The sequence below is a fragment of the Eulemur rufifrons genome, chromosome 8, assembly GCF_041146395.1.
Source record: "Eulemur rufifrons isolate Redbay chromosome 8, OSU_ERuf_1, whole genome shotgun sequence".
NCBI classification, from domain to species: domain Eukaryota; kingdom Metazoa; phylum Chordata; class Mammalia; order Primates; family Lemuridae; genus Eulemur; species Eulemur rufifrons.
Window position 1 is genome coordinate 80,265,906 of NC_090990.1, and position 106,334 is coordinate 80,372,239.

Below are 106,334 nucleotides of genomic sequence, written 5' to 3' on the forward strand. Positions count from 1 at the left end.
CATTCTCACTAGAAGGACCTGTCATATTTTGCATTTAATCTGTAACTCTGCATCTTATTGGCAACCTCACTGCTGCCAAGAATGTGTAGTGAGCTGAATGTGTAGTAGGAGTCAAATTGCAGAGAAAAATCTCCATTCCCTTCAGATACTCTCTTGAGGTCTTAGATAACCTCTACCTCAACCCTCACATCTCCGTTTCAACCAAAGAGGGGGAAGCGGGGAACGTTTGCTTGGTAGAAGTAAATTTAGTCCCTGTTCAGGACTTGAGACTGTCCCACTGGGAGTTGGAGACTAAGGGCAAATCATACTCTGTACCTTGTTTCCTCTCCACTGGCCCTCTCCTAACCTATTTGGGTGAGTGGGTAAAATTGGATTTAAGTAAGCCCCAAGGAGGATCTTGCAAGAGGAAAATCACAAAGGAGTAATGCATTTTTAATGAACTTTTGGTGATTTTTTTTTTTCATCATTACCTCCATTTATTTTCACTATTCCTCCTAGAGTTACTAGCATCTTTGGCCTTCTGAATAGTAGGGAAATTACAAAGCCCTGGCTAGGGCAGTGGTTTTCATTAACAGTAGCCTGTGTAGGATATAAAATATTAGTTAAGAACATGAGTTTTACAACTGACCCAGGTTTGAATCCTGATCTTTTACTGTGTGGCCTTGAACAAATTACTTAATCTCTCTGATTCTTGGTTTTATTTATCAGTGAAATAAGAGTAATAATACCTATCTCATAGGGCTGTTTGGGAGTATTAAATAAGAGCATCTATAAAGAATGATGCATGTTACCTTATAAATGATCAAGATGGTAAACGTTAATATTACTATGATATTTTATTCATTCAATAAAAGTTATCAGTTAATTATGAATTCAGAAATTGTGCTGACTGGATTCCCTTTAAATTTGTGACTATAAATCTTATATGACTCGAAACAGTACTAGACAATTCCTTCATTTTCCTCCTTTCCAAGTTAGCTATTGTATAACACCCTTTCTTCTTAAATATCCAGTATCTCCCACATATATACACTCTCATACTCAGATGATACTCATACTCAGACCTTAGTCATACAGACAATAAATGCAATCTGATGCTAAATGCCCCCTTTCCCATCACCAAATCTACTCACCTGCCTACATCCCTTGTTATGAACTTTGCCTTCCCTCTTTTCCATTGGAGGAAGTTTCCTGCTCCCCAGGCCACCCTCCCCTGAGCTTGGAACACATCCTCTCTGGCTGTCCCAAGGACCTCGCTCCAGTGTCATGTGTTGGCTCCTTCTCCTCCAATAGGAACTCCAATACTGGAGCATCCCTGGGCTCTGCCAGCCTCTCCTCCCTTGTCTACTTACATTATCCCCTCAAATGATTTTAACCACTCTCATAGCTTTAAATATCATCTATGCTATAATGATTAACCTTTAATTTCTTCATCTCAGTAAATATTTCCAACATCCACCTCATTGCTCAGGGCAAAGATCTAGGAGTTCACATCCAATCTGTCAACAAGTCTTGTATGGCTTACTGGCTACCTCCACATATATCTTAAGTCTCACTACTTCCCACAACCTTCATTACTACCATCCTGGTCCAAACTACCATCATTTCTCTCTAGAACAGGGTTTCTCAACCTTGCCATTATTGACATTTTCACCAGGAAGTTCTTTGTTGTGAGGGGCTGTTTTGCAGCATCCCTGACCTCTACCCACTTGAAGCTAGTAGCTCTCTCACTCCACAGTTGTAAAAACCAAAATTCTCTCCAGACGTTGCCAAATGTCTGCAAGGCAGGTTGGGGAGGCACAAAGTCATCCTTACTCCCAGTTGAGAACCATCGGTCTAAATTATTGGCAGCCATTTCTTTCCTGGTCTCCCTGCTCCGCTCCTGTCCTAAAATCTGCATCCACACAGCAGTCAGAGAAATCTTATTAAGAACATAAATCATAGTATCTCGCCCCTGGTTAAAACATTTCAGTGGCTTGCTTTGCACTTAGTACACAGTGACATCAATTCCTTCTACTCTCACCTTGAATCACTGCCCTACAGTCAGTCCGGCATTCCTGTTGTCCCTTGAACTTGCCAAGTTCTTTCCTATTTCAAGGCCTTTGCCCTTGATGTTCCCTCTGCCTGAAATTCTCTTCCCACAGATCATGCCTGTTACATCTCATAATTCAAGCCACATCTCAAATGTCCTCAAGCTTTCCCTGAAGGCTCTAACCAAAGAAGTCTCCCATAGCTGCTCTCCATCAAATTGCTCTATTTTCTTTATCAGTACCAGAAATTATACTATTTATTTCCACCTATTTTTGTCTGCCTGCTAAAATGTCCAGGATAGAAGGAGCTTCATTTGGTCTTATATAAGCATACAGAAAATATAAACTAACAAATTTTTATCCAATTAATTGGCTGATGAGATGCCTCTATGAGTCAGGTATGGGGTTTTGGGGCTGTGGCTAGAAAAATAAATAATGAGACATGGTTCATGCCCTCAAGGAGCTAGGTCCAATGGAGATCTCAGGGAAGTAAAAAAGCAATTACTATACAGAATGGTAAGTGCTATAAAAGAGGGAAGCCCAGGAGCTGTCACAGTGTTAGTGGCAGAGGCACTTAACTCAGATATGGGGCATCAAAGAACACTTCCCAGAGAGAGCAACATGAATGAATGAGTCCAGAGAGGTGAGCTGGTGTTAGCTAGGTGAGTGGGTGTTATGGGATGAATTGAGCCCATGCCCAAATTCGTATGTTGAAGCCCTAACCTCAGAATGTGACTATATTTGGAGACAGGGCCTTTAAAAAAAAGGTGATTAAGTTAAAATGAGGTTATTAGGTTGGGCCCTAATCCAATCTGACTGGTGTCCTTAAAAGAAGAGAAAATTTGGACACACAGAAACACCAGGAATGCACACACACAAAGGTACGGCCATGTGAGGCACAGTGAGAAGGTGGTCCTCTATAACCCAAGGAGAGAGGACTGGAACAGGTTCTTCTTCATGGCCCTCAGAAGAAACCAACTCTGCTGACACCTTGATCTCAGGCTTCTAGCCTCTGGAACTATGAGACAGAACATAGATTTCTGTTGTTTAATGTCGCGCCGCAGTTGCCAGCAAGTACGACACGACCAGTTGGAGTTCTTCCAGCAGTAGTTTAATGAGGCACCTACAACAGTTACATGGCGAGAGACCTCGAACAGGAAATGCAAGCTGCTTTTATAGCCCCGGATAGGTGTGTCCCACAAGCGTGTCCCACAGGGATAGGTGGAGGGCCTGACTATGCATGTCCTGGGCGGATACACTAGGAGGCCTAGACCGCTCCCCACAGCTCCCCCTTTTGTTTTTGCCTTATGGTGAACGGAAGCCCCAGTCCGGATCTAGGGTCACAGTTCACCAAGGGGCGTATGGTCACCACTCTTCAGTGCAATGAGCGAGAGCTCATGAAGGTGCAAGGGCTGACCACAAAACAGGGGTCGCGCGCCCTTCCCGGTGCAATGGGGACAAGCCCTCGGGGTGCAAGGGCCACGCCATGCTGTCAAGGGGAAAAGCGGTAGTTGCCGTCCGTATGTAACATGCTTATCCACACTCCAGGAGGAGAGCCCTCATGAAGGGCAGCAAAGGCTTGAGCCATGACCACTCGATCCCTTTGTTGCTGCCAACGAACACGCATGAGCATCCAGAACACGAGGCCAAAAGCAAGACATCCCAGCAGGCCCAGGGATCCAAGACCTGCCCATTCCCGAACCCCGTGTAGAAGCGACAAAAAGGTGGGGAGGAGGCCATCAGTAAGCATAGGATCTAACCGGGTAGAATTAATATGGGTGATTTCTAGTTGTAACTGAGTGGCTAGCTTGGAGAAATTGGCAGACCAAGAGCCCTGTAACAGCCGAGAAAGCTCTTTAGAGAGATTGGCCGCCTGGGAAAGGTTAGAATATGGGATCGAAGTAATACACAATCCCGGCAGTTGTCGCTCGCAACCAAGCTGGGCGAGCTGTACCAAACTGTCCACCTGTTCTTGAACCAAGTCCACACGTTGATTTAGGAGCATAATCCCTCCCGCCAGGTGTGAGTTGATAGAGCTTTGTGTGTCCAAGGCAGTTGCTACCGTTGCTGACAGGTTATTTAGGACCTGTGCCGTTTGTACGGCGCCCGCCGCCGCGATCGAAGCGGCGGTAAGGGCCGCAGCGGAGGCCGCTGCAATAGCAAAGACAAGAGCTGTCACGCCAAAGTCCCTACGATGTCGAAAGAGAACCAACGAATCCGGTGCGTCAACCGGCCAGGGGACGTACCGGGGCATGCGTGCAACCACGGCCATCCTGTGTTCTGAGGCATTCCAGCAACGTGTATACGTGCAGTTTACGGTTGAGCAGTTAAGGGTGGCCGTATGGTTTTCCAGGCGGGCCACAATCCAGATGAATGGAGGCCAGAGACAAACAGGCGTGGGACCGAAGGTCACGTTGGAAAACTGAGCGCCTGACGCAGCGGTTTCAGATGTTCACAGTTTTGTGTAACGCAGGCCACATCCCTGTCACAAAAGTCCCATTAGCAAAGGTCCCGTTGCGGGGACGCGGCCGGTCCACCCAAGCACCCGTCTGGTTGGCAAGAAGTATACAGGACAGGTTGCCGTTAGTCGGGATAATGGTAGTAAAGCACAAGGACCCAGCAAGGATATAGGATTCATTGCCGGGAACCGCTCCAGACTCATTGGACCACGGGAGGTAGGGAAGTCCTAGGGAAGCATTGGTAATAAAGAACCGGGGGAATATCTGCGAATCATGAGACACCGGCAGGGGTCTCGGGAATACAGGCAGGATGGCCCAACGACGTTTCGCCCTGGACAGCACTCCCAGGGCGAGGAGGGTCATGGTCAGGGAAAGCAGAATCCGCCACAACAGCATCGTCGTCAGGAGCCGGCGAGGAAGCAGCAGGATGACTGAGGCGTCGCGTGAGGCGTGTCGGAACCCAGATAGGGTCCGGGGCGTCCTGTGGAAAAACACAAACAGCTCCCCTGGATCTGCTGAGAATCAGATCCGGTCCTTTCCATTGATTACAAAGCACATCTTTCCACATCACCCGCTCGGAAAGGGGGGGGCCAGGATCCACATGGCGATCTGCCGCCGAGCGACCACGATCATCCAGCAGCAAAAAATTTAAAGTATATAGAGTAAGAGATACGGCAGATTTGGGAGACCTACCACCGCCCAAAGCCCCAGCCTCCCCCTTTTGTTTTTGTAAGTAGACTTTGATTGTGCCATGGGCGCGTTCTACAATGCCCTGGGCCTGGGGGTTATAGGGCAAGCCAGTGCGATGGGTAACGCCGAGACGGCGGCAAAATTGTTGAAAGGCCCGGGAAGTATAGGCCGGGCCGTTATCAGTCTTAAGGACCTCAGGCTTGCCCCAGGCAGCCCATGCTTCTAGACAGTGCGTGACGACATGACAGGCGCGCTCTCCAGCTAAAGGAGTGGCGTGGATAACCCCAGAACAGGTGTCTACGGACACATGAACATAAGACAACTTACCAAACATGGGAATGTGAGTGACGTCCATCTGCCACACCTGGAGAGGCCGAAGGCCCCACGGGTTGACGCCCACGGAAGGTTGTGAGCGGAAAGGTGCACAGTCCGCACACTGGAGGACCACTTCCCGCGCAGAGGCGCGGGGGAGACCAAATTTAAGGCGTAAAGTACAAGCTGGGACATGGTACAACGAATGGAAGTTGCGGGCACTTTCCAAAGGAGAAGCAAGCCAACATAATTTCGTGGCCCGATCCGCCAGGGCATTGCCGGCAGCCATAGGTCCAGGCAAGAGCGAGTGGGCCCGAATATGAGTGATAAAGAACCTCGCACTGCGCGAGTGGATGGCTGACCGGACAGCACAGAATAAAGAGAATACCGTGCTCCGTGGGTTCAAGGCGTGAGACACCTCCAACAACCGAACAGCCTGAACGACATAGACAGAATCAGAGACAATGTTGAGTGGTCCTGGGAAAGTACGGAGGACCAACTCAACGATGGCACATTCCACATGCTGAGGGGAAGAGTAAGGAAAAGAAGCGGTGAAGGCCTGGCCATTGACAACATAACTACCCGTACTATTAGAGGACCCATCAGTATAAACTGTAGTAGCATTGGGAAGAGGGTCAGAAGACGTGACACGGGGGAAGATAATCTGATGTCGCAGAGCAAACTGAAGAAGAGGGTGCTTGGGGAAATGATTGTCTATAACACCAGAAAAAGAGCATCGAAGGACTGCCCAACTGTCTACCGAGGCACAGAGAATCTGTACTTGAGCTCTAGTATAGGGGCAATGGAGAACAGAAGGATGGGCCCCAAAATGAGTTAAGGAGAGTTTAAGCGCAGACAACGCGAGATCAGCAACCGCGGTAGGATAGTGCTCAATGGCCCGTCGCGGAGAGGTATGCGCGTGAATCCAGAGCAGAGGGCCCTCCTGCCAAAGAACTGCAGTAGGTGTCTCCAAAGAGGGCAAAAGGCAAAGAGAAAAAGGCTGATCAGGCTGGATCCGAACCAACTGGGCGTGCTGTATCGCCTCCTCGACCAGCCGAAGGGCCTGTCGTGCATCAGGAGTCAGAACGCGAGGGGACAATATGTCTGAATCACCCTCCAGCACCCGGAACAAAGGGCTCAGCTGTGCTGTGGACAGGCGAAGATAAGGGCGAAGCCAATTGATGTCACCTAGTAACTTTTGGAAATCATTTAGGGTGTGAAGACCATCTACCCGAATAGTAATTTTTTGAGGACGAATGGACAAGGGGCCTATATGGGCCCCCAAAAACTCCCCTATATCACCTTCCTGAACCTTTTCGGGTGCTAAGTGCAGCCCGTAGGAAGAGAAATGAGCACACAAAGTGGCATAAGCACGGTGAAGATATGAAGGGTCGGAATGACAAAGAAGAAGATCATCCATGTAATGTAGAATCCTAATCGAAGGAAAGGTGTGGCGCACGGGAGCTACAGCTGCTGCCACATACAGTTGACACATGGTTGGGCTGTTGGCCATCCCCTGAGGTAAGACTCTCCAGTGATAGTGAGAGTCAGGCTCTTCATGATTTGGGGAAGGAATAGTGAAGGCGAAACGTTCTCTATCATCGGGGTGCAGCGGGATAGAGAAAAAACAATCCTTAATATCTACAATAAGGAGATGCCAAAATCGGGGCAAGGTGGAGAGAAGAGGGAGACCGCGCTGCACCGGACCCATGGTTGGCATCCTCAAATACAGGAAAGCACTGGCTGACTTTTCTCCGAACCCGGTCGGACATGAAAGATGTACCTCCCCCACCATCAACTGGTGGGGGAGGGGCGGAGGCATACGGAGGCGGGCGATAACGCTCCGCCTCATACGCTGTCACCGCCTCCTCCAAGTCCGCCTTATCGGCCGGAGAAAGCTCCGCCTCCCTCTCGCGAGACGAGGAAGAAGAGCGGGACAAAGAAGAGGAAGAAGAAGAAGAAGACAGACGGAGGGCGGCCATTTTACAAGCCATGTCCTCCCTAGATAACGGGCCGGGCAACGGGCGTCCCCGTCGCCTTCCTGAGCGCCCTCCCTTGCGGGCGGCTCCCCGCTTTTCTTCCGACCGGGTTCTCGAACGCCCCGGCCGGTCCGGACCACCCTTATCCCTTTCTGACATGCTATCTTGATAGTCACTCAGAGCCTGCTGCCCCTGCTGCACTTGAATACTACAAGGAGAGTCCTCTAGGCAGGTGCGCACCAATGCCCAAATAGGAATGACGCACTCTCGAAGGAGCCCAGTAGCATGGGCACAGCGAAGGTCCTTCTCTAATTTATCCCAGCTCGGAACGGTGAAAGAGCCCGAGTGGAGAAACCATGGTGCCACACGATCTACTTCCTGCATAAAATGCCGTAAGACACGCTCGGGGATTTTCAACTCTCGTGCAGCCAAAAGCTCCTGTAGAGCACGGAGCAGCTGGGCGCTCGGGGAATTTCCCATATCAAAGCACTCTCAGGGGGGGGGGTCCGACCCTACCTCAACTACTGTGGTTCTGAACTCACCTCTAATGAGGTCGTCTCCGCCTGGTGCAAGAGTTCCCGGGTTTCGGCACCACTTGTCGCGCCGCAGTTGCCAGCAAGTACGACACGACCAGTTGGAGTTCTTCCAGCAGTAGTTTAATGAGGCACCTACAACAGTTACATGGCGAGAGACCTCGAACAGGAAATGCAAGCTGCTTTTATAGCCCCGGATAGGTGTGTCCCACAAGCGTGTCCCACAGGGATAGGTGGAGGGCCTGACTATGCATGTCCTGGGCAGATACACTAGGAGGCCTAGACCGCTCCCCACAGTTTAAGCCACCCAGTCTGTGGTATTTTGTTATGGCAGCCCTAGCAAATGAGTCAGTGGGGTAGGAGAGTAAGGCCGGGGGGGGGGGGGGGGGTGGCAGAAATCACCTGGGTGTGGAGCACAGGCTGGGTCGTGGCAGGAGAGGAGGCTGGAGAGGCGAGCAGGGTGTGCTCCTGGGGGCCAGTGTAGGAGGGTGAACACTGAGGTGCAGGGGATCAGGAACACCACAGATTCACAGGCAGCACAGTAAGGCGATCAGATTTGCCTCTAAGAGGAAGAATTTTAGTGGTAATGAGATGGATAGATTGCAGACAAGGAACACCAGAGACCCTGAGGGAAGCAAGGAGGCACACAGCTTTGGAGCCCAGCAGACCAATCCAGGCTCTGGTCCAGGCTCTGCCACTTAAAAGCCCTATGACCGTGGACAAGTTCTTCCCCTTCTTGGGCTTCTATTTCCTCATTTGTAATTTTAGGCATAATAAGTCTTGCACCATGGGATGATATGAGGATTAAAAAAACAGTATGTGATAAATACTCAGCATAGTACTGACACATTGTAAACAATGATTGATGGGTAGCTATTAAAATGTCTAAGGCAGTAATAGTAGAGCTGGGGAGAAAGGACAAGCTTGAGAGATCTTAAAGGTAGATGATCTTGAAAGATTGGCAATTAATTTTATGGTTGGGGGTAAGAGAGAAGACAAAGTAAAAAATAGCTTCCAGACTTTTGATTTGGTCAGATTTTAGATTGCAATGTCACTCACCAAAATGGAGAAAGTAAACGAAGAAACAGAGAGGGGAAGAGGATGAGTTCAGTTTCAGATATATTGAGTTTGAAGAATCCTTGCTACATCTCAGAAGAGTATATCATAGATAGTTGAACATAGGGATGTAGTTCAGAAAAGAGGCTTGGGTTAGAAATGTAGACTAGATGGGTAAGGCTGTTCAGACAAAGTGTGCAGAGTGAGAAGAGAAGCAGAACGTAGGTAGAACTCCAGGGACACATTCACAGGCAGAAAACGAGCAGATAGAATAGGAGGCTGAAATGGAGCCTCCAAAGTGGTAAGAGAAAAAGAAAGAGTTAAGCCAAAGGAAGAAAGATGCTTTAAAAAAAAAAGTGTAGTCGACTGTGAAAAAGCCAAAAAGAAATCAAATACAGTAAGGACAAAGACGTATCCATTGGACTACGTAATGCCCAGACATGAAGCTTGGCTTGGGAAAGGATGGTTTCATGGAGTGACAGGGATAGAATCCCTATTGCAATGGGGTGAAGAATAAATAAGAGATAAGGAAGTGAACACGGTGAGCTTTCTGAAGAGAGAGAGAGAGAGAGAGAAGACTCTATCTGTAGAAGGAAAATCCTTTTGTTTCCTCATCCTTCATAACTCCTTGTTTTCCACCATCCTAACTTCTCTTCAGCCTGGGAGATTCTTAACCTTTGCTCTACAGACCCCCTCAAGTGATTCATAAATAGCATTTAAGGGGCCTATGTATTTAGAAAGGAGAAAAATTACAACTGTAATTTCACCAGCCTGAAATCTAGCATTTTCACTGATTGTAAATTTAGGCAAAAACTATGGAAGATTAGCAGTGCCTGTGACTGTCAAAAATATTTTTTCATATCATGTTACAGTTGTCGCAGATTTCTCAAAATATCATTTACACTCATCACTTTTATGAAATTATACTAGTTATTTTAAACCTGCTGCTAGATCTTATAAATAGTTTAAAAATATTTTGATAACTGTATTGGAATTAGTTTTCTTTGTAATCTTACGAGTTTTATGTTATTTGAAAACATTATTCTGAGAAGGAGTCCATAGGCATCCTCAAATAACTTTGGCACAAAGAGGTTAAGACTTCCTGCTAGTTCATTATATAAGCCATGTATCTACCCCATTATCTCAAATTTTTGGTTGCTATATGCTGCTGCCCTTACTTCTTTCTATAGGCCACAATTATCCCCTATGTTCTTCTAAGGAAAATAGTCATGTGCCTTTATGTGCTTTTCAATTGATCTGGCCACTTATTGATCTTTTTACTTTTCACCTGGTCATAGAGACACCACTTATTTTGAGATGGTAAACTTGATTCAAATATTCATTCACTTACTTGTTCATTATCAACAAACGTTATCGAGCACGAGGTACAATGCTACGCATTTGTGTAATGAAGTACTGGTATTTCCCCAGAATTTATAGTTCGGGGAGTGGTCAAAAGAGATGAAAGATGGACTTATACATAATCAGTTCCAAGACAATGTGGATGTTGTTTTACCTAGGATATTTGTTTTACCTAGGATAAAGCTTTATGGTGTGGGAGATGTCAGAAGAAGGCTTCATGCAGGAGGTGACACTGAGAATGAAGAGAATGCTATTAAAGGACTGAGTTTGCCAAGACTGGATAAACCACTACTCTGTTTTCTAAAAATCTTTGAAACATTACACATAATGGAGTAAAAGAGATTTTTTTTTCTGTCTTGGTATATAGATTTAATTAGTATGCCCGATGAGAGCTGAGAAAAAACTTGAGGAACAGACTGAATATTTAGGACATCTTTCTTTCCTCTAAGCATTTATGCATAGAAAAAATGTTCATAATCACCACAGATGAAAATATTAGACAAATATTCATTTAAAAAGCATCTTGATATAAAGAATAGTCAGGATTTTTTAAAATAAATGAGTGAATGACACCTGCTGGCCAAATTGTATAATTTCCTCTCTAAAGGAATGGAGTTTGATAATAGGTAAGATTGTGAACCCCATGTTCCTATCAAAGCAATTACATATGATACTTGGGCTTTCCTTTAATGAGCAGCAAGGGGGAAAATTTTTGGAATGGTGAACCTGGTGTCCTGTTTTGGTTTTGTTTTTCTAGCTTGAAAAGTTCAAGAAGTTTAAAGACTTTAAACAGTTAATGCAATTTCTTTAACAGGAAGATAACTGAGTCTTGGAGAGAAGTAATGCCTTGCTCGAGGTCACACAACAAATGGTTGGCAGGCTACTCGAGAGCCCTGGTTTCTGCTCTCTAGCATTCCCAGGCCAGGCAAGGATTCAGGTTGTTCGTTAACTTCTCTTCTACCTCATATTGTTTGATTCAACTATTCAGAAATCTTATTACTGGTGACATCATTAATACTTAGTATGTGTCTAATGTCTTTCCCTTTTTAAACAAAGTCTGGTTTATTGAAGTAAAATTTACATAAAATAAAATTCACCAGTTTTAAGTGTACAATTCTATGAGTCTTGATAAATGTGTACAGTCACATCGCCACCACCATAATCATGATCTAGAATATTTCTATCATCTCCCAAAGTTCCTTTATACCCTTTTGTAGTCAATCCCTCTTCCACCCCAGACCCTGACAACCACTGATGTGTTTTCTGTCCCTATAGTGTTGTCTTTTCCAGAATGTCATGCATATGTAGTCACATGGTATATAGCCCTTTGTGTCTGTCTTCTTTCATGTGGCTTAATGCTTTTGAGATTCAGCTATGTTGTTGCATGCATCAGGTTGTTTCTTTGCTATTGTTGAGTAGAGTTTTACTGTATGGATTTTTTACTGTATGCAATAGATGTTTTACTGTACACAATATGTTTATCCTTTAACTATTTGATGGAAGTTTGCATTGTTTTCAGCTTTTGGTGATTATGAATAAAGTTTTGATAAACATTTGTGTACAGGTGTTTTTGTGGATATATATTTTCATATGTCTTATGTAAATACCTAGGCACAGGATTGTTTATGGTATGTGCATGTTTAATTTTATAAGAAATTTATAACTATGACTTTTGCTTTTAAAAATAATTTTACACATATTCCTTTATTTTATCCTTATTTTAGTCTACTTCTAGCTGTGTCCCATATCATTGTTGTAGAAATATTTTGTGCAGAATGTAGCTTTAGCTCTAAGTGTGACAAACAAGCAGCGAGAGGCCTCTTCCATATAAAGTCATGAAATAGCATTTTTAAAGGAAAGGAGTATTGCATAAAGGGAAGAGTACAGCCTTGGAATCACTTGTGGTTTGTCGTTTTGGCTGCTCTGTAACCTTTATTTGTTAGACAAATTACCTAACCTCTGTGAAGGTCAATTACTGTATTCTCAAAATGTGGGTGATGCTGGTATCTATGTTGCGGGATTGGTACAAAGGTTATGTAGAATAATATAAGCTGAGTGAGTATTCAGCACATAATAGATGCTGCTGCTACTGTCATAAATTTACAACTTTTGCTAAGAGCAAAAGGCTACATTCTAGAAAACAAATAATATCACATTATTGATTTTCTTTAGTATTCTTTAGCAATCAATGTGTTTTTCCAAGGGGTTGTATATGTTACTCAAAGACAAATGAGTTTTGTTTGGCTCTAGTGTCTATGATGTGTGACTTTCTAAAGTAATGTGTTATTCTAACACTCTACCACAGATTAGCATTTGTACTTAATTAAGGTCATGTCTTTTATATGTCACTGCAAAAGACAAATTATGATGATAACAAGGTGTTAAAACTTATGTAATATGATTTACCTAGGCAAGGACCCATTTTAACTTAACTTTTGAAGTATTGATATTTTCTATAGCCCCACTGAAGAAGATATTCTTTTTTTTTTTTTTTTTTATTTCATCTTGTTATGGGGGATACAGAATTGCAGGTTACATACGTTGCTCCTGTACCGCCTTTCCCCCCAAGTCAGAGCTCCAGGCGTGTCTGTTCCCCAGGTCGTGCGCATTGCACCCATCGTGAGGTATATATCCCTCCCTTCCCCACAAGATATTCTCAATCAAAAACATTGACAGTAGGTTTTTAACTTTGCTATTTTAAGACTATTTGCACTCAGTTTACTGGCAGGTATTTAACTGTTAAAATGTTAGTTAATTAGGTTGTACTGACATCTGCTGGTAAGAAGTAAATTATATAAAAATCACGTTTTGTAAGTTTAAACGGAATCAAATAGTTTTAATCTTTACAATTTGTATTTGCACTTTGGGTTTAACAAATGAGCTGCTGCATGTGACAATTTCTAATTCATAGCTCAATTTGATTCAAGTGGTTTGTTAACCTGTTGCAACTATCTTTGGGTTCTTCATAATAGCTAGTGGCATCCTTTAAACAGCTTTGTTAAGGAGTAAAATGTCTTTTAAATCATAACCTCTTTTTTTTAATTTCAGCTTATTATGGGGGGTACAAAAGTTCAGGTTACATATGTTGCCCATGTACCGCCTATCCCTCCAAGTCAGAGCTCCAGGCGTGTCCATTCCCCAGACAGTGCTCATTGCATTCATCACGTAGGTATACACCCATCCCCTCCTCACACCTCCCCCCTCCCCAAGTCAGCACCTTCAAGCGTGACCATTCTCCAGACGGTGCGCAACGCACTCATCATGTAGGCATACACCCATCCCCTCCCCCTAGCCCCCACCTCAGTCTGGTATCCAATTGGTATCATTCCCAGATGTGAATTTAGGTGATGATCAGGGAAACCAATTTTCTGGTGAGTACATGTGATGCTTGTTTTTCCATTCTTGGGATACTTCACTTAATATAATGGGTTCCAACTCTCTCCAGGAGAACCAAAGAGATGTCGTATCACTGTTATTTCTTATAGCTGAGTAATACTCCATGGTATACATATACCATAATTTACTAATCCAATCATGAACTGATGGACATTTGGGTTGTTTCCACATCTTTGTGATTGTGAATTGTGCTGCTATAAACATTCGGGTACAGGTGTCTTTGTCATAGAATGATTTATGTTCCTTTGGGTAGATGCCCAATAATGGGATTGCTGGATCGAATGGTAGGTCTATTTGAATCTGTTTAAGGTATCTCCATAATGCTTTCCACAGGGGTTGCACTAGTTTGCAGTCCCACCAGCAGTGTATGAGTGTTTCTGTCTCTCCACACCCACGCCAACATGTGTTGTTTTGGGACTTTTTGATAAAGGCCATTCTCACTGGGGTTAAGTGATATCTCATTGTGGTTTTGATTTGCATTTCTCTGATGATTAGGGATATTGAACATTTTTTCATATGTTTGTTAGCCATTCTTATATCTTCTTTTGAAAAATTTCTATTCATGTCATTTGCCCACTTCTTGATGGGGGAAAAAAAAGAATAGTATTAATAAGAATAAAATTTCCAGTCAGCAGTCTGCCTCTAATGCTGAAGGAATTCAGTAATTATGAGAATTTGTTCATATATGGGACATTTGAATTATCACTTTTAAAGCATTAAAACGAAACATGCACTAAAAATCACAATTGAACATAATATAAACTCTTCATTTCTTCAATTCACTTATACACTCAGGTTATTTTTTATGACCATCAGTCACCTTTGTATGACATTTTAATTGCATATAGTCTTATATACAAAAGACTAGTGAATATTATAAGGAAACTTGAGCCTTTCTTCTTTTAAAATAAATTATTTTATATTATGTATCCTTGGTTAATATTTTGCTTTAATTTCACATTGAACCACAAATAAAACACTTATTAAAGATAAAAAAAATCATAACCTCTTTCAGTAGGTGTTTACCACTGAATGATGACATCACCATAATCTTCTTCATCACATTATCGTCACCATATCTTTTGGTCCTGAAACACTGTAACAGGAAGTGATGTTTCTGAAGTTAGAATTCACTTTGAGAAAGTATTCCTGGGGAGATAGGCTTAGGATATAGGGGAGGCAACAGGCTCCAACAGAGCTAAATTCTAGGGGATTATTTTTTCTTGCCAGGAGGTATAGCATGTTTACTTTAAAACCTACTAATTCAACACTCTGACTTAGGGTCACAGAATTTTACAGCTGGAAAGAAATTCCCTCTCTTTTGTAGATGTGGAAAATGAGGTTCAGATAAATTTAATTAACTTGGCCACCTAGCTGATATTAGAAAAAAATTCCTTGATCCTCCCATTTCAGGATTCTTTCCTATATAAATTGTCTTCACTAGCTGTATATTATTTATTGTTTAAACCAAAAATATTTGAACACACATACCCATACACACCAATGCATGCTTATTTGAGAATTTATATTTAGCTTATTTTAACTCAACCATCCTGACGTTTTCTCTAATTGGAGACGTTATCAAAATACACAGTGTGTTATACAATATTGCTCTGGGGTGCTTCAGAAATATATATTCATTCATATGTCCTTTCCAGAAAATCAAGCTCCGTTGTCTATTTCTTTATATGTGAAAATAAAAAAAAAAGGCATATGGATCATAAAAAAATGAGTCAAAAATAAACCTCAATGGAGGATATTTCTGGCTTTTTGATCAGGTTTGGGGTCACAGAATCATGCATCTGATGGCTTATCAGTAATATAAGCACATTTTCCCCTTAATTTTCTATTCTAATAGGCATTGTTATAGAGGATAAAACTTTAGAAATGCAACTTGCTTTGTTATAAAGTGTGTGCTATATAGATACATCACTAATAAAATATTCTATAATATGATGCCAAGTATGCTTTTTCTTCAACTTTAGTACTAGTGACATTTTGGGATGCTTAATTCTTCGTAGGGAAGGCCTGCCCTGTGTTTTGTAGGACATTCTATGAATGAGCTGTCTTCCAAATCCTGCAGCATTCAAGAATTTTATGCATAGAAAAAAATAAATGAAAGAAAATTTTAAATAATATGCAGTGTTGGGAAGACTGATGGGAAACAAGTGCTCTCAGATGTGATATTATAAGGGTAGTCATGGCAACACTTCTGGAGGTAGCAATATGTATCAAAAACCTGAAAAACATGCATACTACGAGATGGATCCAGGTATTGAACTTTTATGGACTTAATTTTAAAGAAATAATTATAGATATGCTCAAAGGTGTCTGTTCAAGGCAAAGACACTTATCTAAAGGCAGTGTCATTAATCCATGTTTAGGGAGTGGCCTCCACTCGCTAGATGACAGTAGCATGCTCCCAGTTGTAACAACCAAAAATGTCTCCAGGCATTGCCAGGTGTGCCCTGGTGGGCAAAATTAGTCCAGGTTAAGAACCACCACTATAAAGTAAGGCTACTTTCTTCAGATTTTTAAAAAAACTACTTAAAATATTCCAAGCAAGAATTTTGGTTCCTTTTCTTTTCAAATAAAAGAAATGTTGACATATGAAAAGGGAAAGAGGCTCAAGGTATCTCCAGATTAAATAAATACTTCATTTAAGTATCCCTTTTGAGCTACAGCTAAAGTAGGTTCCTTAAATTGTTTTCTTGTATATTTGTTCTTGCTTCTTTTTATGCTCTAAGGTATAATTTTGACACAGCTACTACCTCACAACCAATTTTTTTTTTTTAAACTCTGAGCTAAGCTGTTCTTTCTTTTACAAAAATTCTTTTAAAAAAATTCTTTTATTTTCCTGATACTACAAAGTTCTCTCTATACATTATGCCCTTTGAAAACAAAAGCAACCTGTGAAATTTGAGGGCAGATATTTTCATCGCCATTCTCAGATAAGGAAATTAAGTGAAGCAGGACTCAGGGCAGGTTTCTAGTGTATCAAATGTTCTTTTCATTTCATCCATGGTAAGCATATTTTTGAAAATATTGGGGTTTTATATTAAGAGACCCTTGAGGAAAGGGAAGAGGGAGGAAGGCAGAGAAGGGAAGAACGGGAGAAGGAGAAGAGAGAAAATTTAGAGAACCCTAGGGGGACAATAAACAATAAAAACTGGCATGGGATCCAGGATGATGTAATCTCACCGTTGAAGCCATTGTAGCACACCTTGAGATTCAGTGCTCCATATTCCTCCTCCATCTCACCATATCCTCCACTGCCTCCCCCACTTCCACCCCCTCTACCTCCTACTCTCCCAAGTGCGTGTACCCATGCATGCACACTGAAGAAGGTCCTCTTCCCCGCCTCCCCAACACTTATCCACTCCTGACCTTGGGTTCTTTCCAAGGGAAACAGTGTGAATATTTTTTGTTGCTTCCAAATGGTTTATCACTGGGATTAGTAAAGGGTCAGCAATTCATTGTCTATACTGTAAACCATGGAATAAAATTTCTAGAAGCACTTCGAATGCTTCCTGAAGCTTATAGTGCCCTCAAATCTTTTATTTGACAGTTGATTGCCTGCCTTTTCAGCCTTCTCGACACAGTTCTATGAAAAAGCAGCCTTCTAAATCCTGCAGCATTCAAGAATTTTATACATAGAAAAAAAATAAATGAAAGAAAAATTTAAATAATATGCCATGTTCGGAAGACTGATGGGAAACAGGTGCTCTCAGATGTGATATTAATAAGGGTAACCATGGCAACACTTCTGGAGATGTTTAGCAATATATATCAAAAACTTGAAAAACATGCATACTACTAGATGGATCCAGGTGTTGAACTTTCGGGGACTTGATTTTAAAGAAATAATTATAGACATGTGCTCAAACATGTCTTTTCAAAGCAAAGACGCTTATCTAAATGTTTTCATAATAGTAAAAAAGTATCAAATAAAATGGCAGTATGATTGATTACATAAATAATGCTTTATCATGCAATGAAATACCAAATAAATCATGCTAGTAAAATATATGCCTAGAAAAGTCTGCAGGAATACACAGAAAAGTTTTAATTTCTTCTTTATACTGTTCTGAATATGCCAAAATTGCTAGAATAAATAGGTATTGCTTTAATAAGAAAAAAGGTATTTGAAGTAAAGAGAATAATGAACATGCGATAAAATTGTCATTGTTCCTTGCCCATTGCTGGGTAGAAATAATTTCCTGAATATCTCACCTGGTGGATGCAGGGGCTTTCTAATACCTCAGTGATGAACTGTAGGATTAACTTTGCCCTTATTATCAATAACACTATCGTCCCAATAGCTTTCATTTATCGAACATCTAAAATGAACAGGGCACTGTGCTCTATTTTATGCAAGCTATCTCCTTTATTCCTTAAAACAAACCCCAAGCAGATATTATTCTCATTTTGTAGATGAGGAAACTGAGGCTCTAAGTAGTTAAATATATATGAGGTCTAGCAAGGATTTGAGCCCAAGAATGCTAATGGCAAAGGATACACACTTAATCCTAAGTTAAATTGCTTCTCTTATGTAGTTTAAGCCTCAGCATCTCTTCTCTGGATCATTTGGGACAAGAATAAGAGGAGTTCAGTGAGAAATGATTTCAGTAGGCATCTAGCCATAATGCAAGAGTCTTTGTGATATAGACTGAACTGCACTTTGGTTTCATATTTGGTCTATAACATCTGAAACATATGATAAACTTATGTGATACTTAAGTTTAAAAACACAAGATGGGAAATGAAATCTGTGAATATTTTCCTAATGGAAAATTTTCCCATGGGGAATGTGGTTAATATCTCTACCTTATTCTCAGCAATATATTATTGTATGCAGAAATTTGTGGAAACACTGACCACGAAAATATGAGTCTACTTAATTAACATAGAACACATGGATGGTAAAAGTTTATTCTATTAGTGGAATCCCAAAAGGCAAGAAAGCACTACCAAGGTTGGACAAAGCAGATAATTGACATTATTGATTTTTAGTAAGGTTACAATTTCTTTTGTAGTTTTTTTTCCCAATCTGACTGCATTAAGACACATACATACTCCAATGTGAAGAAACAACATACACTGAACTAACTGCACAAAGACCTCATTACTGGAATATTAACCATGGTTATTTTAATATCCTCACAGCTTTGCAATTTTGAGAATATACTGGCATTATGTAAGAAGGAAGAGGAGGAGGAGAAGGAAGAAAAGGCAGTAGAAAAGGCCTAATTAAGAATTCCTTGCCACCGGTAGCACTAAACACAGACAATGGGTGGAACACAGATACTAACTCACATAACAGAGAATGGGCAATGTAAACAATTAACTGATGCAGACTCCCTATAGAATTCCTCTGCTATGATTCAGTTCTTATTTTTCCCTGTATCTTTTTGGGGGGAAAAAAAAAGTTCTGAATGCAAGTGTATTACACACAACTTTTTAGAATCCATAAGATAGATAATCTATGTTCTAACAATAAACATCTTTTGATACTAAGGATTTTAACTTCTGCCAGTTCCTACCTATTCATTCTTTCAGAAGTTTTTTATACATGTTTCTTAAATAACACATACTTTACATAAAATATAAGAATTAATGTGAGTTCTCAAGGTCAGATTCAGTGACAAAGTACACTACCTGAATCTAGTAACACATTTACTCCTTGCTGCATATAAGCTGCATAAAAGAAACATAGGCTGCGTTGTTTTGTGCTCCATGCAGTAAGTGTTCACAAAAATCAAGCAACTAGACGCCCTTTAGCTAACTAAAATTAACCCTCCCAGTCACAACAGACTTATCAACAAAAATAAAAGTACTGACAGTTGCATCAAAACCATGCTGGGCTACTAAGTCTTGGAAGAGTTGCTTGGAAGGGCCACAAAAAAAAGCACTGGTAGCTGCAAATTTTCCTCTTCTTTTCACACGGGACTGAAACTATTTTCACATGGCTTCTCCCTACAACACAGGCTTTTGCCAAAGGGGCATGTCAGGCTTCAAATTAGAACAATCAACCTTTAGTGAAAAAGTGCAGAAATGCCTCTCTTGAGTTTCTGATCCTGGAAACAGCTTGCTGTAGGTCCTTAAGGCAAATGCCAGGAATCAAAGAAATCGTAGAACAGTCTCAGAATGTAAACAATAAAATCTCTGACCGAGGAGTTATTATCTGTGAATGAAAACGCCCAGTAAGAAGTCATTTTCTTATCAATCTTATCTGGATAAGATTGGCTTCTTGTTTGTGAAGTTATTGTGAATTTTATATCCCAGATGTGCAGTACTTTTTTTCTACTGTAGAGACTTCTGGAGTAGATAAAATTTCATGATGTTGCTTAAAAAAAAAAAAAAAAATACATAGCACGGAGAAGCTACTCAAATACCAAGCAGTTTTCAGGTTTGTTTTTGTTTGTTTTACTTTTACATTTTACTTTTGTGGTTGGCATATGGAAAACCAAACTGGGAAATCATAATGTTGGAGTACTTTAAGGGCATGCTATCATAGATATTAACAAGCTTATTTATACAATAAGACCTCTGCAGAAAGTGCTCAGCTCGATGCCACATTCCAGAATAGCCACTGTTGCTTTCTTTTTCCAAATTGCCCATGTTTACAGGTTTCACAAATATCCCTGAAGTCTTCCCAATATGCTTAGCAATGATAAAATTCATGGCAATATCATCACAGTTTTGAGTTTCATCTATCAAAGCATGGACCGCTGCAGGTTGCCTCTGAAAAAGTTCAAGATATTTGCTACTGAAGAATGAGGCTCCAATCAGCACCATAGAGTACTGGTCACCATTTCCAAAACCTGGTGTTTGTAGTTCAAAACCTCCATAACTGTAGATGCCTGATGAAGTAGAGACATGCTTTCTAGGAACAAATCCTACAATTTGATCAGGAAATTGCTGAAAAGAGGGAGAGAGAAAAATTAAGTGTGGCATTTCTTTAGAGAAGACACAGTAAAAAAGGCAATGACTTATGATGAGAGAACGAACTAATTTGTCAACTTTTCCTTATTTCTGGTTTCTATATCTCAATTTCATCTAATTCCAGGCAACTTCATAAATCTGTATCCTGATAGGTTTACTGATCAAATTCCATCACAATCCAAATCTCTCTGAAAACAAATTTTCTAAACTCACAAATATTCTTCTAATTCAAACATTATCTGATATTAACAAATAGCAAATTTTGAAGAACTAGACTCTTTGATTACTGGAATTTGGGCAAGAAAAGTTGACTACCTGATATGCTATTTAATGCAGGAAGTAAGATATAATGTGGTTATTTTGAAAAACTGTTCTGATCTCTTAGGAATATTTAAAATTATGGATCTACATGTATGATTTTTATTTTTTATTTTTTTAGAGACAGGTCTCACTCTGTTGTCTAGGCTGGAGTGCAGTGACACAATAGTAGCTCACTGTAACCTTAAACTCCTGGGCTCATGCGATCCTCCTGCCCCAGCCTCCCCAGTAGCCGGGACCACAGGCCTGAAAAACACTCAGCTAATTTTTCTTACTTTTTTAAATATGGGGGTCTCACTGTTTTGCCCAGGCTGGTCTCAAACTCCTGTCCTCGAGAGATCCTCCTGCCTCAGTCCCCTGAGTCACTGGGATTACAGGTGTGAGCCACGGTGCCTGGCTTACATGTATGATTTTACTGTTTTCCATGTTGATTTCAATGTTCTTAAAAGTCACTTTTGATTTTAAACAATATTATATTTTATCCTTTTAAAAATTGGGCATTTCTTTTTTAAAAATAGGAGATCATATAAATACATATAAATACAAAATTATATATGTGTGAGAGTGATGTGTCAGTATCTTTGAAGAAGGAAGAGATGGTAGCAAAATACAATAATATTAAGCGTAGATTGACTAAAAATAAAACAACAATCAGCAAACAAAAGAAAAACACTGAAGCATGGGAAAGAGGTAAGGACTTACCGGGTTGAAAAGTTTAATTCGCTCTCATAAATAATTTGAGTTTTGTTCATTTATTGAATAGACACTGAACTAGGGACACGCACAGCCCTCCACACACACACAAATTAGACTGAGTTACACTCCATGTAAAAGAACTCATAGTCTAGAGTAGGATAGGGATATGTGAAAAAGGAATTACAATACTGAGAGGAAATTGTAAATGTACCTACATAAATCTGATGGGAACACTGAGGATAAAAGGACAACTGTGTTGCTGGGAGGCCAAGAGGAAGGTCAAGGGATGGGGGAAAAAGGCTGGGTGGCTTCAGGGAAGATGTGCCATTTACACAGTCTAGGAGAAGGAAAGAAACGTCACAGATGGCTAGAGGAGAAAAGGGAAAGCACAGAAAGTGAAGGTCATGGGCCAGCACAAAGGCAAAGGTGGACGTCTACTCCCGTTTTGCTTGCTTACGTACAAACCCCAAGTCATTACACGATGCAGGGTATGGGTCGGACTGAATTTAAGGAGTTAGATCATCTTGTTCAATGAATTAAGATTGGTTTTGATATTTTTATACATAAATTCAAAAATCATATTAATACATCTTTAATTACTATTCTAATTAACCATAGTCCCTGTATTCTGCATCCCCCGTTTACATTTTGGATAAATTGATTTTTTCACTTTAAATAGAAATCTCACAGCTGAAGTATTACATTAGAACTTTTTGCCTGAGAAGCTTTTATTTACTGGGATGGAAAAAACTGCTGATATGGAAAATTTTCAATTTGTAGATCAGTACACTAGGCATGAAGTTAGAAACTGAAGTTTTTAAAATGCTGATATCTACAGAGTATTGTGAGCCCTTACTATTACTATCGGATGCTGTTATATCCCAAGTAGCTAATTAAAAAAGTTGCTATAGTGCAAATTAGACCGTTTATTGGGTAGCAGCGTTTAATTATTTGACAGGGCTTCAGAGTATTTGTGTGCAGTTCTGGTTTCACGAAATAGAGAGAAACTTGTAAAAGTCAGCTGTTATGAACACCTATTCAATAGGAAAGAGCTGCTTTTATAGGATAGTGAGCAATTTATGCCTGTTTATTCAAATTAGAATTTAGAAAAAAACAAAACAAAAAACTTGCCACTACAATGGTGCATGTAGAATGATTACTGCAGAATTTCTTAGCAATCAATGGTCTCAGAATCATGATTAAATTTTGTGGAGGTAATAAATGCTTTCTTTTATAAAAAGTTATATACAATATGAATATAGAAACACATTTCTCCTTTGAGACACATCTGTGGCCTGTGGAAAATATCTCTGCATTCTAGTTTTTGCTGTACCAGATCATTTCCTAACTGTTCTCTGGAAGATAATTCTAGCTCTTCTCCTAACACACAAAAATATAAATTAAATATAGATAAAAGATAACATAACTTTCAGGATGGCTTAATTAAGCTCAGGAAATCTTCATTAGCCTAGAACAAATTCATCTGTCTTTTAGATAAATATTGTCTACACTGTTTTGGGTAACTCTCACATTAAACCATGTTGCCCTAGCTAAGCACTAGATAAGATTTTATACAGAAGGATTCATAAAGGAGATAGCAACATTACCTGCCAAACTGAGAAAGCAAAAACAAGGTCCTGGGCGCTAATGAGTGTGTCATCGTCTACCATTAACACCGCTGAAATGAAAGGAAAAAAAATTAAACTGAACAGTTTGGAAAAGAAAACAAAACTAGTAAGATACTATAGTGTCCATATAGATCACTCAAATGAAGTATTTTCTAACCAAATTAGTAAATAAGAAATGTAAGCTTGGAAAGATTTACCCCGTAGATATTTTTTTTTTGAATTGTAATTGATTTTATAACTGCCTGAGGGGGAAATAAACATGTAGCATCCATCACCCTAGAAACTACTAAAAACTTATATGTAAATAAAGATTCTTTTAAGCAAATTACAACCTCGTGAAACTGCTACGAATGGGAGGAAAAGGGGAGTGGCAAAAATATATTAAGCATAAGCTAAATGGCATCTTACTACTTGGTGTGATGCAGTAACATGTACTTACAGCACATCCTTTTTCACAATATTAACCTCTTTGTCATTGTTGCAAGATGTATGTGATTTCCTTTCCAGGAAACTGTTTCTTGACATATTGGAAATTGCCCCTCAAGCTTTTCAAAGTGCTTTCTTATGATTAACTTCCCCCCATTTTTCTCCAGAGAGTTAAGTAGAAATCTGCATACTCACCCCAGCCCTGGTCAGCTGCAGCCCTTCTAGGCTAAGAACCCAGCTGCTACTCACCATTGGTTTCCAGTTCAGGGAAGACCTGGAGTCGATTTCTCATTCTGTTTGCTGTCTGTTGTTTGAAGATCACGGGGACAGGGTGAGGCCCCAGAGAATTCCATAACTCATCTGGTCCCTTCTCCCCAATATTGTTCCACACCACGATCACTTTGTGCAGATGAGGTACTGCCTGATAATGATTTAAAAGTCTCAATAAGAGATCTGTTCTGTTATACGTCTGCATTATGAGGGTAAAGGAATCCAGCGTGGACTTGCCCTGGGATTTTATGTCCCTACGCAACATGAGCATCTTGTCTTCTTTGATATTAGGAAGTAAAGTAGTCAAAGCGCCGGCTACGAGGAGTAACACGAGGATGACCACCAGAGAGAAACGAAGCACTCGGATCCCCATTACTCTCCCAGGAAGTTTGCAGATGTGGCAACACCTAGAGTAGAAATGGAAATGAAATACGGAATGTCAGCCTTCTTACTAGTCACTGTGCTTTTATGGTTTTTCAATGAGGAGAGAGATCAATCTTATTTTAGTTGATTCAAATTCAGTTCTCCCTTCCTCTTTGCTAAGATGATTTGGCCCAAGAGATAAAAAGTATAGTCTAATAGTCCCTCCCTTCTGGTCTTGCTTGTTTTGCAGTTGCAGACAACAATCTTATATGTACCAAATTAGAAGAATTAAGCATTAAGAATTAAGCATTTTAAAATTTTCTGTCATTTTATCACTAAAATCTGGAACTGAGATTATTTTTAAATGAGATTGTATTTCCCTTAGTAAAACACTAACTTTAAACTTACATTTGGTGGCAGCTAACTTATTTCCAAATAAAATCATATGCAGAACTGGAAGACATAAAGCGGCAAACAACTATCGTGAGTTTATTACTTAACAGGCCCTGTATTATGTGCTTGATATGCCATAGTATGTACTTATTCATTCAACAGATCGTTACAGAGCACTTACTTTGTGCCAGGGAGTGTTCTAGTTCTGTGGATACAGCATTTACTGAGACAGACAAAATGTTTGCTGTTAGTAGCAGAGGAGATGATTAGGGAGAGAGAGAAACAAATAAACAAATTTAAAAGATAATTGAAGACAATAAATCAGAATGATGTGATAAACAAGGACCAGATCACGAGGGGCCCTGTTAGTCTCAATAAGGAGTATACATTTTATTCTAAGTCAGATGGGAGGCCACTGGAAGGTGTTAATCAGGAGTGTGACAGGATCTAATTTATCCTTTACTATTGTTATTCCCATTGAATAGTTTAGATGCTTACAGAGATTAAATAACAATCCCAAAATTACTAAATATTGTAAGTAATGGAGCTAGGATGTCCATCAGGAAAATCTGCCCCCAGACCCCAGGCTGTTCATTATTATGGGCTGTACTTCCTGGATTCAAATCCAGGTTGAACAGAGGGTAGGCTCCTGAGTTTCCAAAGTTTCCTCTCTCACAGTACAGATCATAGGCATTATTATCAGATATGTAATCTCCCATCTTCCTTACTACACCTAAAGGATTTTGCAGAGATGGCTGCAGAATAGTAGTGAACAAATAATTGATAGGTATGGCCTAGATATTCACTGGTCAAAAATTTTTGTATAATCAAATCTCTCACTTATATGACAAAAGGTTAAATCTCACATACAGCTTTACAGAGACCTACAATTCTTGACTCCCTGGCTTCCAATAAAATTTCATTTCCTCGCTTGCTGCCTCCTACTATAGCACTGTTGTCTTTCAATTGTTTCTGTCTTTTATTCTTCTGCTATTTGTGCTTCTGATTCCAGACTACTAACTCTTCCACAAGCCTCCATAAACCTTTTAGGTAGGTCCTTATTTTGTAATTTGTCAACTTAGTCTTCATATCCATTTCAGCATATCCTGGGTCTATTCTACTACTCTACTCAAGCAGAAAAGCCAGAAATGAGGAAAATGAACCATTTGAAGAAATTTACTTATAAAAAGACTGGAAACAAAAATCAACCAGGAGTTTCTAAACAACATATTTAAAATGGCTTTAAGAAAAAAATAGATTTCTTAGAAAGAATGAAATAAGAATGTGATAAGCATAATGCATATTATTCTTGAGGGCTTTAATTGATCCATGGTCTATTCTGTCTTACCACTTTTGATACAATTTCTCTTCTTAGGCTATATGATAAACAGATACTCTCGTCTATGGCTTAATACAGACAAATACAATAAAGCTGGAAAAAATTTCTCACTGCTAACTACAGGTATGGTAAGCCAGTATAAAGAGCCACTGTCACTGTCCTTCTTGGTATAATGCTGCCTCTGTACATTTTATTTTTGGTCTTCCCATCTCTTGGAAAAGTACACCGTGTATATACATACACAGAAATATCTAAGCTCTTGATTTCATTTCCTTTGGTTGAAGTTAGGCAATTACAGCTAAGTTGTCATTCCACAGGCAATCCTAAGACTGTAGTCTAAATCTTCCTGGCTAATAAAATATTATATTCCAAACTAAATTTCACTTTACTTTCCAAATGATGTCTAATCAACCTTTTATGTTTTTTACTGAGGAGACTTGGCAGTGGTTGGGTTAGTGACCAACATGTTCCCAGGACCTTGTTTCACATCGTGAGGTATGTTTTATAATTGCAGAAAGTTTTCTCTCTATATAGTTCAAGGACATAGAAAGACCATATAGGCCACATCTTTAACATCTTCCTTTGAAGTTTAGGAGAATGGAGAATTCTGAGGACAGGGGCATACACTCTATGATATGACAGTGTGCTGAGGCCACATGCAAGCAAAGGAAGAGCTCATTCACAAGGACAGGGAAAGGTCATTGCCATTCAGCAGCTCTCACTTTTCAATAGTCCAGATCTGAAAAGCAATGCTACCTAATGGTAAGCTTTTCAGAGAGCTTTCAAGGGTATTTGTTCTAGACCTTCTCTGTAGTTTGTTCTATTAAGAAGAGCAATTTTGTGTTTCCTCTTCTATCATGACCTCATTCTTAAAATATGAATAAAATGAATTATTTTCAAAGTAACCTCAGCTTTACCATGATTATTTTTCAAGGACAGTAATTTAAGGCTTTAGAGTACAATGTTTTCATTTTATGTACCCTCTTACTAAAATAACACCTACTGTTAATGTAGTCAACCAAAGACAAGCCATTATGAATTAATAATCTTGGTTCAAAGTCCTTGAAAATCCTTTTAATATTGAATCAAAAGCAGGTCCCATAAAACATATTTCAGTTTTACATAAATATGGCCAGGTACAAGCACTCAGAGTAAAGAATCACTTTGACAACTGTGTTAAAGTATACCATGATTGAGGTCTTCATACTCATTTTCTGCTGCTGAGTAGGAATAGCATATTATAAAACTTAACATAGAACTATTTCTAGTCTCTAAAGTAGGCACTAATAACTTATTATCTGGAAGTTTTAGTCCAGAAAGAGTAATGAAAGTTAATTACTATAGCTTACTATAAATATATACTGTTGATACTCATGAATGACTGCTTCAGTTTCATCTATACTTTTAAGTAGGAGTTTATCCCCTGGGCCCATCAGAGAAATTTCCTCTTTCAGATAGCTTCTAATCCCCCATTTTACCTGTATCAGAAAGGTTTCAGGAGATATGAATAATTTATATCCTTAGAAACACAGTGTAAATATTTCATGTGGTATTTATTAAAGAATGCAGCCCAATAAAATTATGTAAATTTTTTAGCTTGCATACAAAAGCCAGAAGAGCAAGGACTTTACAGATTGCAGTGCAAGTGGCACACTGTACTTTGAAAATAAAGTCTAGAACTCTGTTGTACGCCCATTAGAAACAGCGTCAGTACAGTTTGGAGGGTAATGATGACTTCATGGCTATATGGATTTCACAGTTTATAGCTTTCTTCTGTTTTGTCCTAGAGAAAGTTCCAAACCCATCATCTAATTCACAGCTTTGAGCTTTGAACAGGAGATAGGAGAAAGAACACATCTGGATGACCTATGTCTCACTTGGGAAGAACCAAGAAGTAAATGTAGGCACCTCCTACTTCTCTCGCCCTCAATTCCTAACTTTTGCTTCAGGTTTTGGTTATTCCTTTTAAAATTAAGTCTATATATCTTTACTGATGCCCTGCCTCATTCCAAAAAGGCTCTAACAGCTTAGTCTATTCCCTTTCTGTCACTCTCCCCGAAGATTAAATATAACTTTGATAAACACGGTAAATGTCATCAAAACAGAAAAATCCTTCCTCTTCAAAAATTCCTTGAATGATTTTTTGTGCCTATTAATTTAGTAGAGTTTTACATAGGTAGAGAACACATCTTTTTGATATTTTGGTATATTGTTATTCAAGCATCCTCCATATCAGGGGTTTTCGACCAGGGACAATTTTGCCCTCCAGGGGACACTGGGCAAAGTCTGGAGACATTTTTGATTTTCACAATTGGAAGGGAGATACCATTGGTGTCTAGTGCGTAGATGTCAGGGATGCTGCTAAACATCTCACAACGCACAAGACAGCCCCCCACAGCAAAGAATTGTCTGGCCTGACATGCCAAGAATGCCAAGGTTGAGAAACCCTGCTCCATGTATAAGTTGTCTATTAAGACACACTTGAACATGATGAGGACTCTAGTGAGAAGGTCTCTGAAAAACCCACCACTATTGATTATCCTCAAACAATAAGGGACAAAGCCACGTCTCTAAAACTGCCGCAATAATTACATATCTCATGGCACATACACATAAACCTAGAGAGCTGAAAGGGCCCTCAGAGCCCTCCTAAGCCAATTTCCTTGTTTCACAGATAAAGAACCAAAGGTCCAGGGAGGAGGAACTTGCCTAAGGTCATGCAGCTGCATGTGGCTAATCAGCAGCAGAGCCAGGGCAAGAATCTAGATCTGATGGCATAGTCCATGACTCTTTCCACTTCCTTATGGTAAACTCTGTAAGGATGTTATCAAAAAATTAATACACAAGACTGTCACTAAGTTACCTGTAAAATAATAATAATATAAAATTCATACTTGTTTTGTTGGAGATTTTTAAAAATAGCTTTACTCAGAGTTCACATACCATAAAATTCACCCATTTAAAGTACACAGTTCAGTCACTTTTAATATAAAGTTTTGCAACCATCACAACTTCATTTTAAAACATTTTCAACACCCCAAAAAGAAGCCCCAGACCCATTAGCAGTCACTCCCGATTTCTACTTCCCCAAACCCTAAACCTCCGTTCCAGCCCCAGGTAACCCCTAGTTTACTTTATCTCAAGGATTTGGCTATTCTGAACATTTCATATGAATGAAATCATACAATATATGGCCTTTACGTCTGGTTTCTTTCACTGGGCATAATGTTTTCAAGGTTGTTCATCTGTGTTGTCTATATCATGAGGCATATATCAGTACCACATTTTCTTATTGCCAAATAACATTCCATTGTACAGATAAACCACATTTTGTTTATCTGTTCATCAGTTGCTGGACATCTGGGTTGTTCCCATATTTCGGCTATTATGAATAATGCTGCTATGAACATTTGTGCACAAGTTTTTATGTGAACATATGTATTCATTTCTTTCGAGAGTATACCTAGGAGTGGAATTGCTAGGTCATAATGTCAGGAATGTTTAAATATCTGAGAACTGAAGTAGCTTTGGAAAGAGCATTATCTGAAACTATAAGAAATTTTGTTAAATGTGGACATAAGAGTAAGAAAGTAATACATAGTCTATTAAACAACAGTACAAATTCTTTTATGTATGTCTTTAAATGGACCAGGCAATCTGAATTTTCAAAGACTCACTATCCAGTTATTTACTATATCATCTATCCATGTTCCCTAGAAGCAATACTGTTGAAGAATTCTTTTTTCAGGGCTATTCCTTCCGACTGGAAAAGCAACAACTACCCAGAGAGAAGCTGAAAACAAATATGCCACAGCACAGCACGAACAAAAATTAGTTTGTCTTCTGACTCATAAGGTAGAAAAGGAATGAGCAGTTTGGTGCTGTACAATGAGAAGCTGTCATTTTTATTTTGATGCCACAGATGGTAGAAGAACGATAACTATTCTGCTATTTCACTACGAGACTTGCCTCATACCATACAGATTGTGTCTCCCCTGGCTCATCCTGCAGAATATGTACTTGCCTACAAACTGATGATTATAGAATATAGATATTCAGAAAAGGCCCTTAGCTGCCAAGAGATAAAATCTTCACAAAGTGGAATGCAGGGACCGATTCAGAACCTAGGCTTTTCTCCTAAGAACATGCACTTGGAGAACTGGAAGAGACAGCCATATGATAGATGAGCAGTTTCTGGCCAGGTTTATGGCTGCAGATGACAGACATTGTTCAAACTGAGGTACAGGAGAATGTGGTGCCAAATTCCAAAAGGACTTTCCCCTCAATGGTACCTACGGTGAGCTGATCATGATGTATCAGTACATGTTCTCTCCCCATAAAGCCCTTCCTTCTCTATATCTAACAAAATCCTATTCCCTGCCCCTCAAGTCTCTTTCAGATATCACCTCCCCTGTGAATGCTTCCCTCACCACTTTCCATCCTCAGTGTTCCAGGGAACTCTGAATATAGTGCTACTGGCCCTTATTTTCAGGTATTACAACTATCGACTATGCCAAATGTATCTTGAGGGCAGTTTTTGCCAGTCTTTATACTCCAGAAAAGTGTTTGACCCTTTTTTTGTGCTCACAACTCTTTGTACCTGAATGGAATGAGGATATTTATGTTTAAATTGTCCTGAACTTCAATGGATGCCTGAAACTTTAACAGAATAAATTCAAATTAAATGCAAATTAAGGCTGAATTGAGACTAGACAGTACCTAAGAAACCTTTCCCTATATAAAAGACCTGGGTCACCACCCAACTGGTGACTAGAAGAGCAAGTCATGGAATGTGACCTCAAGCACAGACTACACAGGCTATCTTTCTACTTTCAGTTCTGTGGCCAAGTTACTTGATAAATAAAAGATGTCCAGATCTCTGATTTTTTTCACATCTTTTCTAAGATGTTCTGCAGTAAAATGTCTTTGAACATCCCTGTTTCTATGGAAGTTCCTGGTGAATGAGTTGATTTTCCTTGGGGGAAAATCATCATTTGCTAGATAATATTAATCTTGTGAATTTCTCCAAGGAGGTTTAGGAGGTTCAATGGTTTAAGGGTGACCAGAAGCTTAATCTGGCACACAGCACACATGATTTAAACAGACAAATAGTCTTACCTAGTTGGGAAATGAAAATTTAGTTTGGGTTCACAAAGTGACAAAAACTATAGACTACAGGACCATCCAGCAGAAAAAGAAAATGAAGTCAGCACACTGACCAAATCAGTTCAGTACTGCCCATAGTAAGCATTTTCCATTAACATTTTAAGCAGCACAAACTAGAATTTACTTCATTGTAAAATACAAAATGCCAGAAATAGAACATGAAAGGGCACTTTTCTTCATAAGTTTTTTCCAGGTGCTATATAGTATTCTGGGAAGAGTTTTTGACTTTAGGATTTTACCCACACTCAGGAAATTCATTCTTTTCACTGCTATTTTAGAAATACCATACAGCTCTTCTCATCTTCTACCAATTCTATCTTCTGCCTCCTAAATGATTTCTCTTCCCTTTTTTTTCTAAAGAGCCCATCTACTCTTATAAGGTTCTTCTTAACTCCTGTTACTTTTTTCACAAGTCTCAATACATTAAAATAATTTAAATTATTTTGTGCTAATAAAAAATAAAGTAGGAAAGGCAGGAATAGAAATAGATTTATAGTAATAATAAAAGATTCCATGTAGTATCACAGATTCATCTTGTGATCTTGCTGTGCTTATGACCAATTATACAGTGATATGAATGGATCATTTAGATGACTACAATCTGGATCGACTGTGTTATAGACTAGCTATTAGGGTTAAATCGATCCATCTTTTCTATTGACAATATAACTGGCTACACATATATATGATTGTTGATAGCCAATTTAAGCCCTGTTATTTAGAAGGCCTGGTCCTGCCCTTAGTACATTTTTGAGACTATGGCTCTGCAACAGAATTGCTAAAACATATTGAGAAATGGACTTCAATATCACAGTTGAATAGATAGATGCTGCTGCAACATGTCATGTCTCACTCTACGCTGTGAGGAAAGCATCTCTGTACTGATTACATTAAATATCAAGTCCTCCTCCTGGCAAACAGGTTGAGTGAGCCATTTCTTTAGAGGTCAATCAGATTAGAATGAACAAAGGCAGCATTTAAAACAGGGATATCAGACACTAAGTGCCTGTGTCTCTATTTCCCTCCTCAATCCTACCCCCTTTTCCATGGCAAAAGGTGCTCATCAGTCCGGGCATTTTTTAGTTTTCCTCTTTCCTTTCCTAAACAAAGGATTCCTTCTCAACACTGCTTCAGGCAGCTAGTATCAATTAATGACAGTTTGCTTTATTATCATTGATTTACAGGGAAATAACATGTAAATATTATGTAGAGTCTTTTTAAAGCATCGTCTGCCTCCTTCAATATAGCCATTTGTTACTGAAACAGACAATGAGGCCCTGTCTACTTTCAAAATGCACAGGCCTGAATTCTACTAGATAAACATTCTTTCTAGCCTTGCACCTTTCTCCTGAAATTGTCAATTAATTGTAGCTATTGATGATGATGATGATGTTGATAATAAGTTTGGAGATGACCAATCCAATGGACATATATTAGGGCAGAAGTAAGAGTGGACTTATCCCTAAGAGGAACATCCATGACTCATAGGATCCAAGGAGTCAATGCATCCTAAGAAGAAAGCCTAGAAATAGAAAAGCATTTTTAGCTCAGTACAGTGCCATGCAAAATTAGTTCCAGAAATGGGTCAAAAAGAAACCAAGTACATCTGCAAATATTTTACTTTTGCCATTCCAGATACTGAAGCTTCTCATTTGACACCCTATTTTGTTAGGCAACAGATCCCTGGAATATTCTATGTAACCCTTTCCCTTTTACGCATTATTGGTTTTCAGCAATAAACTCATATTCCAGAATCACTTCTCTAACAGAAACAGATTTCCTATATATGAATTATGACATAACTATTTTTAGATATCAAACCTAAGATGGAAGCAATCCCAATTCATGTGAGCTTTTTCACTTTATTAGGAGAAGGTCTCAATATCCATGTCAGCAGATATTGGAAGGTGCCTACTGTGTGCCCAGCACCATCAGGCACTAGGGCTGGTACTGAGTAGGCAGACCCAGTTCCTGCTTTCACAGAGCTTAGCAACAGTAACGAAAGTCGAAAGTCGTCAAAGCTCTTCCCCCTTCATGTGACACGATACCTCAAATCCAAGTTTCAAATCTTTAGAAAGAAAAGAAATAAAATATATCCATCCATTTTGTAGACAGGACAGCTGAACTCAAGAATACAGTATTAAATGATTTTTCCTCAGCCACAGAAAGAATGGTGGGTCAGAATCAAAGTCCAGACTCTCACACTTGAGCCACTTTGTATTTTCTTTGTCTTCTACATAGTCTCTATTTTCAGCTTTGTTCTAGTCTACAAGAATATTTCAACTTTACAGGTACTGATTTCATTCTATAACCTGGATTACTATTCCAGTGAACCTAAGAGAGGTCTTACAGCATTTTCTAAGACCCTGGTTCAAGTAAGAACTTTTGTGTCCAAGGAAACAAAAATACCTCTATAGGAAATAATTTTTCTCAGATAAAAGTACTGGTACTTCATCCATGTTAACTGTAGCATTATTTGCAATAGCCAAAAGGCAGAAGCCATTCAAATGTCCATTGATGGATAATTCATTCAGAAAATATGAAATGTTTATACAATGGAATATTATTATTCAGTCTTATAAAGGGAATTCTGATACATGCCACAACATTGATGAATATTGAGGACATTATGCTAAATGAAATGGGCCAGTCACCAAAAGACGAACACTGTATGATTCTACTTATAATGAGGTATCTATGACAGTCAAATTCATAGAAACAGAAAAAAGAATGGTGGTTGCCAGGACTGAGAGTAGGGGGAAATGGACAGTTGTTTAGGGATATAAAATTTCAGTTTTGTAAGATGAAAAAATTTTGGAGATTGATTTCCCAGCAATGTGAAAATACTTTACTGAATTGTATACTTAAAAATGATTAAGATGATATGTTTTATATGTATTTTACCACAATTAAACAACCCCCCTCCCCCCCAAAAAAATACTGGTACTTACCTCATTGCGTTAAAGTTTAATTTTTTATAAAAATTTTCCTTATGGCTTCAGTGATTGATAGGAACAGACTCTCTTGGCACTATTAAGGGAAATCAAAGAATTTTCTGTGATGCTTTTGTTAATCAGCAAGAAATTTTTTTAAAAAACCAATGTTTTTAATGCCATTGTCCATAAGCTTTGAATATTTTAAAAATTAAAATTTGCTATTCTATGTTTTAAAAATTAATTTAGAGGTAGATGATGGCTTCCCATAGGTTGATGCTAACACTGCTATATTTTTGTTTTCGCCTTTCTCTTCAGGGTCCAGATGCAGAATAAACTCACAAACCAGAGGATATAGGCCATGGAACAAAACCTTGAACATGTTAGCAATTTGCACTTCTATTCAATTTCTAGATTTACATGTATCAGTAGTCTTAGCCACCATTACAACTCATTTTTTCACTAACAGTTCCCAGGGCATTCAATTTCAAGCATTGAAAAAACCACGGGGTCTAAAAGAAGGTTGCAGATAAATTCCAGGGTTGATTACTGAGAAATGACAGATGGCGTCTTTCCTATTGCTTGCTGATTACTGCCCAAAAGGAGCTAGAACCACAGCTGGAGATGAGCTTCTGCCCCTTAATTCTCTCTGTTTTCATTTTTCACAGTCCTCAATCACATGTCTCAGCAGCTGGGTTTTTTTTCCCCCAATAGAGTCTGCATAGCTAACCTAATGCAATTAATTGGTAGGAGATGATATAAACAAATATTTAAAAGTTCAGGGTAGAAAATCCATTTATTAGTTTAAAAATGCTCATTACTATATATATTTTATAATCTTATAAACTCACTTAATCTTATATAAAGCAATTAAGAATTCTGATTGAAGACTTTCAAGACACTGCATTTCACTGGGGACTTGCAAGATACTGACCACGTGAATAGAGCTGAAGAATCATTTTTGGTTTTCCAAAGTCATGTTCTTCCATGATACAACTTATTGTAGGGGCAAAAGGAATGGCTTGGTATATACAGAAAGACTCACTGAGTAATAGATGTCCCTTCTCTCTACTGCAAGGACATTCCTTGTGTAGATCTTAAACATACACAGTTTTAAAATACTGGATTGATTTCCTTGTCACAACCCCCCTCTCTTTATATCAGCTTCTCTCCGTAAAATTCCTCCAGGGAAAGAACTTTGACTTTTCTGGCTTTGTACTCCCAGTGCCCAGCACAAAGCCTGGCTCATAGTAGATAGTCATTAAATGACTACTGAGTGAATGAAAGAAACAAACTTTGATGTGGCAACATACATAGGTTAACATATAAGGGACAATCGTTATTTCCAGATGACAAAAGAAGTGAGGCACAGTCTAACATTTTCCACTCATGAAACCTTTCCTGATTCAAATAGTGTCCATCTACACTTTTATATTGCAAATAAAATGCCTTTAGTTTTGAATTTGGTCATTACACTATGCAAGACTGAAAGACGTGAAGTAGCACTGCCACTTTCTGAAAGAAGATCCTCATGGGAATACTTATATACTATCTCATGTCTTTGGGGGTGTGGAGTGGGGTAATTTGGGAGTCTTTGGAAACTGATGTAATTGAAATTAAACTTCAATTTCTCTAACGGATTTCAAAACTGTTTGAAAAGGGCTAATGTAGGTTTTTCCATAAACCAGCTGAGCAAGTTCTGATTTCTAGTAATACTGGATAAAACAGAAAATTTATTTTCAAAGGCACAATACAAAAATACAGGTTCAAATTGCAGCTGACCTTGTGAGTTAGGAGAATGCTGGAAATCAGTTCTGAAATTTGATTATTTCTATATATTTCCCCCTACCCCAAGTTATAGCATATTGAAATAATGCAGTTTGGGAGAAAAACCCAATTTCCATGGAAATATTTATCTTTAAACTACCTAGTTTGCACCCAATTAATGTTTGTTTCCCCAGCAGTGCAGTAGAGTAAAATTCAAAGTCTTAACATAAAAGCTTCCTTAAAAAAAGGTAAATGCTACTAATTGAAAATATTTCTATGTTTAAATTAAAATAATAAAATATATGCTAAAAAGGCAAAGACAAAATAATCTTCCCAGAACTTAATTTCTGGAACCTAGCTGTTTTTACACAGCAGGTTTTTAGTAACATGAACATTTTTTTAAATGGTAGAATAAGTACGTATTTTCAAAAATAAAACCACCGAATTACTACCCCACACACGCACACAAAGTTCCAAGAACGAGAACAAAACACGGTTATATGTTCACTACAAAAAAAAAATATTAAACACTAGAGCAAGCATTTTGCTGTCTCCTTACCTTGAGTGCAGAAGATTGCAGTAGGGCTAGCCAATTTATTTGCTTGCAGCGTGGTTACCATAAAACGGAAGGGGCGTCTCGCTTGCTCATTTTTGTTTTTTTCCTAAACCAAGCAGCCTGCATCTACCTCTGATTCGCTGGATTGACAACCTGGAAAAAGCGCCGCCCGCAAAGTGAGCGCCTGGAGCAGGGGACGGTCCTCCAGTGGCCGCCCCTCCCTTTCGGTGACGCTTCACTTCCTGTTAGACTGAAAGGCATTCCCAAGAAGCTCGGTTTTGTAGTTTCCAGCCGACCTCCTAAAGCCAGTCCTTCTTTTCCCTATTTTTCCCGCAGGGTCACAACTTTTAATCGTTCACGTGACGGAGCACCTGACCTTACCCAAATAATTTCCCGGAAATGCGCCTGAAGCAGTGTTTCCAACGACCCCGGGGGCCCGGGGAAAGGCCAGCCGGCCTAGTCTCTCGGCGCTCCGCACGCCCTGAGTCCCGCCGCCGAGCCAGCTTCTGCCAGCACTTCCCCGAAGCTGGCAGTGAGGTTCCGACAAGAATTATAGCGGCAGCTGCTGCCCCGGGGATGACCTGGAAGCGAAAGGGACGTGTACGAATTCTAGAGTTTGGGGGTTTCAGCGGATGGAGATTGTAGGGGAAGCAATGCATTAACCAAACCTCAATTCAAACACGATCTCATAAGACCTACTGTTAAAGGGCTTCTTTCATATAACACCTTTAACAGTCTTTCTTTAGCAAGACGTTGATTGATCGCCTCCTGCGTGGCAGTACAGGCTGGTGGGTGGGCTAGAATTTGGGTGCCCATCGAGTTTACCCAGCAAAAGCATCACTTGCGCTTCCTGCGGACTGGCGGCAAGAGAGCACGTGGTTGCCCAGAGTCTTAAGCATTGCACCTGCCGCACCAGGATTTAATGCCAATCGGGGGTTGGGGGGGCGGTGGCGAAAGGGTAGAGGCTGGGGACCAGTGCATCCGGGAACACGGGCGGGAGGCGGTCAGGGTGGGCGTGAGCGGGCTCTCAACCTACTGACAGCCCAGTCTTCAGGTCGCCACCTCAGGATTTTGTTTCTGAGTCCAGGTGACTGGACCGTTCACCAGGTTAGTCCCTTAGACTACCCCCTTCGCAGTTGCCACCTCCTTCCGCACCCTCAACAGACCCAGGACAGCTCCCATCCCGCCCCCGTAAGCCCCGCCCCCGCAGCGCAGGCCCCACCCACGATCCCGCCTCCCTTCTTTCCCGTCCCAGGACCCGTTGCGCGGCCCGGGCCGGAAGTCAGCGAGCTCCCGGGTGTGTGTCTGTATCTGACTGAGTCTCGCAGCGGCGCGCGGTCCCGGAGGAGCACTGGGGATTCCCGTCTGAGGCGTCACTACTGTCACTGCCATCACCCTGACGGAGCCGCTTATAGAGGGGAGTAGACCCGGCCCTTCGCCGGGCAGAGAAGATGTTGCCCCTGTCCATCAAGGACGATGAATACAAACCACCGAAGTTCAATCTGTTCGGCAAGATCTCGGGCTGGTTTAGGTGCGGGGTGCTCTTTGCTGGGAGGGGGTGGCTGGCAGAAGAGGAGAGGGCCCAGACCTCAGAATGTCCCGAGGTCCAGAGAGGGAGCGTGAGGTACTCCCTCTCAACTCCCCGCTGTGAGCAAAGGATTGTGTGTATTGGGAGGGTCTTGAAAGGGGGACTCAGCTTCGGGGTCCCGGCACCCCTTTGACTCTCCCTGCTCTTTCCCACTTGTGTTATGACCAGGTCTATCCTGTCGGACAAGACGTCCCGGAACCTGTTTTTCTTCCTGTGCCTGAACCTCTCTTTCGCTTTTGTGGAATTACTCTATGGCATCTGGAGCAACTGGTAACCAAAAAGGGGAAAATGGTTGGGGCGGAAGCAGAGGGTTGGGGAGAAGAAGCACTGTTTGCCCAGTGCCACGTAGCTCTTCACCAGGAGGTTCAGGTCTTACCTTTGCCACCACCTCTGCTGCTGAGTTGCTTTCTCATGGCCACAGCAATCTGGTAGGGCTACATTTCTTAACATCCGGGGCCCATCACGTGCAGCTCTCCTTGTGGTCTCCCCCATCTACGTCAGACAAGACTGACAAGCCCCCTCCTCATTTTGGCAAATGGAGAGTCTTTCATCTCTAATTGCACGCCTTAGCTTTGCCCACTTTGTTAGAATTGGAAGAAACCTGATCTCTGCCTCTGTGTGGGGGAGTGGCATTTGGATTTCACCCTTAAGATTTTGAGAGGGAATATCTGAGATGTTGTGCTTAATTTGTTATTAGGTCTTGGAATGGGGAAGAGGTTTATAAAAGGATATGCAGAGAAATGTGTGTCATTCTCTTCTCTCGTTAATTTAATGCTGAAAGTGTCTCATGGTTTTCCTCTGGTCTTGACTGCGTTGAAAAATCCCATATAGTTTTCTTAAAGCCTGAATCTCTTGAGTTTTTGGTGTCAACTTGGGGTTTGTTTTGTTTGGCAACTGCTTCAGGAAGAGGAAAATACAGTGTAACTCGATGGAAATGCAGTTACTAGTATTCAGGTATAATAACTTAAGGACATGTGGTGTTGTTCTGCTAAACAATAAGATCATCACACTTCTAGGTGTACTAATTCTGTCTTTAGATTCCATACCCATTTAAGAATCAGATGAAAGCAAAGACCCAGAATTTTATATAAAGCTTCAGGGTGTTCTTGTGTTCTCTGAAGTAGATCTTTCTTCCCAGATTAAGAACCTATGGCATGTATGCTTTATTTTCTATCAATTAAATAAACATAGCCTCTGTCCCTTAAGGTCTACTTGCAAAGAGAATTAACTGTCCTTGATCTTTATCTCTGTTGAGGTCAACCAATGATGATATCACCAGGTTTTTGTGATAGTATATTTTTATGTGAAAAAAATGGGCTCTTTTCAATTCAACTATCAATTCAATTGTATCAAAAATAGTCAATAGCCAGCAGATTATGAAGGTTATTGGTTTAGTCAACTTGGGTGTAAAACGCATATTGACATAGTGAAAACTTAATATACGTAATAACCATTTTGAATACTCTGGGAATCATATATATCTGAAGGATACCCCATCATATGTTAATTTTTTTAATTTTATAATTTTGACACACTTTAATGTCTTACAGAGGTTAAAACCACTATAATCTTAACTTGTATTTGAGTAACTATACTTTATCATAAATATATATATCTTACATTTTTCTCTTCCTAAATTATGCCATAATTTTGGCATATGTGCTTATTGTATCAAGACTGTATCATAGCTTATATATGCATATTTGCTACAGTTACTTTATATGGCAATACATGGCCTTCCATTGCATAAATCACCCTGTGAAGTACCTTGTTCAAGGGATTCATATTTGAAGTGCCTGAACCACCTCTTTTATGGGAAGTTAGGTGTATAGTAACTCTTTATCTATAAAGATCTATTGAGGAGCTTACTATAACCATTGTTTTACAAGTCAATATATGTCAGTGTGTAAGGAAAACATCAGTGGTAGGTGGCTTTCATGTTCTTGTTGTCCGTAGGGGATTTGTTCTTCTGCCCTTTAGGTGACTTTTTCTTCTATACCCTTCCAGTTTGCTCTCTTTCATTGTGTGTATCTTCCAGATTTAAATTCTAGCTCTAGAGACTGTCATACTTAGATCATTTAGCAGGTAGATATTCATCTTCTCATGCGTAAGTATGTTGGGTATACTCCATATCCAAAACCAATTATTCCCCAATATTAATTTTTATTGGTGGTTATGAGGTACAAATCTCTTCCCATTGATATTTGGCCAGATTTAGAAATTACTCTGGCCTTTTTATAATCTGGCTTTCTATGTTTTATTTAGACACCAAAATTTTTAGTTCCTTTTGTTGACTAATCAATAATTGCTTTATATGGCCAGATTATCTCTGTTCCTGTAGGTTCAATTAGCTAAGTTCCTTAATTAAATTTCTGACCAAAGGCCATTTTTTTTGTCATAGTCATTTTTATGTTCAATTTTATTCTGTAAAAATAAGTTTCAAGTTGTTGAGAACATGAAATATCAAGAATTTTTTTTCCCTGTAGGTCATTAAAATGTGGAGAAAACACTCTCTTCACAAATAAAGGTTCATAGAAACAATTGATCTAGTTGCAACAAATGTTAAATTGTTCTGGTTTTTGTTCAGAGCCTTCATTTTAAAGGAAGAACTTACAGTTAATTTATATTTTTGATGGTGAGAAGGTCTCTTCAATGGAGGAATAGCTAAGTGCTTTGTGTATTTTTACCCCATTAAATATACACTACCTTTCACCTTTCCACTAGAATGTAAACTTTATTAAAGTAAGGATCTTTTCTGTCTATTCAGGCACCTTAATACATGGCACATAGTGGATGCTAAATACATATTTGCTGAATGAAGAATGAGGGAGTAATTAATGTATGGAATTACTTTACCTACACTAAACATGCCAACTACCCCTGTTAGGGAAGAAAAAAAAAAACCCAACAAAATGTTGAACTCCTTTTATTCTTGGAAATTAGGAGGAAAATGGTAGTAATTTTTCTTTCTTTCTAGTGTACTTTTCCTTCTAGCATTTTATTTTTCATTCACTTGTTTATTATTGAGTAATTGATTTCAAGGTAGCATAGTATAATAAGAGTGTGGTTTTTATACCATCTAGGATTAAGTTTGTTTTCAAATTACAGAAAAACTTCAAAATAATGGTTGTTGAAATAAGATAAAACATTGTTTCCAAGTTGAGTATTAGGGTTCCAGCCATCCCTGGCAGCATAATGTCTGGAATGTGGAGAAAAAGGCAAAAGTTGTATATATTGTCTTTTAAGTAGATTTATCTGGCTGTTAAAACATAATACTTTCACTAAAACTTTATCACATAGTCATGCCTGGTTGCAAATGTGGTCTTTTTTCCAGTCAACCATGTATTCTGCTGAAAGTCAAGTATTCTTTATAAAGGAAGAAAGGAGGCCGGGCGCAATGGCTCACACCTGTAATCCTAGCACTCTGGGAGGCCGAGGCAGGTGGATTGTTTGAGCTCAGGAGTTCGAGACCAGCCTGAACAAGAGCAAGACCCTGTCTCTACTAAAAAAAATAGAAAGAAATTATCTGGACAGCTAAAAATATATAGAAAAAATTAGCCAGGCATGGTGGCTCATGCCTGTAGTCCCAGCTACTTGGGAGGCTGAGGCAGGAGGATTGCTTGAGCCCAGCCAGGAGTTTGAGGTTGCTGTGAACTAGGCTGATGCCACGGCACTCTAGCCCAGGCAACAGAGTGAGACTCTGTCTCAAAAAAAAAAAAAATAATAATAATAAAGGAAGAAAGGGACTATGTGGACACTGTAGGTTCTAGAAGTGGGACTGGAGAGAGAGAGAAAATTGAGACCCAAAGTTTTTTACTTCCCAAATCAGCAACAGAGCCTATAGCACTTGTCATCTAAGTGTTTTTTCCCACCATAGCACGATTTTTTTCTAGTGTTTCAATACAGTTTGTTTTGTTTTTATACTCTTCTGTTTTATTTTTACTTCATTATTAAGAAATTTCATTTTAGTAGTACTTTTTACCAAAGCTGTTGCAACCATTTTTCCCTAGACCGTAGAAGAAACTCAGGTAACTCTAAAGGTAAATGTCTTTGTGTTCACAAAGTAAATCTTTATTCAAGAAATGTTTAAGGCAAAGCTGGCTATTTATTTGGTTTTACTTCTATATGTCACAGCAGATATTTGTAAAGTAATTCCTTGGTAAAGAGAAATGGTTTTATTAATCGCATATTTTTCTGCAAAATTAAAATTCTTATATATCTTAGTCTTCCAAAATCAACTTTTCCCTTTTTAAAAGGCAGCATTACTTACCAGCTTATGGTGATGTCTTTTGCTTTCCTATAGTTTTATTTTTTTTAATCTTAAAAATTTAGATAAGGCCGGGCGCGATGGCTCACGCCTGTAATCCTAGCACTCTGGGAGGCCGAGGCGGGTGGATCGCTCGAGGTCAGGAGTTCAAGACCAGCCTGAGCAAGAGCGAGACCCCGTCTCTACTAAAAATAGAAAGAAATTATCTGGACAACTAAAATATATATAGAAAAAATTAGCCGGGCATGGTGGCGCATGCCTGTCATCCCAGCTACTCGGGAGGCTGAGGCAGTAGGATCGCTTAAGCCCAGGAGATTGAGGTTGCTGTGAGCTAGGCTGACGCCATGGCACTCACTCTAGCCTGGGCAACAAAGCGAGACTTTGTCTCAAAAAAAAAAAAAAAAATTTAGATAAGTATTTCATTTTGCTCAGAAAATTTTTTAAAGTAAGGGATTATGTAATGGAATCTAGTGGAGTTATGGGGTATTTCACTGCAACTAATTAGTTTATTGACATTACTAATGTCAGGATTCTAAGAATTTTCTAATTTCTTGATAATAAATTGATAGTCATTGTTTTTCCTCCTTGTTCTAAATCATCGGAATCAGCTGGTAAGGGGTTTGTGAATTAGGATGATCCCATATCTTCAATTTTGAAGAATATTCAACAAGTAATGTAAATAAACTGTTAGGTTTGCTACCAATAGACCTTTTTAAAAATTTTTTATCTTGGAAAATTTTAAACATATATAAAAGTAGAGAATTTAATTGACCTCGTGTACCCATTCACCCAGTACATGGTCTATTTTATTCTCTTATCCTTGTCCCACCATTGGATTGTTTTAGAACACATACATATATACTTTACTCTATAACTATATCAATATGATTCTCTAAAAGATAAGAGTTCCCCTTTTTAATATAACCTACAACCATTATCACCTATAAAAATTAATGTCTCATTAATATCTAGTGAGTATTTAGTTACACCTCATTGTCTCATAAATTCTTTTTTATTTGATTTTATAGATCAGAATACAAACAAGATCCACACCTAGTATTTAGTTGATAGTTCTCTTAAGTCTCTCTTAATTTATAGGTTTTCTTTCTCCCTTTCTTTGTTTTTGTTTTTAGTAGACCTTAAATAAAATCCTTTTCAAAAGTTTCTTTTACCATATGCTTTGCTTACATTTATTCTATTTTGCTTTAGTGTTCATATTTCCCCTTTATGCCCAAAGTTTTCCATACTAAAATGTCTTTAGAAAGTAGTCACTTAAAAAGTTAAAAAAGTGTATTTTGCAGAAACTAGCAGCGCTTAAAGAAGAGACTAAAACCAGTATGTCAATTTTAACAACTACTTTTTCTTTATTATGATTTACCAAAGTTACATTTGGTGTTTAAATCATATAACCTTAGATATTCTCTATGCTACCTTTATTTTTTAAGGACATTTATGCCATATAGTTTAAATGATAATTTATAATCAGAAACATTTGCTAATATTTAAGATGAGCAATAAAATTGACACGCCTCATGAGAAATATTTTTACTTATAATAATAGGTGAGCAGGGAACTAAAAGTAAACTGTTATTCACATGAGTTTGTCTGCATATTTGCAGCTGAGCATTTTTAAATCATGATATTAGGTTTAAGGGAAAAGAACTCCTATTGCAGTGCTTTAAGGGAACATGATGTTCTTCCCTCTCAGAAGAGGTAGTAGTTTTTCAGGTAGAGTCGCATTTTATTAAATAGTAAAAATAAAATAATATTTTAATAAAAATTAGATTTACTTAAAATTTAAATAAAATTTCATTTTAAAGAGTGTTAAAATTGCCATGCTATTAAATATATCTTTAAAAGGATTGATTGCTGTAGTATCCAAAAGGGATTTGCCTTTTTTCCCCCTATTAAGGCAATGTTTGGTGTCTGTTGAAATTTATATAAGTAAATTTGTTGAAAAAAATAGTGAGTATTAGTTTACTAGGGCTGACGTAACAAAGTACTATTAATAAAAACCAAGTGGCTTAAACAGCAGAACTATATTGTCTCACAGTTCTGGAGGCTGTAAGTCTGAGATCAAGGCATCTGCAGGGTTGATTCGTTCTGAGGATTCTGAAGAAGAATCTGTTCCATGACTCTCCCCTAGCTTTAGTTGATTTGCTGGAAATCTTCGACATTTTCTTGGCTTGTAGAAGCATCACCCAATCTCTGCCTTATCTTCACATGGTGGTCTGCTGTATGTGTGTCTTCAACAAATTTCCCTTTTTTATAAGGACATGAGTCACATTGGATTAGGGCCCACCTTAATGACCGAATCTTCACTAATTATTTTTGCAATGAACCTTTTTCTAAATAAGGTCACATTCTGAGGTACTGGGGGTTAGACTTCAACATATGAATTTGGGGGTGGGGGCAGGAGATACAATTCAACCCATGGCATAGTGTTTTGTTAAGTATATGTATAGATCAATAAATCAGTAAGTATTTATTCATTTATATTTATTTAAAACAAATACCGAGCTTTCTAAAACTGATTTATAGTTATTTAAAATAAAAGTCATATATACAATATAGCACATTAAGAAATAAAAACATTTAAAAACCATGCATAGGGAGGAAAAAATTTATTAAATATGTAATCTAATGTAGTTAATGAAGTTGACTTTTAAATTTAGTGATAACATTCCATAAGTGAATACAACTATACTGTTTAATCAGAATAGAAGTATGATTTTCTGAACCCAAATTTTAACAGTATTTTACCCTATTAATTTTTTCTCAGGAGGTAAAAAACAAAATCATAGACAACGTTTTTATTAGTAGTTTTTTAATAGTACAGAGAAATTCTTCAAATGTCTCTTTCATACTTCAAAATATAATAAAGTTAAGTCATTATTTTCAGTGTTACTTAGCTGTTATGGTCCAAGTGTTTACTTTTCTGGTTATCTAACTATCCATTGATAAATCTTAAAATACTAAATCTGAGAAAATTGCATGAATAGCATGCCCCTTACCTTGTCCTCAGGTATCAGTTTTCTCATTCAGCTTTTTCATTTATTCACTTTGTCACCTGGGCTAGAGTGCCATGATGTCAGCCCAGCTCACAGCAACCTCAAACACCTGGACTCAAGCAATCCTCTTGGCCCAGCCCCCCGAAAAGCTGGGACTATAGGTGCGTGCCACCATGCCCAGCTAATTTTTTCTATTTTTGGTATAGATGGGCTCTCGCTGTTGCTCAGGCTGGTCTTGAACTCCTGACCTCAAGCAATCCTCCTGCCTTGGCCTCCCAGAGTGCTAGGAATACAGGCATGAGCCACTGTGCCTGGCCCAGAAGCTTATTTTTAAAGACTGAGCTGGTGATATATGATTGCTTTCATAATATTTTTTATTGGCATCTCTTCAAGTTTGCTGATTTCTTTCCTCAGCTTTGTCTAGTCTGCTGATAAGCCAATTAGAAGAATTCTTCTTTGCTGACACATTGTTTTTTGTTTCTAGCACTTTCCTTTGATCTTTTTATATTTCCCATTTCTCTACTGAAATTCCCCATTGGTTCATGCATTTTGTCCACCTTTTCCATAGATCCTTTAACATGTTAATCACAGTTTATGATAGTTCCAATATCTGGGCCTAGTTCTATTGAGTGCTTTCTCCGTGATGAGTTTTTTTCCTTGCTTTTTTTGTGTCCTGAAATTTTTGATCAAACACTGGACATTGTGAGTAAAGAGTAGTGGATATTGAGTTAATAGTATTTATGACTGGAAATAGGTATGCCTCATCTATCTGCTCATTCATGCTCATTCATTGGTTAGATCTTGTGCTTCCAGTTGTCTCTGTATGCTGCATGTGCCACAGAAGCTCTTACCCCTACCCAAGTTACAGATTGCTATTGCTTGTTATTCAGTGCTAGGTTTATGGTGAGGGCAGAGGGGTATTTGCTAACTTGACTTGGCCTCAGTCTTAGGCAGACCCTATAAACCTGGACCTCAGGAGTATGGTTTTTTCCAACATTTTTACTCCTCCTCCCATGAAAGCCAAATTCTGCCATGTATATGTGCATGGTTTTGGATGAGAACAAATTTCCAGCACCTTCCCCAGAACACGTGCTTTGTGTTGGTACAGGATTTCCTGCTCCTGCTTTAGTGGGTTTTTTTAGTGGTTGCTTTAGTGTGTGTAATATGAATCTTTAAATTATCACAAATAATATGTCATTTCATGTATCTTGTGAGAAACTTACAATAATACTCTTTCATTTTCTTCTTCTACTCTGCGTGCTATTATTGTCATACATTTCACTTTTACATGTTATAAACCCCATAATACAGGATTTGTAGTTTTACTTTATACCAGAGCTTAGCAAACTTTATGTAATCAGGAGATATTAATAGTAAATATTTTAGACTTTAAGGGCCATAAGGTCTCTGTCACAACTACTTGGCTCTACTGTTGTAGCACAGAAGCACCCTATAGATAATACATAAAGCATTGAGCACAACTGTGTTCCAGTACAACTTATAAAAACAGATGGTGGCCTAGATTTGGCCTGTACCCCCATGGCATGTTATCCTTCACTTTAGACAGTCAGTTATCTTTAAAAATCAAAATAAAACAAACTTTATTGAGATATAATTCACATATACAATTTACCCATTTAAAGTGTACAGTTCAGTGGCTTTTAGTATATTCAACAGAGTTGTAAAATCATCATAACATATTTCTTTTTTTTTTTTTTTTGTTTAAGACATGGTCTCACTCTGTTGCCCTAGGTAGAGTGCAGTGGCATCATCACAGCTCACTGCAACCTCACACTCGTGGGCTGAAGCAATCCTCCTACCTCAGCCTCCTGAATAGCTGGAACCATAGGCAAGTTCCATGATGCCTGGCTAATTTTTCTATTTTTAGTAGAGACGGGGTCTTGCTCTTGCTTAGCCTGGTCTCAAACTCCTGACCTCAAGCAGTCCTCCTGACTCCGCCTCCCAGAGTGCTAAGATTACAGGTGTGAGCCACCTTGCCCGGCCAATATACTTCTGTAAAGTCAGTAGTAATGTCCCTTTTTCATTCCTGATTTTTGGTAATTTGAGGTTTTTCTCTTTTTTCTTATTCAGTTGCGAATTTTATTGATCTTTTCAAGGAATGAACTTTTGGTTTTGTTGGTTTTTTTCCTATTTTTCTATTCTCAGTTATCTTTAAAAGATATTAAAGGTAAGAAAAATTAATTTCTATATCTACCCACATATTTATCATTTTCAGCATTCTTCGTTTCTTTTTACAGATATAAGTTTTCCTGTGTTATTATTCCTATTTGAAGAACTTCTTTATTATTTTGTTTAACTCAGGTCTAGCAATGGATTCCCTCAGTTTTGTCTGAAAAAAGTCTTTATTTTGCCTTCATTTTTCAAATATATTTTTCTGGATATACAATTGTTGGTTGACAGTATTTTTTTTTCTTTCAATAAGATATTGCTCCATTGCATTCTGGCTTGGATAGTTCTGATGAAAAAATATTGTATAAATCTTATCTTTGTTTTTTTAATCTAATTTTTTTCCTTTGGTTTTTCCAAGATTTCTCTCTTTCTCTTTGGTGTTCAGCAGTTTGTGATATGTGTAGGGTTTTATCCCTTTGTGGGATTCATTAAGCTCCTTTAATCTGTCATTAGTTTTCTTTCATGAATTTTGGAAGATTCTCAAACATTTTCCCTTTAAATACTTTTTCTACCCCATTCTTTCTTCTCCACTCCTGAGATTCCAAATGTATGTATTATAGTCGGTTTAGGATGTCCACTGACAGGTTTTAGTTGCTCCGTTCTTTTTATTTGTTTGGTTGTTTCCACTGATTTTCCTCTTTGTGTTTCCCTTTGTATAATTTCTTTTGATCTGATTGTCTAGTCTGCTCAGAAGCTCATGATTGTTAGTCTTTATCTTTAATATTATAATTTTAAAAAATTATTTCCTTTATATTCCTTTATAGTTTCTATTTCTTTAGAAATTTCCTATTTCTTCATGAATTTTTTTTTTACCTCATACCATGTACTTTAACATATTAAGCATATTTGTTTTAAAGTCCTTGATTGTTCCAACATCTGAGTTATTTTTGGTTCTGATTCTGTTGACTGCCTTAGCTCTTGACAGTGGGTCTCTTTTTTTTTTCCTTCTTGATCTTCGTTATGTGTCTTGTAAATATCAAGTGCTGGATATTGTATTTAAAAGCATAATAGAGACTGAACTAATGGCGTATATGTCCAGAAATAGGCACACCTATTTTTCTGTCTGATCATTAGTGTGGGAAGTTTTAAATTTGTATGTTCGATAGTTGAACTGGGGCCAGGCTCACTGGCTTATGCCTGAAATCCTAGCACTTCGGGAGGCTGACGCAGCAGGATCGTTTGAGGCCAGGAGTTTGAGACCAGCCTGAGGAATAGCGAGACCCCATCTCTACAAAAAAATTTTAAAAATTAGCTGGATGTGGTGGGACGCACCTGTAGTCCTAGTTACTTTGGAGGCTCAGGCAGGAGAATTGCTTGAACCCAGGAATTTGAGACTGCAGTGAGCTGTGATTGAGCCACAGCACTCCAGCCTGGGCAGCAGAGTGAGACCCTGTCTCAAAAAAAAAAAAAAACGTTGAACTGGGTTTTGTATTTTGTTGTTGCTAGTTAATTTCAACAAGCCACAAACTTCAAATTTTGCCAGTGGTTCCTACTACTTTGTGGTTAGTGTGGAATTTGGACTGCTGGAGGACTTTTTCAGGGTTCCTGCTCTACTTTCGGCTTTCAGCAAGTCCTGCGTATCTCTCTTTGTGCTCTCACTGGTAGATTGCTGTTGCCCATTCTTTATTCAGGGCTTGGTAGCGGTGAGGTGGTACAGGGGGAGCAAGAATGTCTTGCACCTTCCCTCTCTTTGCCTGTCCCCACCATCTGCAGCTTGGTATCAAAAGGGATAAGCAGGACATCCACCATCAGACCTTTGCTTTATATCAGTGTAAGATCCTGTGCCCAAGTGGTTTTCAGCCTTGCCCCCAGTTCCAGATGGCTGTTTTTTTCTACCTTTCTTTCAGTGGCAGCTGACTTTACAAATGACCAAAGTGGGGCAGATTCCCACCTTTGGGCCAACAACAGATGGCTTTGTTTCTACCCCTCTCAGCAGCAGTTGGACTTTTCTTTGTGCATGGGGTACAAGGGTTTCCTTTTTAGATGTTTAAAAATTATTCTTGGAATCTTTCTACATATTATATTTAAACGTTGTCTTTTTAGAAGGTTAATTTCTGGTGAACAGAGGCTGAATCTTAGATTTTTAGAGAAGGATGCCTACTATTTGGTTTTTATTACAATATGCCCATGTGTTTGTTCTTTTCCAGCTTAGGCTTGATTTCCGACTCTTTTCACATGTTCTTCGATAGCACTGCCATTTTGGCTGGATTGGCAGCTTCTGTTATTTCAAAATGGAGAGATAACGATGCTTTCTCTTACGGGTAAGACTTTTTAAAAATCTTTTTATTGAAGTATAAGATACATAGAAAAATACACTAATCTTAAGCTCAGTGGTTTTTTATAAATTGAACACGCTTGTGTAACTTGAATATTTGAAACCCCTCTCATGCCTCTTCTGTTTCCTTCCCACCCACCTCCCTCAGGATAACCACTGTCATAACTTCATGGATTAGTTTTGCCTGTTTTCGAATAGTATATAAGTGGAATCTACAATATATACTTTTATTTACATCTGAATTCTTTGCTTAGTGGTTAGGGCATCTGGATTTTACTAAAAAAATTTAGGTGAGATTGTTACCATATAGGTGAATTTCTCAACTTTTAACCTAGGTTTGTTTTGAATAATAAAAAATTCCAGTGTATAAAAATGGTCATGTTTCTTTCTTTTCTTCTTTTTCTTTTTGAAAGGATATTTTGCTGTTAATTTATTTAAAATCATTTCCTAACATGATTTTACATAACTTATCCTCTTTGGCTCTGCTTTTATCTAAAATACTTCTCATGCTTTTGCTGATTTGGACAATTAATCAAATATTTGTAGGGTATCTTTATGTCAAGGGACTATATTGGATCATCTTAGAGGAAGAATTTGCCTTTTGCCATTCCTGATTGGGAAAAGCAATGGATTTTCCATGATTTCATTACACTGCCTGAGTGTTTCCTTTTTTGAGCTCTTGGAATATTTTGCAGTGTAATTATATTTATGTGTAAGTAGATCTCAGGACCAATATCCGCTTTCTCTCTCTTCCCCACTGCTTTTTCCTTCTTACTCCCTCTTCTGCTTTCTTGTTGATTATTTTCCTCCATCTTTCCCCCACCTTTTCCCTGTGAATACTCTTTCACATTCTCTTCCTTCTACATCTGTCTTTCCTATTTTCTCTCTGTCTTATTCTCATCCTCATACTCATTTTCTCTCTCATCCTCTCCTAAGTACTCCCACACCTTTCTTCTCTTATTCTTTCTTTTTCCCTGCTCTTTTCCTCTACTGTTTGTCTTTACCTTTGAGACTCTAACTCTCCTTCCCTCCTCTTAACCTCTTCAGCTCTATTTCTTTTTCCTCTCCCTAAGTCTCTCTTTCCTTCTTTCACTGATTCTCCTTCCCTGCCCTGTCCCTTTCCTGTGCAGTTTCTCTCATTCTCTCCCTCTCCTGTTTACATGCACCTTCTTGTATGCACTGTCTCTTAATGCCCCTTGCTCTCTCTTTTACTCTTGTTCCTTCACTACTTCCTCTTTTTCTCCACATTTGCTTCTCTCCACATAGTTTTTCTTCCACATACTCTTATTCTCTTGAGGTATTTATTCAGGGCCCACTATAAGTTGAATACTTTTCTAGTTCTAATGATACAAAGATGAATAAGACATGACTCCTGCCTTGGAGGAACTTCTGGCCTGATGGGGAAACACTTCCATAAAAATACGATAGTAGCCATATGTAATGTGACAGGTGCTAAAGGGGAAATACGAGGTTCTGTGGCAGAACATGCTGATTTTAGTCATAACCAAAATGATATGGTTATTTATAAAATTATGAAATGGGACAAAAATACTAATCATACTATTTTTATAGTATAGAACAATAAATTCTATGTATCTATAAATTCAAGCAGCTTGAAAGCTCAGTAAGAACATTTTCTATGGCACTATATTAGTGATATTCAAATAATCTTGAACAATAACTATTGAAAGATTGTATTGTAAATTATTAAAGAAAGACTATATCTGAAGTTATAATTTTTGTTGGAAAATTAGTAATTCATGTGTATTATATATCACAAATATAATTAGAATATCTTATTCAACAATGTTTCTTGATAAACAGTGAATGCCTATTAAAAATTCTCAGTTTTTTAATGCTTAGGTATTTGTTGTTTCCCATTTAGAATGCATTGTCTGTTACTATAAGATGGTTTTTAGGAATACCTATGAATACCTTCAGTATCATGGCAGATTTGAATATTCAGCTAGTGGATATAGGAGAGTAATATTCTTGCCACTGTTTTTTTTTCTTAATCTGTCTTCTCATGTGTTTTCTTTTTTCTTTTGGGAAAGATTAAAGAATAAAAGTTGGTGTAATAGTTGAAACTGTGAATAATTGCTGTGGTAGTAAGTAGCAGCAGTAGTAAACTGCTGGTGTTAGTACATCAGAATGACACTGATTAATTCATGTTAAGTCTCAGATGAATCCCCATAAACCCCCAGTTCAACATGATCATAATAGCAGGCTGACACTGCAGTAAAACAAACAGTAGGGGAATCTGAGAGCAAAGACTTTTCACTATTTCTTTATGTAAAAGTCATCTTTGTGTCTTAGCACACTCTTATTTTTGAAAGAACAAAGCCATCATAAAAATAATATATATCCATTGGGTAGATAAATACATACATACATGTTTATATACATAGGTACATATTTTTGAATCTTGCGCGCGCGTGCATGTGTGTGTGTGTGTGTGTGTGTGTGTGTCCTGGCCGAAGAATCCAAACACTAGCTATACTTAACTAGGCAGCAGTACATTCATGAATTAAATGTTCTGTTTAATAATTCCAAGATGCACTCCATTTGTTCAAGTAAACATAGTCATTTGTAAAGGCAAGTGTGTCTAGTTTTCACAAGTTTTCATTTTAAACCTGTATCCAAGCTTAGCAAATATATTAAAGCCAATTAAATCACTTGAGTCCAACAATTTATCAGAATTTTGTGGAGCATACCTCCTAAGCTAGGAATTAGAAACAAAAAAGTACCTGAAAAACCTTCTTGCCTTTGATCTTGAAATCTAGTGGAACTCAAGCACAAAAGGCTTTCAATCAAGCATTAGCTATGGGACTGGAAGGGTGGGTTAAAAGGAAATGCTTTTTATTTTTCAGACAGTAACCTTGCTGATTTATTAGATAAACTCCTAAGTGTAGGTTATGTGAAGCTGGCTGCAAATTATTTGAATTTAATGAGCTATTCTCCAGAAAAAGAAAATATGCTAGTGTTAGAAGGTAAAGGTTAGGAGTATGCATTATTTTTTAGTATAGAAATACATGCTATGTTGGAATGTGCTTGACAGGACAAGCTCCAACATAACTGGATAGAGTACATTTTAAAGAGTTCTCTTTCCTTTAAAACCGGTTTTATAGTAAAAATTGTATTATCTAGAAGTTAACATAGAAAGCTAGGAAAAGCTCCCATTAAGTTGAAGGACCAGAGGGATTACTTGCTCTCAGCACCCTTTGAATAATGTTTCAACATGTAAAAATGCTAAGTTAAAGTTGTTTCTTATGACTTTAAGCCAAATATACATTATGGAAAAATAAAATCTTTCCCCAATGCTTCACACAGGTAGGAAGCAGAAAGCTTCAGAAGTCCATGGAGCAAAAGACAGGTATTTTAAAAATAGTTTAGTTAGAATATGTGAAGCTAGAATTGATTTTAAAAATAGGTAATTGAAAGTTTATTCTAAATTTATTAATCTTAGAATAAGCATTAGAAATATAAATCTCAAGTTGTTTCTGGTATAATTCAGACATCATTTTATTTTCCTTCAGATCAAAGCTCCACTATTCCAAATTTGAAAGCTGAAAGGTACAAAGCAGAAAGCATTAGGAGTTCTTAGAAAAGGAGAAATTAATAAGTTCTAAAAACCCCTTTCACCAGACCTGTTCTACTTTTTATCTTTGGATCCTTTCTTCTTTGTCCACTTGTCTGGTCCTGTTCTTCCTTTTCCAGTGGCAACTTGAGATTTAAATTTCTGTAAAAGATCTTTCTAAACCTACTTACTCTAAGAAGGTCTTTTGATTGGCTTCTAGAAATCTATGTGTTTTGTGGCATTCTGGTATTAAAAGTAATTCATAATTAAATTTATTTTCTCATTTCTACAATATTTGTAAAATAAAATGTACTATACTATAAATACTAGGACTTTGCTGGCTAGTTATAACCATGTAATATGGTTTAGAATCTCTGAACATATATAGATTTATGATTTAATTTTTAAGAATTAACTTAATAATTCAGTTGTTTATTTTGCTCCTCTTTAGGTATGTTAGAGCGGAAGTTCTGGCTGGCTTTGTCAATGGCTTATTTTTGATCTTCACTGCTTTTTTTATTTTCTCAGAAGGAGTTGAGGTATAGTAATAATGTTTAGACTCAGTAAATTACATTTTTGTAATGAAAATGTTTCTTAATTAAAGGTACATGTTAATAGAGCTGTTTTCAACTATCATTAAGTATTTTTTGAGGACAGTCTTGGATTTGATAATATGTGTGTATAAGAGGAGCTTACAAAATAGTTAAAAAATTAAATATATGTGAAACTTCTTGGAATTGAAAGAGGGTACTTTATAAGCTATGGATGAAGTGTTAACACTATGAAAAGTAAAGGTGCAATCTGGATAATGAGGTCAGTTGGGACGTGTTCTTAACAGGAAAATAGAACCTGAGAGTTTTGCCAATGAATCTTTAATATTTGGTATTTTTTTTTTTAAAGGAAGAAAATTTAAAGGTTAATGAACTTAAAATGAAAGGCAGTATTTTAAGATACCAAAGAGGAACAGATTTTGGACCAAATAGTCACACTTTTAAATGTCTATATTTATTTAAAAGTAGTAATTGTGTTACTTTTTCTGCAGTTTGTAAGCACTGATTTTATTTCTATAAACTGTTTTGGCAGATACTTTTTGAGTGCTTTTAATTTGGAAAATAACAAAATATTTAATATTCCCTTATGTTTTTGCCAGATGACTTATCAGAAATTAAATCAATGCTATTTGTTTGTATTATGTGTTTTCTAGAGAGCATTAGCCCCACCAGATGTGCACCATGAGAGACTACTACTTGTTTCAATTCTTGGGTTTGTGGTAAACCTAATAGGAATATTTGTTTTCAAGCATGGAGGTCACGGACATTCTCATGGCTCTGGTATGATGATTAGAATCCTTTGTTTCTTCATTTTCTACCAGGTTTCTGTCATAATTATTTACTTTAGAAAATTGTTACTTTTTAAACTTAAGTTATATATTGATTTTTAGTAACAAAAATAGTGTCAGTAGACTCTTATTAATATCTTCCTGAAGCATCCCTCCCACTTCTCCATGCCCCTCCATCTCAGTGCCTTCCCCGAGCTGTGCATATTATCATTTTGGTGTGGATTCCTCCAGACATCTGTAACTCATCCATTCAGTATGATACCATTTATATAAAACAAACAAGTAAATATTAGAAAACCACAAAACAAATCTAGTTATTAGAAAATTTTATCTGTATGTGTATGAAATTTACTATATAATTATATACATTATGTAATGTCTTTGAGATCTTTCTGTTTAGTATGCATTAGTCTACCTTGCCTTGTTACCAGCCATATAGAACTCCATGGTGTGGATGACTGTGGTTTATTTAACCAACATTCTCTGGATAGATCTCAGGTTGTTTCCATTTTTTCGCTAATTCATATAAAGCCTATCCTTGTGAACATATGCAAATGTTTTTCCAGAGCTGTCCTATATTGTATGTATTAGTCACATATGATGATTTAAATTAAATTTTTGTTAATTAGAATTAAATAAAATTAAAAATTCAGTTCCTCAGTCACAGTAGTGACATTTCAAATGCTCAGTAGCCACATCGGGCTATAGTATTAGACAGTAAAGGTATAGAACATTTCCATTTTCACAGAAAGGTCTTTGAATTGCACTGTACTAGAGTATAAGTAGAGTTGCTGGAATATAGGATATATACATTTTTAGTTTCTATAGGCTTTTGCAAATTGCCCTGAAGAATGATTATCATTCTCATTTATCCCAGGAATCAATGCAAGTACTAATTTCCTCCCACTCACATCAACACTTAATATTGTGGGTGTAAAACAGTTTTGCTAATAATTTGATAAAAATCATGTCTCATTTTATTTGGTATTTGATTAGTCATGAAGTTGAACATCTTTCTGGTATGTTTTTAGGCCATTCTGGTTTTTTCTCTTGTAGAATTACATCTTCGTATTTTTTCCTGTTTTTCTGTTGTCCTATTTACAATCATTTTAAATACATTTTATACTCTAATCCTTTGTTTTATGTTTTGCAAATATCTTTTGCTAATCTGTGGCTTGTCTTTGCACTTTTACATAGGGGTTTTTAGTTTGCATATTCTGGTTTTTCTGTTTTTTTGTCCTATACTTTTTCTGGTATATTTTTTGCTTTGTTTAAGCAATTTTGTTTGTATGGATTTGAATTACTATTTAGTGTCCTTTCATTTTGACCAGAAAGACTCTTTAATATTTTTGGAGGGCAGATTTTTGTTAATCTGGAAATATCTCAATTTCTTCTTTATTTTAAAGGATAGTTTAGTTGGATATAGAATTCTTGATGGAGTCTTTTTTTCCAGCATTTTGATAGCATTCCACTGTCTTTTGGCCTCTGTGGTTTCTGTCAAGAAGTTAGCTGTTAATCTTGTTGAAGTTCCTTTGCTCCTAAGTTATTTTTCTGGGGCTACACAACTTTTAAGATTTTCTCTTTGTGTTTGACTTTCATCAACTTAATTATGATGTCTCTAGGTATGGTTTTGCTTGAGTTTATTCTACTTGGAGTTTGATGAGTTTCTTGAGTGTGTAGACTAATATTTTCCATCAAATTTGGGTAGTTTTCAGCCATTATTTCTTCAAATATTTTTTTCTGCCTCTTTCTCTTCTCTTTCTGAGATTCCTGTTGTGCTTAATTTGATACATTTGATGTTTCCACAGGTCTATGAGACTCTGTTCATTTTTCATTTTCTTTTCTTTCTACTCCTCAGAGTAGATAATCTCTATTGACCTATTTTCAAGTTTGCTATTATTGTAGCTCAGATCTCTTGTTGAGCCCTTCTATTGAATGTTTTATTTCAGTTATTATGCTTTTAACTCCAGAATTTCTGTTTGGTTTTAAAATATAATATCTGTCTCTTTGTTGATATTCTCTATTTGGTGACTCATTGTAATATTTTCATTTTTTAGATGTGGTTTCCTTTAGTTGTTTGAACATACTTTTAATAGCTGATTTAAAGTCTTTCTCTATTAAATCCAAAATCTCCTCAGAGACATTTTCTGTTAGCTGCTTTTTTCTTTGTATTTGGCATACTTTGCTGTTTCTTTGTATGTCTTGTAATTTTTTGATGAAAACTGAACAGTTTAGATTACATATTGTAACAACTCTGGTATCAGATTACACCACCCCTCCAAAGTTTGTTGTTCCTGGTGTTTTTGTTGTTGTATTGTTCTCCTTGTGAGTCTTTCCTGAACCAATTCAGTAGATTTGTGTTTCTTGCAGTGTGTAGCCATGGAGTTCTCTGCTAGCTCTTCTAAGTTCTTGTTTTTATTTTTAACCTGTCTTCCTAGGAGTCATACCTGGGCTGGTATAATTAAGTGGTCAGCCAATGATTAGTCAGAAGATTTAATGCCTTGCCATTAAATCTTCTACTTTTGCCAGAAGGATCTTTGTTGAAAAACATACCTTCAAACTAGCAGTTTATAAGGCAGCCTTAGCTTTCATATGCAGACATCAAGCTCAGTGAGAAATGAGTAACTGGTGATTTCTCTTTTCTCAGGTCTTCCTTGGGCATGTAAACAGGGTACATGAAACCTTTTAGATCCCCAGGAATATATTGGCAGTTTTCAAAGTTCCTTATAGTCCCACTATTTCCTTTTAATTCTCAGCCAGGCTCGTTTGCCCCATCTGAAATCACAGCCTTCTGCAGCTGAGATACTGCTAGGAATTTGCCATTGTTTTGGCCATTGCCCCTATCCTCACTCCCCCAGGCTGAGCTGATCTCTAAGATCCATATCACTGAGAATAGAAATTTTCCCAGGGAACTGCAAGTTTGGATAAAATATTGACTGCTGAGAAGATGGTGGTTTTAACAAAACACCAAAAGAGACCTCTCCATTGTCTGCACTCCTGCTGGCTTTTAGCTACTTTGCCCATTGGCTGGGGAGAGAGGTGGAATGGAAATAGCCCCAAGTTTTCAGTCTTAAAGAAGTTCAGTAGTTTCTCTCAGGTAGATGATTTTCAGTTCATTCTCTGATTTTGATTGGTTGTCAGTTCTGAAATGGTTGGTTTTTTATTACATTTCCTGTGTTTTTATTGTTTCAGAGGAGAGAGTTCAATGAAGTCCTCTCCACCATTCTGGAAGGTCATTTCCCCATAGTCATGATTTTTTCATATAATGCAGCGCTGGATTTGATTTGCTGGTATTTAGAATTTTTGCAAACCTAAGTGATATTTTTGAATTGGATAACATCCAGTCTCTTTTTGTGCTTTAGAATAGCTTGTATAACATATTTTTTGATGGTTTAGTCATTTTTAGGTATGTTATGAAGAGAGGATTCTGTATTCTTTTGTATTTTGCATTTTCTACCTGCTTTAGTGTAATTTTAATAATTCTTTTACCAAATGCAACATCTTCCCTGTCTCTGCCTCAATGGACTATGTACATAAATCTTGTTTAGGCCGGGCGCGGTGGCTCACGCCTGTAATCCTAGCACTCTGGGAGGCCGAGGTGGGCGGATCGTTTGAGCTCAGGAGTTCGAGACCAGCCTGAGCAAGAGCGAGACCCCATCTCTACTAAAAATAGAAAGAAATTATATGGACAGCTAAAAATCTATATAGAAAAAATTAGCCGGGCATGGTGGCGCATGCCTGTAGTCCCAGCTACTCGGGAGGCTGAGACAGGAGGATCGCTTGAGCTCAGGAGTTTGAGGTTGCTGTGAGCTAGGCTGATGCCACGGCACTCACTCTAGCCTGGGCAACAGAGTGAGACTCTGTCTCAAAAAAAAAAAAAAAAAATCTTGTTTAATCTTTGTTAGTGTATATAGTAGTACTTTGCAAAATTTTGGCCAAGAATTTTTTCTATGTTTTTTACTGCTTTATCCCCAGTGCCTAGAATGGTGCCTATAACATAGTGTAATTAACAAGTAAATATGTCTTGAAGGAATGAATAACATTAATCTGTTTGAGTATTTCTGTGTACTTCTGATCAGTACTTACTTTAATTTCCAGTAAGGTCTGTCACTTCTAGGCTTTCATTTTCTTCCTGTACTCTATAACAAGAACGTAGATGTTAGATGTTTTAATGAATCTATAACACTTTTTACAAGTAAATGTATATCGAATTGAATCTGAGTTTAGAGCTGATTCTTTTCACTAGTATCAGTATTATTGCTACCATTTATATATTTTTACATACCTTCTGTTCTAACACTTTGTTTTCTAGGCCATGGACACAGTCATTCCCTTTTTAACGGTGCTTTAGATCAGACACGTGGCCATCTAGATCATTGCCATAGTCACGAAGTGAAACATGGTGCTGCACATAGCCATGATCATGCTCATGGACATGGACACTTTCATTCTCATGGTGAGTACAGTCTAAAGACTTTCAGAGTGACAGCCTCCAAATAAACAGGTATTGTGTAAATTACTTTTCCTAGTTGAAATAGTTTATTGAAAGGATACTGCGATCAACTTCTTTTCCAATGAATCTGACTGTTTCCAAGGGCCAGTTTATTTTTAGTATATCATGAAATTAAGTCATTATAAGGCAGTGGATAAAGCTTTATTTTCAGTGAGTCTATAATAATAAAATGCCACTATTTTAAATGAGTGTCTGTGAATGAGGAACAATTGCAATTTAGCAAATCAAAATCATAATTTTTTAAGTATGATGAGGGCTTTTGTACCATATAGGCTTATAAAAATGTGATAAGGGTTTTTGACTTTTCACATTTTCATTGTAATTTTTTATGTTTATTGCTGATGTTTACCTTTGTGATGTTTAGAAATCTCTGTATGCTAACTTTTATAGCATTAGGTATTTACCAACTTAATCTTTTATTTTAAATTATATTTAAAATGGTTTGTCAAGTATAGATTAATAGAAGCTGCATAGGTAACATAATTCAGTTACTCTTTAAATAGAGAGTATGCTTAAATATTATCTATATTTGCCACACAGAATGCTAAAGCTTTAGATTTGAAAATATGAAAGGGGCCTTGGAAAGTGAGCATTCCAAGCCCCTACTTTTTCAATCTTTAAAATGTTTTTAACTACTTTATTGAGATATGATTGACATATAAAAAGCTGTACATATTGAATGTATACAATTTGATGAGTTTAGAGATAAGTATACATTCATGAAACTGTCACCACAATTTACACCATAAACATATCCATTACCACCAAAAGTTTCCTCCTGCCCTCTTTATTTATTCTTATTCTTCTTATTTATTTTTGTGATAAGAGTACTTAACATAAAATATACCCTCTGGGCAAATTTTTAAGTATATATATAATACAGTATTAATTATAGGTACTATGCTGTAGAGATTCCTAAGACTTATTTATCTTGCCTAACTGAAACTTTATACCCTTTGACTGATACATCCCCATTTCCACCTCCCTCCAGCTCCTGGCAGTCACCGTTCTACTATTCTCTTTCTATGAATTTTACTATTTTAGATTCCTCCTATAAGTGGTATCATGTAGTAGTTCTCCTTCTGTGTCTGGCTTATTTCATTTAGCATATTGTCCTCTAGGTCCATTTATGTTGTCTCAAATGGCAGAATTTTCTTTTTTTTTGGAAAGGCTGAATAACATTCCATTGTGTGTGTATACCATATTTTCTTTTATCCATTCATCCGTTGGTGGGCATTTAAGTTGCTTCCATGTCTTAGTTACTGTGAATAATGCTGCAGTGAACATGGAAGTAAGAGATATCTCTTTGAGATCCTGATTTCAATTTCCGTGGATATATACCCAGAAGTGGGGTTGCTGGATCATATGGTAGCTCTGTTTTTAAGTTTTAGAGGAACCTCCGTACTGTTTTCCATGGTGTCTGCACCAATTTACATTCCCACCAATAGTGTACAAGGGTTTTCTTTTCTCCACATCCTTGCCAATACCTGTTGTTTTTTGTTTTTTTAATAATAGGTATCTTAACAGTGTCATGTGATATCTCATTGTGATTCTCATTTGCATTTCCTTGATGTTTGGTGGTGTTGAGCACCTTTTCATATAACTGTTGGCCATTTGTATGTCTTCTTTGGAGAAATGCCTGTTTAGTTCCTTTGGCCATTTTTAAATCAGGTTATTTGGTTTTTTGCTGTTGTGGGAGTTCTGTTTCTATTTTGGATATTAACGCTTTATCAGATATACAGTTTGCAGATATTTTTTGCTATTCCGTAGGGTGCCATTTCATTTTGTTGTTTCTTTCCTTTGCTGTGCAGGAGCTTTTTAATTTGATGTAATCCCACATATCTATTTTTGCTTGTTGCCTGTGTCAGTCTCTAAAATTTGCTGTATTTTTGTCATGATTACACTGGTATGCTTTAAAACCTTGCTTTTCCAACTTTTTTGCTCACATGCATCCCAAAATAATTTTGAAAAACTACATATCTCTCACACTTTTGACTATCAGTGGGATTTTCAGGGTAGCTACATCATCCTTCTGACACAGCAGTACCATATCTGGACAGAAAATATTTTGCAGCCTTACATTTATGCTTTTATATTTCTTTGTTAAATTATTGCAGAGCATTGTTACAGTGCTCTATCCAAGCGGTAGTGATAAGGGTATGTATATCTTTTTGGTGCTGTGAGCCAGGAACAAATGACTATAGGCAGGTACTCTGTTAGTCATGATCAGAAAGCTTGTCAGTTTTTCCTGATGTTCCCTTTAAACAAATACTGCTCATCTTTTGCCTTATTTACCCATATTTTCTGCTTTAATGTTAAAGCTGATTAATCTTCAAAGTATTTAAGTATAGAAATTACAACATTTTTTAAATCTTTTCATCATAAAGGCAAAACTTTTAAAAAGTATTTTTATTTCTTCTGTATGCAAAGCTTGCTACATCCAGCTAGAAGCTATTGAAAAACTACTGTTTGCCATAGTCAAGTTATCCTGGATACTATCCTGCCTTCATTTCTTGGACCTCTTATAATTTCAAGCAGTACATTTGTTTTTTTCTGAATTTTCCAATTGTAAAATATTAGAGGATATTTTATTAATATTAAAAGATTTTCACAGTGTTTATAATTTCCTACGCTCCTCCACTGAATTACTTCATTAAATTTTAAAAATAATTTTATAGGTCTGATGTGTCTATACAGTCATGCATTTGAATGAAAAGGACCCTGAATTGTAAAAATTTGAATCAGGAATTGAAAACATGTTGTAAAACAATTTAACTTAATTCTCTACAGATGGTCCTTCCTTAAAAGAAACAACAGGACCCAGCAGACAGATTTTACAAGGTATGTCAAGCTATTGTATGTTTCTAACTTTTATGAAATTGGTTTCATAGTTTTGAGTTGTTAAAGTTTTTCTTTAAGAAAAATATCTAACAGTATTTGTGTTGAGAATGTTAGTCTTTTTAATGTAGTGATAATTTTATATATACTGTTAGATATATGAGCAGATGTTCTTTTGTCACTTGGCTATTTTCTTAGATGTAATAAGAAACACAAAATATTCAGAAACTGTACTGCTTAAATATAAGTAACACTCATGCCTATGACAATAGTATCACTATACAGATGCTTCCTGACTTACAATGGGGTTAAATCCTGATAAACTCATGATAAATTGAAAATATTGTAAGTTGAATATACATTTAATACACTTAGCCTAGTGAACATCATAGCTTAGCCTTAAGCCTAAGCTACCTTAAATGTGCTCAGAACACTTATATTAGCCTACAGTTGGACAAAATCATCTTATACAAAGCCTACTTTATAATAAAGTGTCAAATAATATCTCATGCAATTTATTGAATACAGTATACTGTAGAGCACAGTATTGGTTGTTTTCCCTCATGATCACATGGCTGACTGAGAGCTTTAGCTTGCTGCTGCTGCCCAGCATCACAAGAGAGCATCATACCACGTTATCACTAACCTGGGAAAAGATCAAAATTCAAAGTACAGTTTCTAGTGAACACGTATTGGTTTCACGCTATCATAAAGTCAAAAAGTTGTAAAGTCAATTCATCATAAGTTGAGGACTGCCTGCCTGTAGTATTATGTTTGCCTTCATAGGATTATTACATAGTTTTTCCAAGAATAATATCCAATATGCTTTTGTGTTGTGGGAAAATTTAGAGCTAAAAAATGTAATGCAAAGTGAAAACTCCATTATATTTGTAGGTTTCGGTATCAATAGATGATACCGAAACAGGGGCTTACATGTGATATAAAATGATGTGTATTACAAAGTTTTCTGAGCCAGAGAAAATCAATCTTGTCTTTGAACTATTGTAGTTTCCTTTTTTGGAATGTGAACCAATCTTTGGCTCCAAGTTTCCATTTAAACTTTATTGTCAAGGTTTCCTAATTCCCAGCTCCCTGTCTTCTATCTTTATTAACTTTTGACTTCAATCTGACTTTCTCAGTGGCTTCTGATCCAATTTCTGCTACACCTATTTTTCTCTACTATTTCTTGGTATAACTCTTGCTTTTTATTTTTTCACCATGAATATGTTCCTCCATATTGAGGAATTTATTTTCAGAAGGCTTAAATGTGTCTTCCAGTCACTGATTTTTCATTTACTAAATACATAGAATTGTTTTAGAACATTTGCTGAAATAGTTTATATTCATGCATATTTTATGAGTCTATATCAAGTGCTATTAACTAGCCTTGAAAATAAGAATTTATTTTTAGTTTTGAAAATCATCACAAGTTGGAGGAAAGGAAGTTAGATTTGCTTTCCTGTGAAAATAAGTTTATATTTTCTGAATATCCATCAATTTATGGTGGCTGAAGCAGCCCAGTAGATAGCTGAAGTATAGAGATAACTGCCTGGTATTAAAAACCTTCCTGCAGAACGACTATGTAGATACTCACACATGAAAAACTATGAGTTAACTGAATTTTTCAATTATTTGCTACATCTTGAGTATGACCCCTGGCTTACTGAATTCTTGGGGAGTTCTATCCAGTCTTCTAAGGCTTTTAACTTTATATAAGTTAAATATATTAATGTATATTTCTTTCTTCAGTAATTTTTCTTCTTAAACAGTTACTGTAAAGGAAGAAGGACTTACGTAGTTAATGACACTTGCTACAAAACCAGTTTTCAGGTTGACAAATAACATGTAGCCAGGAACTTTCCAACTTAAGGAAAATCAAGAACACATGATTCTTTTTTTCCTTTTAATGTTTTTTTTTTTTTTTTTTTTAATTTTTTTTGAGGCCCAGGCTAGAGTGCTGTGGCGTCAGCTTGGCTCACAGCAACCTCAAACTCCTGGGCTCAAGCAATCCTCCTGCCTCAGCCTCCCTAGTAGCTGGGACTACAGGCATGCGCCACCATGCCTGGCTAATTTTTCTCTATATATTTTTAGTTGTCCAGCTAATTTCTTTCTATATTTAGTAGAGACGGGGTCTCGCTCTTGCTCAGGCTGGTCTCAAACTCCTGACCTCCAGCAATCCTCCCGCCTTGGCCTCTCAGAATGCTAGGATTACAGGCATGAGCCATCACGCCCGGCCTCCTTTTAATGTTTATAGCTATTTTCATTTCTGATTCTGCCAACACACTGATTAATGAATACAAAGATATAAAAGCATATATTACATTTAAGAGTTTGTAGTTTAAGGACCTTCAATATACTTTAATGTGAATTTTTTTCCAGTTTTATTTTTAAAAGTTAAAGTGCCTCAATATTATTGATCTATTCAATTCTTTGCTATTGGAAATACCTTAGACAAACCGAATGTTCTATAAGTATGCCCTGACAAAATATTTTTGTTTTGGGAAAGTTTTTGTTTAGAGAGCCATAAGCTTGTTGAAGAATGATTGTAATAAATCAAAACTCTATGCAAATGAAAAAATACATGTAGGTAGTGAGGGATGAGTTATATTTGATATAATATTTGATACAAAATTCTACAGTAGATGAATTTAAGTATCAAAGACTAGAATGCAGGATTGATTGTGCTCATTAACAGCTTTTAAATTATTAGAAAAGTTTTTTTGTTTAAGTAAATCTGTATTTCTATGCCTAAAAATAATTATAGTTTACCTTTTATTGTCCAGTGAATAACAAAAAAATAAGTATTTCTAAAGTACATAAATGCTTTTTACACACTAGCTATTTATTTTCAGATAGCATAGTTAATGTTATTGAAGAATGTTCTATTTTTAGCAAGGCGTGGTGAAAGTTTAAGAGCCAGTGTTTTGCTGTATAGCAAATTTTACCTATTGAAGATCTAAATGTTGAATAATTTATTGTCTTAGTTGAGTCTCTTCAGAAAATATAGTGTATGAAACTTAGTTCTTGACATTTTTAATGATGTTTCAAGCAAGTGTCACTTGTTAAAAATTAATACATCTAGGTTGTTAGGCGTTAGAATATCAGTATCCTGACAATCTTTAATTATTAAAAGGTTAACATATTTTAATATTCATTTAAAAATATTCAAATTCCTGCTTTCTTTCACATTGAGTTTGAGTGTAGTATATAACTAATTTAGGTAATAAAACCTTAAGGGTAATTAATAATTATATCAGGATAGTTTCATGGTCCATAGAAAATTCTAGTCCCAAATGGCATTAATTTCAATCACCAGCAGAGGGCTCTGTATGTACATATATTTGTAGTTACAATGTTTTCTTGACCAGTTGTTTTACTCTAATGTAATCTCCTTCCGCTAACAAATTATTAATTAACTTTTGGACTCTTTTAGTCAGAGATGAATGTTTGCAGTTTTTAAAATCAACTTGTTTCTCTACTTCTTCATTTATATCATATCATTAAGAGCAAGTATAATTTACTAGTCAGATATTTTAACCCCTGCTGATTTGAAAAAGAAAAGATTATTCAGAGTCTTAGATGTACTGTTTCGTATTTACTAAACAGTAAATAGGCATGCTTACTGATTTTTCAATGTAATATTTAGTTTGTAATATAAAACTAAGTATAGCTCTAAGAAGTATTTTTACTTTAACCAGAAGATATGATTTTGATTCTTATTATGTTTTATCTGTAGGGGTATTTTTACACATTCTAGCAGATACACTTGGGAGCATTGGTGTAATTGCCTCTGCCATCATGATGCAGAATTTTGGCCTAATGATAGCAGATCCTATCTGTTCGATCCTTATAGCCATGCTTATAGTTATAAGGTAAGTGTTATGTTACTTTCAAGTGTTAAAATGAAAGATAGGTGATAAAAATGTTACTTAAATTACAGGACTAAAATACAAATTATTATGTTGCTTTTCCTTTGGGATTTCAGAAATTCCTATATAGATTCTTTTTTCATCTTCATATTTTTTCTGCATTTGCCATTTCTTTCTTGCCTAGAATTTGATGTTTCTTTTTGGTATTTGGGAGTTAAAGTTTTTAATCATAATTCAAATCAGCAGTAATTTTCTTGAATCCAACATTGTATCTATAAAGTAAAATATTAAAAGTATAGACTGTATTAACTATAGGTAGAATATTATTCTTTTGACATCTATATTTTGCATTATCACATGCAAAAGAATATCAAAGTCTTTTCCAGTAGAACTATTTTTAATTATAAAATCACATTATTATTGCAGAAATCTTGTAAAAATGCTTACTGAAATAAATTTACGTCTGTCACCATGTTTTGATTATAAAGTTCTTGAGGAAGCATCTGCCTCTTAGCTCTTTATCTTTCTATTGCCTACCATAGTGCCAGTGTATATGTAAAGGTATATATGTGTGTAGGTGTATAAATTCTCAGTAAATTTTTGTTTAATTAGGTTGTATAGTTATTATCTCTTAAGTTTGTTGTACCCTGAGATATGTTTTATTATTGATTTAATTTTTATCAGAATAATAAAGGACCAATATGTTACTTTATTTTAAAGTCTTTAGTTACTTAAAATTTTACAAGTACACTGCATATGTCTTCATTGGACTATTATTATTTATTTTTCTGTATGATTTTACTGTCAGTAAAACTTTTTTGTTTTAATGATAACTAAGACCCACTAGAGGTCAGACTGTAGTGATTTTTATAGCTTGTAGTTGATTGGAGTAGATGAAATTGTAATGTTGAAATTAATCATAAACAGAGATTTTTTAAGTTTCTGCCTAAAAAGTAGGGTATACATTTTTAACATGCTGATTATTTTTTAATTTTTTTAAGTAATTTGTATAAGGAAGTAACTCTGCTATATAAGTCTTGCATAAAGTTTGAAATACCTTTTCTTCTTCTTTGGAAATTTTACTACACTTCCTTGAAAGTTCAGCTTAAGTGTCCCATATTCTATGAAACTTAACTTTTGGTAGATTTGTTCACTCTTAGAACTATAACTATTTGTGCTTTCACTGTTCATTTCATTTTGTTAATGTATGATAATTCTTAGTTGCTTCTCATAATTCTTAGAGTAGGATCTTAATATTTACTTTTCTTTGTCTCCACTATTAGTATTCTAATTCTGGCTACTAGTATGTCTTGCCTGGAAAACTATAACAATCTCCAAGTTAATCTATTTCCCTCTAAACTGTTTATACTGTGTAAAATTATCTTTCTTTAATAAGGATTATGTTACATATAAAAATTATTTTGCTTTAAGGCCGGGCGCGGTGGCTCATGCCTGTAATCCTAGCATTCTGGGAGGCCGAGGCGGGTGGATCGCTCGAGGTCAGGAGTTTGAGACCAGCCTGAGCAAGAGCGAGACCCCGTCTCTACTAAAAATAGAAAGAAATTATCTGGACAACTAAAATATATATAGAAAAAATTAGCCGGGCATGGTGGCACATGCCTGTAGTCCCAGCTACTCAGGAGGCTGAGGCAATAGGATCGCTTAAGTCCAGGAGTTTGAGGTTGCTGTGAGCTAGGCTGACGCCACGGCACTCTAGCCTGGGCAACAGAGTGAGACTCTGTCTCAAAAAAAATAAAATAAAATAAAAATAAAAATTATTTTGCTTTAAATTCTTCAGTGACTCTTACCGTCAGGATCAAGTACAAACTCCTAAATAGGACTTCATGATATTTCCCCTGTTGACCTCTTCGGTCTGTCTCTCAATACTTCTCAATTCATACTTTGCTCTCCAGCAGCGGTAAATTATTGTCAGTTTCCTGAATATGTTTTGAGTTCTCTGGATTCTAGGCTTTGCTCATATTATCTCTGTACAAAATACTAATACACTTTGCTCCTTCCTCCCCACACCCCTACCCCTTCCCCATCAACACACACTTGTGTATGTATCACTATTTATCTTCAGATCAGATTCCATTTAAATGCCACTTTTTCAGGGCATTTAAATGTGTATCATATATCAGAAATGTAATTAGAATATCTTATTCAACAATCTTTCTGGATAAACAGTGGGTGACTATTAAAAATTCTCTCTTAAGCTCCGTAAGGGCAAACTATTTTTTCATTGTTTTGAAGTCAGCACCTAAGTCTGCCTGGCAAAAAAGTTTTTATACTTTGAATTTGAATTAAATCATGTTTTTTTCAACCTCAGAATTACTTTCTCTAATCCCAAATAAGGAATTCTTCCTTAGTTCTATTCTCATTCATTTTTTTCTCACAAATATAAATAAATAAATAAATAAATAGACAAAACTTTTCATTTACTTAATATAACACACATTGAAAAAACTACACAAAATATCTTCACCAAATATTTATTAAGTAGGCCCTCTCACCACGGTGGTGAAAAAGACAAGTTCTCTACTGTTTTGATTCTATATTATAATAGGGGAGAGAGACAACAAACAATAAATAAACCACTCAAATATCAAATAGTTATTAATATTTTACAGAGCGTTAAGATAGGATTACATGATGGTGACTGAGTTGCTACTTTAAATTAAGTGGTAAGGAAAGACTTCTGAAGAGGGGCCTTTAAGCTGAGATCTGAACGTCACAGGAGAGCTTGTCAGAGGAAGAGCATTTTAGTCTAGAGACCAACTAATATAAAAGCCATTTGGTGCAGATAGCTTTGGTGCTGAAAGGAGGCCAGTATAGCTGAAGCATGAGGAGTAAGAGAATAATGGTTTGAGATAAAGTTGGAGAAATAGGCTTGGGAAAATTACTCAGGATTAGGAGTTTGGATTTTATTCCAAGTGTAGTGGGAAACCTTAAAAGTGTGATGTTATTTGGTTTATATTTTTAGAAGTGATTTTGGCTGCTATGTGGGTAATATTAACAGATTATAAGGGGGCATGAGTACAAACAGGCACACCAGCTAGAAAGCTAGTTAAACTAGGTGAGAGGCCATGGTGGCTTGGTCTAAGATACTAGTCTTAGAAATGGAGAGAAGCAGATAAAATTAGAAAATTTTATCTGATGCTTTGGGGTGGAGCTAACAAGATTTGCTTGTGGATGTGAATGTATGGGTCAGGGTTGAGTGAAGAAAGGCAATCAAGGATGAATCCTAGAGTTTTTACTGGGCAAATGAGTAAATGAAGGTGTTATTGGAAGAGACAAGTCTGGGAGAAGAATAATGTTTTTGTCTACTCTTGAAGGGCACTGCAGATGAAAAGTTCTGTTTTGGTTGTTGTAAGTTTGAGATCTCTCATTAGTCATTTATATGGAGATTTCAAATATTAATAGGTAGAGAATATATATATATGGGATTCTTGGGAGCAGTCAGTTGAACATAAAGGGTTGAAAATAGTCCACATGTAGGTTTTTTTTTTTGGAGACAGGATCTCACTGTGTTGCCCAGGACAGAGTGCAGTGGTAAGTGGTATCGTGATAGCTCACTGCAACCTCACACTCCTGGGCTCAGGCAGTCCTCCTGCCTCGGCCTACAAAGTAGCTGGGACTGCAGGCACGCTTCACTGCACCCAGCTTATTCTTTTGTTTTTTGTAGAAACGGGGGTCTCACTCTTGCCTGGGCTGGCCTAGAACTCCCGACCTCAAGCGATCCTGCTGCCTCAGCCTCCCAAAGTGCTAGGATTACAGGCGTGAGCCACTGTACCCAGCCCCACAAGTAGACTTAAAGTCATGGAGTGGGATTCATCTCTCCAGCATTACTACCTCTTCTATTTTCCTGGAAAATATCCCTCAATATGGTGTTCCTTCTTGCTAAAACTGATTTAGCTTCAGAGTCCCTTTCAATATAGTGCTTCAAGCAGCCACAACTAGCCAACTACAGTCAACTTCCAAGGTGAAACCTATTTGTCATCCTTGTCTAGGTCCTACTGACCTATTTATAAGACTTTTTTCAGTAGTTACAGAAATATATGGTTTTAGGTCATATAATTGGATTTCTTTTTATTATTGTTAAGCTTTAATATTTTTATTTGCTCTTTTTTTCCTGATAACCAAAGTAATACATGCTGATTATAAAAATTTCAAACATTACTGAAATGTATAATTTATGTATTGAAATGTTCTCATAATCTCACCCTTTGGAGATAACAGAAAACTTTAATGTATCTTAAATATATTTAAAATCATTTAAAATCAAATGCTTTAGTGCCCATTCTGTGCCAGGCAATAAACAACATAGGCAAATACCCTATCCTCATGGAGCTTTTATTTTAATGGGAGAGACAGTAAAGCAAATGAATATGCAAATAGTGTAATACCAGTCAGTGACAAGTGCTATACAGTGAGGTAAGGAGATACTATTTTAGAAGGGCTTGGAAAATCCTCTACATAAGGTAACATTGAGCAGAGACTTGAATGGTGAAGGGGAGAGGCACGGGACTATTCAGAGGAAGAGCATCCGTGACAGAGGGAACTTCGAGTGTAAACACATTGCGGCAGAGAACATACCTGACATGTTTGAGGAACAGAAAGAAAGGCAGTGTAGCTGGAGTACAATGAGCAGGGCAGAGTGATAGATGTATAATTACATATCTACCTCTCTGAAGTTCAGGGAACAGCTTGGGGTGGAAGATACAAATTTGGGTGTCATCAACTTATATATGTTATTTAAAGCCATGAGATTGGGTGAGTTTGCCCAGAGAACAAATACTGACAGAGGAGAAGAAGCCTGAGGACTGAGCCCTGGAGGAGGTCAGGAGGAAATGCAGCAAAGAAAAGGGTAAAGTGGTATGGCCAGCGAGGTGGGAAGAAAGACACAAGCATGCAGCATGCATTCTTTTAGAATCCATGTAAAGGAAGTGTTTCAAACAGAAGGAATAATCAATTTTGTTAAACGCTACTTGGACTGATAATCGGTAACTTAGACCAGACGCTCAGAAGAGTGTTGAGAATGAAAGCCTGATCAGAGTAGCTTCATGAGCATATGGGAGGGGAGGAAATGCAGATAGCAACTACAGTCAACTCGCTTTCAAACCCTTTTGCTATAAAGGGGAGCAATGTGATTGCCTGGCAACACTGATCGCCCACTTTGAGGTTTGTGGTCATGAATTTGAAGTGAAAAAAGCGAACACAGTTGTATGTTTTTCATCAGTCTTGTTCAGCTACTTGGTAGAAGGTATGGAATAGACAGAGAGTTGGATTTAACAGGTTTGGGATTTTGTCAGGTGAGTACTGACAGTGAGCAAGGAGCAAGGCAGGAAAATTAAGATTAAAAGGTAATGATACATGCTTACCAAAAAAAGTGATAGGGTCAGTGGTTTGGAACTTCTGAAGAAGTATTAGAGTGGAAGTATTAGGGAAAGTGATGCAGAAATAGGAAGGGTTGTGCAGATTGTGACATGCTTGCCATTAAGATCTTAGGTTGAAGGTATGATCATAGAGCTTGGATAAGATCATCATATAGAGGCCAGGTGTTGGATTGTTCCCATGGACATTAAAATCAAGAGTAATGAAAAGGGTAGAGGTGGAAAGATAAGAAGCCTGTTCCTGAACTCTTTACTAACTGAAGGGGAACAATCAAGGATTGTAACACTGGTAATCAAGATGGATAGAGGGTGGAATAATCTGGTGGCATGGGCCTTAAGTGAACTGTGTTTGGGGAAGAAGTAGGAGGAACATGATCTGGAAGTAGTAGTGATAAGCAAAGAGGAACATAAACCTCACCACAAGCCCGAGTAGTGCTTAGAGCACAGAAGAGAAAATAGCACTTCTCAGCTGCACTCTAGGGAGGACAGTGCCCTCAGGTAAAGCCCAGTTTTCAGACAGAGCATGAACACATGATTAGTTAGAGAAGAGGCTGAAGACTTAATGAAAATCACATGTTTAAAAGTAGTTTTTAAAAATTCTGGAAATAAATATGTTGACAAAGAAATGATAAAGAAAGAGACAAGGAAAATATTACCCATCATCTTATCAGCAAAGACACCCAGCTTCATATTTTTGTGGGCTTTCTTTTGGATTTTTTTATTCTGAGCTTCTTTTGTTATGTTTTATTTTGGTTTTCATAATGTTTTATTTTGTTTGCATTATACATATGCATATAAAATTCTAAGAAAAAATTTTTAGCATTTTCTGATTATAAAGGTAATATATAGCCATTATAGACCATTTGGAAAATACTGAAAAGTATAAAAAAGTAGAGAAATATCATTCAGAATCACAACACCCTAGGCCACATAATTACTGTTAACAATATTTTTTTGTAGGCATATTTTTAAAAAATTACTGAGCTTCTACTATATGTACTGATTGTCAAGCTTGGCTAGCATGAGAGCATTCATAGGTTCCAGATGAAAAGTAATAGTATAGTCATTATTTTAAGTCAATAAAGTTTTGGATGATTTGTTGAGTAGCAAAGGCTTAAATTCAATGACAATAAATGGCAAAGGTATGGAGCAACATATAAGAATGTCTTATAAAAGGTCCATATCTAAAATATGTATTTTTCTTTACATGTGTGAAGGGGAAACTGTAGTGTTTGTATGTCCCTGAATGTTAATTGGATCTCTCTAGGTAGTATAATTTTTAAGTTATGCTTCTTGCCTAATTTTCCTAAGGTAAAACAACATTTCTGACTCATGTCTTTTAAAAGCATACATTTTTTTAAGGGAAGAAAAAAAATTACCTCCAAAGTACAAAATAAATAAATTCCATCTCAGTCTTCTTTTTTTTGTTAAGAAAGCAAACTGAATTTACTTAAATGTTCTCCTGATAATGAAATATTTACAAGGAGAAGTATTTCTGAGAAATACTTGGAGAAGTATTTCAAATTGATTAAGAGTTTGCCTAATTAGCCAAAGCTGATTTTAGGAAATAGTGAAAACCCTTAAGGATTCAACAAAATAGAGTATAAAGAAGTAATTTTCAGGCTGGGCGCGGTGGCTCACGCCTGTAATCCTAGCACTCTGGGAGGCCGAGGCGGGTGGATCGCTCAAGGTCAGGAGTTCGAGACCAGCCTGAGCAAGAGCGAGACCCCGTCTCTACTAAAAATAGAAAGAAATTATATGGACAACTAAAAATATATATATAGAAAAATTAGCCGGGCATAGTGGCGCATGCCTGTAGTCCCAGCTACTCGGGAGGCTGAGGCAGGAGGATCGCTTGAGCCCAGGAGTTTGAGGTTGCTGTGAGCTAGGCTGACGCCACGGCACTCACTCTAGCCTGGGCAACAAAGTGAGACTCTGTCTCAAAAAAAAAAAAAAAAAAAGAAGAAGTAATTTTCCCTACCCTTAATTCATACACACACACACACACACACACACACACACAATACTTGCAGTTCACCAAGAGCAAGAGAAGTAATAGCACTGTTTATATATTGTCTGGGTTTAATGTTGCTCAATTGAAAACGTCCCCTGGAATTACATGTCTATCCCTTCTAGGCTGCCCAATGTTCTATTTTCACTTCCTCAGTGAAAGTGATTTCTTAGAATAAGACAGTTTGTCTCTCAGCATTTTTTAATGCAGGCAAAGGGTGATATAAATTTCTGGGTAAAACTGGGTTGTCCTGTGATGAATTTTGTTTCCGAATGAAAAAGCAGGAGATTGATTTTAACAGTGAGGGTGTAATTTTCTGAAAATATAGTTCCTATAAGAGTTTCAGAGTACTTTTGCTCCTTTTTTTCCCATTAGTAAGGTGAATTGGAATGGAAATGAATTCATAACTTAGAATGCAGAAATCTGAACAATAAGTTGTAGCTTTGAATCTCACCACAATTTAAAAATGATGCCATTTACATAGATCTATAGCTTGATTTTTTTTATTCACTTAAATAAAAGGGATATCTGTATATGGTAGACAATAAAAAATATAAACAGGATACAGAAAAACCCTTTGTTACTGGAGTGGTATTTCTGAATCCTTGCTAGATTTTTTTTTTTAAATCACTTTTCTGCCACTCACCAGTTACCATCTTGTAGTGCTTTGTACTTTTTTTTACCATCATGATTTGTAAGTACAAAGAAAAGCTTTTTAACCACAAGAAAGTCTTTTCATTAGGCACAAAAAGTTTTTAAATATGATATTAATTTCTTGTCATATTGAAGGAAAAAAACAAATTTTAGAGACAAACTAAGGTATAGCCTTTATAAATGACAAATAAGAGTCATAAATAAAGATACGAAATAAAATATATGCTAATGGAAACAAAAGTATAAATTAGAAATTTTAAATTATAAATGATCATCATTATTCATGAATACAGGATTTGGACCATATACTGATTTTGATAAATCTTATTGATTTTTTTGGTCAAATAGATAACTATTTGTGGCCTATATTAAATAAAATGTAAGCATTTTTAACATTTAAGAAGCTACCATAACTTCATATAGTCATATATGAGAATTTTAGAGATTTTATTTTTTTCAAAAATGTTTTTGGGTGTTCCCTAACAATTTCCTTTGTGGTTTGCCTTTCAAGTGGTTATAATTTGTGAACTGTACTTTTGGGGACTGAGAAAAAGGTAAACAGTTTGCCAAGATTTTGAACTTGCTGCATTTATATGTACCCCTATTCTAAAATGGAACATATGGGAACATTACTGCATAGTATCTTTTTAAATCATATATAAAACCATCATAGAGTATTTATAAATACTAATTAGTCTAACAGGCTTTCTCAACTGGCATTCTGAGAGAGAATGCCCTAATACCATAGCAGTGGTCCCCAACATTTTTGGCACCAGGAACTGGTTTCATGGAAGACAGTTTTTCCTGGGGGAGGTGGAGGTGAAGCTCAGGCAGTGATGGCGAGCTATGGGGAGCAGCTGTAAATACAGATGAAGCTTGGCTTGCCTGCCACTCACCTCCTGCTGTGGGCCCCCCCTTCACCCCTCATTTTGTAAGTTTCATGGAAGACAGTTTTTCCACTGACTGATGGGGGATGGGGGGGTGGTGGAGCTCTGCCTGCCAGGTCCCTAACGGGCCGAGGACTGGCCCTGGGGTTGGGGACCACAGCCATAAGGCATCCATTTGTATGGAATTATTAACTTCTCACCTATGCATCTAGAAAAGTACCAGCTATGTACTATCCTTGGGGGAATTGAGAAATAGTCGTTCAGATCATTTTGTGTAGTCTGTGGTTCCAATGAGGAACCCTAGTAAAGAAAGGCTGGCAGAGGATCTTGGAAATATTGGAAGGAGCAGAACAAGTGCTGTAATGCTGCAAGGAATTTTGAAACACCTGCTTTGTCCCTGATACTTCATTAGGTTTTGAGGATATAATACCAGCCATTAATGCAGTTCTCACAACCACCAGTAAACCCCCATAAATATACTGAAATATTCCTGACTTAAGATCTCTACTCATTTCCTCCCCTCTGCCACTACACATGCACACACTCTCATATATATGCCTTAATTGTCAGTGCCTTGTTTTGCAATTGCTAGTTCTAGCAGACGGTTGGTTATTCCAGAGATATCATCTCCTGGCCAATTTGTCTTTGTGTCAGTGCCACACTATTTTTGTTTCTGTTTCTTTGTAGTAAGTTTTGAAATCAGGAACTATGAATCTCCAAACTTGTTCTTTTTAAAGATTATTTTGACTATTTGGGGTTTCTTGAGATTCTGTATGAATTTTAAGATGGATTTTTATGTTTCTGGAATAAATGTCATTGAGATTTTGATAGGGAGTTAATGTCTATCCTTTGGATACCTCTTGTGAGATTCACTTCAAAGAGCATCTCCTTTGTGAAGCCTGTTTTTTGACAGTACCATATAGAATTAACTTTTTTATTTTGTACCCTAAACACTTGTGTTATAGGTAGCATCTATCACACTCCATTAAACTTACTTGTTTCCTTCTAATAAACTGGATAATTTGCATATGTATTAGTTTTCTACTGCTGCATAACAAATCACCACAATTTTATCAGCTTAAAACATACTCATTCAGTATCTCGCAGTTTCCATGTTCAAGAGTCTGGGCACAGCTTAGCTGCCTCCTCTGCTCAGGGCCCTCACTAGGCTGCCCCCAAGGTGTTGGCTGGGCCATGGTCTCACCTGAGGCTCAGGATTGTCTCACAAGCTTATGTGGTTATTGGCAGAATTAATTTCCTACAGCTGTGTAACTCACAGTGGCTTAGCTTTCCAGGATCAGCAGGAGAGCATCTCACCTGGGGCGGGGGGGTCTAGTCCCTCCTTTAAGGGCATACACCTGATTGACTCAGGCCTACCCAGGATAATCTCGCTTTGGATTAATTAAAAATTGACTAATTTGGGACCTTAATTACATCTACAAAGTCCCTTTATCTTTGCCATGTTCTGTTTGGTAGAATCAAGTCACAAGTCTGCTCATACTTAACGGGAGGGGATAATATGTGGGGGTGACTCATTGGGGATCACTTTGGGGAATATTAGCCAAACCTTACCTTCTTCTTCTGTATTCTGAATACCTAACCTAGTGCATGGAAAAAGGCTAATATTGGTTAGTGTGGATTGGAGAGATCAATGAGTGGATGTGACAACTGAAGCACAGGCTACCGTGGCTTTCTCAAGGTCTCAGTCATGTTTTCTGTACTCTCTGTCATACTATTACTGTTACACTATGTTCTCCTATTAAGTGCTTATATTATTACAAGATGTTCTCTTGTTACAGTACTAGTCTAATTCTAGTTCCTAATAATAAATCAACTTAGTCTTATTTTTTTGTGTTTGTCAAAGCCATCAGAAAGTTTTGGTAAATAACTGAAGATCTTAAAACTGGAGCATTTGAAATGTGAATAATTTGACTTTCAAGTTATAAGCATTATGCATTGTCTGATAATATTTGAAGAAATGCATTTTACTATTTTAAAAAAGTATATTGGGAATAATATATCATGTCCAATTGAGGTTCATTCCAAAAATAATACAAAGATGATTCAGTATTACAGAATATTATTCATTTATATTAAACAAGTTAGGGAGAAAATGATGTCATCATTGCCATAGATGTCAGAGGCATTTGAAGTAATCCTGTGCTCTTTACTCTGTAAAGCCCATGAGAATTGATGGGAGAACTATCACATATAATTTAGTAAAGTTACAGATATAAAATTGATATGCAAAAATCAATACCCTTTATATATAAGCAAAATCCAGTTACATGATATAATTTAAGTGAAGACGCCTTTTTGGTAGTAACAACTAAGATAATGAATGTAGAGGTTAAATTACATAATGTTTAAAACTTACATGAGGAATTTAAACACTTGAAAAACATAAAAGTGGACTTGAACAGAGCCTTTTTTGTTAACTATGACAATTTGAAGAATCAGCATCATAAACATGTCACCTCTTGTTATGTTTATTTACAAATTCAAAAGTATCCTAATAAAAATCCCAATAGGTTGTTTTTTTCTGAGGAGGAGGTAGTAAAAACTGATTTTAAAGTTTATAAGGAAGAACAAACAAATAGGAATAGCCAAGAAAACTCTGGGAAAAAAGATGTAAAATGTAAAGCCTTTATAATTAAAATAGTGAGCTACTTAAAAAAGCAAGCAGACTACTGGAACAGGTTAGGAAGTTCAGAAATAGATTTATATGTACATGTAGAAGTTTAAAAATGATAAAGGCAGCACCTCAAATCATTGGGGAAAAAGATGGTCTTTCTAATAACTGGATAGCCATTTGGGGAAAGATAAATTTGAAACTGTATCTCACACTCTATACCTGGAAAAATGAATGGATTAGAGTTTTAAAAGTAAAATATGAAACTATGCTAGCACTAAAGGAAAGCATGGCTGAATTATTTTAAACGTGATAACATTAGGGAGTAACTGGCTCAAAACTCAGAAAATCAGTAAGGGAAACAATTGGTGAATTAAACTGCATTAAGAAGACTTGGCATAGGAAAAAAGCACCATAAGGAAAATCAAAAGATATAATAAACTAGGGTAAATATTCACCACTTAGATCATGAAGGGCTAAGCTCACCAATGTAGAGAGAACTACTAGAAATAAAAATTTAATTTAATTAAAAGACTAACATCCTGATAGAAAAACAGGCAGAAGTATAAGTTCATTTAGTTCACAGGAAAAGAAATACAAATTACTTTTAAACGTAGAAAAGTATTTCAGCCCCATTCATAAAAAAGAAATGTAAATTAAAACTGCATCAAGATACCAACTTTTCACTTATCAGGTGGATAAATATCCAAAGGTTTGCATACTCTTTTGTCAAGGCTATAGGTAAAATAGGCATTCTCATACTTCATGGATTAGGAATGAGAATGGTGTTATCTCTATGAGAGAACTTTGGCAATATCTAGCAAAATTAAATATGCATTTACCTTTGATTAAGCAATCCTACTTGTAGGAATATATCTCAAAGATAAATTTGCAAAAATATAAAAGTTCATATTTAGCGCTGGGTGTGGTGGTACACAGCTGTGGTACCAGCTGCTTGAGAGGCTTAGGCAGGAGGATCACATGAGTCCAGGAGTTCAAGGCTGCAGTGGGCTGTGATCGTGCCTGTGAGTAGCCACTGCACTTCAGCTTGGGCAATAGTGAGACCTTGTCTTTTTTTTTTTTTTTAAAAGGACATACATATATATATAAGGTTATTCTTTGTGGCTTTATTTGGAATAGCAAAAGATTGGAAAGAGCACAGATGTCCATCTGTGTGGAAAAGACACACTCAAAGTGATTTTTCTGTTCTCTCACTCAACAACAATCAACACAGAAGACTTCTGTGACTAAATGTGTGTGTTTTTCCACACACACCAAGCAAACAATTAATCTCCAGCCGAGGCCAGCTGGGTATCCTCTAATTCAATTCAATTTTGACATTGTTTACCTGGAGATGGTGTCAGATCACACAGGTTGAGGGCTCAGTCCCACAAGACTGTCCCCACTTCTGATGCTAACTGCAAGCCCAGGTATTCTCCCTGTGCTTATGACCACCCAGCTATAAATTGGAGTTCCCACAACCCCCTCATTGAGTTCAATTAATTTGCTAGAGCAGCTCACAGAATTCAGGGAAATAGTTTACCAGTTCATTATCATATAAAGGCTATTACAAAGGGCACAGATGAAGAGATGCATAGGTGAAATATGGGGGCATGGGCACAGAGTTTCCATGCCCTCCTTGGTTGTACCACCCTCTAGAACACCCAGGTGTGTTCAGTAGTCTGGAAGCTCCCCCAAACCCTTTCCTTTTGGGTTTTTATGGAGGCTTCATTGTGTAGGCATGATTGATTAAACCATTGACCATTGGCCATTGGCGATCTACTTAACAACCTTCAGCCCCGTTCTCTTCCCTGGAGGCTAAAAGTCCCAACCCTCCGATCCTGCCTTGATCTTTCAGATGACCACCTCCCATTCTGAAGCTTCCAGTGGGTGCCAGCTATCAGTCAACTCATTAGCATATAAAAAGACATCACTTTAGAGATTCCAAGGATTTTAGGAGTTATATGTCAGGAAATGGGGTAGAAGATCAAATTTATGTGTTACTATATCATACCATCAATAAGGGAGTCCTGTGCAACCCTAAATTGAGAGTAAGGATAATCTTTATACCATAATGTGGTGTGATTTTTTCAAGATTTTTTAAGAAAACAAGATGGCAGTTAATATGTAACACACCATATCTGGATGTATAGCATAAGTTGCATAAAAGCACTGCTACCTTTTATATAAGAAAGAGAAGAGATACACATATAATCTAAATGTGTTTTTATATAATTTTGCAAAAAAACACTGGCAGAATGAACTAAAAGCAGGTAAAAATATAATTATCTCTAGTGAGAAGGACGGGATTAAAAATGAGTCTCAAATATATTTTTTAATATACTTTTGACCTTGGAATCATCAATATTTTTAGCTCTTCAAAAAAACAAAAGTAAATCAAAAAAGGTGGATTTTTTAATTCTTAATTTATTTGCTGCAAAAAGAAAAAAATTCAGCCTCTTTTGGTTCTTCAGTTTTAATATTCACTCTTAATTTGTGTGTAGTTAATTTCAAACTCTCCACCACTAGCTACAGCCTGCACTTTAAATCACTCTGTTCTTTTGCTTAATTAATATCTTGAAAATATGATTTCTGCTTGTACCTCAGCAACTAAATATTTTAATGTCAGCATCCAGTGTAATGTAGCAATTAGAAATCTACTTTGAGATATTCAGTAAGTAAATATATATATATATATATATTCTTGCAGTGATATTTTTAAAAATTTATCTTGGAGAAACAAATAAGGATTTTCTTTGTTTTTTATTTCGTACATTAGGTTTGCTGCTAGCAGACATGTGGCTTTGGAAGGCAGCACTGAGTGTGGTCCCAGAATGGAAATTAGGTGTCAGGGATTTGTTTCTGGTATGTCATTTGACCATACCAGTCAGCTCTTAGATGGTGGAAAACTTTCACATTGTTAGCTATCTGTCTCTTGCCAAGGTCCTCTCGGGTCATTTTTACTGTTCATATTTTCCTGAGCTTTTTCATTTCTTTCTGTGGTCCAGGCCTCCCTATATACTTTGAAGATCAGCTTCTCCTACAGTCAGGACTTTCCTGTAAGCAAGTGCTTTGGAAGAGCCAGCAAGCCACTTTCATGACTTCATTAGAGGCAGTGTCAGATTGGTTAAGAGCATTCACCATGCAGCTGAACTTCCTAGGTTCAAATCCTGCTTTTACTTGTAGCTGTGTGAGGGACCTTGCACAAGTCACTTAGCCTCTCCATGCTTCAATGTTTCATTTTTTAAGTGGTGCTGAAAATAATACCTATCTTATAGTTTGTTGTGTGTGAATTAATTTGTATAAAGTCTTGAACAGACCTGCCACATAGGAAGTATAAGTGTTAACTGCACACTATTCACTTAAATGTAGTCTTCTCTTATACTGTAAAATGCTCGTTTCATGTTAACTGACTCTTATTCATTCATCATCAAATGAGGAGAAAGAGAGAGAAAAAAAAGAAAAGAATAAAAGAAATATAGTTTATTGGTATCTGCCCTGGAACTTTGGAACAACTAACTCCTGGCTACTTGGAAAGGTGCATCTTACCACTGCCACTGATTAGGACCGGCCAGGCCACAAACCAAACCCTAGATAGGTTCTACCTCCATCATTTAAGAGGGCAAAAGAGTCACAACACTTTTGATGATGCCCCTTTCTACTTTTCTCCGGTATCCTTCCTGGATGCTGGATTTCTTCAGAGCAACACTCAGCCATGAAGAGGCAAAGCTCTATGACTATATTGTGAGGAAATGATGATGTTTGAACACCATTTAGATTGTGTCAGTTAAAAGTAAACCGTTTTTTATCTTAAACTAGTAGATACAGTTTATGTCAGATTCCTAATAGCCAGTTTAACCTAGAGATTAATTAGCACTTTGTTCCCAATCCTTTTGGATTTTTCTTGCTGACTATAAGGCCTTTCTGTTCTGGGCTAACACTTGTGATCTCTGAAGCTACCTAAATGGTAATTAATTTGATTTTGATAGTCTTAATAAATCTCTCATTGTCCCATCTGATTTTTCTAAACAGGGTCATGTTTCCTTACTTCTATACTTTTTAAAGTGCAGATTTCCCCGCAGAGCTTCATCTCCTGCCTGTGTCCACCCGGGCCTAGCAGCTGCTTTCAGTCTGTTACAGAGGGAGTGGGGAAGGTCCTCCAAGTCTCATTAACTTTTTAATACAAATGTTAACCATATTTAATACAAATCATATGAATTTTTTCTTGCCTAATCTTCTGTCAAGGCTGTGTGTATTTTGTGCAGCTTTTTGCCCTCTTCATTGATTTCATTGTCTCTTCCCATTTTAAGATTTATTTTTTACTTATACTGCTGGTGTGATTTTAGTTTCTTATTCATGAAAATGAAGATAAGAGTGTTCATTAAGGTAATAAATTGCACATTGAAAATTGAGAATGCTGATTGTTCTGCCTAAATATAATTCCTTCTCATCTATGTTTGAATGAAGATAAGATACTTTGCTTTCTAATAAATAGTAGAGGTTCTTTTTTGTATGTGACTGAATTGGAAAGCTCTTTACTATTTTGCTATTTAGCTATTACTGTGAAGTGTTGGAAGTCATGTCAAAGGAAGGCTATTCTATATTCCAGTAATCTACTAGCATTTGAAATTTTCAAATAAATAATACTTTCAGCAGGCATATGTTAAGCACTTATTATGTTCCAACCTCTGTGCTGGGCACTGGGAGTAAAACTAATGTGGCGTGACCTTGACTGTGGAGGACTTAACCATGATGAGATACTGCAGTGTGTGCAGGGGGCTTTAGTCTTGGCAATGTCACACCCAAGTCTGCCTCTTAACAGTGTATGACAAGGAACCTCTCTGAGTTGGTTTTCTCATCTGTAAAATGAGGGAGTTGGCCTAAATGATCTCTTACCAATCCTGCCTCCATCTGATATTCTGTTATTCCAGCTTTTTCTTAAGGTTACTTAAGGTTGTTGTGAGGATCAAATTAGAAAATTTTATGAAAGCACTTTTAAAACTATTAAGTGCTATCTAAACAAAGACGTTACTAATTATTTAATAACTTGACATACACTGGTGTTTTTGTTCCAAAGACCAGACACATTAGGTGTTATAACTAAGTTCCAGAAGTTTAAGGAAAAGAGTGACCTTTTCATGATTCTGCTGGGGTACCTTAGGGTATCTTATTATCCCTATTATGGAGTAAAGTAGGAACTCTGTAGACGTTCATTGATTTGAACTGTAAGTTTTGGAGATTTAGTATGATTTCAGAGTAAGCCACAATCTCAGGTGGTATGATTTTGGGTTATCTGTTCTATACCAGGCTTATGAAATTCTAGATTAATAGGTCATTATCACTATGGATTAATTATATTTATGCAAATGTGACTAAATATTTAATTTAAATGTTGATTGCATTATAATTATGGGTTATTGTTTTTTGGCTTTTTTGTCCACTAAAAATTTTTGAGTATATAACATATACTAGACCTTCAAATTTATTTTTAAAAATATAGTTTTCTTTCTCTGTGTTTGTAGATTGTCAGTACTACTGATAATATGCAAGAGGATTTAGCCCATAAGCCAATTCATAAAGATGAATCAATAATCATATTTTAATTATTACTACTTGATGTGTATTCTCAAATCTAATAGTTTTAACTCTCTGAAATTTTTTATTGTTAAACATGATTGCCACTGGTCTGTTCTTCAAAAATTTTTATAATGTATGCCTTTTTCTTTGGTTTGTTTATAATTACTGCTAATTTTATTTACTGTTGAAATGGTGAGGCTTTTTCACTAAAAGCTGCTTCTAAAGTAAGATTTGAATATATTTTCATTTGCAAAGTTACTGGCAGTAAGGAATAATAACTAACTGTCTCTCATTTAATCTGTTAACATTTAAGGTTAAAGCTTTCAAGTCAATTTTATAATTGTATGATTATAAATTTGATTTACATTCACCTTTTGAAGAATAAAATCATTACCCTATTTTACTGGTCAACTCATAACTAATGACTCATCTCTTTTTATATAAGATAGGAAAATGGTGTTTCATTGTGAAAGCTAGAATTGGGTTAGTCAACCAGAAGTGAATGTCTAATTGTTTCCAAATGCTTACTTTTTGGGTTTGGATGCAGCTCTAAGTCTTAGCTCAGTGAGGAATTTGCTAAGCTTGTCTTTTTCTACATATCCTTTCATTATGGCTAGATAGATCCATGCTAAAATCTGTTTTATAATTCCCCATTACGATAGTTAATCAGAAAAATATGGACACAAACTCCTGAGCTAAACACAATTTTAAAAGTCAAAAAATAGAGTTTCTCCAGGTTTCTTTTACATTTTTATTACCCTCAAAATTATTATAGAAATTGACCTTGGTTCTAAATTGCATCTGACCATGTGATTTAGCAGGTACTTTTTCCCTCATCACAGTTTTATTACCTAGTAATGGCTTCTACAATTGAAATTCTTACATTGTTTTAAAATTGCTATTGGAGAAGATTAGTGTGACATTCCCATTTGCTTTGTTGAAATGCTTGCTGCTGTTGAATGCAAACATTTTATTAAAATTCTACCTAAGAAAGCAACCATTCCAAATTTCATAGTATAGCCAAATCAGTAAAAACCACAATTGACCCTTACTTAAAAAAAGAGATGCACTATTTTATTTCTTTATATCAGTTATGATACCTTATATTTAGCTATTTTAAAATACATATTTGCTTCTAACATTAATTTTATTAAAATATTTATCTGCATATGGTTCTTAAATTGAGTGTTAAAATTTGTGATCTCTAAATCCCCTTTTAATTCTAATAAGGTATTATCTGTGATCATGGAACTTCTTTACCAATTCTAGAATCCTCAAAGTAAGGGCCTCATGTTAAAGTGAATTTTAGGAGAAAAGGGGAAGTATTGGATTCTTTTTTACAAAAGTTGATGGCAGAGAATAGCAGACTTTGGGAGGCTATACACATGGAATATACACATATAAATTTGAACAAAGATTTGGATAAATCTGTAGATGATTCTTCTGGGTGACTTAGTGGGGGAATGTCCTTAATGTTTTAAGGCTGATCTCAAGAATTATAGATGGGACTCGCCATCTCTTACTTACTGTGTTTTAGCTCTTTGTAGGGAAAAATTAGACTAAGCCTAACCATTCTAAAATGATAAATATTTTAAAAGTGATTTGGAAAAGATATTTCATACCTATTGCTTAAGTAATTTCTTTGCCCATACTGTGCATGCCTCTTCTATTCCTTTTTTTCCCTCTCCTTCATTTTTAAAAATATATGTAAAAGTAAGTTATTAGCATACCAATAAAAAAAACCATTCACCAAAAGTTAATGGAAAATGAAATGGATATAGGCAAAATCTATAGTTTTAAATCCATATATGCCTTCTTCTAAATGGTGGGTCCTAAATACATTTGTTGCTTGATTTCCATTGCCTTCCCTATTAGACTTTTAAAATCAAACTTATAAATTTCTTTGAAGTAAGGTATAGTGTATTATTTATCTTTTTATTTCCGATGTCTGGCACATGCTTGGCACATGGTAGGCATATGATAAATGTTTATTGACTTGAACTTTTCAAAACTGAACTTGTAGTCAAAAGACCTGGTCTGTTACTCTAGTTCTCCTGCTCATGTGCTGTGTCCTTAGGCAAGTTACTTTGGTGCTCTGGGCTTCTATTTCCACAAATCCAGAGTAAGGTCCTATCTGGTTCTTGAAAATCTAATGTCAAGCATATAGTAGTAGGTGCTTAATAATTTCTTCCTTTGTATCAATTGCTTAATAAAATTAATTTTCAGGATTACCTAATTAGTGATGGAATAAATCAGTTTGCCAGATATATCTTATGTGTCATTTGGTTACATTGCCTTTTTTTCCTTAGTGTATAAAAACAATTTACATTTTCTTTCATTTCCAGATATATTCTCCCTCTAGTATTCCTTATAGTTTAACCATTATTATTATTGAATGAAAAATATATTAAAGATAGAAGAAATTGCCTAGGTTTATTTTGTAGATGAGAAATCTGATGCTCTGGAAGGTTATATGATTTTCCCAAAGCTATTTAACGGCGGAATTAGAACCGAGGTGTCATGATTTTTATTTGAGTGTGATTTCCACCTCACATATCTAGACATAATTAGCAGTTCCTTAGGATGAGATTGAAGAAGAAATTAGCAAAATACCTAAATTTAGGAGGGACATAGTTAGGATCATACAGTATGGAGGACAGGTTGGGGTCAGGAAATATACCCTAAATGGGTAACACTTTAGATTTTAAAGAAGAAATATAAGCCAGACTAAAGGTCAGTCTAGGGACATTCTAGGCAGAAGTTATAGCATGAGCCAAAGCATGAAAGTAAGAAATAACATACAGTAAAGTACAAGTATGTTTATGTTTGGAGAGCTTAAAATGTGAAGGAAGGATTGATAGGAGATGAAGCTAGAAGGGGCCAGATACAAAGATATACCATGTTAAAGAGCTTACACTTTCTCCCCTAGGCAGTGGGGAACTTTTGGCACATTTTTTAATGTGGAAGGAGATAGAATCACATACTTACTTTATATAGATTAGTCTAATGGTTCTATAAAAATGGTGTATTAATTATCTATGAATACATAACAAATTACACAAAATCCTAGTAACTAAAATAGCATGCATTATTATCTAATACTTTCTGTGGTCAGGAACCTGGGAGAGGCTTAACTGGGCTCTCTGGCTCAGGGTTTCTCACAAGGCAGCAATCAAGGTGTCAGGCTGGGCTGCAGTCGTTCCAAGGCTCGTTTTGGGGAGAATCTGCTTCTAAGCTCACTCAAGTGGTTGCTGGCAGTATTCTATTCCTTTTGGGCTAGACTGAGGGTCTGGTTTCTCTCTAGAGGTATCTCTCAGTTTCTTGCCACCTGTGCCTCTCTATAGTACAGCTCTTAACACAGCAAGCAGCTATGAGAAAGCAAGTGAGGGCAAAAGAAGAAGATATACAAGACAGAAGCCAAAGTCTTTTCACCTAATCGTGTCAGTGACATCTTGTCACTTTTGCCATACACTATTCATTAGCAGCAAGCCACTAGCTTTCCACTACCCACCCCACACTGAAGGGAGGGCATTACACAAGGTCATGAATACTAGGTAAACAGGGGTCATTGGAAGCCATCATTGCAGCTGCCTGAGACTAGAGCCAAAGTCATCCCCTCCACACTTTTAGTAGTCTAGGTTTGTCCTTAACATTGCTCTCATCGTGTCTTTCACTGTATCCAGTTAGACACCAGTTATTTCTTTCTGCCTGTCGAACTTTATTTGTCTCTGTTTCTATTTTTATTCTTATCCAAGTATTTCTTACTTAATGTATGGAAAAAGTCTCCTGATCTCTTTCCTGAGCCCTTTTCCTATCTTTAATCCATATTCTAAAACACCTGATACCTGTATATCTATCATTTATTCAACCAGCAATTATCATGGGCCCACTTTATGAACAGCACTTTATTAGACCTCCTTGGGAATATAATAGTGAGCAAGACAAGCATTGTCTCTGTTCCCTTGGGTCTTTATTAGTATCTTCTCTTTCCCTCTCATATGTTAGAAATACCACTAGTCCTTAAGGTACACTTCCATTTCTACGCTTCCTGTGAGACCTTCCTTGAAAGGTGTATGTTCCTCTTATCTGCGTCTACAGTTATTATCAGGAGAAGTTTTACTTTGAAAATTATGAGATTCTACAAGTTTTAAAGTGAGCCTTGGTTTAAGCTATTAAGTCTAATGAAGCTATTTCTGACCTCCCCTCTTAATCTACTTCAAGCAGTAGAGCAATGCATTACCACCCTGACTCATTGGAATCACCAGGAGAGCTTTTTAAAAACATAGATGCCTGGACATTTCCTCAAAGATTCTGCTTCATTATGTCAGAAATGAAAGCAAAATAAGACATTAAGGTGAATTTGATGTGTAGCTAGGTTAGAAAGCCATTGTATTGGAATCACCCTTGCCATTACACGATTAATTATTTTGTGTACATTTAATCATCCAAATAGCCTAAAGCAGTAGTTTCAAATACTGGTTGAGGAGTAGCTACATCAACACCTACAGACTTTTAGAGGGGTTGAGTTGACTACATCTGTGGTTGTAGCCAGGCTTCTATAATTTTTAAATAAGGAAATATGACTGATAACCGGGTTTCAGAAATATTAGATGAATGGACTGATACGTTAATTTTTTTGTGTTTTGCTTATCAGTACAATTCAGATAAATGCATGCAAATATTTGATAAATATTAAAGGCCAGTCAGCATGATAGTCTATGATTACTTGGAAGGTTTTGACCATATGGAATCATATTTTAAATAATAGTTGAACATGTGCTGTGTTTAGATTTTTAGGTGATCCAATATCATTCAGTTTTATAACTTTAGTCTTTCATACACTGATACATTTTCTCTAGATTTTTTAGGCTTTACATTAGATAACTTACTGATCACATGGAAAATTTGAAACAATCATCCTTTTTTTTCCTCGTATTATTCTGATAAATCTTATTATATCCTACTATAGAGAGGTATATTATTACTTTCTAACAGGATGGGATTGTCAGAATGTAGTTTTAATAAACTTGTTGTCTTCCTTTTCCTTAGTGTTATTCCTCTTTTAAGAGAGTCTGTTGGAATATTGATGCAGAGAACTCCTCCCCTGTTGGAAAATACTCTGCCTCAGTGCTATCAGAGGGTAAGTTTCAAAGCTTCCAAACCATTGGATTTTATATTGTTTCCAAACTGTTAGTGTTTTCAACTTTCACAAATATGGGTAGCATGTGTGTATAATTGAATATTTCTTCCAAGATTGAATGCTAACCATGAATGCAATTTATACAAACCAGAATAAAATCATTAGAAAACATTGTATACTTTATGAAAGAAAATGTGGTAGAAATTGTTCTGGTCTAGAAATTGAGCAGTTCTTTTAAAATATAGAATATGGATAGCAGATGATATAAGCATTTATACAACATATATTTTTTTAGCTTCCACTCTGTGCCAGATACTCTTCTAAGGTACTGGGGATGTAATGGTCAACAAAACAGGCAGTGTCTCTGTTCTCATGGGGCTTACAGTCTAGTGGGGAAACACAGGCAGTAAACAATAAATGGATAAATAAGAAAATGTCAGTGATAATTACTATAACAGAATTAAAATAAGGTGATGTGATAGGTGTGGATGGCTACAAGAGATTCACTGAGAAAGTTATATTCAAGGACATTGAAACCTTGATGACAAGAAGAAGCTAACCATATGAAAATCCTGGAGAAGAATGAATGTTCCAGGCAAAGAAAAATGGTAATGCAAAAGTGCTGTGTCTGGAACTAATTTAGTGTTTTTGAAGAACAGAAAAAAAGGCCATTGTGGCTGAAGCATAGTAAATAAAGGGGAGAGTGGCTTGAAAGGCTGGAGAGAATGGAAGGAGCCAGCTCATCTAGGAGTTTTGATCATACTAAGAGGCTTAGATTTAATTCTAATTCAATGGGAAGCATTGGAAACCTTTTAGGCAGCGGAAGTGTCATACATATTATATTTTTAAAAGATTATTCCATTTGCTGTGTAGAGCACAAATTCTATGGAGAATGAAAGGAAAGAAAATCGGTTATGAGGCTATTGTTACCTAAGTGAAAAAAAAAATGGTGGCTTATACTAAAGTTGTAGCAGTGAAGATGGAGACAAATACACATTTGAGATATGTTTTTGGAAGTGTATTATATTAGCAGAGGAGAGAAAAAGTGTTGGTTCACAATTTGATAGATGGTAATGCCACTTGTTAAGATTGAGGCTGAGTTGGTATACATTTGAAGACAGAAAATCCCCCCAAATGAAAAGTTCTGTTCTGGATATGTAAAAATTGAAATCCCTATTATATTTCTAGGGGAAATGTTAATTAAGTAGTTGGATATGCAGATCTGGAGTTTTGGGGACAGAATAGGACTAGAAAGAGTTTTGAGTAATCAATATATGAATAGCACCTAAAACATTGTATGAGATTACCTCGGGAGAGGTTATAGTTCTATTCTGTTAGCTCTAATTTCAATTCAAGATTTAGAGCACAGATGGGAAAGCGAATGGTTAGTAAGAGAGCTGGAAAACCAGAAGAGTATAGGATCACAGAGTTGAGGAAGGAAGAAGTAATCAACTGTGCCTGCCAAACTTTTCTGTGGTGTCAAGCGAGGTAGGAATAGAGAAGTGATCATTGATTGGCATCATGAACATCATTAATTACCTTAATAAGAGGAGTTTCATTGGCATGTCGGAAATGAGAGCATGATTTCAGTGGATTAAGGAGAAAATGAATAGGGGAAGTAGAGACAGTGGCTACAGACAACTCTTTTAAGAAGTGTTGTTAGAGGGAGCAGAGAAATGAGTTGATAGCCTGGATATGGACGTTGTATCAGGAGAGAGTATATTTTATGGATATAGTATCAGGAGAGAAGGTATTTACTTTAAAATAAGATATTTTAAAACAGTATAATTGCATAGAACTTTCCCGATATAGGAATGTTCTATAATCTACACTGTCCTTTTTTTTTTTTTTTTGGACAGTGTACTTTTAGCTAGAGTGCAGTGGCATGATCATAGCTCACTGAAATCTTGAACTCTTGGGCTCAAGCAATCCTCCCACTTCAGCCTCCTGAGTAGTTAGAACTACAGGTACATGCTGGCTAATTTTTTAATTTTCTTGTAGAGATGGGTCTTGCTATGTTGCCCAAGCTGGTCTTAAACTTTTGGCCTCAAGAGATCCTCCTGCCTTGGCCTCCCAAAGTGCTGGAATTATAGGCATGAGCCACCATGCCCAGCTTTTGCACTATCCAATATTGAAGCCGCAAGCCACATGTGGCTAGTTTAACTGATTTTTTTAATTTAATTTTTATTTTTTTAAATAGCCACATGTGTCTAGTGACTTTTGTTTTGCACATCATATTTCTAGAACATGTGTGTTATTCATAGTAACAGTCCAACTGAGAGGAAGGAATGGATGATACGGTATAGTGAAGGAGATTATTAAAGAAATGAAGTTCTTGAGAAGGTGAGAATGGATAGAACCCAAAGCACAATGGAGGGATTAATTGTAGACAGGAGCATGGATACAGCTTCCCCAGAGGGAAGACAGAAAGGACTGACATAGATGAGGGTCATCTGTAGATTTAATGGTATAGGTTGAGGGATTTTCCTGTGTGCTTCTATTTTCTCTATAATTTATAAGGCAGTATAATTATGCAGAGAGATTAGAAGGCTGGAAGAAAAAGGGAAAGGTATAAACTAGGCTTTTGAGAAAGGGAAAGTGAAGTGTTGCCCATTTAAGATATGTGATTATGATTTTAAGGTAAGGGTAGTCAGCAATAATTGTGGAAGTTGGACAATTTTTGAATGCCTAGGCTAAGTTGGCCCCTATATACTAAGTGTCGTGTGTGTGTGTGTGTGTGTGTGTGTGTATTCAGTTTCTCTTTTTCACCATAAACTACAAGGTAAGTATCATCTTCCTTTCTCTAGGTAAATGGAGTTTCATCCTAAATCACAAATGCTAGTGGCTGATTCAGGATTCTAATCCATGTCACTCTGACTATAAAGGTCATCATCATGCTCTTTCTACTATACCACATTGCCACAGTAGGAATAGTAATACAGATTTTCATCTGTAACTACACTTTCCTCAAATTTTTTAATTTGGAGAGTCATAAAGCTAGTTTCCACAGGAGTTAATCCTTAATCTATGTTTTAGGATAACTGCAAGAATGTACTTGTACTGCTACTTCAATGGAGGTAGAGGAAATCTTTTCAGTCAAGTTGTTTTATTAACAGTGGACCACTCCATGAGGATGCCATTTAGAAAAATGTGGAGGGATATCAGGTTAAAACCAAAACATCATCAGAGTTCAAAAAGAGGAAGAAAAAGTACATTTTGATTTCCTTCCCCAGTAAAAGCAGTCTTTAAAGAAGGCACAGTGGGTATTGTCTCAAATTTCTCACCAACTGTCTTGAAGTTTATATTAATAGAAAATAATGCCTATATTCATCAAATTCTTATAAAAATAAATATTTTGATAGATATAAGATCAATATTTTCTTAATTGACTTCCCAAGTAGATTATATAAAAATCCGAATCTCAGAATTGAAAATGATCTTATTTTTTCATTTGACCCAGACTTCTGTTGCAAGAATTGGCTCTGTGACTTCCAGTTGGTCATGTGCTTCTTGACCATTTCCAGGGATAGATGGTTAACACAGTCCCAGAGTAGCCCCTTTCTTTTTAAACTGCTGTAATTGTTTTAAAGATCTTTGCACATTGAGCCTTTCTTTCAACTTGGGTATCGATCTTTGTTCAACTACTCCAGATCTATATAAAGATGCTGAACAATAGCAGTGATTTGGGCATCTTTGTCTTTTTCCTGATCCTGAAAGAATACATAGAGGGTTTCATTCTTATTTTCTGTACATTTTTTTGTATATGGACTTTATGAAGTTAAGGAAATGTCCTTTGAATAATTTTTTTGAATTATGAATGTTGAACTTTATTAAGGAATTATAATGCCTTTACTGAAATGACTAAGTGATTTTTCTCTTTTACTTCATTAGTTGAGGAATAACATTAATAGAGTTTCTGATATGAAACCATTCTCTCCCTCTTGAGATAAACCCAACTTAGTCATGATATGTTATTTTTTTAATACATTGTTGAATTTAGCTTTTTTAATTCATAAGAGGAATTAGCTTATGATTTACTATCTTATGATTTACTATAATTTAATATAAGCTAGCAACTTTTTCCCCTTCTCAGGAAAAGCTAAGAGGTTATCTATTCCTTAAAAGTTTGCTGTCTGGGGCTTTTTAAAAAGGAAGCTTTGTTACTATTTCAGTTTTTTCTCTTTTTTTGAGAGAAGGGGGGCTTGCTCTTGCTCAGGCTGGTCTCGAACTCCTGACCTCAACGATTCTCCTGCCTCAGCCTCCCAGAGTGCTACGATTACAGGCATGAGCCACTGCACCCAGCCGCCATTTCAGTTTTTAATGGTCCTTCCACTTTCTTATTCTCTTGTTTTATACGGCATTCTCTGTATTTCTAGAAATTTATCCATTTTGTCTAGGTTTTCAAAATTGTGTTATTCATTTAATATATATACTTACTGAACACTTACTTGGACCAGGCTGTGTTTTAGGTGCTGAAGATACAAAATATGAAGAACAAAACAAAAATAAATCCCTAAGCTTATTGAGCTGAAGTTCTGCTGGAGGAGATAGGCAATAAACAATATAAAAACAAGATGATAGATAAAGTACTATTATGCTAAAAAGTAAAACCAAGCAGGGAATGTAGAAATGAAAACATTGTAATTTTAGACAGTGCTTACTGAAAAAAGGACATTTGAGTAAAGACCCAAAGTGGACCATGCAGAAATCTAGGAGGAAGAACACTCCAGGCATAGGGAATAGCAAGTACCCTGAGATAGGAGTTTGTCTGGCTTTTGAAAGAATGGCGAGGAGTCTGGGGTTCTGATGAAGAGGGAGGAAGAGGAGGAGGAGGAGATGAGGTAAATAAAGTAACAAGGGTGCCACAAGACATGGGTCCATGTAAATCATTGTAAGCACACTGGTTGAACTCTGAGTGAGATGGGAAGCCATTGGAAGATTTTGAACGAAGGAGTGGCAGCGTCTAACCTAAAATAACAAGATCTCACTTGGGCTACTATTTTGAGAATAGATGGGAGAGGTGCAAGGCTAGAATTAAAACAGTTAAGGGCCGGGCGCGGTGGCTCACGCCTGTAATCCTAGCACTCTGGGAGGCCGAGGTGGGCGGATCGTTTGAGCTCAGGAGTTCGAGACCAGCCTGAGCAAGAGCGAGACCCCATCTCTACTAAAAATAGAAAGAAATTATATGGACAGCTAAAAAAAATATATATATAGAAAAAATTAGCCGGGCATGGTGGTGCATGCCTGTAGTCCCAGCTACTCGGGAGGCTGAGACAGGAGGATCGCTTGAGCCTAGGAGTTTGAAGTTGCTGTGAGCTAGGCTGACGCCACGGCACTCACTCTAGCCTGGGCAACAGAGTGAGACTCTGTCTCAAAAAAAAAAATAAATAAAAAAAAAATAAAACAGTTAAGAAGCAATCTAATAATCCAGACTAGAGATAGTGTTGGTTTGAACTAGGCTGATAGCAGTATAGGTCGTGAGAATTATTTGGATTCTACTTGATCGAAATCTTTTATATATTCCTGTATTGATACATTCCTGTAATAGTTGTATTCCCTTTTACAGTTTTTTTAAAACTTTTGTGTTCGCAATTATTCCTATTTTTTATTTTGTATTTCGTTTAATTGCAATTTCTTTTGTTTTATCTTTTTCACTTTGATCAGAAGTTTGTATGACCACTGGCTCTCATCTTAATGACCAGTGGTTCTTAGCCTAATGCTGTGGAAACTTAGGGAGCCATTGGAAAAGCCGAGATCCCTCTCTTTTGGTTGTCATATGATTTGGGGAAGGGTATACGTTGTCATTTGGTTCCCTGGGGCCCAGGCATGCAGAGGTCCTGTAGTTTCTTGGATAGTTATACACAGTAAAGAATTGTCCTATCCAAAGGACACCCCATTAAGGAATATTCCTCTAGCTTATCAATCTTTTCAAAGAACTGGTTTTTTGATACTGTATATTCTATCATTTAATTCAAACATCCTCCTCACCTTTTTTAAACTAGTGGGTAGAACCCGTGTTTACTGTTATTAATATATTGCACAATAATTTAAGTGGGAGGAGGCACTTAACCTGATTATGATGTTCATATCTGCCCTTTGTATTTCAGGTGCAGCAGTTACAAGGAGTTTACAATTTACAAGAACAGCACTTTTGGACTTTATGTTCTGACGTTTATGTTGGGACCTTGAAATTAGTAGTAGCACCTGACGCTGATGCCAGGTGGATTTTAAGCCAAACACATAATATTTTTACTCAGGTATGACCTTTTTACTAACTTCTTTTAAGGGTCTTACAATTTATTATATCTACAGTTTTAAAAATGCTATCTAACATATTAAATATATGGTACTAAAATAAGAGGTAACCATAAAACTACTTTTTTTTTTCCAATCAGAGTCAAATTTGGGAGATCCTTATTGTAGTTAATACTCTTAAGGAAGATAGTTCCTATTGACTTATTATTGTAGTGACTTGAGTTTCTTCAAAAAAAAAAGTAGATTTTCCTTCATTACACACTCCTTATGAGACATGTTAGGTGCTGTTTGAAGCCAAGAATTCCAAAATGGCATTTGGAATAAGAATACTATCTTGTATACTGGTTTTAGCTAAAAACAGACTATTAACTTTTTTGTGTGGTAACAAAACCATGATTACCTTCTGTCTGATTTAATAGTTTAATATGCTGTTGATTTTTTCTTAATAGTATATTTGAAATCATGAATTACTGCATGGTCTGCAATCAAATTCTTTCAGTTGATGTTTGTGCCATCATGAGTTAACATAGTCATGTGATTAACAATCAGAGTAAGAGTGATTACTATGGGATGTATCGTGTATATGTTGGGAGAGTAAGAAGATCATGCCAATAACATCTAAGAAGAGAGAGAACACAAATTCTTTTTTGAGTCTAGTGTGCTGGAAACATTTGGTCAAAAAACCTAGGCATCAACACTGCTGCCAAAGTTATCTAACGCATAAATCTAATGAAGAAACTGGTTCCACACCTTAAAAAATCTATGGCTGAAAACTGAGATTATGTGCCTCCTGGTGTGATGGCACAGGTGATGCAACATGACCTGTGTGGTACTCCCGCCAAAAAGGTTTAGCTTGAATCTAATCATGAACAGCCAGACAAATCCAGCAGTGGGAACTTCTACAAAACTGTTAGCTTGGATTCTTAAAAAGTATGGATAACATGAAAGGAAAAAAAGGTGGGGAGATTAGAGGAGACTTCACAATTAAATGCAATGTGTGATCCTTGATTGGATCTCGGACTGGGGGGAAAAAGCAGCTGCAAAGGAAAGTATTGGGTAATTAAGGAAATTTGAGTGTAGACTATATAAGAATTATTCATATAATTGTATAGGTATTATATTTCTTGGGTGTGATAATGGCATTGTGGTTATAGAAGAATGTTCTTATTCTTAGGAGATACACGCTGAAGGATTTAATGGTAAAGTATTGAGATATCTAATTTTCAAATGTTTTGGCAAAAATAAAAAGATTACAGATAAATGTATTAATATATGTAGAGAGATTAAAGCAAAGATGGCAAAATGTTAACAATTGGTGGATATATGTGATGGATATACAGGTATTTTTTGTACTATTCTTTTGACTTTAAAATTTTTCAAAAAAAGAAGTTGAAAAATAAAAACTTTAGTGGCTCTGCATTGCTACCAGGATAAAGCCCAAACTTTCTAGCATGATCCAATTGATTTTTCAAGTCTCTCTCCTACTTTTCATTGCCATTTTCATTTGGTACTTTTGTGTACCAAATCTACTGGACTGTTTACTTTTCTGTGTAGGACAAAAACCCTACTCTAATTTAAAGGTTCAATTCAATTGTTACTTTCTCTCTAAAGCTTTAAAGTTCCCTTAAAGCAGAATTACTTTATCCTGTGATACGCATTTCACCTTGTACACACTGTATTTGTTTGCAAGTTCCTACCAGATATCATGATTTTGCATTCCCAATGCTTAGAAGAGTATATGTGTATAATGAATTTGTTGGATAAACAATTCTTAAAACTGTATTTGACCAAAACCAACTTTACATATGCTGAGTATGAAAAAAAATTGTTGGGTTCCCACTGATCTTTTTAACCAAAAACATAAAAAGATCTTAATGAGATACAGAATCTCTTTTCTCTAATAAAGAGAAATATGTGGTTAGTCCCTTGGGAATAAATTAATGAAATAATCTTATGTGTAATTAGGATTTACTCAAATTCTAAACTTATGTGTATTCAAGACTTTACCACAAAACAATAAACTGGTACCACTGATTTATTCCAGAATTTTAACAACTAGGTCTCTTTCTTCACAGACCCTCTAAGTCAGTGTCATTATTACTTTCCTAATGAAGCATGCAAGACCTTCATAGCATGTCTGAATCTTTCTCATACCTCCTACATACTTCAGGGACAAAAAGAGGAGGCTAGCGCGGTAACCTTTCTTTTCACTGCTATTTCTAGTTCTTTTTTCTCTCTTTTACTCTGAATTTTCTCTTAGTTATGCCATGTCCTGCCACACTCATATTGTAAGCTTCTGTTGGCCTCTAGGACACTCCATACTGTCCTAAGACTTTGGCACCTAGTCACAATTTTCCCTCTGACAAGGAATGCAGTTTCTAGGTTTAGAAGTGTGCAAGCAGCTGTGTCTGTGCTCAGGAACTGCTGAAGTTGTCATTCAAGTAGGTGGAGGGAGGTTCTTCTGCTAACCTTAGAAATTTTGGCTTTTAAATGGCTGAAGCTGAAAGTTTATTCAGCTGCTTCTTTGGTTTTGGAAACTGCATTTGAGCTTTGAATATTTTAAACCCTGAAAAATATTTTAAGCCTTTTTGTCAAGCAAAGGTCAAGTCAACTTTATTTTATTTGTTGCAGAGACTAGAGATTTTTTGAGGCTGCGGTGAAGATGGTTCAACACATTTCAACTCATTTTTCCCAGGGTGGGGGGAATCACCCTACTAATGACTTTCATTCCTATGTTTAATGATTTAAAGTTCTCTTATAACCACTGTATTATGATCATTCTGACATATTCAAAATTGAAATTTTTTATTAATTTATTTCCTTTTCTGCTTATACCCATGTCGTTATGCTATGAGTATATGCCAGGCCTTGCAGGAGCATTTTCATGAAATGAAATGTAATTTAAAATTTAATTAATTTTTTAATTTTAAATTACATCTTATTTATAATTTCTACTTACCACAAATAAAAAAACTTAAATTGCTCCGTTTTTGAGAAAAAAAATCACACTAATGCTTTAGGTATATTTCTTGCAGAAAGATTTAAAATACTGGTGGCCTTAGTTCCAAAAGACCAAAAGAAGGATTTTTTTCAATAATAAGTCATACCTTTTGGCTTATTACATTTTTAGCTATCTTTCTTATAGCCGATATTAAATTAGAATTTACATAATAATTTTTGGTTAAAATTGTTCTTGTGAAAGCTTATATGAGGATAACTTTAAACTGAAAAGACCAACTTCAAAAGTTTGAGAATTATAACTTTCTGTTGTGTTTATAAAACTATAGCTTTGTGACTATTGTAGACCTGTATATTAGGCATTATCCTTTTTAATCTCATTTTCCAGAGTTACCAATTAATCTTTAACTGCTAAAGAAAGTGCCTTGTTATGCATAAATATAGAGTAATATAAGTGAATTGCTGCAAGTCACTTTATTATTTAGATTCTTCTGGGATGAAGTGATAATCCAGTTTTTAAACTACAAGGTTTTAAACTACAAGGTTTTCTATTGGTATAGAACAAATTCTATCTCCCCTTTTCCCCTTGCACTAGTAACAGGAGTTACTGTTTTCAAATTGATAAAATGGAAAATTTATCTTTTGTGTTTCATATATGAACAGGAAGAGAAAGTGGGATGCTGGATTAGGAATGTAGTTTAACATTTTATATATGTTTTTTGTTTTAGACTGGCCAATATCATCTGTTAATTATTTTTAATAACACACTTCATGATTATAACTATAATCCTAAAAATTTTAACATACTTTTGTTTTGTTAGAAATAATGTTGTCTGAAGAAAACACATTAAAGAAAAATCTAGAATATGCTTGGAGTTCATTCCCCTCCTTAGTTCCACAAAGCACAAAAGACAGTCAAGCCTAATACATATTTACTCCCCAATAGAATTTCTACCTTTATCTTTTCCATCTTTTCTATTCTTCTGCCTTTCTCCCTTATGCCTATTAAGTCCTAAGCCCCCAGCTTCCTGCTTCAGCTTTTTGTGCTCTGTTCTCTGGCCTCAGTAGAAGTTAACACTGATACCCAGGAAGGAACCAAAAAGCCTCCCGACAAGCCCAAATGGGAGCGCCCCAAGTTTCAGAAACCCTCCACCTCCGTCACTCTCCTGACTCTCTGTCATAATCCCTTCCTGTCTCTCATCCAGCCTTGTTGTGTCTGCTTAAGGGTGAGGGTAGGAGAGAGGGAAGGTATCTACCCTTTTCCAGGTGGGTTGCTATGTTTTCTACCATTTTTATTTATTTTCCCTTTTTGTAAAGAGCTTTAATCTTTATTCTACTTGCTCACTCTGTGCTCTTTCCTTATCCATCTTTCTATTATCTTTCTTCATTATATGTACTTGAAGTCCACCAGAATCCAACTTCCTTAGGAGGCTGACACGAACAGCCACTAGATGTGAGCCCAGCAAATCCCTAGGATTGTTGTTTTTAATTGATCCACATGGTTTAAGTGTTCATTGGGTGGTTGATAGTGGTGGAAATAATAGCAGCAGCGGCGGCTGGCGTTTATTAAGCCCACCATGTGCCAAGCGCTGTGATAGGTACCTAACATATTACCGAATCTTCATAAGACGATTTACAGAGAAGGAAACCCAGACCGAAGTTATTGTTCTTCACTTGTAATTTAGTCACATTTACTCACTATTTCGCTAACTCTGAAGTGATTTAGGTTTCACATGGAAGACATGGAAGACAGTTTTTCAAGACTTCATTTTAAAAGGATAAAGATTAGTATATGTTCAGTCAAAAACTAAAGTAGAAAATTTCTGTAGTTTTTGATTGGTAGAGAATACAAGCAAACCAATAATTTTCTATAGTCATATTCCGTTTATTTTTCTAAATTTTTACTTCTGATTTGTTCTCCTTTCCACAACAATGAATATTTGTTGAAGATATTCTAAGCCTGTGGCACCCAGTTAACGTTTATTTTCTTAGGAGCATATAAGTATTTAAAATAACTAGCTGTCTTTCCCATTTTAAGAAGTATCGACTGAAGTATAGTTTGTACATTATTCTCAGCATACACAATTAGCATTATATGGTTTTCACATTTTAAGGACCTCTCAGTCAGCCTCAGCCTCCTGGTATCATTCCAGTGATAGAATATTTGATGAACCTGAGCACTGTTTTTATCTGCCGGAGTATCTGTCATGTCTTCGTAATGTGAATAAACTATAGAAAACCTAGTTTGCATTTAGGGAGTTGGTGACTCACTGTAGGATTCTTTAGAAATACTGCTTTCTGTCCACTCTGAAGGAAATTGAAAGAGGAAAATGGGAAGCTGGAAAACTTGAAGCTGTGCCTATTGGGACAGATGGATGAAGCAAAATGATGTTTTTTTGCAGTTAGACTGAGTTTTTGTGGCAAGCTGTAGCCCCTCAGGGGAAGAATATCAGCTTGAGTAATTAACTGGTGATTATGCAAAGATAATTTACCTAGCTTCTTTGTTTTTCCCCTTTCTTTTTTATTGCCTTGGGCTACTTCATTTTTTATTATCATCCTTACTGTGTTAGGGCTGGGGTAAGGAAAATGGCAAAGACAAAAGGAGCTCAACTCATTTGGCCCATTTTATTTTCATTAACAATTTTATTGAAAGAGAAAAGAAATTAAGACAATTTATTTGGGCAATAGTTGTTTTCTCATAAGGTTAGTTATACAATAATTTTGCAAAAGAGTTCCTTACTTATTTCAAGGTTATCTAGATTGAGTATATAGAATCATATAACTAATCAATTATAATTTGTTTACAGCAACATTCTATAACAGTGCCTGGTATGTAGCAAGGGTTTATTAAATATTTGTCAAATATTGGATGAATATGTAACAATTCTGTGAGGATTAGTAGGTTTGGTATTTATCAACATTTTTAAAATGAGAAAAACTGAGATTTGGTTTTAATTTGTAGCTCAAGAACATACAGATACTAAGTTCTGTCTCTTTTCTGCCACAAGCCTCTTAACTAAGGAGAGGACGCTATTAAATGTATTTTCTGTAAATATGAGTAACAGAGAGCTTTAACTTACCTTTTTTTTTTTGTTTGTTTGTTTTTGGTTTTGTTTTTTAAAACAAGACAAGGTCTCCCTATAAAGTAGCACCTGCCTGTTCGGGAACCTCTAGCCTCAAGCAATCCCCCCTCCCCCTCCCCCCTCCCCCAGTAACTGGGATTACAGGTGCAAGCCACTGCACCCAGCTGCCTTTTTTTTTTTAATGAGGCAAAATTAAAGTATATTTTCTATGCTGACAAGCTTCGAGCATCTGTCCAGCTTTTTAGCCATTAGAGTTGTTCCTGACTCCTTTCAAATATTCATTAGTGTTGTGCAGAGCCTTCCTATCTGAATGCTAGAAAAAAGCCATGCTAGAAAGCAGTGTTTTGAGGAGCCCAAAATTGATGTAAGAAGGTTCTGTTAATGGATTTTTATCCCTCACTCTGGTTTTTTCCTTTCTATTAAATATTCCGATCCACCATTCATTCTATGGTACTGATAAGAAAGGGCTTATTGTGACTGATGGTTTGCTTTAGTAAAATAAATCATTGTGGGTTGAAAGAAATTAGTAGAATTTCAGTTCATTCAACTAATATTTATTTATCAGTTACTATGTGCTAGGTACTACTTGAGGTTCTGGGATTAAGCAATGAAAAATGGAAGACACATCCTTCACCTTGGAGAGATTATAATATAGTGGGAGATCAACAATAAACAATAAGCACAGTGAATAAATAAGTTTTATAATATATCACAAGGTGATGAATATTATGGGTAGGGAGATTGGGAGGCATTTACCAGCTCTTGTCTTCATTTTTTTTCTCTTTAGACTTTGGCTATTTCAGTGTTTAGTATTCAAAGACAGGAGGAAGAACCAGCAAAGGAAACTGAGAAAGATTGACAAGTGAGGTAAAAGGGCAACCAGTGAATACTCTCTGGAAGCCAAAAGAAGAAAAGGTGTTTAGTAGGAGAGAGTGGTCATCTGTGCTATTGCTGATAGGTTAAGTGGTAAGCTGAGGCCTGAGAATTGAGCACTGGTGGGAGCAGCTTGGAGGTTACCTTAACAAACAGTTTGGGGAAGTGGTGGGAGGCACAAGTTTGGTTCAAATGAATTTGAGGGAGAAGAGAGAAAAGGAATTGTAGACAACAAATATGGACAACTCTTCTGAGGCTTTTTGCTATAAAGAAGACCAGAGGTTTGGACTGTAGCCCAGAAGGAGATGTAGGGTTAAGTAAAGGATTTTTTTAAATGGAAGAAATTACAATGTGTTTGCATGCTAATAGAAGTGATCCAGTTGAGGGGGAAAATTGATAATATGGAAGAGATTAGGGACAATTTAGACAGCAGTATCCTTGAGTAGCAAGTTCATATCCAAAATTAAAGAGAGGAGTTGGAGTACAACATAATTAAATAACCAATAGATGGCTATACTTACTAAAGTGTTTCCTAATCATTTGTCATGGGAGGATTTAGACTGGGTTGATTTATTGATTTTAATTAGTAGCCAGTCAGTCAAGCACCAATGGCAGGTGCGTAACCCCGTTTTTCTAAATATCACTTGGACAGGGCATGTGACTAGTAGCATGACTTTTTTTTTTTTTTTTTTTGGAGTGGTAAATGATGACTCTTTTTCATAACTTATGAGTATATTTGTTTCTGAAACAATTTTCTGGTGCTTTATGATAAAAAATGATTATTTCCCAGAGGCAGAAGAGAAAAATAATTCTTTACTTTTTCAAAGCATTAGATTTTTTTTTCTACTTTTCTGAAATGTGTAGTCTGTTATTGGCTTGTTTGATTGTCTAATTTTTTTTGTTTTTTTTTTTTGTTTTTTTTTACTTTTCAGGCCGGAGTGAGACAGCTTTATGTACAGATTGACTTTGCAGCCATGTAATGAAGGAAAAGAAATTATGCTTTCTTTTGGACCAAATTTTTCTGGTACTGTACAATCCAAAACATTGTACCCAGCTTTTTAAAATAGAGAAATTATCACTACAACTCCCCAGCACCAAGTAGACCAGGTAGAGTCAGCCAAACGTTTGTGCTCTGCGGGGAGTTCACAGCTAAGGGATCAGAATTAAGAGGATATCTCCTGGACTTTTTGATCTTTTCTTTTGTGCTCTTCCCTCCAAACCATTACGGAGGTTTCTGGTTTTGTTCCAGGGTGTTGGTTTGTCCTTTTTGTTTTTTGTTTGTTTTGATGCTGAATTTCCTCACTCTCACCCCCTTATCCCAGCCAGTAAGAAATTCATATTGTGGGCCTCCAATCATCTGGAATGTCTTCACTGAAGCTTCTGGAAACCAATGCTTTCATTCCCATGAAACCAGTGTTATTTAAAAAAAGAAAAAAAGAAAGAAATGGAAATCTGTTTTATATGTAATGTCACAGTTGTTGACGTTCTTCAGTATAATCATATGTTTGTAAAATTGTTTGTACCTTGCAAACTTAAGAACCAAACCATATTGGGTTTTCAAAGTGCCTTTGTATCAGAAAATGTATTTGCCAGCATAGAAATGTACCATCAAAGCTCATGTATATTATTTTTTAAATGGATAGTCTGTAATCTATACAAAATAAGACTTTTGCTAGTAATGTATATTGTCTTTTTATGTACTTCCAGCATAGGTTTAGATATATGAAAATTTTCCTTTTATTGTTTTATCTCATCAAAAAATAAAAGGTGTTAATTTGCTTTTTAAAACAAATTCAATTACCACATTAAATTACTTTGTGGACTGTGTTTTCAGAACTTTGCATATGCATCTGTTATACAGAAAATTGTTTTAACTTAAAACATCTGCTGAATTCCAAATTTCTATAAAAGCTACTGTGTCTGTGATAAACTTTCCTGTATCTTTCCTTACCATTTTTACGGATTTTATAATGAAAGGAAAAGGCAGTGTAGACTGAAAGCAGAAATGATTGTGACAGTGTTATTTTGCTTTTTCATTCTTCAAATGCCAAGTCAGACAGTTTATTTTCCTTTTTAAGCTTTACACATACACAGTTGCTTTCAGGAATCCTAAAGCAGCATTTTACTGAGTTTGAACTATTAAAGCATACAGAGCAAATGTAGTTGTGTGGAACTTTTCCTAACACAGGTATTTGGATTTTCTAGGTCCTTGTGTATTTGAAAAATAAAATTGCCATTTGAGATGACAAGTGTTTGAACACTCTACTTAAGTATGCTCTGTTTTATAAAGAGATAATGATCTGTATAAACATTTTCCCATTTTATTTCATTTTATCACGACATGTATTTCCTTTTCTCTTTAAAAAACTGAAATTATTGTGGGGAAAACACTACAGGGTGGAAATGACTGTTAAGAATATAGATCAGTAATAAGCACTTTTTCAGTGAGGTGACAGAAATCATTGTTGATTTTGTCCAAGTTTTGAAGTATTTTTCCCCTACAATTTATGAATTATTCTGCATTAGGAAAAGTAGACCACTTTCTTCATTCTTTCATAAACTGCTTTAGATTGCCATGAACTATCAGTAAGTCTTCGTTTTGCAGATAAAGTAGTATTTTCAAAACATGTTTGCTTACTGCCGGGCAGTTCTAAAGCTAAGAATTCCTGCAATAGAAGGTGTTGACTAAAACAATTGTTGAGGTCTTCGAGGAGGGAAAGAACAAAAGGAAATGTCCTGATTATGGTACTGCTTTTTTCATTACAAATATAGGTAGTCATTTAGAATTTTGCAGCCACTACCAAGTCTGTTAAAACTTTGGGATATTCTGTGGTTTTGGCATATTACAGAAAATGACAGATCAAGATGAAGGCAGAAATTCTGGATGTGTGCCTTTAAAAACTATGTATAACTATACTGATATTTCACATATGGAGATAATTACACTGGTCTATAAATTTACCAGTGCATTTTGCAGATCCAATTCTGCCTTTCACTGGGCCCAGAATTCCAAGTGAAGTTTTTTTCAAAATATATATGTAACAGAACTCTGCGTACACAAATGCATGAGTATGTTTTTCTTCCTTTGATAATGTATAGAGTATATAGAGTGTTAGGCTGATGTGAAACTCTAATTTTCCATTTGTTACAAGAGATTGCCAGCTCATGTCATTTAGCAGGTTGGCATTAACATTCATGCTTTAACTAAATGTCACTATATTTGTGTGTGCAAAAGTAAAAAATTAGTGTAAGAAAAAGCAGCTTTTTTCTCATTCTTAGGAAATACTTTATCTTATTAATGTTCTTGGCACATATGTATTACTAAAGGGGATAATTTCACTGAGAAGTACTACCTGATTTTTGTTATAAAATAAGAATGTATGAAATACACATTTAGAATGCCCTCCCCCAAAGCCAAAACAGTCTATATCTGAACATAACTTTTCCAGTATTTTAAAAACCAAAATATTCTCTGGAGAACAAATCTGTATTGCCCAGGGAAAGTTTACCTTGCCTGGTAAACTTCCCCAAACAGAAATACTGTATTTATTTTGGTTTTTTAATCTAGATTACTCAAGATGAAGAGCTTAATTCCCTGTGCATCTTTGTGAAGGACAGTATCTAGTTTATCTGTAGGTCAGTGTTCCTCATGCCGTCATCCCTACCAGTCAGTAACAGATGTCATTCATTGGCATTGTGACTTCCATTGTATCCAGAACGTTTCAACATTCTTGAAAGCCTACATATATATACACCAGTAACCAAAATACTGTGATTTTTGTGCACCTTTGTAAAGCAGCCAAATCATTAACTCAAAATGCAGTTGATCACAGTTCTATGTTTTTACCTACCTACTATGAAATAATCAGTTTTTACAGAGATTATTAATATGGTAACACCTTGTTATATAATGCTGGGATTTAAGAACAATATTACATTGCTTAACATAGAATTTTACATCTAAGCAGGGACTGTCCTTAGAAACAGTCAAGTCTACCTCTCATTTTACAGATGAGAAAATTGAAGCCCAGAAAAGCTGTTATTTACTCAAGGTCACAGAGATAATTAGTGGCAAAGCTAAGACTAGAATTCAGATCTTCTAAGTTGAGAGTTCTTTATACTCTATTGTGCTGCCTCTCCAGTATATTTGCCTGTCTGTAAATGTGATTAAATATCATTTGTAAATAAAGGACATTTGACGTCCATTTTTGGTACATTAAGGCACTTTATAAATGGGGCTTTATTGTCTCATTTTTCATTTATAATTATGAGGTTTGGAATATTTCCATAGTATTCTTTATGGAAGATATTATAATTAATTTTTTTACTTTTTACTTTTTTACTTTTAATGAAACCAGTTCCTGACTTAAAAATGACATCTGTACAATAGATACCTTTAATTTATGAGTGAATTTTTCTGTTAATTGTCCAAGGCTAAATCCAATTTAAGGATTGCTTAGTTTCTATTTTGTTTATATTCTGTGAACTGGTACTTTTTAGAAAGAAGGCTAATTCACAAAGTCATATCATTTCAGTTTTGCCACTTTGGTTTTCAGCCACTGGAGAGTTTTTGCATTTTAAAGATTCTCAGAGCCATGCAAAATTGAGCATTAATGTTGTATAGAACAAATCTTTTAATTCAGTCAGGTAAAATTTTGAAGTCTTATCAGAACCCAAAACGTTAAACTGCAACTTCCAGTGCTTCATAAAAGCATTACCTTGGGAAAGTTAAACTTTTTCTTTTCATCACCATCTTCGAAACAAAATTATTTTCCAATTCACAAGAA

The 106,334-nt window shown here is 36.6% G+C and overlaps 2 protein-coding genes across 3 annotated transcripts; one reads left to right on the forward strand and one right to left on the reverse strand.

The window, feature by feature from the left end:
- Nucleotides 1-20,176: 20,176 nt before the first annotated feature.
- EXTL2 (exostosin like glycosyltransferase 2) lies at nucleotides 20,177-36,734 on the reverse strand. Of its 2 annotated transcripts, none has more exons than XM_069478298.1 (5): nucleotides 36,621-36,734; nucleotides 34,313-34,391; nucleotides 24,080-24,507; nucleotides 23,384-23,454; nucleotides 20,177-20,738 (listed from the first exon to the last, which is right to left on the reverse strand). In XM_069478298.1, the coding sequence occupies exons 2-5, from the start codon at nucleotides 34,315-34,317 to the stop codon at nucleotides 20,250-20,252; spliced, it is 993 nt and encodes a 330-aa protein (XP_069334399.1). In that variant the 5' UTR covers nucleotides 34,318-34,391; nucleotides 36,621-36,734; the 3' UTR covers nucleotides 20,177-20,249. The 2 variants fall into 2 exon arrangements, with proteins under 2 accessions (XP_069334399.1, XP_069334400.1); XM_069478299.1 differs by lacking the exon at nucleotides 36,621-36,734 and adding an exon at nucleotides 24,872-24,916 and having other exon boundaries at nucleotides 34,313-34,327.
- Nucleotides 36,735-37,892: 1,158 nt separating this feature from the next.
- Nucleotides 37,893-103,320, forward strand: SLC30A7 (solute carrier family 30 member 7). The gene is made up of 11 exons (XM_069478300.1): nucleotides 37,893-38,148; nucleotides 38,374-38,475; nucleotides 49,821-49,934; nucleotides 53,977-54,064; nucleotides 54,730-54,856; nucleotides 59,177-59,320; nucleotides 62,168-62,218; nucleotides 65,952-66,087; nucleotides 88,288-88,378; nucleotides 94,486-94,635; nucleotides 102,480-103,320. The coding sequence occupies exons 1-11, from the start codon at nucleotides 38,069-38,071 to the stop codon at nucleotides 102,525-102,527; spliced, it is 1,131 nt and encodes a 376-aa protein (XP_069334401.1). The 5' UTR covers nucleotides 37,893-38,068; the 3' UTR covers nucleotides 102,528-103,320.
- Nucleotides 103,321-106,334: the final 3,014 nt, after the last annotated feature.

What these genes read in the sequence shown, in the direction of transcription:
- SLC30A7 (XM_069478300.1), top strand. Translation starts at nt 38,069, where the DNA reads ATGTTGCCCCTGTCCATCAAGGACGATGAATACAAACCACCGAAGTTC. An exon ending in TGGACACTTTCATTCTCATG is followed by an intron (nt 59,321 to 62,167) that starts GTGAGTACAGTC and finishes AATTCTCTACAG; the next exon opens with ATGGTCCTTCCTTAAAAGAA. An exon ending in CACATAATATTTTTACTCAG is followed by an intron (nt 94,636 to 102,479) that starts GTATGACCTTTT and finishes TTTACTTTTCAG; the next exon opens with GCCGGAGTGAGACAGCTTTA.
- EXTL2 (XM_069478298.1), bottom strand. An exon ending in CCCTGAACTGGAAACCAATG is followed by an intron (nt 23,455 to 24,079) that starts GTGAGTAGCAGC and finishes CTTTCATTTCAG; the next exon opens with CGGTGTTAATGGTAGACGAT. An exon ending in TTGCTTTCTCAGTTTGGCAG is followed by an intron (nt 20,739 to 23,383) that starts GTAATGTTGCTA and finishes CCCTCTTTTCAG; the next exon opens with CAATTTCCTGATCAAATTGT.